Source organism: Leuresthes tenuis, unplaced genomic scaffold (assembly GCF_036924035.1).
Source record: "Leuresthes tenuis unplaced genomic scaffold, fLeuTen1.0.hap1 SCAF_18, whole genome shotgun sequence".
NCBI lineage: Eukaryota > Metazoa > Chordata > Actinopteri > Atheriniformes > Atherinopsidae > Leuresthes > Leuresthes tenuis.
In genome coordinates this window covers 16,786,448-16,894,548 of record NW_027325372.1, presented here as the reverse complement: position 1 = coordinate 16,894,548, position 108,101 = coordinate 16,786,448, and the positions used below count along the sequence as shown (strand labels likewise).

General features: G+C 40.9%; 4 protein-coding genes and 3 long non-coding RNA genes across 13 annotated transcripts; 5 read left to right on the top strand and 2 right to left on the bottom strand.

Moving 5' to 3' along the window:
* Positions 1-3,886: 3,886 nt before the first annotated feature.
* Positions 3,887-5,558, top strand: hoxa4a (homeobox A4a). The gene is made up of 2 exons (XM_072370952.1): positions 3,887-4,582; positions 5,133-5,558. The coding sequence occupies exons 1-2, from the start codon at positions 4,165-4,167 to the stop codon at positions 5,462-5,464; spliced, it is 750 nt and encodes a 249-aa protein (XP_072227053.1). The 5' UTR covers positions 3,887-4,164; the 3' UTR covers positions 5,465-5,558.
* Positions 5,559-9,266: 3,708 nt separating this feature from the next.
* Positions 9,267-15,931, bottom strand: LOC140275475 (uncharacterized). 2 transcript variants are annotated; one of them, XR_011908406.1, is made up of 2 exons: positions 15,672-15,931; positions 9,267-9,895 (listed from the first exon to the last, which is right to left on the bottom strand). It is a non-coding gene; the product is annotated as an uncharacterized lncRNA (long non-coding RNA). The 2 variants fall into 2 exon arrangements; XR_011908405.1 differs by lacking the exon at positions 15,672-15,931 and adding an exon at positions 10,001-10,270.
* hoxa3a (homeobox A3a) lies at positions 10,457-21,310 on the top strand. Of its 4 annotated transcripts, none has more exons than XM_072370948.1 (4): positions 10,457-10,607; positions 12,785-12,845; positions 16,564-17,143; positions 19,560-21,310. In XM_072370948.1, exons 3-4 carry the CDS (start codon positions 16,681-16,683, stop codon positions 20,351-20,353), a joined length of 1,257 nt encoding a protein of 418 aa, XP_072227049.1. In that variant the 5' UTR covers positions 10,457-10,607; positions 12,785-12,845; positions 16,564-16,680; the 3' UTR covers positions 20,354-21,310. The 4 variants fall into 4 exon arrangements, with proteins under 4 accessions (XP_072227049.1, XP_072227048.1, XP_072227047.1 ...); XM_072370947.1 differs by lacking the exon at positions 10,457-10,607 and adding an exon at positions 11,151-11,480; XM_072370946.1 differs by lacking the exon at positions 10,457-10,607 and adding an exon at positions 11,151-11,534.
* On the bottom strand, positions 21,040-23,100 carry LOC140275476 (uncharacterized). The gene is made up of 2 exons (XR_011908407.1): positions 22,900-23,100; positions 21,040-21,797 (listed from the first exon to the last, which is right to left on the bottom strand). It is a non-coding gene; the product is annotated as an uncharacterized lncRNA (long non-coding RNA).
* A 567-nt stretch (positions 23,101-23,667) lies between these two features.
* On the top strand, positions 23,668-26,657 carry LOC140275472 (homeobox protein Hox-A2a). Of its 3 annotated transcripts, none has more exons than XM_072370951.1 (3): positions 23,668-24,318; positions 24,812-25,019; positions 25,607-26,657. In XM_072370951.1, exons 2-3 carry the CDS (start codon positions 24,923-24,925, stop codon positions 26,317-26,319), a joined length of 810 nt encoding a protein of 269 aa, XP_072227052.1. In that variant the 5' UTR covers positions 23,668-24,318; positions 24,812-24,922; the 3' UTR covers positions 26,320-26,657. The 3 variants fall into 3 exon arrangements, with proteins under 3 accessions (XP_072227052.1, XP_072227051.1, XP_072227050.1); XM_072370950.1 differs by having other exon boundaries at positions 23,668-24,433; XM_072370949.1 differs by having other exon boundaries at positions 23,668-25,019.
* Positions 26,658-30,616: 3,959 nt separating this feature from the next.
* Positions 30,617-32,006, top strand: hoxa1a (homeobox A1a). Its single transcript, XM_072370383.1, has 2 exons — positions 30,617-31,226; positions 31,612-32,006. The coding sequence occupies exons 1-2, from the start codon at positions 30,623-30,625 to the stop codon at positions 31,989-31,991; spliced, it is 984 nt and encodes a 327-aa protein (XP_072226484.1). The 5' UTR covers positions 30,617-30,622; the 3' UTR covers positions 31,992-32,006.
* Positions 32,007-36,699: 4,693 nt separating this feature from the next.
* LOC140275196 (uncharacterized) lies at positions 36,700-66,969 on the top strand. Its single transcript, XR_011908392.1, has 4 exons — positions 36,700-36,827; positions 51,312-51,425; positions 64,422-64,502; positions 66,738-66,969. It is a non-coding gene; the product is annotated as an uncharacterized lncRNA (long non-coding RNA).
* Positions 66,970-108,101: the final 41,132 nt, after the last annotated feature.

The window sequence follows — 108,101 nt, the reverse complement described above, 5'->3', positions numbered from 1 at the left end:
CAGCCGGGATCACAGCACATAATTACAATAATTTTTTTTCTTCGAAAACGTAGCTGAAACATTCAATTTTCCTGAAAAACTGTAATTACAAATAATGCACGTCAACTAAAAATAACCTTCATATTCAGAACAGATAAACACTTTCGATTTCAGAATGTTTTTATTGTCACATTAACACGGGATGAGTGAATAAAAACAGCAGTTTATTTCACAAATGTACAGAATCGACTTGGACTTGTCTGCGTTTATCAAACATATTTATACTTGAATTCATTTAAACACATCCCACGTGCACAACATCTTTAATGAAAAAAATAATTGGCGCGTTAGAGACAAAAAGATTCACATTTCCAAAAAAATGTTTGAAAACAACAGACTTTGTAGCATCACGCTTTTTCCTTTGCCTGTAGTTGTTCTTTTTCCCCCCGTTTTTTGGAAACAAGGCCTCACTTTCAAATCAAGAAGAAGTGCAGAGATGGAGTCCAATTCGTTCAAACTTTCACCTCAGTGCGACGAGCTGTTGCTGCACATGTTTGAAGCTTATTGTTTCTTAAACATCAAGCAATGTTTCATTTCCTGTAATGCACATTTTTCACAAGGGTTTGTTTGCTTTATTTTGCCATGAAGTGCACACTCAGTCAAACTAATTTTGCTCCAAAAACTGTCTTAGTCTTTAAACAGCTACATTCGGCAGTTAAGCGTATGTTCTCCTCTTCTTCTTCTTTTTTTGCTTTGGTGGTAATTGCAGAGTGTCCCATGAAATGGCAATATCCTGACTCCAGTTGCATCTGCGCCTCCACATAGCCCAATACAGTTTATCCAGCCATTTTCTAAAGGACGTGCACTTGCTTCTATGCAACCTTCCTTCCACGCGGCTTCGGGGTGTCTAATCAAAGTTAACAGCTGCAGAGAAAAGTTAATGATCATTATTGGTAATTCTGAAAACCAATCTAGCTTTTCTCAGTGTTATTCCTCCCCCAATAACCAAGTGGTGAAAAGCTAATCCCACATGGCACAGCGTGTATGAAAAAAAAAAGTTGCTTTGTTTCATCACCAGTGTTAAGCTGAATTACAGTGTTTCCATAACGCCATGAAAGCTTTTTTGTTGGCTCGGGTTCTTGGCACATCTTGAGCGCAGGAAGACGCTTTTCTTTTTTTTTTTTTTACATGGTCATTCATAGCTCCATATAGACAGGAGACCTTGTGGGAGCGATCTGCAATCTGTCACCATCGTCACAGCACTTCTCTGATAATCTAAATTTACAGTAAACTGTCAGCATGATGTATGTTGGCTAACAAGACCTTCACTTCACAGTATATGCGCACAAAAGCGAGCGCGCTCCTCTGGCTGGTGGAAATTTCAGCACAAGCCTGAAGCGCTTTTTTTGTTCCCAACCAGAGCAAATTGGGTTTTAAATTTTCTGGAAAATTGCCGAGATAGTGTGAGCAGGTTTTACACTCTCACTACATGCAAACATTCACTCCACTGTGAAATTAGTTAAGTATTGCTTTGCCATGTTTTCGCGTGGCCTGCACTGATATTTCAAGACGCTGTTGCATTCAAACAAACAGCAGCAGTTTGTAGGCCTGCAGATAAGCAAGCTATTACCAAGTATCCTATCTAAAAGGGTTCTTCTGCAGCACCGAATTATTTACCCTTCGTGATAATACCTTTTAATAAAGTTATTCCCAGCTCAATATCAAAACATATCAGCAACAAGTCGAATGACCCGTAAAGCAAGAATAACTCACAGTAAGTGGATAATAGCCATGCTGACCCAGCCCATATTTATACAGGCCCTATATGAAATAGAATAGTAGCAGAATGTGAATTTAGATATCATGTAAAGTCGTCTTACCCGCTGACATTATGTTGACGAATTGCCTCTCAGGTGGTCTCCCGGCCGCAGGGATACAGTGAATCTGTGGCGGAAAGTACATCAGCTGCCATTTCCAATGAGTTAGGTGCAGGAAAGCCAGTTAGATACACAACAGCTATACCTTACAGCAACAGTGCACTAACATGAAAGGAATCAAGAGCGAAAAACAGAGGCCTGGGTGTTCTCAGTCGCCCTCATCCAAAATCAACAAATTCAGAGTTGAAGATAGGCCTGTGAAAAATAAAATAAAATATGACTCATTAATAAATCTTCCATTTTCCACAGATAAGTATTTCATATGTTACCAGTGGTTCAACATCTGAGCTTCTTGGATAGCTGGAGATCTTTTACACTTTTTATAAAATCTTTTGAGGACCCTCCTGGGGTGCTGACCCGCGCTAAGTGACTCCCTCCCCCTCCATCCACCCATCTCCCCAGAGTTGAACAGACCCTGCAAAACTGAAGTCCAAGTCCGGGGTGAGCCCCAGGTCACCACGTCTAACAGATATCAAAATGTCGCCTCTTTGGAGAAAAAAAAAAGGGCACGCCTTGTTGTTTAACAAAGAGTGTCAATGGGCAAGATTAATCAGAAACAAAATGGAAACGGTGTCACTTCGGGGTCAGGCAGAAGTTATCTCTGTGTAGGGGTGCAAAAAGAATAGGGAGGGTGACCAGGAAAAAAAAGAGAGGAGAGAAAAGAAAGCTTTCAATATTTCCGTAAGTTTGGCCCCTTGTTTCTCTTTGCAGAGGCCTTGTTGAAGTGGACAGTGTGGATAAGCTTTAAGAGGAGCTGCTGCATTCCCAAGGAACACGGATACAGTGCGTCAGCTCGGAAATGGAAAGGAAACTGGACCTGTACGTGATGCCTGATGGCGAGGAGCACGGTGAGAGACTTTTCAATGATCTACTCATAAACAGGCACTTTCACAAAATCTGTTGGGTTTTTTTTGTTCTTGTTGTGGTCCATAGAACTACACGAAAGAGTAAGACATAATAATCCTTTATTTGTCTTATTTAGATCAGTGTATATAACAATAATAATAATAATTATTATTATTGTTGTTATCCATTTCGTCTCTCTCTCAAGATTTTTATTATTGCAGCACATGAGAATGTCTTCGTCTGATTCTGTCATCAAAGTATTAAGCGCAGGAGAATATGTCCAGTGCACTGAAATAGTCCAAAACTGTTTTGAAATGAAGTTAGTAGTTTTGTCCTATTATTTTCGTGAATTTCCACATTTATGCAGAGTCCCAAACATCGTTTGTGTGTCACATATGAAGTCATCCCTGCTGCACAGACCTGTTCAGGCCAACGTGCAGCTCCTTACTGTAAATCCTTTGTGCTAGTGGAAAATGTTTGCTTTGAGATCTTCTTTAACGTGAGTCAGACGTTCTTAAGTGTTTGCATGATGTTTGTGTGAGCTTTTTAGTAACAGACACCACACGGTAATGCACAGAGTATATGTTGTGAGAGCTATTTAAGATTAATGTTGCACTAAAAGGACAAACAGAGTCTTAAAAAAAGCTTCAGATCGCTGCCTTATTCTGGCAAACAATAGAAAATATGTGTTTTTATGTCTATGACAATGTGCTCAGATAAAATATCGTGTGCAATTGCACAATTGTTCATCTTAAAGAGTGCGCGCTGTTTATTTGTGTGTGTTAAGCGGGGAATCAGTCAGGTTTTATAGATGCCAGATCTTCGCAGGCTATGGAGGCTTATATTTTATCCGCAGAGAAGCGGCTCGTCAGTGCTGCCCAGGCAGCTTGCGCTCTGAGGTTGTTTTCTTTTTCAATGATTTGAATAGTTTAATAATCAACATTGCAATTTGCATTATTGTTTTTGTTGCCTTGTCCAACTCTTGACCAGAATGCAACAGATTTCCAAAATCCAGTATTTACGTTTGTCATAGTCCTTTGTTACTGAACAAGCTCTCATCTTCTCATGGCTCAGATTTCATGCTGTTTCACATGAAGATGAAAGCCTCACCCACATAAGTTCGGTCCATGCAGTATGCAACTTAGTTGATTAGTTTTTCTTTATATATTGTGATTTAATAAGGAAAACACCAACGCAAGCCAGTCCGAGCGGTGCTGGTGGTACCAGTGCCATGCTTTCCATTGGTTCCTGTTTACATGATGCCCACAGGACAGGCGGTGATTGGTGGCTCCTCACACGTGACCAGGCAACTTTGTACATTTGACAGGGAGTAGGAGGGTTTTGTGGAGATCAGAAAAACGACAGCGCGATAAAAATTAGTATTGTTGCACTTCACAAATTAATGACCATGAGTTCCTACTTGATAAACTCCAACTATATCGAGCCTTCCTTTCCTCCATGCGACGAATATCAGCAGAGCGGATACATCCCGAACCCTGGAGATTACTACGAACGGCCAAAAGATACGGGCTTCCCCCATCACGACGAACCATCCTATCCGAGGTCCAACTACACAGAAACGGGCTACGATTATGGTAACGTACCCGCCACGGGACTCGACGATTTCGGCGATGGACATCACGCACAACCGCAACCGGTTCCACAGACCCACGGTCCTCGCCTCACCGCGGCGCCAGATGGTGGCGCAGGGGCAAATGCCAGCAAAGACTGCAGCCTCGCCAGTGAGGTGTATCCCGGCGTAGCGAAGGGCAAGGAGCCGGTAGTCTATCCCTGGATGAAAAAGGTCCACGTTAGCACCGGTGAGTTATCGTTACGGTTAAATAGCAGAACCACTGAGAAACAACCACTGGAACACACACAAGCCTATTGAGGCAGCACTAGTAGCAGCCCTTATAACAGCAATTTACGACTATTGAGCAGCAGGGTCGGTAATTAAGGACCCTCGTAAATTTTATTGCCTGTGTTTGTCTGTCGGGGCCATGTGCCTTTGTTGCTTTTTAACCCAAACTACCTCCACTACTGGAGTCAAGCCAAACTGTAATATTCCGCCCTGCTGTTTTGTTAATCATTCCTAAGCTTGATCTATCCCTGGATGCGAGTGTTTGTATATTCGGCATCTCCATATAAATGCTATGCCCCTAAACTTAAACAGGACAAAGAGAAAAGCAGACAAAAAAGTCGGAATTTCTCTCCAAACCCAGATTTGTGTTATTTTCATTTCTTATTCTTTTGTAATTTTACACCATGTAGTGTGTCCAGTTGTGCCAGTAAAGGAAGGGAATAAACGCTATCAACCTGCATGTAACACCTGCTTGCCTGCCTATGTATGGCTTCTTCTTTCCCTCCCAGTCAATGCCAGTTACAATGGAGGAGTGCCCAAGAGGTCTCGCACTGCCTACACCCGCCAACAGGCTCTAGAGCTGGAGAAGGAGTTCCATTTCAACCGCTACCTGACCCGGCGCAGGCGGGTGGAGATCGCGCACACAATGTGCCTATCCGAGCGCCAGGTCAAGATCTGGTTTCAGAACCGGAGGATGAAGTGGAAAAAGGAGCACAAGCTTCCCAACACCAAGATCCGCTCCTCCAGCTCGGCCTCGTCTTCAGCCTCCGGGGCCCAACAGCAGCAGCAGATCAAAACAGGCCAGCAGCTTGTCCCCACGCCGTGCACCGTGGGTCTATAGTGCACGAACGAACCCCAATCCCCGAAAAAAAAAACCCAATCCAGACTGAGATGGCAAACAACACAAGTGGAATTGGATGGACTGATTTTCAGTATTTTACACACGTGGTGTTATCTCTGTCACCTTGCCTCTGCCATTGGGCCCCTGTCACGTCCTTTGTACCCTTTCCCCTCTGCGGCCATCCTCTTCATATAAGCTTGAAATTCACCTTTAATTGCCACGGTGGCAACTGAAGTGTTTATATATTTGTTTATCATGAAAGAATCCAACGCACATTCAAACGTAGGACTGGGAGCAAAGTGTACCTATCATTGCAGTTAAAATTGAGTGAGATGGAAGTAAGTTTGAGCTAATTTTTTTCTGTTTTTTTTTCCGTTTTAAATTTTTTTTATTACTATTGCTCATGGAAAGTTCTAATATACTTGAAAGATATTTAGCGAGACTCTGTAGATGCCTGTTAGGAAACCGGACGGGCTGATTTAGAGGAGTGGCATCAAGTCAGGGCAACAGTGTAGTTTGTGTGTTTGGGTTGGTTTACTGTTGAATGTAGTCCAGGTGACTTTCACATCTAATGTAAATAGACAAATCCTACCTAATGAAGGCACAAAAAGGAAAACCTTTCGTCAAATTGTTGGTGTTGTAAGGTCTAGTTTAATTTGTGCTATGTTGTGCTGTGTTCTAAACTGTGAATATTTGTATGTGTTGTCTCAGTAATGACCGTTGTAATGTATAGGCTAGTGTAGGTTAAACATGTCCTTGTGAAATAAATATGTACTTCACTTACAAGGCTGAGGTTTCGAAGATTTTGTCCGCGTGAATTTCTGGCTTCACTTGATCGCAATCGTGCGTTTTGGTTTTTTTTTTGTAGTCGTTTCCATTTCCATTTAAGTCCATTTGTGTGTCTCCCAATTTAAATATTTATTATTCATTTTACAGATTGCAGTTTCGAGCTAAAACCAGCGCAGTGTCACACTAGAATGTGTAACATCTAAACTCGTCAACGGTACAAACGTAGCATTTACTATACAATATACTATACAATATAGGTTAAAAAAACTATCTATCTATCTATCTATATCTATATATATATAGATATAGATATATATATATATGTGTGTGTGTGTGTGTGTGCATGTATATATGTATATATGAGAAAACAACAACTCTTTCTGGGTTATAAATCGTTATAGGTCTGCGCATGTCTTTCAAAATTGGTTTGCAAACTGTCACGCATCCACAAAAACTGTAAGAATGGTACATTTTCAAAGATCCAAAAAGTTTGTCTTTGTAATTTTCATATGTTTACGTTTTGCATTACATGAAACTATCACAGAGCCTTTACCCGGATTTTGTAGACCTGCATTTAAAATTGTGATGGCCTGTTCGAGTATTTGATAATTCCCTGTGTCACGCCCTAAAACATCAGTGCAGATGTCTATTTCAATACTTAAAAAAAAAAACACTTCAGTGAAGTGGAATAAAGTGAGTTGGCTACATTTCAGGGCATTTGCAGTGACATATAACTTGGTATTACGCATTTCCATATAGAAGAAGATCAATTTGCTAGCAAACATGTGAATCTGTAAATCTGTGCAGAATTGCCTGTGCAGTGTAGGTATGTGTCATCGAGTTGAGATTTTCATTGCTCACCTGTCTTAAACCCTAATCCGTAAAATGTGCATGAATGTCATGCGCATTTTATGCGGATTAAGATGAGATACGGGAGAAATGTGTGCTTCGCTAACAAGAAATTTTCGACCAAATCTGAATTGTTAGACGTGTCTGTCCACAGATATTGTTTTGACTTTGCCATCAGAAAGAGATCTCAACTATCCTTAGAGCACCAGAGTGTGAGTGTTGGTCACTACCTGCTACATCCAAACAATAGAGAGTTCAGCTCGGGGACACGGCCAGCACTGGCCAATCACCAGCGCGGAGCACTTCTTCTGACCCCTGACCTTTCGACACACACAATGTTCAGACCATACATCAGCGCAGAGGTCTCCGTCAGCTTTTTCTTCTTGTTCGAGATTTACCCAGAGACGGCGTGGAAACAATAACGATGTTTAAGTGTGAAACTGAGCCATGAATTTTCCCAAAATGATTCTCAGAGACAGCTCTTGTGCAGATCACCACAGAGACACCGCTGGCAGGACTTTAAGGGAGGGCAGACATGAGCAGAAACATGCTGAGAGCGCTCATCTTGTGCCGAACAATCGTATGCACGTGTTGACACAGAAGATTTAGCTCAGCGATTATGTCAGTAGGTTTATAATGGATGGGATAACAACACACATGATTGTAAATTATTTAGAAAATAATCCAAATAATCCTTAGGGTGACAGATGCATAGAGTTAAGATATATTTTAGAGGGCTGTTCGGTATGGCTTTTGTTGCATCTTGCATGTCGCCAAAATATCTATGCCCACAAAAGCAATATAATTTTAAAAAATGACCATATTTGCTCCAGAAATCATCTGTGGCTATTGCGCAGCAGGAAGATGTGCAGAAGACAACTCTGAGGCTGACTGGCACCGATTTTGCGCAGACTCCAACAAGTCCAACTATAGTTCAATTACAGATTGCAAGTCATTTGATTTGCGAATAGAGGTCACTTTCAGAGTACTGAAATTTTAATTCGCCCGTTCACGTGACTCGTTGAATAATGAATGCCCCGGGGGATCAGAAATAGATCTGAAAATCTGACTTATTTTCAGTTGAAGTGATGCTCTGCAGGGTGCGGGTCAGATCTCCTTTCTTCTGACAGAACTCTGGACTCAGATCGTCATGAGCTGTGAGTAGATTTGTCTGATTTTTATTTTTGGCTTTGGCGATATTTGCGTAAGATATTCCGGAAGTGAAGTCTGTTTCACATTTAGACGCAGAATAACAAATATTGTTAAGAATAGTTTTTTCCCCCTCAAAATGTAGCTTTTTATTGACAGAAAAAATTGTATCTAATTGAAATTCAGAACATCTAAATTGATTGAGAGAGCACTCAACAGATGTATTAAATCTGTTAACAAACGTTAAAAGTTTTAAATGAAACATACTTTATTAAATCTCTCAGCAAATATGGTTCAAAACAGCAGCTCTGCAAGTCTTTGATGTTGGATCATTGATTTAGAAACTAAATTGAGATGCAGACTGCACTTTAAGAGGTTCATGATACTAAACATTTTCATCTTATCTTATTTCATTTGATTTGATTTAGTCTTATTTCGTTATCTTGTTTCTTTTATTCTTTTCTATTTTCTTTGGTTTACTTTTTGTTCTACTTCATTTCATTTGGATTTATTTAAAGAGAATGTAGCTACAACACAGCCAAGTATGATCAACTGAAGCTGTCACGAATGGTGACAAAATAAACAAACTGCCTGCTTTTATGCTGGGAGTTTGACCTCAAAGTATGCATCAAAAATTGTGTTAGCTGCTTCCATGAATGCTGCAAGTGAAAAACTGATCGTGACATTAACTTAATATTTGAATATGAAAGTGTCAGAAACAGCTATCAAACAGGCGTATGTGGGCTTAGCTGTTGCTGTAGCTCAAAATAGAAGAACTATTTAAAGAAAGTGAAGCACATCCATTTTGACAATTTAACGTGAACAAATTCCCAAAATGTGCCTGGTAGATTTTTTTTCCTTTTTTTTCCAATATAAATATCAACATGTTATCAGTGTTATTCTCATTAGTGGAATCTGTGCATCATTTTACTTACCTCTAAAAATATGTCTGACAGCTAATGCACAATAGCCTACAATGAAACAGTGACAGCCACAATAAAGAGCCAGTAAAACATGAAAATAAAATGTGCTTTATTACAACCACCTTCAAGCAAACAGTTCCTCTGTCCTCGTCCGTCACAGTGTTGGGCTGAGGTTAATTAGAGATGGCTCCACTCAGCTTAAGGCGTTGAATTTCGCATTAGCCTTGATGTTGGCCGGTGTAAACCTCGCAGAGGCAGTTATCTTCGGCTGAGAGAATGGGTAATTCTAGCCTTGCTGTTAAAAGCTCCGAGTGTCAACATTGTGGGAAGATATGGACCACCGTCTGGCCAACATCCAGAGGTCTGCGCCTCTAACTTCTTTTTGTAGACAGTGATAAGGAGCCCTGATTTGTGTAAATACACCCGAAACATTTGTGTTATTGATATGTGACGCATCATCAGTCAATGTATTACTTTAGTTCAGATGGAAAATTTGAAAGTTATTGCATAAAAATGTTGGGAGGGGGGGTGTCTGCTACCAGCTGGGGGCCTTGGATTTCTATCTTCCTCACATTTTGAACCACAAACAACGTCCCACTCAAAGTCTTTACGCCTTTGCGCGGGTCAGGGAAAAGTTCAGGTGCAGTGGCGAAAGGCACCGTGGGATGATCTCCCAAATCACGGACACATAGAGCCACACATCCTGCTGACGGCTTCACATCTGTAAAAGGGGGAAAAAATAACACATTAAAGACGCAAACCGTTGGTCTAACGAAGGAGAAATAGCTTTCTTTCCAGAATTATTCCTTCAAAATGACCCAGACACGTTCTTCCTCACGACTCTTCCTCTAATCTCCCGTTTTAGATTAAGTTTAAGGTAAATTAATGGAGTTTGCCTCTGCTCTTGACTCTTAAAGTTTGCCACTCAAGTTGTAGTACGAGAGGACAAAGGCTCATGTGGGAGTGCGATGCTGTCTCTGTCCGCCCCAAATGATTAATAGAGGTGGTAGGATTTTCCACGCCCGCTGCTCGATGTTGACGGAAAACAAGCGCCAAACGGTGCCGAGAAGAGAGAAGCTCTTCCGGGCTAAGACTTTTGGCAGTATCTTGAGTGCCAGAAGCCAAATATTTTCCGTGGAGCACGTGGTAGACCTTTTAGAAATAGCTTTTTTTTTCTCTTCTTCTTATAATCGCGGATTTGGCAGCCAATAAACTCCAAAAATTATTCATTTTGGTCAAGCTTGCAAATTCTACCATCACTCAGCCGGTCATAGGAAATGCATAAGAGCATGTAGTTCTAATGAGGGTCCATGTACTGATCAGCGGGGTCGAGCAGCCAGTCTTTGGTTACCTCACCTCCACTTTCCGCCCACTGCTGACTGACAAGCACCCCTCAAGAGCACCAGGACGCACAGCCTCCTTGTGTATGACAGGTAAATGTGCAACGTTTGGTTTTTATTTACACCGCAGCATGCATCCTTTACTGATGGAAGACCAGAGAGAGACTAAGTGGTACTAATGCAAAAGTGCTACAACGAGGACGGGGGGGGCGATATTGAGTTGAGTTTTGTCCAACACACCCCACATGCAATGAAAGGAAAATCAGTTGAGGTTTTCGGGGGTAATGAATATGCCATCCTTAAATTGTGCTTTGTAAAGACAGCTTTTCCCATCTCACATGGTGCGAATTGTTACGCTTGTTGTGCTAACATTTTAGTTTCTGCCTCGCTGTGGGCTGCACTTGAAACTCTTTAAGGATTAGCCCTTTCAGCTGCTAACTGGCACCAAATATATGGCACTTTAAAACTGTCAGAACAGCCTTTCCCTGTGAATGGGCGACACGTGGAAAAGCTGCTTCTCAGTAAGAGGCTTGCTCCTCTGCCAGATACATTGCAGTGTCACATACCCCTCTTTTTTCTCCCTCCAAACTGATCCGTTTCTCCTCAGGGGCAATGACTGCCTCCATTAATGATTCACGGGCTCAAATAAAAGGGATTTAAGTTGACGTTGCGTCACGTGAGCAGGGCGCATAATACTGCGCGATGTTATGGCACTGGGAAGAAAAACCGGAGCCCCGGTCTGGCCATATGATGCAGATTATATGCTGGTTACCCCCACTTTCCGTGAGGGGGGTCCTGGCTTTGTAGTTTGTTTATCGAGAGGAGAAAAAGAAAGTAGAGGCGAGGCGGACAGAAAGAGAGAAGAGCCCGGGTTTGTGGATGTAATTTTGCTGTCACGGACGGATATGTTTTTCCACGCGGACAGAGCCTGAGCCTGGGCTTTGGGAGGATGGATTTTATTTTGAGGTATTTCCGCCGATTGTTCATTACTGTCGTGAGTTATTGCTGCGCGAGGCAAAGGTCAGTATAAAAAAGGGGGGTACATGGTTTTAACAAGGCGAGAAATATCAAGAAGCGATTGATATGACTGTGAATATCTAAGAATCAACAAGACAAGCATAACCTAAACGATTGACGCTTATTTTATATTGGTAGCTATATGAGCTCTTGCCCCGGTCCGTTAAGACTGAAGCGATGCCTTATTCCATGCTTTCAACACTGATATTTTACTAAATACATCATTGACTTCAGTGCTAGAATAAGATGGGAAAATGTAAAAGATTTCTGCATAAACTACGCCTTTAAATACACAAGTAGTCATTTGGTAATATGGGCCTGTGGAAGCCTTATGTTTGTAAATAAACTGGCCATCTATCGGTTTCCAAGAAACACCCAAACAGAGTGCACGGAGCTCAAAGGTTCAACCTGTCCTATAAAACAAAACACCTCGTGTCTTTACATGGGTTTATGTGTGTGCCTGCGCGTAAATGATACATCAAGACGAGCTCCATAAAAAGTAGGGGGAAAGCGGTGGTGCTGTGTCGCTCCGCCGGGGAAACGAGGATATAATGGAAGACGGAGTGCCATCCAGGACCGCGCGACCGCGCTGAGGTCACGGCGCTCCTGGTTGATTTATGGGCGCGGGGACTTGGGGAAGATGGTGAGCGAGAGCTAATGACTATTCGATCCGTTTGTGGAAAAGATGCACAGAGCAGCAGGGAAAAAAACAAACGCGTTATTTGCATAGGCCCAATTTGAACATTTTTAATGTTAAACTGGTAATAAGGAGTAATATTTACATGAGATGCTGCTTTAAAGGAGAATCTCTTTGTTGTTGCCTTTATTTGCGCATTTTGTTTATTTGATTCTTGCAGCCTTTTGCTTTTTTCCCTCCTTCGATTTGAAAATAATCACATTTTCTGTTTCATTGAATATGTAAAGATATTCACTCTATAAGAGATTCACTCTAAACGGCGATTTGGACCCTGCAACTGAAATTGAACAATTTTACCTGAAAATAATATTCAAATTTTCCTCTTAGTAAATTTACAAAATTTACTTGTGGAGCTAAGAAGTCTTTGTGAGCCATTAAAACGCGGGCCTAAACAATCGCGCCTAACGACCCAATAGTTATGATTAAATTAGATCCTAACCACATTATAGATTTTTAAAATGAAATAACATCAACGTTAATTCAATATAAAACACACGTGAAAATGTTGCACAATCCTCCAAAAGATTGAAAACATTTATTCCACTCCTCGTTGCAGAAATCCACTCCAGTAAATTCAGGCCATCCCACGGTCTCGGAAACACCCTGAGCTTCCTTCGGTAAGTCCATATATCTTTATTGATTTGTGTTATGAATGCTTGATGGTGATATCCTTATTCAATTTCTAATAAGTACCACACACGCCCACCAAAGCGCTCGCACGGCTACAGAAGCAGCCTATGGCTTGTACATTTCCGTGTAGCAGCAATTTGACCAGCCCGAGAGCAATAATTCCTTCTCTTCCACTTGTCTTTGTGGTGTAATTTGTCACCATAAAAGTGACGAGGAGAATCGCAGCTCTTGGAGCGGTGCCTTACTCATTTCAAAAACTACTTTCTCTGAAAGCCTTCTGCCTGTAGTTGCAACAGCCTGCTGCAGTGAAGTTTTTAAAAGTGCTTTTTCTTTTTATTAGCATTTCAGTTTTCTTTTTTGTTTCTTTTTCCTCCCACGTTATTTGGCGTCTTCTTAGGCGCGGCTGTGAACGAGCACAACCTCGCTGACTTTTAACCCTCTCCTCAGGGCCAAATTAAAGAGAACGACGAATCAGCATTTTAGCAAAGGACAAAGGAGTAAATAATTATACAAAGTGACAACATTGCTTTGTAAAAGAAAAAAGCAAAGTTAGCTGAAATAAATAATCCTCACGCGTAAATTTTTCTCCCACTCAGCTTCCCACGCCGTCCGTGTGTTGTACATTTCTAATTGTGTCATTGAATTTTGTCCCAGAGCCTGAAACCAGCAGAGAAGCTCTTGCCTCTGGCCGTGTTTACAGCTGAGGGGACCATAAATCTATTTCTCACAGTCTTTCTTTCTGGCTGCAAAAGATAGCATTACCACGCAGAGGGATTCCCCCCATGATGCCGGCTCTCTTCTCAACAGTTCCACGCTGCGTGTCCCCCGCTTTGCCTTTTGGTGATGAAACTTCTGCTCATTTTTCACACCATCCTCCAAGAGGGGTTTTCCTTTAATATATACGGAAAACAGCTTTGATGTGGAGTTGTGCTTTCTGATCAAAACCCACACCGTGTGTTCTTCGCAGCCAAGAAGGGAATATCAGGCTCAGAGATGCAAAACGAACTGTGCGCCCTTGTGCAAAAACGCTGAATCTTTTGCTAAAATACGGGTTAATGATTAAGCCACGAATAGAAGCCCTTTATGTCCCATGGAAATGGAAATGCAGCATGCTCAGCCTCTGATTATTCCTTTGTATTCGCCTTCTCTATCCAACATCCCAACAACAAGGTTCATAATTCCCCACCAGGACTCGGAGCAAATATTAAGAAAACGTTTTAAAACACTTTTGAGATGGATTATTTGGAACGATGTATTATTATTTTTGTTTTTGTTGTAGATGCACTACCTCATTTGGTTGGGGGAGGAGGAGAGGCAACCACTTGATTTGTACTGGCTTTCCAAGGCGCTACTTCATTTGCATAATTTTTCTTGTCTATGGTGACGCTCTGGTTCGGGGCAGTTCACTGGTGTCTGCATGGTACTGGTGAAGGATCTCATAGTCAAGCATTGCCTTGGCTGACGTTAATATTGCTATGAAGACCTGTCCATTGCTCTAGCATGACGATAAATTCAGTCCTGAGGCCAGATAACTCTTATCTCGCTGACCCGACTGCTCACGCCTGCTTTCGTAATCTCGGTTTACCCATCCACGTCGAGTAGGAGAAAAAGGAAAAGGAAAAAAGGAAAAGGGGGCTTCTCTCGGCTCTTCCCTTTTTGTTGTGGCTGCTAATGCTTGGTGTATGGCAGGGCGCAGTCTACTACTGCTCCTTCACCCAGTCAGCCCTGCTTGCCTGCCTGCCTTTAAACTTTTCTCTGGATTACTGCTTTGATCGATTTCGTCGCTGAATGAGAAAATATTGCTCGGTGCTCTGCATTCATCGTGAGAGGATAAGGTAAGCAGGCCAGAAATAGGCTCCCTCGGTTGTAAATGGTGGAGTTTGTGTGTCGCGCGGTGATTTATCACCGTTTGACTTAGATCTCGGTTCAGGAAGAGTTCACACACACACAGTAAGGCAGCCAGATTTCTCTTGCGAGGAGCAGAGGGTTGCGCACACAGCTCAAGTCTGTCTTTTGTCTTTCTTTCTCTGCCATTTATGAATGTCGCAATGGTTCGCCAAGAGATACACACTACAAAGCTTTCTGATATCTCTACCCGGCCATCATGAGTGCAGACACAGTGAAGACACCTTCTTTCAGCCTGCGGTTGAGTTGCGTTGAGGGCAAGCCGGGGGCTCATTTTAGACTGATTTGTCTCTTGGTATGCACGGATTCAAGAGAGCAGAATTAAACCATTTTCTTTTTTTTCTTTTCTTTTTTCAAAATAATTCAAAATTCTGGACTTCTGGACCACTTCTGGGCCACAGTTTAGGCCAAATTACGAAAGAAATAGCCTATTTCTTTTTTTATTTGCGACCTACAGAAGTCCTGTATATCTTAATTGTTGGGGTCAGATTTACATAAACTAATACATAAACTCTAGGCCTTTTAGTCAAAACTGTTTAAAGTAGGATTCCATGCAGTATTTGTATTTTGTTTAATTTTATACACTGTTTTTATCAAGTTCTGAAATGATCTTCTAACTTCATTTGGGCGGCGGGCAGTGCTTAATTGTATGGTAGCGACACACAAAAGAAATGCATGAATTCAAATCTATACAGCGAAATAGAAGATAAACGTAAGTAATAATAATAATGTAATAATAATACATTTATTAATAATTGTAAAAAAAAGTATTATTATTGTTATGATTACTATTATTATGGGTACCCATCACTACATTGTATAATTGTATAAAGATTCCCCCAGAGGACCTGTGGATGTGTGTATATCATGGTTTATAGTTTCCTACTCTAAATAATCCATGCTGTTACCTGCATGAATTGCGGGTCTGTAGCAGCAGGCTCTGCGTCCTCCCCGGGTTTCTGTCCGCTTTTGCACCGGACTTGGCTGTTTACCGGGCCGCTCATTCCAAGCAGGCAATCCCAGTCCTCTGACCCCCATATATCACCGCGACGGGCAGCTCGCGCCGACAGCACCCCCGACAGCAGCCATTATTATGGGCCTGCGAGGAAAAGTTCACGCCATGGTCACGATGCACGTATGCCTGCCCGGTTTTTCAGGTTTCCTCGGGCCCTTTCATTTATCTTGCGACATGCAAAGGAAGAAGAAAGAAGGGAGAGAATGTGTGTTTTCTTCTTTGCTCTAGGTGGACATGGTTTCCCAGTTTATTCTGTTACAAGGAGCGCGTTTTCCGATGGTAAAAAAACAACAAAGAAAATCAACAAAATGGGTTAAAAGTGTGTCGACCACACGGAATATTTTCACCTGCTACAGAGGAAATCAGATATACTGTTGACAGCCCTGTTGGTAGAATAATATTGTAACAGAAATATTATTTTCCTGTGTGGTAACCCGCTAACAAGCCATTTCCACAGCAGACTTTTTACCCTCTGCATTCCCACCATGATGTGTACTGTAACTATATTAATTTTTTAGCTCAGGTTTAAAATGTCACCCAGTTTCTTGTTAGGTTTCTAAACTATTTGACTCGAAAGCGTTTCTTTTTTTATGTTATTTGGCACAGATGGTAATACAAGGTTAGAGAGTGCCTTTGTGCCCCGTGTAAGCCATAAGGTAAACGGTAATAGTCTACAGAATTGTTGGCCCTATCTTGCCTCCATAGTCTCCAGTGTCAGGTCTGTATTGAAAAGTAAGATGGATCGCCACCATTTCTCCTCCTCACAGTGCTTCTTGTAACCCTAGGTTCACCCAAGGAGGCCATTGGCGGAGAGGCGTCACGTGACCACGGGGTGCCAATGTTATTCTACAAGGGTGTCAAGACCCTGTCAGTTTCTGAAATAAATATTGGGAAACGGCGAGATGCAAAAGGCAACCTACTACGACAGCTCCGCAATTTACAGTGGCTACCCATATCAAAGCGCAAATGGCTTCAGTTATGATGCCAATCAGATCCAATATCCCCGGGCCTCTCATGTGGAAAGTGAGTACCATCGACCTGCCTGCTCCCTGCAGTCTCCTGGTGGCTCCGTGGCTCTACAGAAGCCGGGGGAGATGGCGGAGAGCTGCGACAGGACCACAGCCATTCAGGCGGCGCAGTCCAAGGTTCTTCCCGAAAGCAATCAACCGCAGGTGCCGGTGTCAGGCCCACCCCCTCCCTCACAGTCCCCCGGTGCTATCAGCCAAAACGCAAGCAACGGGTCCAACCAGCCCGGTGCCAAGAATGGCTCCCCAACATCTACCGCTCGAAGCAAACAGATCTTCCCCTGGATGAAGGAATCCCGTCAGAACACCAAGCAGAAAACAACCAGTAGCTCCAGTTCAGGTACTCGCTGCTGCTGACACTCACACAACTTGATAGTTACATTCATGCTGAGGGAGGATACAATGTACAGGGGGTGAGGGTGGGTGGGCAGGTAAGGGGTTAGGAGGAAGGGGGGAGAAACCACAACAGAACAATACTTAATGACTGGGAAGGTCATAATGTTCAGTTTTGTGTGCTGGTGGCAGAGAGGGGTTCATTTCACCACATCATTTTTAACTTAGTGGTATCAGATTGCTCTAGACAGAATGTACCATACGCCATATATTTGGTTCCCTAAAGTTATTCAGCAACTGCAGCCAAGAATACAGCCAGATCAACTATCCAGTCAACAAAATTGGCCTATATCTACAGGTGCTGCTTTCACTGAGTCCACGTCTGCAAAGGTTTAGTTACACTGCGTTGAAGACTCGTAAAAAATAACTTTATGCATCTAATATAAGGCAGTAGACTGTAAAGGAATTCTGTGGCATATGATCTCGCCTTGTTGTCCCCATGCCCTGCAGCTGACCTGTCCCTACTGTAAACATGCATCTCCACTGATCACATAATGTTCCCTGAGAGACAGCAAACAAACACACACAACAGTTGTCTCAGTTTGTCCTGCTGTTTTGATTAGAGGAAAACTTGGTGGGTCAGTGTTTGGGAGGGGGAGGCCATTATTAGAGTCAACCTAAAACTTTAGAAATCCTCATCTTCCCATGACCCTTTGTAATTTTGGTGGGTAGTGTTTCAATTAAGGTAGGGGTTATACACAACGGTGAGAAATGAAAATGCAAAGTTGAGAGGCTTCATTTCAATTAGCTGTATTCTGGATTTTCTTTTTTTTCTTTTTTTAATGGTATGCATGAGATGGATCTTGCTGTCTTGATGAGAAGGGGACTTGGTCAGGGTCGTGAGTTTAGTTACTGAAACAAAGAGTTGTAAATTTATTTTTAAATAACCCGAATAACTCATTTGAGTTCCCTTGCATACGACTTTTAAGGGTGGTTTAAACTAGCTTTTTTAACATCACAACAAAAGTCCATATCAGACAACCCTTAACACTCAATTTATTCATATATATAAGCCAGATGCTGCTGTTAAATGAAGGACACAGAGGTTGGTTTGGCAGATTTGGGTTGGGGATGCGAGTATCTTTTCTATGACTTCATGATATTATAAACCAACTGGCTATTTAGTTACATAGTCATCATTACTACAAACTATGCCGTTTTTATAAGTAGGAATTCTTGAGTAACAACTTATATACTTGCTAACATCATTGGAGGGACATTTACATTTACATTTTAAGCAAGAACTATATGCAGAACCCACTTAGATTAGTGGATTTTTTTGGGTCAGGATTGAATTTAAATATGTTTATTCATTTCAGAAATTCAAATTTGTACAGTCTATGATAACACTTTAAAAGGCAAATTAGTGTGGTTTAAATATGGCTTTTACGTGGGAAGATGGTTCGATTTGTCTGTACATGACACACTGAAGTCTGTTCCGCACGTTTTACGCACAGCTTGTATGCAAGCCACGCCATGCCTAACGCATGCAAGGCACGTTTTTGAATCCCCATCTTATATAAATCACGCCATCAAGTCTTTAAAAAAAAAAAAAAAAAATAATCCAAAAAAATCCCCTTGTTCGTGCGTGATCAGCCAACACTGCCCTACCTACATGGACATGCAATAATCCACGTGGCAACTTCTCTTTCATCTCTACAATATCATTATGGGTCAGGTTATGTCATGTTGCATTCCATTTACACCAGGTTTAGGAGGCAGGTAGTGAAATGTATTAAATGTTGGCCATCTGCCATAATAGTAAGTAGACCGACCTTGCTATTCTGCAGCCAAGCTTCAGTCTTTTAGGCTTATCAGCAGGGCAAGTCGAGCTGTTTCATATGCGCTGAGGAATAGACTACAAGGCATGCGCCTACATTATGCGCGTGCTACTGGGCAAGTGTGGGGCAGCAAAAGGGTTAAAATGCTTCAGTAGAAAACTTAAGGTCGATTGGTTCCATATCAAATACCGAATCTAGTACTCTTCAGTTACCTTTCTTGTCTTGCAGTTAGTGCGTGCACGGGCACATTGATTGTTAATTGTATGGAGCCCTGATGATAACCCCTGTGTCTGGCGCAGATTTGTCAAATTGTTGAGATATTTGCATTACATACTCTTGTTAAGAAGAAGGAGGAGCGAGAGTTGACGATTTAAAAAATGTACTTTAGTCGTCAAAGGTCTATTTATCTAGTAAACACCGCCACGGCCCCCTTCTGATAGAGTTTCGCTATCAGTGTATGTGTTGTCACACGATTCTGCTCTCACTCTCACTCCTCTGTCTCTGCCTCTGTCTCTGTACCTCTCTGCATGTGTGTCTGTAATGGATTACTGACTGACATCCTCCTCTCTTTTTCCCTGACAGTGGAGAGTTGTCCCGGAGACAAGAGTCCTCCGGGGTCAGCAGCTTCAAAGAGGGCCCGGACAGCTTACACTAGCGCCCAACTTGTGGAGCTCGAAAAGGAGTTCCACTTTAACCGGTACCTCTGCAGACCCCGGAGGGTGGAGATGGCCAACCTGCTCAACCTCACAGAGAGACAGATCAAAATCTGGTTCCAGAACCGCAGGATGAAGTATAAAAAGGATCAGAAGGGCGTCGGGATGATGCCTTCTCCTGGTGGACAGTCCCCGCGGAGTCCCGTGGGCCCTTCTTCCGGTGGTGGCGGTGGGGGAGGCGGATACCTCAACTCTATGCATTCTCTTGTAAACAGTGTACCATATGAATCCCAGTCGCCGACGTCTTACAGTAAACCTCATCACAATGCATACGGTATGGCTACGTCATATCCACCTCCATTAAACAACTCCCTCAACAACTGCCCGCCCTCCCAGAAGAGATACCCCGGGACAGACTCGGCCACGCCCGAGTATGACGCGCATCCCCTCCAAGGCAATGGCAACTACGGGACACACTTGCAAGGAAGCCCCGTTTATGTCGGCGGAGGTTACATCGACTCAATGCCCAATTCTGGGGCCTCTGTTTTCGGTCTGACCCACCTCCCGCACCCAACGTCCACAAACATGGAGTACAATGGAGCAATCACAATGGGCAACAGTCAGCATCATGGAGTGTGTGATCCGACACCGACATACACAGACCTAACGCCGCACTACTCTCAGGGAAGAATCCAGGAAGCGCCCAAACTAACGCATCTGTAGCAGTGGCGCTGTCTGGATCACTCCGCCCATTGTCTCGTCCACCTTCAGACATATTACTGCTTTGTTTCTGCGCCTCCTCGCGGCTTTCACATTCTCTTCTGCTTTTGTTTATGTTCTCTATAGTTTGATGTGTGAAGTAGGGTAGGATAAATAATCACGACTTGCTTGAATTTTCCTCTATTTGCTTGTGTCATTGTCTCACAAAGACCTTTATCTAGACTGTTTAGAGCGGGTGGGAGGGGAGCGCAGCATAGCCTATGCATAGGCCTATTTAATCTTTTCTTTTAAAAATCTTCTTTTAATATTGAAACTCAAACAGGGTATTATGATCACATGTTATTCATTTTCAATGTGAAGTTGTCTGTGTTTTATTTATCCGCAGTTGAAGTATTGTGTTTTTTTCTTTCTTTTCCTTTTTCTTTTGCATTTTGTTGCACTTGTGTAAGAAACCTTAAGAGCCACGAGTTGGGGTTCTGAAGGAAATATACGTTTTCAAAAACAAGGGTCACGAGCTTACACGCAACCTCCCTTGCATATGTTTTGTTCTATTGGACTTTCTAATGTTATTTATTTTTGTTCTCTGCAAAATATAAAAGACTCCATTAGTATTATTTGACACCCCTCCATCTTTTTGTGGGGAGAAGGTTGTTGGAAAATTAGCGTCTCGGCCCTGTTCAGCCCGTACATGTCTGAGGCTCCTCGACAGGAGCAGCAGCAAACCATGTCGCCATTATAGGCTCTGTTTTCATTTTTTTTTTTCTTCTTCGAGGAGGTGTTGTATTTTCTCAGCGAATGTAAAATCAACCAGTCATGCAATAAGGGTGGAAAGAAGTAAACACGTTAGCAGTTTCTTTATTGAAGAAAAGAGAAACACACACATCATTTTTTTTTCGATGTCAAACATTCCATGCTGCTCCAGTTCGAAGAAATGAATAAAAGAACTGAAATAAAATGAAAGCATTTCCTTCAGTTTTAATTAAGACTTCTCAGCAGCATTTCTCATGGTTACAAAATCAAATCCAAGCCAATTTCCCTTTCAAACAGATCATTTCTAGATTTAGTATTATTTGATATAGGCCAATATAGCTTATAATCATGAATAACAAAGACTGGAGGAAAACAAAAACACACAAATGTACACAACAAACAATTGGTAGTAAAAGTGAAATGTAAAGAAATAAATCTAAAAACTAATTTCAAAAAGAGAAAGTGACTGAGATTACTCAGATTTATAGTAAACAAAATAACGTGGTCACCTTACTCACCGATTACATAAAGAGAACTAGATAAATACCCAACACTGAATAACGACTGGATCTCTTTTTGTTTCTCGCCTCTGCTCGATTCGATGTAAAGAAAACTCAAGGGTGGCCCTCTCCCCTCCTCTCATCTGCGTGGGAACATCCATAATAATAAAAATGTCACCCGGGTCCTCGTGGAGGTTCTGCAAGGAGACAACAAGCTAAATGAGAAATCGTTTAAAAAATAATTCGCTGATATGTTCAGTCAGTCAAATGCGGTCAAAGAGGATACAGTCTGAACTAGAATCATAAAGCAGATTATTTGTGTCATTATTGTGTAGATTTGCAGATGGCAGCGCAAAGCCACTTCAGCACAAAGAACCTCGGTTAAGACGATGGTTACAGCAAAAAGAAATGATCGATGGAAAGCTGACAGTGTGATGCTTTAAAATTTTCTTTCTGCCTTTTCTTTTTAATGAAAGGGTTGTATAAAAGCAACCTTTTTCAAATGTATTTTTGTTTTTATTTTTTTATTGCTTAATCAAATATTTCATCGTATTCAAATTTTCAGAACGCAACACAGGCAGAGCTGGAGGTACAATGTTCAACTCTGGAAAAAAAAAAGAAGCAAATATTATTATCCTTATTCTAACAAAAAAGATTCTGTCCAAACTTTGGCTTACTGGTTCATTTATAATCTGTGTTTTTGGATTTTTTTTGTTTTGCTAAACTCGTTTTTTCACCAAAGTGATTGATATCAGTGGGCATGAATATTAGTAGCCCTGACATATGGTTAGCAGGGAAAGCTAGAACAATTGAAGCATGGTGTGTCACAGGAAAAAAAAAAGATGCATTGAGTATTTCTCATCCAACAGACACACACACTGAGCGATACATGCACACTCATGCACATGCATACCCAGCAGGACGACGGTTTGACCTATATGCGTCTCGTACAGGTAGCGCACAAATAGTGTTTTAACTGAAAGAGAACGCTCGCGTTCCCCTTGTTTAATTTCATCCGTGGGAAAGTGGTCCTAAATCAAACCTGCTATAAAGATAAGTGTGCAGGACAGGCTGGGGTCCAGGCTGAATGCCGCCACCCACTCCTTTCCTTGCACACAAAGCCCGTGCGTAATTCCAAAAAACCCATCCGTCTCTTCCCCTAGCAACTCTGTTCTTCACACAGTCTGGTCCGCTGACAAACCTATGCTCACACTAAAACGAAAAATATACGCCCTCTTGTATATTCACAAGTATAGGACAAAAGCCAGGTGAAGAAGCCTGCTTCCCCCTCATACTCACCGTTGGCGCATTACCGCCTTCACAGAAAGGAAATGGTCGCATCTTGTGTGGCTGGCTTCTTATTTGTCTTCTAAAATATCCCTCCAGCGACAACCAGACTATAACTGCGAGCAGAAACTGGTTCTAATCTGAGTGGCCAGTGTTTCTCAGGGCTTCCTGGCTGCATTTGATCTGGGGGAGAGTTAGAAGCCTTAAATGTGTTGTGAGGGCACCGAGCTGTCAGACCTTTTGGCGAGTAAGATTGATCGCGCGCAGGCTTCCAGGACTCTTTGTTTGGTATATAAGCAACAAACTGAGAGAGGCCTTCTACTTCTCTTCTTCCCTCTGTTACTCACTAAGTCATTTTTTTAAATCAAATACAGCCTGTACTGCCTGACTTGAAACATTCTGAATGTGGCTTTTACAGATTATTCTGGAAGGGCAATGAAACCAAACATGGCGGGGAGTCGAGCGATTCAATAACATTCACCTCTGCATAATAACGCTGCAAATGGATTCGTTGTAAAAGGTCGATTGTAACCAAGTTGATATTTGCTTCGGTGTAATTTCAGGTGGGAATGATAATGAAAATACAGTGAGGAGGCTTTTCCCGACATTGCAGCCAGTGTCCTTCCTGTCTAGTCTTGTGGCGTCTAAGTCTTAAGAGAAGATTTTTCTTAAGACTGGGATGGCATTTGAAGGAATTAACCATGCTGCTTTTAGTTATCGAAAAATCCCAGAAGAAAAAGAAGAAAAAGCTGCTGCTGTTTTTGTTTAGGATTTGGTGCACGCACATGGGCGCCCCTGACCTCGTTCTAAAATCGACCTTTTGTTGAATAAATGAAAATATGCCTTAATATACTTTCTACAGTCCGCATAGTTGGACAATGTTAGTGAGTGCTCGTAACGCACAATGGCTGTAAATGTTTTTGCTGCTTTTATGGGGTGACGTGGTCTGAATGTGTCATATCTGTCAGTATTAACTTAATATGTAGGGCTTTTTATTGCAACACATGCCAGTGGATGCTCTGCATATGTCATTATAATGGATATTCAAAGACTCACGTGTATTTTAGTGTCCACACTCAGTGAATAGACCGGATTGCTTGTTTTGTTCTCACCGAGAAGTCTCAATATCAGATTTTAGGGTTTGTTTTTCCACCTCTGACGGCTGCCTAAATATGAAGAGCTATACTGGCGTGAAATGTATGTGTGTGTTTCTGTGTATGTGTCTGAGTGTGTGAATGTGGTGGTGGTGGGGGCGTTCTCGACCGACATCCTCAAACAATACGAGAAAGAGGAGTGCACGAATCCGCGCACCCTAGGCTGGGCTCCTTCCTTGTAATAGTGAGCGTCAGCCATTCTTAAAAAAAACACATTTTGTAGCTTAGTGGAGTGGACTGGAGGGGCGACAGGAGGATAAACTGAGCGGACAAAGATGTAAATAAAAACAGTCGTGCCCCAGCTGAGCGAGGCGATCTTCACCAGAGTTTTTGGATCAATCAGGCAGACAGGGGCTTCTTTTGATTAAACCCCAAATTGTCATTGGGCAGAGGTAATCATGTGACATGCAATTCGGTCCAATTTCAACCTTGTCTCCATGAATTCAATAGTTTAATAGTAGCTCGGTCCCCATACGGCCGTAATCAGTGAAATAGAAAAAACAAAACCAGGAGATTTTTTTAAATGATTTTTTCTTCCTCGTCCTCACTGAGCCGCAACATTTATAAAAATACGCGTGCAAACTTTCCTCGGCTCTCAGGGAGCGGAGATGAATTACGAATTCGAGCGAGAGAGCGGTTTTATCAATAGTCAGCCGTCGCTTGCTGAGTGCCTGACATCTTTCCCCCCTGTCGCTGATTCATTTCAAAGTTCATCAATCAAGAGCTCGACGCTTTCACGCCCGACACTGATTCCTCCTCCCTTTGAGCAGACCATTCCCAGCCTGAATCCGGGCAGCCATCCGCGCCACGGCCGACCCAGACACAGCCCCGATGGATGCAGCCCGCTACCCACCGCCTCCTTACCCCCGGAGTACCCGTGGATGCGGGAGAAGAAAGCCTCCAAGAGGAACCACCTGCCGACCTCCACCGCTACTACCAACACCATATCCAGTGGACCTGTGTGCTTCTCTCCAAAAGGTGGGTGACTCGAAGCTTGGGATAAATGCTGCACATTTATTATCTGTTGCTGTAACGAAGCCCTGCGAGGGCCTTCAAAAGAAATAGAAAAAAAACGAGAAAGTGCTTAGTAGTTTTGTTCTGGTAGATTTATGGTTATTATGTCGCTGTGTGTGTTAAGCAAGACAAAAAGTTTGGGTAAAGTTTGGTGATGTAAGATGATTTATTCCCCTGGACGAAGCGGAGTTTTGATGTGTGACAGTAATGAAGAGTGATGGAGTGCCTTTGCAGTGGAGGGCAGCTGGAGCATTCATTAGAATCCCACACCAGTATGGACCTCACTGTTTTATGTGTTTGGTCCATGCTCATGCAGTCTGCTGTTTTATGTATAAAAAACCCCAAAGAGTATCTTTGTACAGACATGACTTTTGGATAAAGGTTGCATGAGCTAAGGTTAGTTGCTCCAGCGGCCATTTTACTGCAGCGTGTTGTGAGCCTCTCTCTTGTGGATTGTGATAGACATAGCGTTAGATTTACGGGCAGTCGGGGTTATGTAATTGTTATGTCCTGCGTTTTAATCCCAAACTACCGTGGTGCTTGTTTTCCAGGCTCGCCTGAGATTGTGGAGAGCGGTGGGGGAGGAGGGGGCTCCCGTCGGCTGAGAACTGCATACACCAATACACAGCTGCTGGAGCTCGAGAAGGAGTTCCACTTCAACAAGTATCTGTGCCGGCCGAGGAGGGTGGAAATAGCGGCCCTGCTGGACCTGACCGAGAGGCAGGTCAAAGTATGGTTCCAAAACCGGCGCATGAAGCACAAGCGGCAGACCCAGAGCAAGGAGAACCACAACGTGGACGGGAAAGGGCAAGGTGCCGAGGACGGCATCCACAGTGACGAGGAGGACGAGGGGGCCTTGTACGAGCAGAGCGGGGCCCTGCTGGAGAGAGATACCTGCTCCTTTCAGAACAACACACAGCAGCTCCACAATGGAGAGTCCGCGAGCTTTGCTGCTGCGCCGCTGAGCAGCAATGACAAAAATCTGAAACATTTCCCCAACCCGTCACCCACTGTTCCGGGCTGCATGTCAACAATGGGCCCCGGCTCGGCATCTGGCCCGGACAATGGCGACAGTCCCTCGGCCCTGGATGTTTCTTTACACGATTTTCAACCTTTCTCTTCGGATTCCTGCCTACAGCTCTCAGATGCAGCTTCGCCGAGCTTGTCAGAGTCTCTGGACAGTCCCGTGGACATTACTGCAGACAGTTTCTATTTTTTCTCGGAGTCCCTAACCACAATCGACCTGCAGCATCTGAACTACTAACTAAAATGACACACATTTTTCCCCCTGCTTTTTTTTGTGATATCAGACTACAGCGGTATTAACCCTGATGTTATTTGTATATTCGGCACATTAATTCTGTTGATATTTGACTTGACGGTTAATACAAGGTAAGGATGAAATTAAATCACTGAAATAGCTCTACTTTAAGTGGCTTGTAATTACCATAACAACTTGATCTCTTGGAATGGAAATTATGAGTGTGTGTGAATAATTCTTCACTATTAGGCCTATGGAACCTGCTCATTTTTTTTATTTTTGTATAGCTTCCAATGTCTTGGATATTTTTGTTAGAATACAATTAACTTGCTATAATCTTTCTTCTGGTGTTTGAGTCGTTTCTTTTGAAATTTCGAGCGTATAAGATTTTGCTTGAATAATTTATGTCGGAGACACGTAAGAAGCAGGACCAGAGAGAGACAGAGGCAAAGCAAATTAACAACAGGTTGGCTATGAATATAAATAGTCTAGTTATCATTAAGTTGTTGAGAGGACACACGTGTTAGAATATTACTCTTAATATAAACTTACTTCTAAGATAATCTGAAAAATATCAATAATTTATTGTTTTGAAAAGTTTGCCGCAATCAAAAAAACACAAATGCATAAATAGTTGAATTCCCTAAACATTGGTGATTTTTTAAATTCTATTTTCATTTAACCTGATTCAAAATATGTCCAAATTAGTCCCATATTGTTCTAATTTAGTACCATTTGTATATGTATACAAAAATAGTAGCATCTGTTTTATTGAACCTTCTCTCTAATCATGAACACATGCAATGAAATATGAAGACTTTTGTATGCTGCGCATACAAACACGGTAACATAGATTATTTCTGTTTTCACCATCAAACTTAAATTTCTGTTGAGAATGGGGGGGGAAAAGGCAAACACGCCAGCACGGATCGGAGCATGACAAGGCTCTTAACATTGTGTGCAAGTTGCAGGCAAATACCCGAGCCATGTTTGCCTTCAGGAGCTCATAAATCACTCCGTGGCATGAATGAGACGGACATTAAGGAGACCAATTGTGGCGTAATGTGCACAAATAAAACCCCACTTACGTTTTCATACGGGACTCCCCAATTCCTAAGCTAAAAGGAGCTGAGTCTCTGCATGCGTTTTGCAATAACTCATTTTTATGGCTTGTTTAAACACGGCTCTGGCTCGGCAGCAGCAGCAGCAGCCTGCTCAGGTTATGGGTCTGCACTGTTTCTCATAGTGAAAAGTGTAGACCGAACTCCACACACGCTGCTTGTGTTACATGTAATTTGTCAAATTACTAAAAAGATGTTTTTTTTTCTACATTAAACGGAGATTACAATCATGCTTTACTTTATCAAGAAAGTGAGTTTAAAGGATTTTGCAGCGTTACTAAAGGAGGGGGAGGGGGGGGGGGCAGCTTTTGCTACTCGTAACAGTCCATAGCTCAATACAGGGATTATGAATAGTCATGCACTATTGCATTTCTCTTGATAAGACTTATGGGAATCAGATATTAGCACGTCCATAGATTAATCAATGGGGTGGTCCACCTCAACAGACCTGAGTGTGAAAATAACAAAAAAAAAAAACTACCAGTTGCGACGCAAGCCGGCGTGGATCGATTCAGAAACTCATCTACACAAGTGAAAATCAGCTCGAAACTTTATCGAATAATCTGGAAGCCATAAGCCACTTACTGACTGGCTGAACACAAGTAGGAAAGTTGTGTAGTGTGTGTGTGTGTGTGTGTGTCGGGGAGGGGGGGGGGGGGTGTCAAAGGAGGTGGGGTGGGTGAAAGCGGGGGCAGATCTTGCACTCCTGCACTCTGACTAACCACGGGGCCTGTATAACCAAATCATTCCAAGACAGCGCGCCTTTTCTGCGCACATGTGCTCACACAAAGAGCCAAGAAAGCTGCGAGGCCTACATGGAGAAGTTTCTTTCCACGAGCAAGCGAGGCAGGATCCACTGCGCCCACTCACTCTCTGCGGAGGCAGCTGGGAAAGACTAAGAGAAGGGAGGAGGGTGATGTGGGTGGGAGTATTGACCCTAATGCGCTCCCCTCCTTTTTCTTTCTTCACTACTGGGAAGTTTGCAACACCCTTTCGATTTTTTTCTATTTCTTGAACTTGTGAAAATAACAAGTGCCTCTTGACAAAGCTGTTTTCAGCAAACTATTTTATCTTCCCATCATATCACAATATACATTTACCTCAAACAAGTAGAAGTACACTGAATCACAATTTGGAGAAACTCCTTTGCATAAAAGAAATGGACAAGAAGTTATTAAGTTTTACTTTCAAAAATTGTCCTGAACAAACGAGTGGAGTTTGCATCAGAAGGTGCCACATTTAAGTTCTGTTTTATCTTACAGTAAGCAATCATAAAGTTATTTTCGACAGTAATATTTAGGACATTTTTAATGATGCTAGCAGAAGTGGGGGAAATTCCCCGGTCTGTGCACTCGTGGATTATCTGATTAGCGCGAGACTTAAACAAAACACGAATCCCCCATGAAATGTGGCGTGGAACACTTATACATCAGCAAGTGGAACGGGGCTCCAGCACAACGTTCCTAAAGCACCGACATTTTTAAGTCGAACTACCGTGGTTAAACTGTATTCAATTGGAACTTTTAACTTTTTCACTACAAGCAGCATTCACCCCTTCACACACACTCATATAGCACAGGATAGCGCTTTCACTCTCACATTCATCAATTATTATAGTACTTCATTTATGTTCACATAGCAGTATAATATATATTCTCTATCTTTATCGTCGGTGTTCATATGTACATACCAATGAGCATTCAAGGTGCTTGACCTCCTTCAGCCTTTAGGGGCGCTCACCCCTCCATATGACCCTTTCCACCCTCCCCTTTCTTCTTCTTCCTCAGTGAGAGGTTGGGCATCTGCTCTCCGTTTTTTTTCTCGCTGCTGCTTTCTGTGGTCATTAATTTCTCCAACAGCTTTATTTGATGAACTTAACAGGATAATCAGCCCACACTCGCACCTCGGGCTACGAACGTGCATTAGCTCCACTTCGGGCCTCGCATTATTATATCATTTGATCACTATACATGCATAATGAATACATGTTGGAGTGAAACCAGAGTACATGGCAGACCCTATGACCTGAGAGTAAAAAAAATAATATCTCATTGCCTTAATGTTATATGCGTTGCCTTGTCATTTTGTCTCCTGTGGCAACCCAGCTTAATGTGGCATCCTAAAAACCGCGCAACACTTCAGGCAACTTTTCTTAACGCATTTTTGCGCGTGAAGTTAAATGAAACGCAAACAGGTTTGCACAAAAGTTCAGCCCAGGATGCAATTTCTTCGCACAACAGGACGTGAAAGGACACGCACAAAACAGGATGTGTTGGGATTTATTACCATATGACTAGGTGTGCCGGTTGCCCAAGAAGCCAGGCAGTGCTACGGCGACTTTATTTGGGAAACAAAGTTGCTAAAAAAGAGATCTGTTTCGCTGAATTAACGTATTCTCAGTCTGAATCCGGAGTGAAATCTTGCCTCTCCCTCACTGTCACACTGTGACAATATTTGCTGAGAAAATCCCTTAATGTTCAAGCGTGAAACATTTCGCATTCGAATGAGACATTAATAGCTCTCAGATAGCCTGTGGCAGTGGCACACACACACTCTTAGTCATCCATCCATCTAGGGGAGAATGACACGGTTATACATATGACACCGCGGCTTTTATGCGCAAAGGGCACATGCACGAACGTGAACGCGCGCGCACACACACACACAGAGACTCACACAGCTTCACTATTCCAAAAATACCGTACCTGAGGTCAGAGTGCGGGGCCATCCTCGTGGCGAGGTTGTGGAGAGTGAGCCGTTAATTTCTCCCCGGTGGGAGAGTGCGCAGCGGGGGGTTATATAAGATGTATGTAGTACCCCGCTCCTCATGCGACCCCGGAGCTGTCCACTGCAGTCTGCCTCTCAGCTCATTGTTTGCTCGGCCAATACATTAGCGGCGACTCGCGTCACCTTGATCGACGAGCGCTTGGAATTTAAATAGCCCCTCAAACACCAATCTGTCACCGGCTGAGGGGATAAGGACAAGTACCTCACTGGCTGACCCGGGCCCACGTGACAGCACCCGTTCATTGAAATCGGCCCGAGCTCCCCCCTCCCTCCACTGATAAGGACCGAGTATAGGTAAAGGTTGGCACGGTCACTTGGGGTAAGAGTGAGAAAAGGAAGAGATCAGAGGGTGTCTCGGCAGAAGACGGTCCCCTCGGCCCCCGTACAACAATGCTACAATGAGCACCTTCTTAGAATACTCCGTGATGAGTGGTGAAGGTGGCTCGTGTTCGGTCAGGGCTTTTCAGTCAGACCACGGGATTACAACTTTCCAATCCTGCGGGGCAAGTGTCAATAACTGCGGGACGGATGACCATTTCATGGCAAGCAGGACCTCTCCTGACAGCATCCCTCACCAGCCGGGATCATACCAGTCTGCAAGCTCTCTGGGTCTCTCCTACGGAGCCCATCCGGCCTGTACTTCCAGCTATGGACCCCAAAGTTTCTGCGCCACCTATAACCATTACACGCTCAACCAGGAAGTAGATTCTACAACTGCATTCCCCCAGTGCGGCCCACTGATGTATTCTGGTAACATATCCTCTTCTATGGTCTCTCAACATCGCCATGGTTACAATGCCGCCCCCCTGGGTCAGATGCAGTATACCCACGCTGCCTATGGCGGCGGGCACGAGCAAGCAGCCCCTTATCCTGGGGCCTCAAACCCGCTATCACCTCTGCATGCAGCTCACCTGGAGGCTTGCTGTTCACCTCTGTCTGAGGGCACATCTTCTGCGCAGACTTTCGACTGGATGAAAGTTAAGAGGAATCCACCAAAAACAGGTGGGTGCAGAGGACATGTTAGGCTCAGTCTGTATGGTTTAAATGATCTCAACTCTTTAAAACAGGATGTAAGACAATGTACTGGACACTGGATAAACGGAATTTAATGTCGGATTGTTATTTTCGAATCTGTCACTTTAGCATACTTTGTACGACAATGCATGTTCTTTAGCTATAATTTAGGAAAAAAATCTAACACTTGTTCAGTTCCTTTTTAGATAAATGCTTATAATGATTGGTTGTTGCGTAAAAGTTGCTTAATCTGCGTAAAAGTTGATTCTTCTTGCTTAGGGATAGGAATTGATCTCACAGTGTTTATATGTAATGTAATAAGAACACAAACATGATTAGCCCTGTTAACAGCGATTTGTTTCCCCATTTTCAGGAAGGTCTGGTGAGTACGGTTATGCTGGTCAGCCGAACACTGTCCGGACCAACTTCACCACCAAGCAACTGACAGAACTGGAAAAGGAATTCCACTTCAACAAGTACCTGACCCGGGCGCGTCGCGTGGAGATTGCAGCTGCCCTGCAGCTGAATGAGACTCAGGTGAAAATTTGGTTCCAGAACAGAAGGATGAAGCAAAAAAAGCGAGAGAAAGAGGGTCTTCTCCCAGCTAAAGTTCCAGCCTCAGAGACAGGAGAGAGCATTCAAGAGAAAATGGACGATGCAGCATCTGAGAGGTCAATCTCAGCCCCATCCACGCCCTCTCCTACATCCTCCACGGTGTCTTCCACAGGGGCTGATCCTTACACCTCAAACTGAGGACCAACTGCCTCTTTACTTCTTTGGCCATGGGGGCCCGTATACAAAAGTGAAAGTGTAACAAAACCAAAGTTCTTGTTGGCGGATGACTTTTTAAGTGGACATTTATGAAAGATAATGCACTATTTGGGAACTTTGACAAATAACATGGACCAGTTCCTGGCTTCAGATTTGTTTTATATTGTGTCGTGTGTCTACGAGAGCGATAGCACTGCTGTCTAGAGAGGTGTCGGTCATGGTTTGAAATGTGTTCATTTGCTTTTGAAAGTTGACGTAACGTGTGCAAACTGTTGGGATTATATTGAGACAGTGCAACACTTATACCCTTCCTGACAAGCGCTGCTAAATGTCAAGTCACAAATCTGCACACACAAACAAATACCTCAAATGTGCCAAAGGTGTGCATCTTGGCCACATGCGGTCTGGAGGCACTGGATGCTGACAATTAGGCATCACGATCAACGGGATAACCTCGTTTGTTAATAATTTGTCAGTGAATTGTTACAGTGGTTCCGTAAAAACTATCAATTATGTGTTTTAGGTCTCTGTCCATCGACTGTTTGAATGTAATGTGTGAGATCTGCATGATGCGTAATGCCTTCATGTATAATTAGTGGGGCGCTGAGTTTTATCAGTTACAGAACCGGTCATTCAAGGCTTTGTATGTCCCAGGCTTTTACGTGCTAGCTATTTAATCAAGTGGAGCACAAACTGTTTTGTTCAGAGAGACGTTTACGGGTCAACAATGTGTATTAAAGTGCGTTTGCCACTAAGTATTTTCCTCTGCGTCTTGTTTGTGGGGAGAAACAGAGCCAAGAGAAACTTCAAGGTTCATTCATGTTGGATATAATACCATCAATCGGACCTATATATCCAAGCTCCACAGACAAAAGAGCAAACATCTATCTAGTTTGAGAAACTACATAAACTCCACGTGCCTGTTTTACTCATTTAAGTCATTCAATGTATGCTGCCGTGCACGCTCCCGTCCCTGGGGTGAGGAGTTATTGGCATAATAAAGGCATGTTTATCCAGGGGAAAGATGAGAGCGCGGGAGTCAGCGTCATTTGTGATGACAACCTTATCGAGCTCTCGGCTTATTGAGGGAACAAAAAAGAAACTATTGATTGAAGCATCGAGGTTAGGCCATTGACAAGCATTGGAGCCCCACCGCTCCTGTCAGCGTCAACTTCTCAGTTCCCCAAGATACATAGAGGTGTCATCACCCCCACCTGATGACAAGATGAACTGTGAAAACTTCCAGCACAGCATTGTAATACAACCAGCAAATAGTGCGCCCATAGATTTACGTAAATAAACCGTTTCAAATGCTCTTTTGAGCCTGATAAACATGATGATTTCGAAACAAACTTTAGCAAAATGGCTGCATTTGGCACCCTGGGACAGAGAACTGGTCGGCGTTTCCTGGTTCATGTGTTGTTTTAATTCCTGGTGTGCAGGATGCGAGTCCATCCTACCATAAAAGGGCAAAGAAACTCCGAAATTGTCATGATTAATGAGCGACATTCACCTTTTCCTTGGATCCACCTGCAGGAGCTGCTGTATTCGAGCTGCAGAGTCGTTGAGGCTACAGCGCATTCCAATTCAACAACAACACACATGGAACAGGAGAGTAAGTTTTGCCGAGGATCACTTTTGTCTTCTTATTAATCTCTCTTCTTTAACAAAATATTTGATCTATTCTCTATTTTTGGTACGTGTTTGTGTTGATTTTTTTTTTACGCAGAGGACAAAGAGTGTTTTGTAAGGCTGTAACTTTAGTTTGGTAACTACAGACGCCCTCATTTTTTAACTGTTTCGGTGTAAATAGTAAAGCATGTACACACACTTCTTGCTCGGGGGCATGTTTGTGAGGCCAGTTGGATTTAAAAACTTATATCAGAACCGATCGGCTTCGCCTGTGGCAAAGAGGAAATAAAATAAAATGAGACAAAACACAAAATTGTTGCATACTGAATAAATTTCTCCTGACATAGAAAGTAATTCGAAATTCCCCACCGGAATAAATGAATAAAGTCATAATACAAAACGAAAAAGAACTTAGGTGTTTATGCTTGAAAATTAAATTATACAGATATACATATTTTTAATCTATAAATATGTAGGTTTTTGGAAAGCCATTGACTAAGTCTCAACGAATGCAATTATATCTATTTCCATCAAGAATAATATATTTGGATTTGATTAGAGTATATGAAAACTGCAATAAGTCACCCTACCTTTGTGATATATTTTCACGGCGATTCTTCAGATTACACTGTATTTACCTGCTATTATAATCACCAGGGATAGCCACACGTTTGATTTTTTCAGGGTCTCACATTGTTTCTTATTTTTGCCTGAACATAATTGAGACTCTTAGCGTAAATTTGAAATTCTAATAAAATCCCTCATTTCAAATTAGAGAATAAAATTGAAGACATTTTTATTCTTGATGATATTTTCACTTTTGCCATTCAAGGTGATTTTGGATACGGCAGTAATGGACAAAACTACCTGGGTTTCTGGAAAGCTTTAAGGGAACCTTTGGCATTCCTGGACCCTACTTTGTAAGTTTTGGGCCCCCTGAACACCCCAACCCCCACCACAACCACACTCACACACACACGGACACATACACACACTCACACACTGCTGTGCGCTACAGGAGCCTCCCAGAGTGAAACGCAGGTGATCCTCAAATGAAACCCCAGGGTCAATCCCGGGTCATGGTTTGAGTTTGTTGTCACAGCACCACCCCAATCTAAACTACAGTTTACAGACCACATTGGGCAAACATCAATGCAGTCAGTCACACTCCGGCTGTGACCGCCTGTTTGAGCGAAATACTGTCCGAGGAGGTAAAAAAAGAAAAAAAAAAAGAAAAAGAAAGATTCGTTAGAATCTGGTCGGTCCTGATGGTTCCCATTAAGGGCCTGAGATAAACACATGGATGATGACAGATGTTGAAGTCAAACCACTGGACCACAGAGGCGATGGGAAGGAGGAATAAATGTTTAAGGCTCGAAGAGGTAATGCAAAAAATATGTGGAGAATTCATTTGCGCAGGCTTGATGTGCGCCGCATAACAACCAGATATTTGAGCGCGTAATAAGAATCACTAGTGGAATGCTGTTTCTTCCATGGATTGTCTGAGATCGAAGCTCTGGAGGCAACAGCAGTGGTTTAGGTCATTCCTTTGTTTTCGTTATCTGTCGTTCCCTGTACTTGAAATCAACGCTTAGAGATACAACCTAAACTCTGATTTTAAATGGTCACACTAAATCTATATATTGTGTAGTAATTTACTGCAAATAACTAGCTTTAAAAAAAGTTGCTCTCAATGTTACTCGCAATTTTAACGCAAAATAATTTCGTACAGCAAGAATAATTCTGACTTATTCTGACTGTTCAAATTACAATATTTTAATGATCAGGTTCTTCATAGTAAAATATCAAACGTGTATGTTTCTACTTTTTATTTTATTTCACATTTTTTTTGTAGAAATTAAATACATTCTGAAATTTACAACATTTTGAAACAACAATAAACTGAATGGTGCTCTACACCAGCATTATAATAATGAAGTCTCAGTTAAAACTTCTGTTGTATTAACAGGAACTTTTTCTCAAAAACTGCACAAAATCTGTCGAATAGAGCGCCTCAATTCAGTGAAAGCTACAGTATATTGTCTGACAAAGACTGAAAAAAGTATATAATTTATTGATGATGTAGCCAAGCATGCATTCCTTAAAACAAAATTTACAATGACAATGAAAAAAATAATCCCACTGGGAAAGTGAGATTCTTTTTCTCCAGCAGCATCAGACACAGTAAAATGGTTTTGTGAGGCCCAAGAAGGAAGCCGAGTTAAGAAAAACACTCAAAGGCCACCATCTAACAGTGTACAGGTGTTTAACTTGCAGCCCACACACACTTTCACTCCGACTATGAGATGTAGTAATTTTCAAAAGGTATGTGCCACGAGGCTGCTTTTAAACGGATCCAAGAACAAGCACGACAGGACAATTAGATACGTGGCAAAACATTTCAAAACATTTCTTCCTCTGAGTTATACTGATGACACAGTCTTTGTTGATTTTATGTTCTAATGTTTCTCATAATTGCGTGTCTGTGTGTGTCTGCTTATGCATACAAAAGACTGACAAGAAAAGAGAGACCATGGAGATCTGAGACATTTACTGTACCTGAAATCGGAAGATTCCAACAGAAAGAGTTTTGCATGAAAAGGTTATTTCATTAACCATAAATGTCGAGAAGTTTTACCATCAAAACGTATTGATTTGTTAAGGTAGAGTCCAATTTCTCTATTGTTAAAGAGAAATCCCATGTGTTTTAGAAGATGTCCAAATAGAAACTGCAGGGACAGTCACTTTTAGTGAACAACATATCTAGTAGATGCCTTCTTGATCAGAACTGTCTGTTGCAAATGACAGTTGTAGTTTGTTTATCCATGGTGATCCATGCTTGTGTTACTGTGCACTACATACACAGCTCAGAAAAATGACATCAAGACAACGAGGCAGTTTCTTCTCTCAGATACACAGTCTTTGTCTGTTAGTGAAAGCATATGCTCAGACACAAAGTGATGGAAGCCCAGACAGACAGACAGAAGTCACTCATCACGGTAGTCGAGATATTGGCACATCTGCACTCATTGACCACTCCCCTGTTGTGATTGGCAGGTAAAATGAATTCCTCCATCGACAGATGTGCGTCTCCATGTGCCGATAGAGGGAAGGAGCCGATGGAGGGATTGACAGTGTGATGGAAGAAGAGAAGGAGGGCAAGAAGAAGAGAGATGACATCATTTGGTTAGTGGCTGTCTGTCCTGCTATGTGTGTTAGACTGAGACGCCAAAGTGTGAGAAAGTATAGGACAGGGATGAAGGGATGTGCGTGGTTAGAGGAAGGTAAAGCAGAGGTTACATGAGCAACACAGGCTGAAGGGCTGTACCTCCACATCTTGACAGCAGAACTCACCTCAAAGAGTTGTCTGCAGTTTTCTTTGAGCTCCTTTCTGCCTGATGAAGCCCTTCTACTTGGGGGTGCCAAATGGAGTTACACAAAGAGATGTGAAAATAGCAGAGCACAGCCAGGGTACTTCGACGAGTCGGAGGCCCACAGGAGGAGAGAGGACTGTGAGCGGGCTGGGTAGTGGTCTAGAGACAGAGGTCCATCCATCACACATGTCCTGACCTTGGGTTGACCCCAACATAGCAGCCAATGAGGCGCCCTCACCCCCAAATGAAAGCGCCCCATTGCATACGCACACACTTATCTAGCCACACATACACATGTGAATGCAAACACACAAGAGATCGGGTGTCACTGAGAGGAGCCTGGATGCTCTTTGTGTAGGCCATCACAGCTTCCCCGAGTCCTTTGTTTTTTTACATGACTAATGTGAGCACCAGCTCCTGACAGACAGAAACACACACACTCAAGCGTCCACTCACACTCTCCAGTTTACACATAACTTTTCACAATTAAGAATGGCCTGGATCAAGGATGATAAAACTGAGCGAACCTAATGGTACATATTATGATTCTAAGATTGACAAAAAGAGGCACAATGTTCAAACCCGCCACAGGTTCAGTGTAAACAGTGTAATAACATCTACTGAAGAAACTGCAATAGTATCAATACCCCTCACCTCGCCTTCTCCTTCGGAGTTTTTTAAGAATGCTGTGGTGGCCATGAAAAATTCAATGTTTTGTCCCTTGTGAGTTACTGTAGTAACATATGGTGCAACATGGCAGAGGACAAGGTGAAGGATCTGCACCATCAGCACTTATAAACTGGTAGTTTTAGAGGTATGATAACAAGATTATTATTGTCACAAAAACCTACAGTATCTTATATCCTACAGTATCAGAACTACCCCTGATTGCAGTACATTACACATAGATGAGTCAGTGCAACCATAAATGCCAAAGAAAATATTCCGGTTTTGGAGAAACATGCGCTGCTTTTCAGATGAAATCCGGATGCAAAGCCACATTCTGCAGTAGTATCTATAGTATACAAATCTCCATGCTAAACTGACCTTCCTGCAGTCCAGACATTTCACTCATCAAAAACATTTGCCAGATACAAAGGAGCTCAAATCCAGTGTTTCAAAACTACAGCAGTTGGTGCCATCAATCTCCACCTCTGTTAGAAATAGGTTGTAATTAAGTGTCACTTTGCTATTTCATATTCTGCTCGGTCCAATTCTGCCACAACTACCACCCTAATATTTGCCCAATCCTCCATTACAAAGTTATCTTTTAGCAGTTTAAACCTGTAAAAATAGAAACCCAGACATTGTACTTGAAAATGCACCCAGGCAAAATGTAAGTGTACTTTAGCAAACCTTTTAATCTAACTTTAGCTCCACTAAAAAAGAATGATCTCCTCCGGCAATTTGTAATTAATAAATGAACCAAAACCAAATATGCATGCAATTTTAAATGATGCACTGTAGTAATGTGATCTTTTTTTACAAAAACCAAAAGATACAATTTTATCTGTGTGTTAGATTTGTTTTTCCATAAGTGAACCAAAAACTGACTTAACGTTCTACTAACCATAACATTTCGCCAAAGCTTATCATAATCATTGATATGTTTACTGGCTAAAAAAAGAAGAAGAAAAATGAAAGAAAGAAACGGAAAAAAGGATTGCATGTGTAGTTTTGTCCTTATGGTTTGTTTAGAGGCTGGGCATTTCTAACTTTATGATGACGATGATTTCCCCATAATAAGAATAAAGGCATTCTGTCCCGGTGCCCGTGTATCTTACAACACCTTGCCTTCTGAATGCAAAGACACCATTTTTGGTAGCTGTGCGTCTTGCCAGAGCATTAGTTGAGACACATAAATTGGCAGGATGAGAAACACAGACGTTATACAAATACAAGGTTTCCAGAAACATAAAGAGGCAGTCTTTATCTCCAGGGACTGAACTAGAAAACAAATACTGTGATTGAAAATTAATTGTTTCCTTGTCATAGCTGCCCGTTATTTTGCGTATTTTGTGCTTTCTTGTTTTTATAATATAACCTCCATAGGGGTGTCTTTTGTTATGCTATTTAGCCAAAGATGTAAGGTCAGCACACACAGCCAAAACATAATCCCAAACCCTAAACTGCAGAGCCAGCAGTGCTTGTCAATAAGGAAATAGAGCCTGAGCCAAGCCTTTGATATCAAGGACCTGAGCCTTTGGTCTCATGAATAAGTAGACAGGTGAAACAGCACATGCTAAAATGCCCTCAAGCAGATGCTCACTGACATGTCGCAGTGAGAACCGCAAATCTCCTCAGACCACTTTTACACACTAATTTGGACGCACACAGCTTCAGGGAAGTAGGCAGGTTTCAGCACCTCAAGTGAAACGTCTCCATGTCAGGTGGAGTTTTCAGATGATGTGAGCTGTGGATTCTGCTGGGGGGGACGGGAAGCGATTGTCGGGGTGTTTGAGCTCAACTGACACTATTTTACCTGAGAAGCACCTGCTAGTCCTCCTCATAGGAAGAGCAATGGTGCTCACGTGTGCTGTGACAGAAGACCGCGGGAAACACAATCTGGGAGGGATTAGGGAGCAATTTGTGTGTTAACTGATGCAAAATGAAGCGCTCGACCTTTGTGATGCTTTCTGACATGAGAAAGCAGATCAGATCATGTTAAGGATTTAGCCTGTTGTCGGCTTAATGTGATCCATTTGATGCACTTGTCTAGTTATCAGTTCTGATTGAGCTTTAAGTGAAACAAGCACATTTAATGATATATCATATTTTGAGCTGGTGGCTGAGGATCTCCCCCTGACCTATGTTTTTACAAATCCCAAATACCTGACTGTTTCATTGCAGTAGTTGCAGCCTATATGGATATTAAAACAGGCAGTGTTGTTATTGTAAAGAATAAGAGAAATGTTTTAGTGACACATGTTAGGCTTAGTGTAACTCAAAGCCTCTCGTTTGTACACACCCTGAAGCGCATCACACTGTGGGAGTCTGAGAGTTGGAGTGAAACTATGCACTGATAGCCTGATAGCCTGTCCCCTTTAGGCACAGAGCAGTCTAGATTAGAATCTCCGGTACTCATAACAGTAAGCTTAACACAACAAATTGAGTCTGCGTTAAATGTGCAAGAAACTGTATTCTTATGGCTGTTTCTTAACACAGAAAGATGAGAGCTTTTTATCGCACTGTTGGAGCCGAGACTCTAACAGCGAAGCAGTGGGCATGCTATTATTTTATCTATTTTTTTTGTCAGCACTGTGGTTCTCAAAGGTGATCATGACTTTAATTTTTCAGATTTATGATGGTCATAATCATGTCTTAAGTAACTGCTTACATTCATAATTTATTTTCATCAGTTTTGCAATTTCCAGCATGACTGAATTGTTTTTGGCTAAAGTAATCATGCACTATTCTGACCCTCCATTGCCTCTATGTTCCACAGTGTGAGTAATTCCTGTGTAATTCTTCTTCAAGCATTTAGCTTGTGGCATATGGTCCAGACTGCGTCAAACTAGTGAAAGTACCTCTCATTGTGCTTATTGTTAATTTATTCACAGTTTATTTTGTACATGTGACATATTGTAAAAATCTAAAGTGTCTTGGCAAGGTGTTGGGCCGCTATTTGCTGGCAGAACAACTGAACACTGAGTCTATGTAACTCTGTGGATGGAACACCAGTCTTGCAAAATATATTTCTCCATTAAGTGTTTTGATGATTGTGGTGAAAAGTGCTGTCAAACACATCAGCCCCATTCATGAACCCTTTTAATGGGGTAATGGAGGCATTGTCAACCTTCAGATCTCTTCCGTCAGAAAAGACTGCAGAAAAAAGATTATCTCTCAGAAAAATGTTGTGCTGAGTTGCAGTGACCCTTCTCTCTTAGTGAAAAGTGGACAAGCAAACCAACCCAGAAACTGCCAACAGTATAACAGAGCCACTGATTCCCCTCACTTCAGAGTGTTCAGACCTTTGACTTAGCCTGTCACTCCTCTTTATACTTTGTCAAATTGATGCAGAACTTTTCATAATTCAATTTGTTTGTGTGTATTTCCATGTTCTTTTCATTTCAAACCCTAACCCTTTGACCAAAAACTTTATTTTCTCATTGGCAACATTAAATAAGCCAAATCCCACCTTGCTGCATATCTCTAAACCCTTTTTTATCTTGTAGCGTTGCTGTAACTGGATGACTATTTTGTACCCTGAAAAACATGCTGGCCACTATTTATTGATTCATTTGTTTAATTTATTCTGGGTAGTATCATTCCATTCCTTTAATTTGTCCTATTTATCCTTTGTTTGTCAGAGTGCTCTTTTACATTTTTTTGTATTTTTCCTTTGAGGATACTGACATTGTTGTGTCATCTGGCTGAAACATTTAGAATTTCTCCTTGTTAAAAAAACAATTTGTGGAATATTTGTGGATATTTGATTTGTGGAAGTCTTGATTAAACAGACAAACCTGTATGAGATGTTGTATTAAATAATTATACACTAAGAGCAGACACAAGATGAAGATATAGCATGATCTGATTCTGGTTGAGAAAATAAACAGCTACATTTACCATAAATTCAAATATTGTAGTTTCAGCCATTCAATGAGAATTAATAGCAATACAAGTGTGTGCTTTTAGTGTGTACCTTGTGTCATTTGTGTTACTGCTGCATGTTAAAGCAAGCTGACCTCTCCAACGCCACAAGCTCACCTGCAGACAGCTGGACAGTCAACCTCCTCAGCATCTCCCTGCTCTTCCTCCCCCTTTCTCGTTATCATTTAAGCTCCGCAGAGACTCTTCTAATGACAGCACTTGTCTATAGCATCGTCACGGCGCGTGCGTTACCCTGTGTGTGTATTTACATTTGTGCTCTTGAACTAGTGCATGTTTGCCCTGTAATGACAGCGGCTGTCTATAATGCCTCTTCCTAGCAGGCATCATTTGGTCCTCCCTCCCTTTCTCTTGTCTGCTGTCCGGTGTCACCAATGTCCGGATGGACGATGATGTGATCTTTAGTCCCCTCTGCGATCTATAGACTGGCATTTGGCTTGGAGAGCGTCCCCTGGCCCTGACATGCATGCTAAAGTTTGCCACTGTTTTGCCGATATCCTCCCTTGCCTGCCTAATCTCCCCCAAAACCGGACTTAATGCCAGCCAAGGCAATATTCCGACAGGCAGCATTAGGACTGGCATTTAGCCACTGAAGTTTGAGCCCCTGCAGAGAAAAGTATAAAGGGTATGATGTGTGGGTGAACATGAATGTGTGGTACAGTTAGCCTGTGTGCAGAAGCTATCTACTCCCAAGACGACATTGTGCACATAAAATGAAAGAGCCATTTCTTCTGCTTTAGTTGTTAACTATAACTTGTTTTGAAGGGGACCTGTAATTGTTTACAGCTCTTCGTTTTTGTTTAGGAAGTACACTTTAAATGCTTTCAATCATTTTCATTTCACACACAGACACACACAAAAAGAGCAATTAATCCTGAACATGAAGAAAAGCTGTGAAATAGAGTGTTTGACATTTTGGCACCTTCGTCTTTAACTCATCCCACACTTCTTTTGCTGTGTTGTGTGGCCACCACTCTTCTTGTGGGAGTTTTGAAAACAAACAGTAAGGCTACTGAGTAACACAATTCATCGCTCTTGTGTGGTAATGTAAGGAGCCACTTTGAGGCCACATTTGCACATAGGATACAATTTGTTTCCACGATTTAGTCGTTTCCAACCCGCTCTTATGACAGAGCAAGTAATGGCTGCGTTGGTCAACAGCACAAAATGTTACAGAGTCAGGGCTCCAAAATTGTACTATTATTATGTTTTCAATTACTACTCTGCTGTAATGGACTGGCGACCTGTCCAGGGTGTACCCTGCTTCTCGCCCTATGACAGCTGAGATAGGCTCCAGCCCCCCCATAACCCTAAATTGGATTAAATCGGGTATAGAAAATGGATGGATGGATTACCACTCTGCTGTCCATAAAGACCAACTCACATCATATCGACATTCAACATCCCAATGTGTCTTACAATATGCTGGCTTTCACACCTCTCCCTAAATATATATTCATGTCTGCTTTCCTAATTTTGCTTCAGATTTGACAACATTGATTTTGTCACAAACACTTATACGAATGAAGGTGGGGGCGGCAGAAGTAAATAATTCTTGACCTCAAGTCAACACATTGCGAGCTCGTGACCCTCCCTGTACAATCTTTTACACAGTATTTTCACTTGTCAGTCATATATGGTTAGGGTTAGGAGTTAAAAACAAATGTTTTGCGTTATAATCAACATACACCATTGGGTTTACATACTACAAAATACTCAATGCCATTTAGAAATCCTATAAATTGTCAGAGCTTACCCATTTAATTTTTAATGGGATGAGATTCCCATCATGTCACATTGATGCTGCCCGACAGAAGTCAACAGCCTTGGGATACGTTGCCATATTACAACCATTACAATGTACAACCATTATTGTGACACAACTATTTTGGAGATGCAGACAAATGAACCTATTGAAATAATTCTGGTGAGACTGAGCTTTTCTTTCATTTGTGCTTTTTAATTACTTTGTTTTCATATTTTACTCTTATTATTTAATGTGTATCTAAGGTGGTCCTAAAACTCAATGAAGATTCTGTTTCAGTTAGTGAAGGCAGAAAATAAGTCAAGAGTTAGATTTCTATTGGTTGATTTTTAAGTCACATTTTGAACTTGCACATCAGAAAAAGTTGATGTAAGTGGAAAACAAAAAGTTTTGCAATACAAATATTTGTATGCTCCCTTGAGGTGCTTTTATTAATGTTTATTTTTGATTCTGTGTGTAAAAAAAATGAATGATCAAATGAAAGTCTCGAATTTCTGCTTTTAGAGAATAAAAATGGCCAAGTCTCTCTAACATGAAAGAGTAAACACAACATATCAAGTTGAAAAGAATTCCAGAGGACCTCTAATCAATTTTCTTTTATTTGTGGCAGAAGCAGCTCGATTTTTCTTTTTCTTTTCTTGTCTTTTTCCTCAAAGTTTTTGTTTCTAGTTAGCTCTAATGCACTGTTTATAACTGCCATGTGTAATGTAGCTTATACCACAACCTGCTGACAACATCATGCAGCCAGCCTAGTTCATTCGGTCAAAACCAAGTAATGGAAACAGGCCATTTGTGCATTTGAATATGAAGCAACATTTCAAAAGTTTTCTTCATATTCACTTCACAGTTTAATGGAAATACCTATAAAATACACCACAAGATGGCCAGTGCCCAGAGCACAGTGGACAAAGCATAAGTTAAAACTAAACAAGTTTACAAGTTTATTACTTCAAACAGAAATATTGAAGTGCTCTTATACCATAGTATGCTACAAAGATGAATACATTCAGAAAAAATATGTGAATGTTTATGATCTTGTATGATCATGCAGCAGTCTAGCTGAAGCATGAAGGGATGATGGATTGAGAGTGGGGCCTCACACCAGGAATGGCTTGTGTTGGAGTATTAAGCTACTAATCTTCTATGGAAATGAAGACTTAAGTGACATCTACCTCTGGCACTGAACATCATTAATTCAGTCCCATGCCCAAGTGATGAAACTTACCCCAATATGCATCTTGTGCTGGTAATATCTTCAGGATGTATTCGCTTGCACACTGGAAGCAATGCGTTTTTCTATTTCCAGCATAATGAACCGTTTGCGGAGGAGGACAGATTCAGCAGTTAGCTTGAGCACTGGGTCGTCATATAAATATCAACCAACCCCAAACAGAAAACAGCGTCACAAACAGTAAAATCTGACTAAAATAATTCACAGCATTGGATACAGTACTTGATTTAAAGTATGTCTCAACTTCAATCAATTTATCCATTTACTTTATAGCTTAGGGTCATGTGGGTTGGAGTCATTAGTAAAGCACTAAATAAAAAATAATGACTGAATGGCAAAGAAGAGTATTATTTTGTAGACTATTACTTTAAAGATGATTAATTTTACTTAAATGTTCCTGTCAGGTTTGCTTTAGGTCAACACATTATGTAGTAAAGATGAGTACTTTCCTGTGAATTATCAATAAGACATAGTTTTAACCTGAATGTACTCACAAAAATGGTATATTCTTTAACTTGATGTGTATGGTATGTGATCTAAGGCTCTTTCAAAAGTAGTAACAGTTTTCTGTTAGAACTAATTACTTCAACCAGGTTGGAAAGGAAATATGACCGCCGAAGCTGCATCGCTGTAGGAGTGAGTTGTGCTTTAGGAAGGTAAAGAATTGCCTTCAAAAAGGACACAGTGTGGCTCAACTGGTTGGGTGGGTGCCCCGTGTGTGGAAGCTGTTGGTCCTCATCGCAACCGGCCTGTGGGTCATTGTTGCATGTTATCTCCCCTTTCTTTGCTTATCCTGTTCAGCTACTGTCAAATAAAGGCCTCTAGTACTAGATGAGATATTAAAAAACAAAAGAAGAATAGCCTGAAAAATTGTGATATGCTTCTGTTCTTCATTATGGAGAACTGTCATCATTTACAGGTATCAAATGTTCAAAAATACTTGTAAGGAGGAAGTGTGGGTGGTCACTGGCATTACAGAGTGGACTGTTAAGCAGGAGAAGCTGGTTTGAGTCACAGCATTGTCTAACAACTTTTCCATTTTCTATTTTTCCTGACAGCTGTGGCTTGTAAGGGTTCAGCATAAAATATTCATGGTTAGTTTAGGATTTTAATAGATATTTGGTAAGGGTTAAGAAAGTTTAGGCTTTTGCTTTTGAGGTTTATATCATATTGCCTTAATGCTTTTCTATTCAAATTAGCAGGCAATTTATATCTATAAATGTATGAAATAGACAAGATTTTTATGATCTTACCAGAAATGTATTCAGTTTGGTTGCAGACTATCTATTTTACCAAAGGAAGTCTCTATCTCAACCCTTATTAGCTTATTCTATTGATGTGTGTTATGCTTAGGCGTCCGTGTTTTCTATGTCTAATTAAGGCTTATATGCTCTATCGCTGAGCCCATGCATGTGTGCATGTGTTGTGACTGCTGTGCGTGTCTTCCTGAGGGACCGGTTGTGTCCACTCCAGCATTGATGCCATCACGCACTCATCTACATACCTGACAGCACAGACCTTTCTATCATCTCTGTCTGTGTGCTTCCTCCAGTTCAACCTTTTAGTGTCATGTCTTATTTCCACCTTCCTTTCCTCTTTTCTTTGTTCACCTTTCTTTGTTGTCCTCTCTAACACTCTTCTACATTCTTTGCTTTCTCACCCCCTTGCTATTTCTCTCTCCAGGTCAATATTGTGTGTGTTGGGGATTCAACAGTTTCACTTTCTAGATAAACACCCTGTTAGCAGGATTATCCCTGTTGTCCTAACAATGTAAACCCTGGATTAGATGCGACTCTCAAGGGATATGTATGCACGGTGTGGTGTGCGCGTGTGTGTACTTGCGTTGCTTTGTCCATCTCAGGTCACAATTAGAAAAGGGTTATTTTCAGAATATGTAAGATCACAGAAGATGTAATTCTCTACTGATTCTATACTGTCACAGAAGATGTCACTGCATATAGAAACAACTCATTATAAGCAGTATTTTCACTTCAAACACTACAAAGACCTTTATGCATGTCCTGTAGGTGTATTTAAGGGGAATTCATTCAATATTCAAAATGCATTAATTGTAATTTAGTTTAAACCATCAAAATGTTTCTCTATATAACACATTGCAGTTACTTTTACTTTTTAAAATGTAATTTACAACAAGAAGTGCTTAGACTGAAGACACAACAGGGTTGGGGTAGTATTTCTGGTTTGATAAATAGGTCTCTTAGTATGAAATCTTAAGAATATTTCTGTTCTGAGAAGGTTGCAGTGGTGTTGAAATTTTTATGAGATTCATAGAGCCAAGTAGGTCACAGACTACACACCACAGAGTAATCAACAGTGCCAGATATTGTGGTTTTATGACGCGTTATGTGACTATTTCTTAGAATGGTGCAGTAACTTTCTGCGGTATTGGTTCCTGTGAGGTTGCCAGGCAATGAAAATGCAAAGAAGTTACACTCCCAGCCAGGACAAAGGCTTCATATTCGTACATAGTACAGACGAATGCAGTCTGCAATATTTGCCACAAATTGCATATTACTTTTTAAGAGCATTTCTACAAAAGAGCAAACTTCATTCTCATGTGCTTTCTTTAACAAGCAAAGTCCTCATAAGGTGGGAAGAGGGGTGGAAGGTACGACGGTGTGCTTTTAACCATGGCTGCTTTCAAGACTACAAACTAAAACTACTTGGTTATGGTTAAGAAAGATCATGGTTTGGACTAAAATACATAGTGCATTCTACCTCTGTCACCATGATGAAAATAATTTTCATAATTTACATGCAATCGCTCTCAGTACCACCAGAGGCCACCTATTGATGGAACGTTGTCACTGATTGTTTTTGCCTACATGAATAAACATTGTGTGGGGTCATTTTAGAGAGGGGAACAGTCTTGTTATAATGTAACCAACTGAGAAAAGTAGCTTGTAAAAGAATTTAACATAACCGAAAATGACCACCTCTTTGCAATTCCCTGCACTCGGTAATGTTGTTTACGGGGCATGTTGCCATCTGTGCATCTAAGTTTGAATGTAGTGTTTTTCATTGATTTAAAATCAAATGTCATAACAATGGACACATTTGTTTATTTCCCTCAGACTGTCAGCTTCAGCCAAACTAAAAGCCAGTCGTGTTGTTTTCAAGTTGTAGCACCAGCATCTCATCTAAAATGGGCCTCACTATCAGGGATGTGGAGCTGTGTTTCGCTTCTGCGTGCTTCGTCAAAAAAGATCTCTGTCATTAACAGACAAATTTTCTACAGCATTTTGTGCATATTACTTTCATGTTTTTCTTGTGTAATTTAAACTTTAAGGCCATCCTGTCTGTCATCTAACTCGCTGAGCTTTACATGCACTGACTCACTGGTTCGACTGGATACTCCTACTGGCTTGTGTCTTGATATGAAGTCAGTGCTGTTTTATTTCATGTTGAAGGGAGGGCTATGTACCTGTTTGAAAAACTAACTGAATGACAGCTTTTTCAATTGCAAAACTGATGCGTTAAATAATTCCAACAAAAAAGAAATCTAACTACTGTAAACATTTATACAGACATTTAATGTAGTCTACACATTTTTTGGTCCACCACTGGACACAACACAAATTATTGCTGTCTGTCATGATTGACATCAGTGTGCCTTTTGAAGCACTTTGTATTGTTATACAATGAGAGGTCAGATGGGCTGATGCATATTTGAGATTTCTTCCAAATGAGTAGAAGATACATGATGATACATATGTTTTCTGGTATTCCAAATACTACATGTTATATTTAGTTCAAGTTAGTGTACAGCTCATATTGTACTTCATATAGTGCTCATACAGTTTGAGTGAATGCACCATAAGTGTAATAACGATCTTCTCTTAGTGTAATTCCAAAAATGTAAATGGGGAACAAGCAGTTTAAACCCTTGCTCCTATATTCTCTGCTATGCCCTCATTTGCAACCATGATCACCTGATTTATTCATTTTCACGTCCGTAATCATAAATGGCCTAAGGTGATCAAGCTTTCTACACTCAGATAATTAATGCTTATAAAACTAATGAAACCGTATTATAAGATTCTAATTATTTTTTTTATTACAAATTTTTTGGGAGTCTAAAATGTGCAATATTAATTCATTTGAATTAATTTGTGCCATTACTGCAGGTATAACTTCTTTACATTTGGAAACGGTGAATGAATCGGTGCGGTCGAAGTGTTTGGGTAACCAGAATAATGGTGAAGGGGTGGAAGGGGAAGGAGCTGAAAAGAAATGCAGGGAAGCGGGTAAAGGGGTTCTTGAGAAGGCAGGGTGAGTGCTGTGGTGGTGACGGGGAGGTGAAAGGTCAAAGGTCAGTCCCCCCCATCCCAATGATATCTCCTGTGCCAGAGAGGCAGTCACGACCAGGTCAGCGGAGGTTCAGGTGTCAGTGAGAGACGACTGACTGACAAGCTCAAGCGGGACGCCTCCTGTGCTTCATCCCTGTTGGACCTTTCATCCTTCCTTCCCTCCCTCTCCCCGTCACTCCTCCATGACCCATCCTTCCCTTCCTTCAGCCGCTACCTTCTTTACTCTCTTCACTAACTCTACACACAGAGCCCCAGCCCTGTCATCCCCTCATCCTTCCCCCTTGCTTTCTCCCACTCACCTTCTTTTTCACCCCTTAAGCTAAACATTACCACAGGGCTTCACTCAGCAGGCCAGGCTGACTTGGGCAGCTCTCTGTGGGAGTGCATTTGTCTTCACTTCACCATCACACACTCACACAAACACTTGCAAATACTACAAATGGATAACTTGGGTCGTTGATGGACAATCTTACAAAGAAAATTGTTAGTGTAATTATGAGTATAAAATTGCTTTAAATTCGAACATACTGGGTTTTTCACCAAATTGCTGCAATGCCTTTTGGTCAGGAAAACACATAGTTCAAAAGACTTTATTGTACATACTTTGCACATGTGGAAACCACAGGACAAAGATGTCCACTTCAGGCAAAGCCAAGCTTGACTTATTGCACCTCCCTGTGCAAGATCGGAAAAACATTGATGGAGTTAAGCTCAATGTTTATTGTTGTGTACGCAGTGATGTCACTGCCAGTGATTGTATTAACCTTCACAGATTTATATTGGTTATGTTGTCCTATGGGACAATAAAACTGAATTTATTCTTCATTTAACACATACAGGTGCTCATTTCCTTCTTTGGATGCTTCCATTAAATCAATATAATGGCTTTACACTGTAGATTTGATTCCTTCAGAAAGGCTATGCACATTTTATTGTTGGTAGCTGTATCCTAATTAAAGCCATAGTAATATCATGAAATTCCACATAAGAGACACTACATTTACATTTCAACATATATATTCAATATGAAATGTTACAACATCTGATACTAACTGTATTAATTATGACTCCTTCAATGGTTGCCTGCCATTGCTGAGAGATAATTACAGATAACAGTAATACTGCTCTCAGTAATGCTGTCACTTCTTCAACTAGTGGTGATGGATAAACCAAATGTATCCATTGATTACTGCCATAGCCACTATGATGCCTTTTGCTCATTTCACACTAAAAAACAAACTATTATTCAGAGGTTGCTTCTGGAATAACTGTATCATTTCTTTTTTATATGGAACCATCACCAGTGGTAATGAGCCAGGATAAAACCAAAGCTACCACCATGCATTCCTTCAGTTTCATAGGTTTATTTGGGAATGGCAGCTAACGTGCAGTTAAAGTAAATGTTTCTGCAAACAAACAACATGGTTTAGCCATCAAAAAACACTAAATTTCTGGAAACATTGTGAAAAGTTAAAAAGAAAGTAAAAAAATAAAAGAAACATGCTTCAGCGACAGTTCCTATTTACTACTCAGACCCTCACAACATTAAATCCCTTTCATGCTAGTCAAAGAAGCCACAAACACCCTCTAACGCCCTCTTTACTTTGAGATGTGGTTGACTGTGGTCCATGCCTGTTTTGAAAGATATAACAAGCAGTAATGTAATGAAAACAAAGACCAAACCACATCCATCCATCCATTTCTTACACCCACTGAATCCAACCCAGGGTCGCAGGGAGTCTGGAGCCTATCCCAGCAGCTATTGGGCAAGAGGCGAACTGAGGCGACTGTCCACACTCAGGGTCAACTTAAAATCAATCTGCATACATACCTGCAAATTATGGAGTTTAGAAATAACATTTTCCTGATAAGAACATGCAAGTTATCCTGATTCTCTGTACATGTGGAATAATCCAATATCCATCATTCCACATTTTAGCACACATGAAAGGCTTCAAATCTACCTGGGACTTTTAACACTTTTTAAAATTGATCTAAAGTTGTAACACTTGCAATCACACTTAATACGCGTACGACGGTGACATTTTTGAGGCTACATAAGCCTAAATATGCCTTGAGATGCCAAAAACTTTTTTAGGTCTTTTTTACCATGAACTGATCACATTTAATGTATATGCTGCTCTAATAAGAATCTGTGATTATTCAAACTATCTTAATAGACAAAACATGCTGTGTGATGTCAGTCACATAATTCAGCAGAAATTGAACTGATTACAGCTCCTGATACTAGCAATTCAAAAGACAGCCTGGGCTGTATAAGTGTTTTACCTCATATTTTTCTCAGCGTATCTTGTATGTGAATAGGAGTATATATTCATAACTATTTCACATCTGCAGAACGTACCTCACCCTGAGGCCATGGATGAGCTTCTCATCACTCTCTTACCGTCTCATCATCGTGCTGACTGGCATGCCTGAGGACACGAGACAGCTTGACATAGGCACTGGCAGGTATGCACATACAGACATGCACTCTGGCAGGTGCAGACTGCACGGGAGGCTCCCAGTCGCTTCTTCTTTGTTGCTTTTCATTAACTTGTCTCATACAATCAAAGACTGTCAGCAGAAGTGAAAGACGGAGAACGAAAAAAGAAAAAGAGAGAAGGATTGCTTACTTCTTTTATCAGATATGAGTCTGTTCACACAGCCGTCTCTGAAATGAAACTTCCTTTTTCTTTCTGATATCATGTGTCTTTTATTGCTCTGCAGATGCCCTCAGGAATTTTGCGCACACAGATGTACACATAAATATATTGGGGAGAAAATATGGCAATAAAAGTGCGAGTGCTCTGGGCAGCGTGCATTCTATACTGTCAGCTCATCTCTAGACGTGCACACCTGCATGTTCCAAAAAAAAAGGCAAGGGGTATCTTTAAAATGCTATCAGGACTTAAGTGAAATGCCACAGTTTAATGAAATAATACCAGAATACATTTACCTCCCAGCATAAACCCATGGCTTATTTCTTTGGTTTAAGGAGTCGCGTCACTCTGCTAAAGGTTAAAGGGAAGATATTCTAATCAGGGACACTTTACACAACAGCAGCTCAATAAGGTCAACTGGTGTCACAGCATTCAGGTTGGAGGCAGGAATGTGTGTAAATACAAGTGTGTGTATGGCTACTTTGTATTCACTGTCTTTATTTTCTGTTGCTTGTGCAGGCACTCCAAACTTTGTCTTCTTTTTAGTCCTTGATTGCTTCTTTTCTTACCATGTACCATTTCTCTATTAGATATCAAAGGAACACATGCATAAACACATGCATGCACACTTAAGCTGAGTCGCATGTAAACGGCTGGTGTCTGATGGGGTGATCCGCTAGCCGATCAGTTGTATTGATTATTGGGCCAGAGGAGGCTGGTGGAGCAGCAGCAGTAATTAGGGCTTTTTGGTGTGGATTAGCTGAGAGAAAAGGTCACCCACTCAACATCAGTGGCAGGACCACAGGCAGGGATAGGGAGGGGTAGATGGGTGAAGGAGATTGTCCCCAAAAGTGATGACCACAATTGGCAGGGCCATGTGCATATAGATGGATAGGATGGATGGATGGATATACACTCGTAGATAGATATAGGTAAGATTTTTTATTTATTACAGGCCTAAATCTTATTTCTTGAGTTTGAGTTTGGTTGAGTTGCTTGAGTTTTGGTGTTGTGGTGTTTACCTGACAACATCAAGGTAAGACAAGGCAAGACTAAACTTTTTTGTAAAAGAATACCACTGTATTTGGAAGAAAATCCAAATCTGGTAATAAAGTCCCTTTTTACCTCTTGACTTTGTTGTTGTTAGTTACTGACAGATGCTCCCAGATTTGTCATCTCCATTTAAAGGAGTCTTTGTGTTCAGTGACACCTCTTATTCACTATCATCAGATGTTTGCACAAGTTGCTTATTTATACATGGGACTTGACATGGAGCAAACTTTGCATTGGTTGGCTGGCACGGTGAAGTCAGTGCAGTGTCTGGTCCCACTGATTTGCACTTTTGTGTTGTCACATACAGCTCATACAAATTCTATGGTTTTGTGTTAAAATCACTAATGGGAGGAGTTTTACATTGTGCCTAGGGACAGAATCTATATCTTAATTACTTTACAGTAACTGTGAAATTCTACATTTTGTACTACTGCATTTGTACCATTTTAACTACATCATATCTTTTCTTGTTGTACCTTTAGAACTGATTTTTTTTGTCTCAGTGCTATGGCAGGCCTAAGTGTATCTTTAGTAGGTCATGACCCTCCTGCACTGAGAGCTGGACAAACAGGACTGTGGAGCTGCAACAGAATTAGGAATGTTCCTTTTGTTTTTGTTTGGTCAGACATGAATGCAGGAAAATTCCACCATTTGCACTTAGAAATGCAGATATTAAAATTATTAAAAAAAAGCTGATTAAAATTACTAAAATGATCATTATATGACCGTAACAAAACCAAATAAGGTACAGCATAGCTCTGTGTTGTAACTGTGCATTAATTGTTCCTTCTTTACTCTTTGTGATGGCTGCTTAGCAAGTTGCTGTACATGTGATTCATTATTACGGCTGCACTTGAACATATATTTGTGATATCATCCACACCCACTTGTCATGCATATCCCATCAAACATTTGTGAAGTCAAATATTTCTTAAAAAAGGCTGATGTGAAGGATTAAGTGGATGTTTACTTGTCTGCATTTAAAGTGTGTCAGCTCCCCTTATTTTGCTTCTCAGTGGCTCAGAGTAAGACAGCAGCAGCTGTGGGAGAATTAGAAGGACTGTTTTTTTGTGCAAAGCTGCAGCACTCCTAGTGGTAGAAACACAGAAGTTCCTGCAAAACCAACCAGACCAGAGGTGACCACATCTGACTGAACTTCATAAAGATTACGTTGTCTTGTTCTTGTGTGTTGTTCTTTATCCGTAACAGCAATGTGTGTGTTTATTTTATTGTTGGTGGAGGCAGGGATATGGAAGCATGCGTGACTTTTTTTGTCTCTATCTGTCTCATCAAACAACAATACGCGTGTGCCTGTGTGTGTATGTGCGTCACAGGAGAAAACTCACTGTGTGTTCCCTTGCATATCCGGGCTGTGGCTGTGTTCATTTGACCATTTTTTAGTATGAAACAGTGTGTATGATTTGTAAATGTCACTGGAAATGAAATGCCAACAGAGGTTCTGAAGAAGCGTTGTGTTGTGTGACGATAAAGGACATACACAACCAAAAAGGCGAGCCGGAAACAAACACATGAGGGCCAAACAAACTTTAAAACATACCAGATTCTAAAGCAGACTGGCGAGCCTTCCAAGCTCACCTATAACCAGTAGAGGGGATGTATGTCATTTAAAACCTTTATGCTACTGTAGAGTTTTGATTAATATTTGACCGTAAGAAGATATTATTACAAAGTGGCTGGGATAGGATTATCAATATGTTGCATTATAAACAAAAATCTGCCTAATTTATACTCAAGAATGCATGTGATTAATTGCGTAAACCCTGCAGTGTTAGGTACTCCTGTTATGGGAAAGAAATAGTCCATTTTTAGTAGTCTCTATGACACAGTATACAGTATGAATCCTTGTCTGATTGGGTCTGAAAATGGTAGTGGACGGCAACCTGTGCATAAAGAATAAACTGAATCTATATAAGCTACACATTGTGGGGGGATCCTGCAATATAGAGTTCACCAGAGGGTCAAAAGTGTCACCACATACATCACAGCTGTAGCAGAACGGCACACACAGTTGCCATGGAGATCAGCCATTTTTCCCCCCTGCTGCTCTAAGCCAAACAGTGGTGGGTGGGTGCCAAGACACACATGAAAAAAAAGACAAAAAAGGATTGTGAGCCCAGTCTTATGTAAGTGTGTATGTAAGTCAATGTGTTTATTTGTCCAGGCGTATACCACTTAAGAGACACATGTGTGCCTTCCTTGTTTGATCTGACTATCTGTGGTCTCAGCTGTACTCATCAGGAATGCTGCGCAACAATAGCTACGGTACCCGTGGTGGGAGCTGCACAGCGTGATAAAACAGGCAAAATGACGGTGTCAGAAGCTCCATTGAGCATAATCAGGCGGTGGTAGATGGGCTCGGCTGTTGGGTTTGGGACCATAAGTCTGGCGATTAAACATGCATGGGGAGAATCTTTCATCACGGGGCGAAACAAAACCGCCCTGCCCTTCTCACGTGTTCCAACATCGCCATGGAAAGTGCCTGTTTCCTTGGCAACTAAACTGGCTCGCTTTGTCACAGGAATGGTGAAGGAGGAGGTGAGGAGGAGCAAAAGGGGGTTGGAGGGGGAGGATGGAGGGTAGAGCAGAGGCATGACACTCTACACTGACCTCCAGCTAACCTCTAGGTGAATGAACCGTACTGGCATCCTGTAGTGACGCATTGTTTTTGAATCAACAAAGACGTTTTCCATCACCTGTGTTAAAATGGCTCAGGTAAATTGATCTTTTTAGAGTTTGGCCACTGCACAGCCTTAACAGATACCTAATTTGTCTCTGCAAAAAATCCTACAGAGTAAAGAAAACTAAAAAAATGTTCTAGAAATTTGCATGTGCTGCCACTGTGCCATGTTAACAAAATGTGTTGTCCAAATGCTCTCCTAAAAAACAGACTCTTTCTTCTACTGCCCCCAGTGGCAAAATGTAAGGCCTGTGAAGGTGAAAGAGAAAGGCAAGAAAAAGGGCAGAGTGAAAGAGAAATGACTCAAAGCAAGGAAATGGAGGATATAGTCCTGAAAGTGTGGTGGTGAGAAAAAGACAATGGCTTGTTAACACAGGCAGCCAGACAAAGAGAGGAAGGGAGACAAAGTGAGACGCCGCTTTTATGTCAGCCCACAACTGCTCTCATACCAAAAGCTGGTGTGCTAGCTATAATGTTAACCTAGTGTTTCCCTAATGGGCTTAATGACATATGGAGCACAGATTGCAGCAGGAGCTGGTTCACTTTGAAACCACTGTCGCCTCCCTCAGGGCTTCGCAGGCAGAACATCATGAAGAAGTGGCAACTGAGGATGCAGGTCGTGTCAAGTGAACTTTAATGGTTTCCAAATTATATCTGAAATGACGTTTTTCTGACATTAAAGTTCCTATGTGATAGAAAAGGTCTCTCAACAGGTGTATTTGATTTTTCTTCACTGATTCCCAAAACAGCAAAAAGAAAATGCAGAGCAACATTTCCTGAATGATCATTATCTCAAACACCACATGATAATCTTGTGTCTTGTCAATTTTTGTCACCGGCCCATATGACATCTTCCTGAGCATCTCCTTGTGGCACATCGCCCGCCATTTTGTTTCAATTTGTTCCCATCACTGATATCTCCTCATCCTCTCAGCTCCTTTACTTTACCCACATCTCACTTGTCGTCTGGCCGTCATTTTCTCTTGGACTGTTACTGATGATATCAGAGTGTTGTTGGCTTTGCGATGTTGGAACGTGGAGCTAATGGGCTTTCAAATGCTTCGTTGTGAATGCAAGCTGTCAAGACGGGAGAGATAGGATCAGATTTGATTAGGGGGCGACAGCAGCAGCATAAAATCTATTTAAAAAGAGAAGGGAGTTTGTTTCTCTGCATGTCTCTGTGTGAGAGCAAAACAAAAACTACATTAGGTACTTGTATGATCATTTACTGCTTTGCCCAAGCCTTATTAGATGTCACTGGATCATGTTTATTTCTTAGAAGTCTGTATCCCCACTGACATTCTCCTTTTCAGTTTTCTATTTCCTATATGCATCCTTCCCCTGCGGAGCAGAGAGCAACACTGCCTCTTTTGGCAGGACGAGGTAAATGTGTTCATCTCTGGCAGATGAATGATGTCAAAGAGGCATATTTATATTCATTTAGGTCTGAGGAGGAGGAGAACCCATCTGTAACGGATGTGATAGGACCCGCTACATGTGAGTGTGCGTAGCAAGGTGCGTGTCTATGTGGTAGTGTACGCATGTGCGCGTTTGAGCATGTGTTCCAAGGTATCCATCGTTTGTGATAAATGAATCAAGCTTTTGTGTGGGATGATTCCATGTGTGCAAGTCTGTGCGTCTGCGTGCAAGTGAGGTCATTCCCCGGTCACTTGTTCAGGCTGTGTGATGAATGAAGAGGAGAGGTGCCTGCAAAGCCAGAGAGATTTGGGAGAAACATTGTTCCACCGAGTTAAAAATGGTCTTGTGTTGTGCCAGAGGCTGAAGGAACATTACTAAAAAAACAAAAAAAAAAAAAACTGTAAGGCTGCAATTTAAGTGGATGTTCATCATAACCAGGATTTAAAATCAATCTTACCAAAGTAATAAACTTGTAAAATATTAATATTCGCCATGTGATTGTGCAGTGGCTCAATGCGAGGTTTTGCAAATAAATAAGTATTCAAAAATGGGCCCACTCTATGTCTGTCACTTCTTTCCTGCTGGAGAAATTCGGTGGAAGTGGCCATGTTTGGTTTCCCATGGCAGGCCATAAGGGTCAAAGGCATCTGGCTCAACCAGGAAGTATCAGGTTACAGTAGACAGGAAGTTGGTGAGCCAAACAGGAAGGACTTTATACAGAGAAGGCTACTGAAAGTCAGCAGCATTCAAAACCATCAGTGTCTGTCATCACTGGACAATAAATAGATTGTGTATGTGTCATGCACATCCAAGTGGTATTTGTATGTTTCATAGCATGACCATTTACTGATTACTGAATTTAACTGATTTAATTCAGTGTAAAAATTAAAGAGAAAAAAGTTTTCTACACCAAGACAGGGCAAGTCTCTGTCTGTGTGTGCTTTTGGTAAAGGGAAGGAGGGTAGAGGTACAGATACAGGCACAATAACTACACAAGAATACAAGCTTGCAATACAAACAACTGGGTTGTAGACATGATGGCAGGGCCAACAACTAACATATTGCAAAACTGTTTTGAACACATTGTAAGCACGCCAGGAGTTGTAGAGCTGTAGTGAAGCCGTGCAAAGGCATATTAACCATGTTGTTGCCTGTACAGTGGGTGTAAGATAGCAATAATTTGTTAGGATCAAGGCTTGATGGAGGTCAGCTCTTATCAGAGGAGCTGTAGAGAATGATTTCAGTGTGTGTGTTTGTGTGAGATTATGTGCTTTGGACAGTGTGGTCAGGAAGAAGTGCATAGTGGAATCGATGTCCACACACCTCGTCCTAAATTATTCATCCTGTCAGCGGCCCTGTCCACCATCGCTGTGGAAACCGCTGACCAAGAGCTTTAACCCATCCCTACGGATTCACCTCTTCATCCTCTCCTCAACCCTCACTTCCTTCTCCAGTTCTCACTGGCTCATTATCTCCTCTCTGATTCGTTCATTTACGCCTCTCCTCCTACTTTCCACTCTTTCTTAGTTCTCAAATCTTTCCATCTGTCTTTCTTCTACTCCCATTATTCAGTATATCTGTCTTCCTCATTATACCTGAACTCCTACTGACTCGCCCACTGCCTTTTCCCCCTTTCCTCTTTCTCTCCCAGTCTTTCAGCTTGCTGACATTCTCTCTTCTGTTTCCTCCGTGTTGCTGACCAAGATTATAATGTGTTGGCTTTGTACGAAGTTTATGTTTGTGTCTTTGAAGTCTGCCCCAGAGGCCTTTTGGAAAACAGCCATAATCCTTGTGAGCTGCTGGAGGTTGCTCTGGGTGCCGTGTGCGTCTGTTCATCCTCATGCATGTGTGAATATGTGTGTGCATACATTCAACTCTGAGGGCAGTGTGTGCGCACAAGCATGTGAGTGTGAGTCAGTAATTGTGACATGGCTCATACATCATGACCAGAGCCCGTTTGATTACAAGCGGAGGGGCCCGGTGATTAATCGTTGGATTCAGCTCCCTGGCCCTAGTTGTGACACCCGGTCACAGAGCATCTGTACCGACACACCCCCCTAGCCCCACTGCCAAGCACCAGTGTACCCCTTTGCCACCTACACGTCTTTACTCTCACACCCACACATTCACATAAATATCCCCTGCCTTCATCTTACTTCCAACCCAGCACTAAGTTTCTTTCTGCCCTTCTCGCTCATACAGTGCACACATTGCCATTATTTCTCTTTTTTCTCCACTGCCTCCTGTTTTGCCTTAACCTTACCATACCATTTTATACAACTTCTCCTCCATACATCTTTACCATTATGCAATTTCCACCTTTACACTCTCCCCAGGCTCCCTTCCATTAATTTCTCCTTTCAAACCACTTTAACCACAGCTACACTTACTTTTTCAGCTAATATGATTCTGATTTGATTCCCCCAAACTGTATCCTAACAAGTTAAAAAAAAAGTATGCACCCTTAAATGAACCAAATGTCTCCTCTGTATGCAGTTCCAGCACCTCAGGCTCTCTCCACATATCACAGAGGTCACCAAGGCAAAAAGTGACCCTTTAACCTGAAAACAAGCAAATTGAGGCCACCCTACCCTAAATATATGAACTAAGTCTAAATCTAAAGTCTAAAAGGTTTGTGCTCACAGTTTGAGCTAATTCTTGTATTTATTTTTCTAAATGAATTCACTGTTCATCATTAAACATGATTAAACATTGTTTGCAATTCATGCAAACATATTTTCAGAATTATTTTACTATTAATTCTTACAGTTCTCATTACCAGAAAAATATGACTGTAAAAAGTGAGTAATATGATACTTAATAAGTAGAAAAATGCTAACGAAAAAGAAACGAGCAACTGAAGGACTAGCCTGGAATAATTTAATCTTCTTTAATTTTTTTTGGTCATCAAAAGCCATAAAACAACAAAAGCTAACCATGTGCTAGTCCACCTTTATTTCCTATTCTGCCATTTTTCCTAAATCAATACAGTAAATCTGTAAAATGGGTTTATTACCTAAAAAAAGCAAGCGCTCTTGGTGTAACTAAACTTTATTAGAGCAGAAATAAAGAAGGAATTTGTTTTTATTTCCAGGCATACATTAGACATGATTTAGAGACATAGTAGATCAATTCTTAATAAACTACACAGTTCATGTTCTGAATAAAAGATTTCACACAGAGCAACTCTATAGCTTTTTAATGTTTTTTTATCCAAAGGCTATATGCAAAAGATGGACATAGCCACTATGACACCATCCATTGTATGCTGTCATTCTGAAGCCTCAAGTTTAGCATTCAGCTGTCACCATCCTGGGCTTGTAACAGCCAGAAGTAATGTGCGTAGGATAGATTTGTGCAAGAACGCAAGAACTTGATGTATAGCCATTAGATCAGACCACACCTGTCACAAAAACAGCAGCGCTGCACATAATAAAGAAAAATTTCAACTTAACAAAAAGGTTAAACACCTGTATCGGAAATCAGCTATTGGGACAAAAGAAAACCAAAACACGATATGTACAAGTATTTATTTCTACGGTAAAGCTGAAAATTCTAGAATGGTGGTGTGAAAGGACTCTCTTGTGGGAGGTTACTGCCAGTAACTGAGTGCTGTGGCACTGCAAAATAAGATGTTTTATCCATTAGGCAGATTGGCAGTACTTGTTTGAGTGACAAATTTATTGGGTTTTTTTTTTCATTTTCAGTGGGAAATCTGAAGAAAAAAAAATAACATCCATTTTAAAACGCAGGAACATCTTTGATAATTTGAAGTAGATGAGGGTGAAGAGACAGAATGAGAGGGAACAAGAGATGCAGGATAAAAGTCTGTAGGAAACAAAGGATGAGAAACTGTGAGAGTGATCAAGGAGGCAATGTGTGTGTTTGTGTATGTGTGTGTGCGGGTGTGTATGTGTGTGTGAGGGTTCCCCTGGCTCTCACCTCCATACGGTATCAAGATGAAGAATGGTGCTGCCAGCGATCAGCCCAGGCCTGGACTAAAGCTCCACACAAGGATTCCCTGCTGAAACCATTAGTCTGGGCATTAAACACCATTAGAACACACATACACACACACTCAGTTGTGTTTCTATATGTCTCTATTCATTTCATATCAACTACTTTCCTTATATTAACATTAAAATGTGTCTTAGCTTAAAATCTATTGACCTATCTATGAGTATCTAAATCTATTTATGAGAGTACTTTCTTTTTGCCACATGTCCCTGAGTGAAACTGTATAAACACATTTAGGTGTCAATAACACGAGTAATACTAGAACTATACAGGACCACTTATATATACACTAATTCTTTTTTTTTTTACTGCACAATATAAAAAATACATTGAACATCAAGGATGTGAATGTGGGTTAATGCTCATACACACAGGTTTAAAAACACATATACCTTCAGAACAAAGAGTGGAGAAGAGTGACAAAAAGAGAGGATGGAAGACAGAGTGTGAAGGGTAGAAGGGCACTGAAAATTCACTTTTACTTTAAAGTCTCATTTCTCTTGCCATCAACTACTCTATTTGTCATTTCTAATGCATGATTAATTAAAGACAAGTAAGAAATTAATTTCCTGGATGTCTTTGTCCTTTTTTTATTACAAGGGCTTACCTCATATTTCCTTATATTTATCAGGGTCTTTCATATCTGCATATATGATCTGTCTCTGCGTGTTGCTATGTGTGTCTGTGCTCCCATGTTGCACACAGGAGCGTGTATGTCCCCAGTGATCCAGGTGTAATTGGGTTAGTGACAACCAGGACAATGTGACACCTGCAGGTCTCAGCTGTGCCTATCCCCACTGAACTGGCCTGGAGTCAGCTGGAGCTCTGTCATCTGGACCGGACTCAGCTGAAACAGCAATGCCGGACTGCTCTAGGGTTAGAAGCTTGGCTGGGTACGAACAAATATCAGTCAGAGTCCTAACCTTTTGTATTTTAGCCTGATAAGAGGCAATAGCAAAGTAAAATTTGTGTGACTTTCATCTCAGGGTATTCAAAGCAGTGGCAGAACATGCAAGACTGTTCTTAACATAAAAAGAATAAAAAAATTTAAAGTAGGTTGTTTAAATAAGTTTTAAAGATAATGAGGCTTTGAAATATCTGTTTGTATAAAATGTGGTTGAGTGTACTACATCAATTACCGTTCCAAATTCAGTGTGTAGTGATTTGTTCAAACTCACCACACTATGGCTGTTTTGTTGTGCATTTCTAAAGTGCATTTTCAACGTATCACTTTGAATTTCTTCTCACCATTGGTAGCCTAACCTATGACTGGTGAGGGACTATTTTGAGGTTGACCCAGCTAATACCACTAGCTATAGAGAAGATCTGTGGGAAGCAAAAGTCATGTGAACAAGTGATAACCTCCTGTAAATTCTGAGGTTTTGTTATTATAAAAAAATCTACTGGTCCCTAACAGACCTCAGACTTAGATAAAACAACCACACGTGATGTATTAAATAGTGTCATTATGTATCGTACAAAAAAAGGCAAAGTGCTAAAACAGTGTGTGAAAAAAATATATACACACTTACTGTTTCCTGAGGACTTAAGAGGATAAGTAGCAGCCAGGTGCTGCCAGTCAACTGCATGTCACTAACTATAGTATAACCAACCCTATGAAAGCAGAGGTTTTGGCAGTGTGTTGCTCAAGAGAATTCAGGTACGTGTTAACAGTGCCAACTAAGAAAGACATCAGCAGTGACCATAGAGAAACAACTATTGCTGCCCATCAGTCTTGAAAGGGTTATAAGGTCCAAACAATTTGGACTCCACCATTCAAAAGTGAAAAAGATTATTCACAAAAACAAACAATCAAACAAAATCTCACATTCTCCAGCATCGATTAGCATGTTAAATGTGAAAGTTAATTTCAGTATAATTAGAAAAAGACTGAACACGTATGGCTTGTTAGGAACAGTTGCCATTAGAAAGCCTCTTCTCTCTAAAAAGAACATGAAAGCACAGCTTGGCTTTATAAAGTTGCATCTGAACAAACTGCAAGACTTCTCGAACAATGTCTTTTGTACAAACATACCAAATTGGAGATGTTTCGCCAAAGATGGTGGCCAAAGAATAAACTGACATCAACTGTCAAGCACAGTGAGTGGTGGAAGGAGGGTGATTTGAGGTTGTTCTGACACCTTGCAGTTATCGAGTCAACCATGATTAAGTATTCTAGAGTCTAACATGAGGCCATCTGTCTGACAGCTAAAGCTTGGCTGACACTGGGTCATGCAACAGGACAAGCTAATCTACAGCAGAATGGCTGATAAAGAATCAAGGTGTTACATTTGCCCAAAGTCCAGCCTTCAACCTGAATGAAATGCTGTGAAAGGCAGGAGTTGCCCTCACCTGTGAATTCACAGACATGACACCGTTTTCACCAAGCTCACAGTATGTAAAATGTCTGGCTGCCAATTAAGTTATTAGAAATTATGTGTTCCTTATCAGCAGGTTGCCACAGATAGTTGGTACTGAACCCTCTTTTGTTTACCCTTTCTTAAGTTCAGTGAATTATCAAACGATTAGAATTTGCTGTTACCAGAAAGGCAAAAAGCCAAGAGCAAACAAATTTCATCTTCCCATAATTGTGGCACAGCGAAAGAAGCATGATTTGAAGTTTCAGTTAGAAATAGAGATTGAGAGGCTGGATAATTCAAACCGGTGCAATACCATGCAAATATGATCAGGCCACCGAATGACATTTTAAAAACTATGCAGCATCAAACTAATTGCCAGGGTGGTGTTATGTTGGTGTTTTTCAGTTGATCGTCACTTCAGACAACCAAATACATGCTCTCAAGCAAAGGCTACCTAGTACCAGCATCAGCTGATTACTGGAGCCCCTCCATCTCGTTTTTTGAGTGAGGTAACGTCAGATAAAGGATGCAAAATACAACCCTAATGAGCAGCCTCCTTTTACATTTTCATTAATTATGCACAGACTGATACAGAAATGCAAAATGTATTTGTTTCTGTGCAAAACCTGGAAAGAACAACTCAAAACATATCCCTAGCTTTCCTTGTCCAATCTATTTTAGCAATACTTGTGAAAATCATTGAACCAACAGATCTTTCTCTGACTTAAACCGTTGAAAATGTCAAAGCTAAGGGGGAGGAAAGTGATAATAGAAGTGTTCCCAACGAGTACCCCAACAACGTGTTGAGTACCCCCCATTTGTTGCATCTCTGCCACCCCCATCCTCACCAACAAACTTTATCTTGAATTCAACGTTATCTTAAGTATGTCTTTCTAAGCATTTATTAAGATAATGTCAGTAAATAAGTCATCAGTCTCAAACATATTTTTTTTAAATAGATGAGAAGAGGAAGCCTGCTGTGCTGAAAGGCACCTTGCAGCCTCTGTATTACTGTCCAATGTCACAAAGAGATACTTCACAAACCCTACCGGTCTATGACAGTTTTCCAGATGCCCCCTTTCTCTCATCAGGCAGGAATTTGTGATCACAGACTGATATCATACCAACGTCTCCCTGTCATGTTAGATTTCTACCTCTCATGTCTGAGAACTGTCTCTCTAGGCCAGAGTGGCGACAGACCATGCTAACCAGCACGACGCCATCGGAAGCTAATAAATCATCTGTGGTTTTATTTCAGATTTATTTGGACCGTAATGAAGACGCGACGGGCCCAGGCTGTAACCGACAGCGACAGGGTGACACTGATGAATGGCTGAAGGTGCGTTCTCTGCAGTTGGAAAGAGAGGAAGCACTGTCAGACTGCAACTCTGCACTGTGTGTGTGAGAGAAGAGTCTAACAGTCCTGTTAGATCAGACAGTTTGAGTATAAATAGCATATTTACATCATATGTATAATTATCACTCTTCGCAAAGTGATAATTATCCAGATCCAGCTTTTGATATCAGCTTTGTTATCATCATCATAACCAGTAACAATTTTCAACGTAAAAATCATGTGTGAATGTTAATATCAAATTATCTTCATCACACACACTCACTATCTATAAAGCAATTATTAAAACTAATCTTCTGATATCACCTACTGTAAACAACAAAATTACCAATATTACACAAATCAACATTAAAATCCCTAACATCTCAATGACTTGAGTCAAAACATTATCAATTATCACCATCATCAATTTGAGCATCAATAATTTGGTCAACATGACTATGCCCTCTTGCTGCAATCAGACCCAGCAGTTTTCAAAGTAGTGTCCTAAATCATCAGAATTGAATAAAAAGATTAGCTGATACGATTAATTCACTGAATTAATTTAGAGCCTGACCGGACTTTGGCTGGAGTAGCTAGTGTTCCACTAGATTCTGTAACCCATTGCAGCCTCTCAATCCCATCCACATTTGTAAGAGTAAAGTATGTTTGTAATTTAGTTACCAAATTCACAGACAAGTCTGCATTTCCACAACTGCTGATTGTGGAAATTTGTAACCATGTGGTTACAGAACAAACTACAGCTCCCATGAAAGTGGATTACAAAGTAGTAGAGCAGATTATTGCATTTTTTCAGAAAAATCTGTCACAAGTGGAAAGAAGCCCCAAAAGGGAGGAACAAGCACTAAAATCATGACTTCAGCATGAAGAAGTTTAATCTATCTACGAAACCTAACAACCCTTTTGATCATTTCTTTAATCTATTTTGTGACCTCTGTTTCCTAAAAACATAAAGCTTTCAGTTCTAGCTGCCCTGCCAATACTCTTCCACCATACTAACTCCCGAAAAATTACAGGGTCATATGACTGGTGGGGAAAGGTTCTGGATTTTTGATGACAGTGAAAAATATCAATTGGATTCAGAATGGATCCCAGGAGACCCAGCGCAGAATTTCCCGATTACCTTTTTTCCTCTTTCAGTCACTGTCAAGTTGCAAAACAGGAAGAGCTAAATTTAGATTGTTGAAAGGGACTTTTGAACTCATATGAATAATCAAATAATAAATGATCCTAATGTTACAGTGTGTAACATGTAAAAGGATCTAATGGCTGAACTGTGATGAAAATGTTCATATCTGTGTTTTCATTCGTGTAGAATTTCGAGGAAATAAGAATTATGTTTATATCACCCAGGAAAAAGCATTTTTTTCATTTACACATTGTTCTCTTCCATGTGGTCCACTATGTTGAACAATAGTGTTACAACAGTGGCTCAAAATGGAAAAACCAAAAGCTGTTAATGAGAGCTTTAGATTAGCTGTAGTCGCTTGGAGGCGCAGGATGAGGCTGGTAGCATTTAGTTGCTCGCAATCCATATTGTCACCACTAGAATAGTTATTCTAAATTCTTATTATCGTTATTCAAACTATATTAATTAAGAACATGCATATTAGTGACTCTAAATTGTCCCTTTGTCTCTGTGTGGTCTTGTGATGGACTGATGACTTGTCCAGGGTGTACCCTGCCTCTTGCCCAACAACAGCTGGGATAGGCTCTAACTACCCAACCAAGCAGCTGTGGAATCATGTTTTGTCAACAAGTGCATTGATTAAACATTTTGGATTTCATGTGGTTCCCTTTTCTTAGCAAATGCAAACAGTGTCTTGATTCTAGATACCAAATATGATTACTCAACAACAAATAAGTAGCCTGTAAAAGCACTGTGTTATCTGCATCTCTCCATGTGCAACTCATAGGTCTGCCAATGACAAATTAATTTGAAAATAATTACATTGCTGAAGTCATCAAACAATGCCATAAACATTTAATCAACATTATCATTATCTCAATATCTCAATATCATCATAATAATCTTTATAGCAAAATTAAGATCATATCAACCTTTATCACCGCCATCGCCATCATCAAATCTCTGACCTCTTCTCAACCCCAGCCTTCCTTCTCAACATGAATGCATTTTTCATCACTCTCTCTGCATTGCTTTTCTTGTTCCACTGACTTTGTGAATTAATAGTTTGCTCTTTCTGTGTGTCATCACAGTTCTCTCTCTGTCAGCCAAGGACAAATCGACTGAGCCGACTCAATGCTTCAAGCCTGGCAGCTTCCAGTCATCCTGTCAATCAATGAATCCATACGAAGCATGTCTCACGCGGGCCTGACAGAATGTGGCACAGCACTTTGTGAAGAGCATAGAAAGACATGTGTACATCATGCACTGTAGTGGAAATTTGACAACGTGTTTGACTAACTTCTCACTGAACACCAATGCCTGAAAAGCTACTCTAAAAACATATGAAGCTGCCTAAGATTCACTGTGGAAATATTTAGTAAAAAATAGCATTTACCCATATGATCCTGAAACTTGGAGGAAAACAAATAAATGATCAGGTGATAGTGTTACACTGAAATAATGCCTGTACCTATTCTCAGGTTTCAATGAACATTTTTATCAAGTATCACATCAAAAAGGTTAATGTAAACAGAAAAATTAATAAGGAAAATACTCACTCATACTTCAAAAAATAGGCTTTGCCTTTTTGTGAAAGAACAAACACTTGTGAGGCAGATGGAAACTCCCTTTGCAAATACATTCAGACATGTTACAGGACTGATTACGTGAGAAATCAGCCAGTTCTGTTTCTAGAGAATAATAGTTGGTGATACTCACTGAAATGAAAGAATAAGCTGAGCAGAATTCCTAAAGATCCCATAATTTTTCTCTCATATGTGGTCAATGCTGTAGTTTTGTTTGTGTTCTTTTTATTTCCAGGAAGATTTGAAAACAAATCTTGTTCTGTAAAATTGTCGTCACCATTTTTAGTTCTGTTTTAAAGAACAAAACAACATCAAAGCAAAAAATAGATGAAATTGAGTTTGGGGGGATAAAATCAGAAATTATAAATTTTAGGCCATATCACCCAGCTCTACTTTGTTTATTTTTTTATATGTATGTGTTACAGAGGGTTTGCAGCATTGCTCTTTATGTTTAGCAGCTTTACCAACATTCTACTTTGCATAAGCAGCTCCAGAGCGGTCCCTTGCACAGAGCCAACCCTCTCTATCGGTTTGTTCTGTTTCTTTAAATCACTGCCCCTAATGTTGCTGTCCGAAAAGATGACTCCAAAGCAGATTGCACTCTCGACAGACTTATGCAACATCTTGCTGCAAACATTGAAGGACCTCAGCTTCCCCAAGAAGTAGAGTCGGCTCTGCCTTCCTTTTATCTAAACAGCCTCTGTGACACATTTTTCCAAGCAAGTCTGTCTTCCAGGTGAACACCCAGGTACATCTATCACAGCCCAGTTTCAGTGTAGAAATGGTTGTTCACATTTCCACAGCGTAGAAGTGTCACAGTCCATGTAAAATGGTCCATGTTGTAAATTGTAAGATAAGAATGTATTCCTAATGTGAAGTTTCCTGTCTGACAGTGTTTCCCTGACATGACAGGGATTGCAATACATGAACAGTAAGCTGTAGAAATGTAGAAATGTAACTACCTCGTATTTTGTATCAAGTAGTAATTTACATTAATTGTAACTCTGACTATTTAGTTTTAACTCCAAAGTTTTACATTTCGCAGGTGAGAGTGACATAGAAAAGTAAGAAATAGCTAGTTGAATGAAATCAGTTAAATGACTGTTGAAAATCTGGAGGGCAAGACTCACACTAGAGATCTTTTGCACAAAGAGCCATGGATTAGCATCTATTGTGATCCTCCTACTCTTTATAAGTGTTCGTGGTTAAATAAACACTCACGAGCTGTAGAAAATGGACATAATCACTTGGGAACACATATGGAGAAGTGTTATTTTGACAGGCTTTCAAATTGAAACTTAACTGCATCCGTGTAAGAAACAGAGAGAAGGAAATGTAGAAATTGTAAAAAAAAACTTTAGCCGATCCTTCATATTCCACCATGAACCATTGTAGCTATTTCTTGTAGGTATTTCATCATTTCTGTCACATCAAAGTTAAATAATTTTGAGGCAAAGCACATATTCACAGTGATTAAATTAAAAGGGTGGGATATTTTGTCAAACTACCTTTACATCATGGATGCCAAAAAAAATTCAGCAAAGGATTGGTCACATCAGAGAACAGAGGAGATGATGAGGTACAAATGAAAGAAATGAGAAAAGCTTAATAAAACATTTGTTACAGCCTAAAATAAAAAATGCTTTACATCACATATAAGATATTCATGCAAATGTTTGTAATCATTATCCAGCAACAACCACAGCAGGCTATAACAGTAGAGTTAATAGGTTTGGCAGCAATGTTACTTTACCTTTCCAGTGGGAAGAAAGCAAGCAGAGTCAGTTTTAATACCAAAGTGAATTAAACTCCCTCATTACTTTGGATGTCCTGCTGATGTTGGCCCTTCCCTTCTCCCAACAATTACTCATCACTTTCATGAAGTAGTTTTAGCATTTTGAGGTTGAGAGGAGACTTGGTAGGAGTGGGTTTAGTAATGGGAGCTGGTCGTTTGTTGATTTTGGCAGAATCCACATATAAGCGATTGAAGCAATCATTAGTTACTGTTGTTATTGCTAATTGGAGCAGAGAGGAGCAAGCACAAACCTATCTTTGTTTGGATATAAGAGGAATATTCTGCCACTTCGAAATCAGTTGATGTGCTGTAACACATAACTCAGAAACTGAATTGTGGTTCTCAGTTTTTTCAGCTGCATTACAGTCCATGCACACATCGTCAATAAAAAAGGGGTCACTGATCCTGATTGTAACTTTTATGGACAGGATCTCAGGGGCATAGTTGGGGAGATGAAGATATCTGGTTTGGGAACCTCAGTGTCACGTGTCTGCCTTTTGTAGGTTCTAGTTGAGGAGTTTAAGATATCTCGAGATCTTGTTCATGAGTGATGGTAAGTTGGAGCAAGATATAGACAGATGGATTGGGACTTCATCAGCAGTAATGAGGGTGCTGCTCTAATCCATTGTGTTAAGAGGGAGCTAAACCTGGAGGTGAAGCTTTCAATTCACTGGTCCATCATTGTGCCAACCCTCACCTATGGTCACAAGATCTGCGTAGTGACCGAAAAAATTAGGTTACGGATACATGAGGCTGAAATGGGTTTCCTTCGGGGGGTGGCTGAGCTCAGCCTTCGAGATGAGGAGGTGAGGTGAGGAGCTCGGCCAGTTGGAAGAAACTTGAATTCGAGCCGCTGATTTTCCACAGCAAAAGGAGTCAGTTGAGGTGCTTCTAGCGTCTGGCTAGAATGCCTCCTGGTCACTTCTGTTTAGAGGTTTTTCGGGCTTGTCAAACTGGGAGGAGGCTCCGGAGCAGACCCAGAACTCACTGGAGGGATTAAATATCCCTTCTGGCCTGAGAATGCCTTGGGATGCCACAGGAGGAGCTAGAGAATGTCCCTGGTGAGATGGATGTTTGGGTTTCCCTCCTCTGCGCCCCAACCTCGGATAAGACAATGGATTTTCCATCAACTTTGTTCATGAATTTAAAGTTATATTATGACACCCATTAATTTCTCACCTCTAAAACAAGAGCGAAGCAGATTCATAATGTTTGGCTCTTTTTGTTACAGCTATGTGCACATACAAAGTATTAACATCTGATTTCTAAAATTTGTTTTGTTTGGTGAACTCCAACCAAAAAAGAATATGTCCACATTAGCAATTCCATTTCTCTCACTGGTTCTCCATACATGTATTGGATTTGTTTGCATTTTGTTTGCCCAAACAGTTGGCATTTTGACATGAGAACAAAGACCTTAGGAAACAGATCTGTGCACATGGGTCCACAAACTGTGTCTGAGCATGATAATATATTTACATATGGTTACACTTTTTATGTTTTTTGTTTTTTATTTGTTTTAGAATATGAATGGATCTCTTCTTTTGCCCACATTTCACCTTTCCACTTCCTTTTTATAAAGTTCATCTTAGCATCATTTTTGAGGACAGAGAAACAAACACTGAAAACATACCTTAACTTCAGCTCCACCTTTGCAGATTATCAGATTCTGAAACTATAACTATTTGATAACCCTTTGTATAAATTGTATTGTATAGTAGCCCTTTGACCAAGTTGTCTTGGTCCAGCTATTTACATGGTTTTGGCAGTGTTAAGCAGTGGTTCATGGAGTGGTTTCTGGGCTGTGAGAGGATAAGAAAAGAAGAAAAGTGGACAGATAAGCTGCAAAGAAATAATATGCATGGTTCACAAAGTATGTTATTGCAGCTGAGTCTACTGTAGCTCTCCCTATCATTCTGACTCTCCAATTACTGCCTTGTATCCATCGTGAAACAATGGGAAGACATTCTGCATCTCTTGCCGACAACCACCATGAAAGGACAGATAACTCATTCTAGCTTTAAACAAAGCTGGCACTATCTCTGTCCTTCCATCTTCATCCCGCCCCCTCACATAGTCTGTTACACTCCTTCACTCTGCCTCTCAGTCTTCTTTCTACTCCTCTAAAAACCTGTCACTCAAATCTCTATTACAATTTCTCAGTTATCTAGCCTGTTGTTTGCTTTTCACTTTTTGGTCTCCTTCTGATTGTACATGGAAAGTTCAGTTGTGTATAGCTTATTTGCAATAGAGTTGAGAAAGTTATTAGCATATTTTTTTGGTGTCTGAATCCCAGCTTTCTTATAAGTGAAAAAGACGCTTTAACACACACACACACACACACAACAAGGGCACACACGTGTGCATGCACGCACATACAGACACACACACACCTACAAGTGCTCAGAGCCAGTTAATTAGAGCTTGAAGCTCTTCTCTCCTAATGAACCTGAGGGTAATTAAAGAGCCTCGGGACACAGTTGTGTCTGTGTGCTGGTTCTAATTAAGCCCCAGCGAGCTGATTTAGCTAATTAACTAAAGGCACGATGTCCGACACCAAAGCATTCCAGCCCCAGCAGAACACAGGAAGTTACGATGTTCCCACATCGTTCCTGGCAACATTTTCATTTCCTGGGGCATTAATCACCAGAGTTACAATTGTCTCCGAGGTGACTGCCATGTGGGGATGGGGAAGGAAGCAGGCTGCAGCCACGAGGGTGTGAGGTGTGGACCATTCATGTTCTAGATCTGGGATGATGTGACAAATCACAGAAAGCAGGTAGAAAGGGGAGGGGCTAGTAAACATGAGACAATGGGGAAGAATGAAGAGAGTATGCAACATAAACATGTTTGTCATCAGAAAGCTTGTGATAAAACGAAGGAAACCAATGGATCACAATGACAGAGATTTACTCCCCAAAATAAGTTGCTCAGAGAAAAAAACAGGTCTATCTGAAATGTTGCTGAACTTCTTCCCCACTTGTCATAGCAGTGTAATGTACCATCTGCACTGTTGGACCCAGTTGACATTTCTTGCAGTCAATTCAGAGAGTTGGATCGATGTTGGGTCTGTCAGTGAGTAAGGTCATTCTGACTTGCTGTTAATAGCTGACGAATCTATTATTTTACCCGGTTAGTGCGATTTCCCCTTGTTTTTCTTCTCTGCCTATTTCAATCTTATGTCAACACCAACAGACCAAGCCTATTGCACTCCTGAAAAAAAAGTCCCCACCAGTCATATTGTCAAACTGCACACTCTATGGTGAGTGAAAAACAGTGGTTTGAAAATAAGCAAACACTGCTGTGTTTAGATTTTATATCAACATAGTCTTCCAGTTTCCCTTGTTTAATACCCTAAATACATAGAGTTATGTCCTTTTGTGCAGATGATAGCTTTTAGCTGGCAGTTGGATGTGGTCTTTGCGGCGTGTTCGAGTGGAATTTGTTTGCTCAAGTACCCGTAATGTGGGGAGACCTGGGAGGGGACCTTTCATCACCACCAGTTCTTGACATTGGCTTGGTTTAAAAGCACCAAGTACTGGAAGGTTGGAGCTTTCTTCCCCTCACATTAAGAATTTCTGGTTACTACCGCTGATTTATGAGAAAATTCTTTGTAGAGCTACTAAGGTTGCCATTCAGGTGCAGTTCTTGTATGTTATGGGATCAAGACTTGAAATTAGAAACTGTAAGACTGAGTAAAAGTCATCAGTGTCCTGCTCATTTTCATCTCTCTACAATCTCTCTCCAGCTTGTGTCACCATTAACTCAGCTTCCAACTTCTTAGGCAGAGCGCATCTGATCCCCATTCATTTCCGCAGTGGTAGAGGGAGAGCTGGCCTCGGCCACTACGTCCCTGATCAATCATGATCTAGCATGACAGCTTGTATTAGCGATGGAAAGATGGAAGAATGGAGAGACAGAGAGAAAGACAGGAGGGAATATAAGATATTAAGACATGGATATTCCACTTTTGGAAATGCATGTGATTTGTCGACATGACCAGATATGATCAGAGGACGGTCAGAGGAAGAAGAGTTAAAAGAAGGGGGGCGACGGTGAAAAGAAAAACATCTCTGGCCCTGTGCGTTATTAAGAGATTAAATCCCATTTCTGACAGTCTTGTCAGAACAGGAGACAGAATTGAGCATGGCCGGTAATTTGACTAGTTCACTATCTCCTTAAAGCTCAGTTGGCTGATGACAGCCAGGCGACAGAGCGGTGAAATTGCAATATATTTCTACCTCCATCCCTCTTAACTCTGCTTGTGAGCCCTGCTATGGCTACCTAAAGTGTGCATGCTTTCACACACACAACCATTTGCATTCTCACAAAGAGGTTTTGACTTCCCAAGATATGGACGGATGAAGGTTTGGAAGTTCAGGTGCCACAAATGGATAATAGAAATACGAATTCTCAACTTTTATCTAGCAGAAGCTTTAGCTTCCCTGTGTTCAAACTCAGTGACTGTGTATGACCATCTCAGCTGACAGTTCCTGTTAGCCTGATGGGCCGATCCTTCCAGCACACCCACAGTGAATCCAGTCAGGCCAGGTGTTATTTTAACGCTCTCTTTCAGAAGATGAACGAGGGACGTTTTCCTCCTCCTCCCATCTCACATTTTTGCCGCTCTGTCTTTTCCCCCTCAGTCTCATCCCTCCATGCGAAAAAGCCTGACCCAGTATTAAGTTGACATTATGGGGCCACTTACCGCCCTGCTAAAATAAACCCTTGTGAAGGAAGCTTGTGACAGAACGGGGTTACAGCGTGCCATTGTGCAAATTAATCAAACAAATAAACGAGGAATTTAGACTTAAGCAGGGAAGATCTCTCCTTCCCTTGTCTCCTTCCTTGTTTCCGAGCTTGAGTGTTTGTGCTCCTCATCTGCTCTCTTAGACACACAAAAAAACACAATAAAGCATGGATGCACATAGTCATGCAGAGACAGTCACAACCTGCAAAGTCATGTGTACAGAAGCAGAAAACCTCTGAAGCTTCAGTGAAACCTGTTACAAAGCTTAAACTTTGTCACCCTCAGGTTGCCTTTTTCTCTGGACCAGATGTCTCCTGGCAGTCATACTAAAAGGCGATGCTTGAAAATGCACTTCATCATTTGAATATTTATACCAAAACATAAGTCAAGCAAATCATTTCTCATGGGTCCTGTCAAATGTAACACACTTACAAGCCTACTCTCTCAACAGATTGTTTAATGGTAAGATTTGGGTCTCTGAAATATTAAACATAGCATGACTGATGAGCTTTCATTTCATTTTGCATTCTGGTCATTGCCACAAAGATCATTACTTCATACATTGCATCAACGAGCCAGTACGTTCAGTAAGACCCATATCCAAACCAAGGAAAGAAGTGAAAATGACACATCACATCAAAGGAATCTACATGGCATTGTCATGTCTATGTAGTTTCAGGTGATTCCAGGTTCCAGGCAAAATAATTTTTGTTTAGCAAAATCAAATAGCCTAAATATAAAACAACTACATGGCATAACACTATATGATAACACTTGCTGTGTTATTCATATATTTCATGTTATCTGACGATGCACTTCAAACCAAGTTGTAGCTGTTCCTTTCTTATACCTGTAATTTTCTATTATTCTACTGTTTGCTTTTGATAGTTGCTGACAAGTATTTGGGTGTACATTATAAGCATCGTTTATTCACCACGGTCATCTGAAACAAGAGGGACTTTTTTAATGTTTCTGTTTTGTATTGTTACCAAACTAGTTCCATTTGAAGCCTCACAGACACACGCTCAAAGAGCAAGTCAGAAGCAATATGTATTTGCTCCATCTAAACACAATCTCTGTCACTTTCTGATTGCAACTAGCGTTATATGCTTGTAAGCGCAGAGAAGACTTGGAGCTCCATTCTGCATGCAGGCAGCATCTTATTTTAATCTCAGCGGTGACAGTGTGACTCTTGATGGGGACAGCTTCACACTGATCTGTAATGAAGACATTTGAGCTGCGTGACGAATGGAAGCGCAAGAAATTTGTGAGCCTGTGATTAATGAAATAATTAATTAAGTAATTGGATTGACTTAATTATTTATTTTCCAATCCTTAAAGTATAAAAAGAAGTGAGATTGCATATTCAAATCGGCCGTAATGAGGTGGGCTGTGTTTTAATGCTTGGTCGCCAGAAGGAAATGTATGTAAACAGATCATACTGGAGTTGTGCAGAAGTTATGAATAAGAAAGTATTACCCATATAGACCTTGGCCAGATAAACAAAGACTGTGCTTCTTTTTTGCACATTTCTTCGATTTTTTTTCCACTTAAAGTGAAACAGCTTCTGTTATATGACAAAGTATGCGGCTTCCAAAGTTGCGGGGTGATTTTTTTCCAGATAAGATTAATGTTCAAGCTTAATGTTCTCCAGTTTGAAGCAAACACAACTGTTTCTGGTTTTCTTTTATTTTTAAATAAGTTCAAAGAGAGTTAAGAGATAAGTTTGTGATCCCGTTCTCATATGTGACTGCCAACATGTCTGGAAATAGATTTTTGTGAATCCACTTTGTCTTTTCCATCTGCTGTCTAGTATAAAGGGTGTGTGTGGGGGATGTTTCCTGGACCTGCTGTGAGGACTGTGAGCTTTTCCAAGGAAAATATGCAGTAATTTTGGATCTCCCTTTAAAAAGCTGGCACAGTCTGACTGCATGAGTTTCTGCATATGTCATGCCTGGCATTAGAGCTTTAACTTCACTCAAACTCAAATGGAAAAACCTATTCAGGTTACATCACAAAAATAATGATATGCCAGTTATTTTTTGGCCAGCATGGTAGCAAACCTTATATTTACGGCTATTGGATATGACACTGCAGCACACTCTACTAATGATATAAAACACCAACGACTACATGTCTGCAAACCTCAAGCCATGCTCATCTGCTACACATCTATTAGCACTTTCCCCACCTCTGCCTTAACATTCAAGTCTAGAAAAACATTTTCAACATCCTGTTACTTTTCATTTTGGAAAGTACTTTGCTGAGTTTGCATGCTGTTTCAGCAGCTATGACCCACTTCACTGGCATGTCTGCAACTGGGAGTCACCAACAGATGTGACAGTATTCCACCACAGGTTATTATCAAAAGCAGAAAAAAAGAGTGTTTAATTCACCTTTTTTTTCATACATTTTGATACAGCTAATATTATTCTTGTGATAACTCGAGAAACCTGTTTTTGTAAAAGCTTTAACCTGTTCAATTTAGAAATCTTCAAAATGTAGGCTGACGCAAATAATAACTCAAATGACATCATTGCTGTTAGTGCGGTTATTAAAAAGCCTTTACTGCTCCAACAGCCCACCCACAGGCATTATACTGTTTGCTTGCTATGTAGGCAACTGCTGTTAGTGGGCACACATGTAAAAAAAATGCTGGAATGTCCAGATTTTTGTGATGTGATTGATGCAGTTTAAGATCACAGTGGGTACAGTCAACATGAACAACAATGACAACTCCCCAGAAAAGCTACTTAAACTGTCTGATAGGAAATATCCTGACAAAAACTGTCAAGTCCCAGTGACACAAATCCAGATGTTCCAGTCAGGTAAATTTTAGTCAACAAAAACATCATTACATCGATGAGAACTGATGGATCACTGTTGTATTTTTTAAATTCGCTGGCACCTTTGCCAGTTATTCTCTTTTATCATACTTGTTTGAAGTAAACTCCTCTGCTACGTTTTAAGAGGAAGCTCCTTAGCTTTTGATTGGCACCTGACTTGAGCCAATAAGTGCTACCATAGCCTGTCTGCAGGGTATAAGAGGTGACGAGAGTCCCCTTTGAAAGGAGGTGCATGTGCCCCTTCTTCAACGTTTTTGCCTGAATGACACATCAAGCAGCCAATTAAATGTTTAAATGCTTAAAGCTGAGGTCTGCTGTTTGCGCATTATGGTTCAAATCATATCTTTGATAAAAGGAGAAGAAATGTCTAATAAATTAATAGAAAAAGTGTATTGATATAAAGTAAATGCTGCCAGTTGTTTGAGCATCACCGCAACATAGATTTGAATCATATGTTGAATGTTTTTGGAGAGTTTCCGATTTCTGCTCAGTGAAGTGAGTAATAATAATAATAATAATCATGAGGCCATTGTCTGCTTATGTTTTCCAGCCAATAGGTGACAACTATAGCCTTCTGCAAGTATTTGCTTGCAAATGAATGAACTGATTAATCAACTGAATGGATTAAATAGAATAACCAAAAAGGAAAAGAAAAAAAATCAAGCCGAAATATATATCGACTATCTTCTTTTGTGGAACATATTTTTCTCAGTACCAGCTACACCTTCAGTAACCCCTTTCAAAAAAGGATCAAGAACAGTCAAATTTCAGTAAAAATGACTGGAGTGATGTCATGTTAGTGTTTTTGCTTTGTACAAAATTTAGTTGATTTTAGGGACACAATGGTCATAAGGGATATAAAGTTATGTTTGATTTGATTTACCGTAATTCAATCTCAATCTCAAGAATTCCCTTAGAGTAAGCACTGGGTGAAAGGAAGGAAGGAAGAAGAAACTCCTTGTTAATGAGAAAAAACGACTTTTGCAGAGCCAGGCTTAGAGGGGGTGACCATCTGCTTCAGCTGGTTGGAATCCTGGGACAAAAGGAGCAATGGACAATCAAATCCCAAACAGCATCTTTAAGCATCCTAAGAATCTGTTTAAGGTCAGGGAGAGCCTTACTATGTTTGACAAAGAGGTCAAGGTTAATAGGACACTTACTCCTGAAGGAAAGGTGGGCCAACACATTGATTTCCCCAGGTACCACATCTTTACTTTACACCCTCACGACAAAACAGACACTTCTAATACTAAATGGATTTAATTTGTCATGCTTTTTATTTTTTGTTGACCTCTCAACGCACTTGACATTGTCAGATATATTCACATTCTCCTTTTCATTCTGTACACTGAGTGCATCTCTTTGTCATACATCCTGTCACAGTTTGCATGTTCTCCCCTTGCATGTATGGGTTCTCTTTGGCTTCCTCTCACCAGCAAAAAGCATACATGTCAGAGTGATTCTTAAATTGACCATGAGTGTGAGTTTGAACAGTTCTTTGTCTCGTTTGTCTCTGTGTTGTGTCTCTGTGCAGCCTTGTGATGGACTGACGACCTGTCCAGTGTGTACCCTGCCTCTCGCCCAGTGGCAGCTGGGATAGGCTCCAGTGCTCCCACAACCCTCGATAAGATACTGCGTATGGAAAATATAGAATTGAAAATTGCTTAGTTTTAGATCAATTCTACAACAAGTCAAATTTTCAACTTGTGCTATCTCCATGAAAATTTCGAATGAATGTTTTTAATGTATGGAAACTGAGGTCATATCTAATATTCTGATTTGCACGAATTTCTAATAGTCAGAATGTTGTAAAGTGTACACCTAAATGTGTATTGTGAAAGTTTCCTTTCCACTTGTTAGAAAGAGGACGGATACAGCAGCACACTAGCCCAGATCTCAGAATTGAAAAACGTGGTTATGCTTGAGGGGATTTTCACAGAACATCGTGGAATGTTTTAAATCAGCTCTGCTTCCATGTCCACTGCTTTTTAACAGAACCAGTTCAGTGATTCATCAAGGGTCATCTAAAGTTTGCTTTCTTAGATTTTTTTTCCCCAGCTCTCAACACTTACACATAAAAGAATAATAAATGTTAAAAATGAACATGGATTCTCTGTGTATGTCAGCAGGAGCCTATATGCATCCTGTGTGTGAATCCTTCATGAGTGTTTAACTCAGTACTTCTGTGTTTGTATGCAAAGTGTGCAGGTTTAGCTGGAGCGTCGTATTGGAGATCATTGTGCATCCATCAGTATGCCGTTAAGCAGTGGCCAGTGAGGATATGAAATGGCTCACACTTTGGGGCTATTGCTGATCAATGCTCATAAACATTTAATGTCATAATCAGCCATCGGGCAGCACAATAACACATCAGCACTAACAGCTTTGGTCACTGAGAGGAGGATGCCAACACACACGTTCAAACACAAATGCATGCGGGTCTCACAGCTGTAGAGTGACATCTCTGCTACTAGTATGTATATTTCATGTAACACAGCCAAATATGTAGAGAGAACCTCTGCCCTGCACACTCATTAAATGCATTGCCTCACACACCATTAAACAAACACACACCATCAACCATTTAGGCACTAAAATAATGTTCGTGAACTCAGCGTGTGTACGATGTTGTGCTATGGTCCAAGTGAGAAATGAAGGACCGAGGGAGACAGAGGGAGGGTGGTGGGTTTAGGAGGGGGTGGGGGGTGGAGTATCAGGGGAGGGCTTTACAAAGTAAGCCAATTTATACAAGGTATCCCGGCACGAATTAGCGGCTAATGACTCTATTAGCTTTCATTTTTGCACCGAGGAGATTTGCCTGCATAAATTAGGACCCGATCATTGGCAAAGTGTCACGGCCAAAGGACAGTTTATAAATACAACAGCCAGGCCCTGTCAGCCGAACCAAGCGCTGATATAGACGTCTCTGCAGACTTTGTCGTTGAGCGCAACAGACTTGTGCCAGTCAGGCGGTGACAGGGGACCATGGGTCTCGGGGGGAGCTCTCTCACCGTCGTCCCTGAAAAGGTCAACTTGACGTGGGCACAGCCCATTGACCTACCTCCCTGTCGACTCCGCTGATAAAAATCAGATAAACTTAAGACCACTTATTGATCCGGGTTGCAGAGCCTTAGGCAAATGTTGGCAGAGCACTCCTCATCCTCTTCCTCCTTCTTGTCCTCCTCCCCTGCGCATATGATTAAACGCAAGCAAATTGAAATATGGGACTGAAACAGAGTGAGGAGGAAGAGGTGGTAGTGGATGAGGGGAAGAACAGCATAGCCAGGAATCCTTGTTTCTCTGGAGATGAGGGGAGGGGGTGTTATTAAGAGGTGAGAGGATGAAAAGTAGGAGAAAGGACAGTAAGATTAATCGCAGAAATTTGAGCAGAGACAGGGAAATTTCATTAACTATGAGAGCACTTGTTAGAGCTAAATGGTCAGAGAGAAGAGGGAGGTGGAGGGGGTGAGCCAAGCTTACTCTAAGAGGTGAAAGAAGTAATGAAAAGGGAGAAAAAAGATGCACAGCACATGCTCAAGCAACTTATAACACCCCCGAAACCTGGAAGCCTGGAATAGTTGCTGAAAAAAGCACGAGGACACAGAACATGCATGAAGTACAAAACATCTGCAGTTGTTCAAACTGAAAAATGTCCGTTAAAGGGTGTACTAATTACTAAGTACTAAGTACTTACTGTACTAAGCCTAATTTCATTGTCCGACTTGTGGTGATGCAGATGTATGGTGACAAGTGCGAGCTTGTTCTTCAATAGCCTATGTTGTCCTAACATTACTAACATTATTACACTATGTTATTGTCACATGCAATGAAGACGCATGTTCCTCCAAAACAATTGTACAATGAACACTGAGCAAGAAAATCAAGTGATGGCGAGTTTACCTTTAAGATAGAACAGCTTTGCAGTCACATTTTTCTTACTTACCCACATTCTGATAAATTGCCAAATGTAATAAACTATAATGTAATGAACTATGAACTCCGTACTGTGTATGCCTATTCTGAATTTATATGTTAACTAACTTAAATAGGTGAGTGTTGATGCCTGAATTTAGAGATGCGATGTGATGGGTCTGAGTGGTTAAAGGAATAATCTACCTTGAAGGATATAGAATTTGTGCTAAGCAGAAGCAGCTGATCATGCTGATCCACTCTTTATTTACCGCTGTTTATGTTTTTGCTTTACTGGGACAAAGAATAATTAACCACAACTATTTGTTATTTTTTGCTATGTGGTGTAGTTTAGTGAAAGAAGAAAAAATCACAGCATTAAAATGTGTCTGTTGATTTTCAGTTATCCATGTTCTTATGACCACCGAATGGAATATTACAGTTTATTTAAAGTGGGCTTGTGTGAAGTTCTTAAGAGCAGTCAGTGTCTTACTGGCTGTAAAGAGCAGTCAGAACTCTTCAACTTCAGGGAATCAAAGGGGAATTCTGAGAGGGGACTTTAGCAAAGAAGAACATCCGTGGAGCTAAGCTTTGTGGCATGCATGGTGGCTGCCCAACGTATCCTGCCACAGCTGAGCTTAGTCTATATGGAGTTGCAGCAGACTTATTGGGTAACTTACTGTTGGGCATTACTTTTGCTAAGCTTAAGCATTCAAGCTTTTCCAGGCTTTATATTCATTTTTTACCATCCTGCAATTGTTGTTTTGATATTAGAAAAATAGAACTATCAGTATCAACTGATCAGCAGCAGGACACGTTGGGGAGTCACCATGCATGGTGACAAACTAGAGGTACAGTTAGTAACTGTGTAATGTGAAAGTTATATAAAAATTATACAAAGCATTTACTCAAACTCTTAAGATGATTTTGAGGTTTGACTTGTTTGAGATGGACAAATTTTTGCCCTCTTGTGACCCTGTTTGAGTAGCTGTTAGCTTTACTCCTCTGTCAGAATTCCTCCATTATTCCATTATTACGCATTACTGAGAGCATGCTGACACCTTTCTAATGCAAGTACTTCACACAACCCCAACTGCAAAAAAAAAAACATTGTAACACTTTAAGATCATTTATTGACATTTGAAGGCTAGCACTCTGGCTCTCAATTTTCTCGTTCAATCCTCACTGATCCAGTTGGACAATGGAACAAAGTGACATTTTGGTGCACTGAACTGAATGACATGTCATCATTCAGTAAACCAAGACCCCAAACAGACACATCTACTATTGAAGAAGAGGTTCACAAGAGTCAGTTTGCATTAAAACAAGCGGGACAATGAAATTATGCAGTATCCCCCAAAACAGGCATTTTTCAGCATCCAGGGTGAACAACTGCAGATGAATAATACTTCATGCATGGACCAGACTCACAGATGAGTGAAAGCGGCCTGTCTGGAAATATGAAGAAATGAGGGGGCCCGCCGCAGGAAGGACACAGAGCTGAGCAAAAGGCCAGTGAGAAAAGACCGAGTGCAGACTGCTGCAGCGAGACAGAATTAGAACAAAACTACAGGAGAAGTGAGGGGAGAGGTAGAGGTAGAGGTAGCACATCTGGTTGGCAACACTTTCACCACAGTGATCAAACCACACATCCTCTGTAGTTCCACTCACTGTCCTCACTCTCTTACTCTCCAGGCCATGTGTCTGTCTGCTGCCCTCTGCACCCACACTATCTCTCCACACTTCCCTCCTCCATCCTTTCGCCCTGCTTTCTCTACACACACATGCTGTGTGCACATACACACTTAAGCTGTCTCACATAGTCTCTGCCTTCCTCTCAGGAGGATGAGCATTACAGCTCAGGGCAAAGAGGTGCAGATAAGGCGACAGGACTGTGACGTGAGCAGGGGCCGATGACCAGAGATAACACACTTACTTCAGAGTGTGTCCACGTGTGTATGTGAGGCCCACAGTCATCAGGGTGTAAGTGGGAATGATGAGGGTAACCCCGTTATCAGCTCTGTCTGTGTCAGCACCTCCATCTGGTGTCGGCTCCCTTACCAGTATGCCTGTGTGTGTGTGTGTGTGTGTGTGTGTGTGTCACTATTGGACGCTAGATGTCTGGTGAGCAGGAAGTGCAGTCTAGGTCAGATTGATGACACATGCAGCACAACCTTTAGTGTTTGCCTTACTCTCTGCTGCTCTTGCTTTGGTTTATCTGTGAAACAAAGAGCTTCAGCACGCAACACGTGAAATGGAGCTGCTATTTAAACTATTCAAGCTTATTTAAGCTGCTACCTACTGCATGGTGGTCAGCTGGCCACAAAATTTTTTCAGCTTCTGACAATAGTTTACTTTTCAGTTTGTACTGTTGCTACAGAGTCGACACATTTACAAGACAAGCAGGTGTCAGAGCAGTGTGAAACTTTCTCTTAAGTAAATTAGATACAGAACATATATATGCAACCTGGTGGCAAATGAAATGTGCAAAAACAATGCAAAGATGCAGGTGAGTATGTCAGCAGAGGAGTTATGAGTGAGCATTGGAAAAGAGTCTGATCCACAGCTTTAGTCCTCTGCTGCCAACTACTGGAGAAAAAATGAAACAGCAGAGACTCACATAAACATCTCCTTATCATGCTCTGCTCTCTTCCCAGCCACTGTGCATAAAAAAGATGCTGTTGTTGAAGCATTTTGTGGCAATTTTAAGTTTGATTCTGATTTGATTCATGACAACAACAAAACAGCTTTTAATCTAATAAGTGATTTATCCAAATGCAAAGCATCACATTTATTAACAGAAGGATTCATTTGACAAGGACTGTCAAGGAGAGAAAGGAGCAATATTATCTCAGAATTCAAAAACAGCTCTTGATGTTATGATGTTATCTTTTTCTTTTAATTCCAAACTAGATGAATATTGAGAAAACTAAAGTGAAGGATGTATTCAGTGTTTATATCCTACCCTATAATACCTTTATCTTTTGAATTTTACCCCTTTTTTAATGCAAATATTTTCTTTTGACAATAGCAAAGCTGAATAAGAGCTTATGGTGCTCATTTTTAGAATGTTGCGTAGTTCTCCCTTGAGAGTAGTCCCTCTGTTTTTTGTACGTCTGTTGAATTTTACATTGAAGAAGAATAAAAAAAACATGTACATCCATCTGACTCCATGGGCAAAGGACAAAATATAGCTTGTTTATCTGAATAAAGGAAAAAAAGACTAAAAGATTAACCCAAACACCTCTGATGCAGCATGAGGAGTAGACTTAATCTTTTAAAATATATGTATATGATGCAGCAACATGATTCATATGGACAAATCTTGATATAACTCATTGGAGAGATGCCCTTATGATTACACTGAGTGCTCTCTGCTGGCCATTATCATTCAAGTGCATCTTTACACTGAAGGACACAGCAAAGCCTGTTCAAACACTGTGGAACAATTTGTGTCTCAGTGTGCGTGTGTGCGTCTGTGTGTGTGTGTGTGTACATATTAGTTAAATGAAAACATAATCCAGATTTTTGTTGGGAAGACACAGGGAACAGGTGCACTGAATATTGCAGGGTGAGTTTTTTCCGTCACTGTGTCATGGAGATACTTCAGTGTGTATGTGTGTGTATGTGTGTTGTGTGCACCCACGAGAGCAGAGTATAGGCCTATTTCATCATAAGTTTCAGTGGACGGTAAAGAATGCAAATAGGCTCAATAAAATATCTGTTATTTTCAAAATCTAATATTGATGATTCAGTATCTAGCCTCTCAATAAAACTTTGCCGTAAATGGCTGGGGGATTTATATATAGCCATATTCTGACCATGAGGTTAAGTGTTCCTAATAGTTATAAATGGGAGGCTGGTCGTTACTTTTGTTTATTGGCATGCTTTCTTTGGGTCCTCTCGCTGATTCCAGTAATATAACATGTCGCTCTCACCGCGCTGCAAAATGAGATTAGACTGTGACATGGGCCCCGCATCATCTCACCGACAAGTCCGCACCATGAACTCTTCACCCGGGCGCGACACGGCTGGGAGAAGACGCACGGAGGCAGGATATAACCAAGCAGGAAGGGGAGGAGGGCGAGCAGGCGGCCGCGCGCTTTAGGGGCGCGCCTCCGCGGCTGAAAGAATTACACATTCAAGCCTGCCATCTACTGACGGAAAAACGCAACGACGCCACCAAAAAGTTAGGGCTGACTGTATGGTTAGTATTAGCACCTACGATAACCTGAGTAGGTGATAACATCCTTATAGGACATTTAAAAAAAAATCTGTTCTGGCCATGTTGATATAATTTCGTCACAAACAAGCCACCCCCCTCGACCTTTCATGTGTTATCTCCAATGGATGCATTAATTGGACTTTTTCATAGGTTGGCGTTCAGATTTAGACTGTCATCTTTAAGTGTGAGGTTGGTTCTATTGTAAAAACGTCAGTCAGTTTCTCCGCGTGAGTCAGTCCACAGAATATAAACAAACAAAAAAAAACGCTGAACAAGACAACTGTGTAGCTAGTTGTAGCTAGTCTATTTGCTAGCAAGATAGATAGATAGATAGATAGATAGATAGATAGATAGATAGATAGATAGATAGATAGATAGATAGATAGATAGATAGATAGATAGATAGATAGATAGATAGATAGATAGATAGATAGATAGATAGATAGATAGATAGATAGATAGATAGATAGATAGATAGATAGATAGATAGATAGATAGATAGATACTGCATAAAAGGCATCATTAATAAAAGGCATCATTACAGATGGCAAGAGGAGACAGACAGACAGACAGACAGACAGACAGTTTTACTGCTCTCTCACACATCTCTTGTCCTGGGTTTAACTGGGTGAAAAGCAATAGCTTTTAAATGGATGCCTGCGTGTGTCTTTGTGTATGTCTGTTTGTAATAAGATAGTTAGGGAGAATGAGGCAGAGGTGATGGAGATAACTGCCCATTAGTGCTGGTTACGTATAGATCTAAGCCACATTGTACTGAACTAGGCTGAGTACTCCAACTATTGCCAAATATTTTTACTGATACTTCCTAAGACTCCAGTTTGGTTCAATGTAGTGTTTAATTTCCTCATAATGATACACAGAAAATTAAAAGATTAAACTTTTAAAGAGAGGTCAAAGACCTTGGGAGCAAGCAACAAGCAGTTCAATAAGCTGCCATTCCCATCCGATTCACTTCAAAACATGTTTCACATGAGCCTTTCGACCAGCTCCAACATCACAATATTTACACATATTGTTAATAGTACGAGGGGTAGAGTTTCCCTGGTGGCCTAAGATGCATCTTGTGCCGGATCATTTTCCAATTTGTTTAGATTGCAAGTAAACAAGCATTTCCTGCCAGTTATTTAATCCATCTGACACTATCACTTTGAAGATAGAGTAACATAATCATTGAGTTGCTCCATCTTGATATCTGCGTGCAGTAAAGCTGGTTGTGTAAGCATGAAGTGTTGTTGTGTTTGTGCTCTGTGTGGCCATTGGGGGAGTCTCAGAATGAAAATGAGCTATGGTTTGAATGCTCTTTGAAGCTCATGTGTTGTGTTTTACCGTGTATTTAAGGATTTCTTACTCTTCATGGTTTTCAAAATTTACATTTGAGTTGGAGCAGGTCAATCCTTTGCCATATATTCTTTAAATATTGCTGCCTCGACAAGGTCAAAGTGCACACACAAAATACCTTTGCCCAGAGTCTGGTGGTGAAGGAGGTTTGTAAATCATTACAGAACATAAAGGTTTTATTTTCGGTCCTTCATCATGTTCATGCCCATCTGATTAATCAAGCAACAGAAATTCTTTCGAATAATGCATTTGATTTAACGTGATGTCTGCATGTGGATCCCTGTGGGCAGATGCCTTTTACTCTTGCGGAAGGAATTGTGATTCTGTCTGAAAGCAATTCAAATCAATAAAAAATCCTGACTGTGTCAAAACCATTATAACTGAAGTGGGATCGATATCTAAAGAAATTTTTCATGAATAGGGATCTGAGATTTCTGTTGCAGTCTTTTGTTAACCTCCTCAAAAGCTTTTTTTCATAGGTTTTTTTTTTCTTACAGTTTTTTCTTTATCAGTCTCATTCCATTTCCCTCTTTTCTATAGTCTGTCTATGACATCATTTCTAATAGTAATAACTGTTGCATCAAAGTTAATTGAATAATACTGCATATAGGAGGCAAACGTTGACATAAAATCGGCAAAAATAGATGTAAAACAGGAATAAGTAGATTTCTGATTTATAATACAGACAATCTTCAACAGTAATAGGAATAGAATGGTTAAAAAAATGCTTTTAAAATATATGGTTAGAAAATAATGGGACGATGGGGTGCAGAAACATCAAACATGGTGGTCAGGTAATGGACCAAAACTTCAAAATTGCAAAGTCTAAAACAAATGCAAAGCTGCAAAGTAGTACAGTGGCAAAACCAAGAGATGGAGAACTGATTACTCTGCGCTCATACTGTGGGGAACAAACTCCAGTTTAGCCTGTAGATGGCAGTAGAAGACTGACAGTAGCTGCTTCATTCGCTCGCCTGTAAGGCTGATGCATGTTTCAAGCCTGCCTTCACATCACATTTAGGTACCTTAGACTTTAAGAGGGAGATCACATTTAGAAAGGTTCCACTCTAAATAAATATTTGTTACATTATGATTTACTAGCCAAGATGATACCTCGATTAGATCTGTTTTAATAGGTATGCATCAGTGATATAAATTGCTTTATCACCGACACACACTTAACAGCACAGGACCTGAATAAAAGACACCCAAAAATGCTCTTCTTGAGAATCGCACATTTCTGTAGATTGTGCAAAGCTTGAACTCAAATTGCTTGGGGTGCCTGTACACCACTTCATATCTGTCTCGCTTTGTGTTTCAAATTGATTCCATCTAATTCTATTACAAGCTGTTAAACCTGCATCCGTGATCATCTGCACATAAAACTATAATTGACAATCTTCTTGGCTGTCGTCATATTAAGGCGGATTAAATGCCACGTGGAGGCGCGTATCGGGCAGCCTATAATTAATATGAACTGTTTACGGCGTCGAGAGGGCCACATTGGTTAATGGTGTTGTTTATTGTGTTGCAGGAGCCCCGCGTTTCCGGTGCATCAATCCTCGTGTCAGTGCCTGGGCCCCGGTGTCGCCCAGGAGTGATGGTCGCGCGGTGATTATAACGGAATAAAGGGACGTAATGAAGTGCTTTCCGCCCCGTTATTCTCGCGTGCCCGACTGCTGTCAGCCACCTCCACACTACCATGATGCTTCACACCTCCCCCTCTTCATTCTCTCCTTACTATCACTGTTTTCTCCTTTATAATACCTCTATCTTCTTCATAAGGTTCATATAAAGTCGAGTCGCTCAAATATTGACTGAGTCACTGCTGTTTCAGCTGTGTCTGGGGTGTTCACATTAATGCCCTCCCTTTGGTTTCTGTTAATATTGAGATCTCTCTTATGTCTTTTTTTTTTAGTATTTGATTTGTGCACATGGTGGTACAGCCTTTTTGATATGTGTACACAAGAGAGAAAGAAACAGACTAATGGAACAGGCTGGTGGTGATTAATTGTAGAAATAGAGAGTTGATTGTAGTAATTAAACAAAACAAGGTAAAGCAAACGACTGGGCCGCCATCTGGGCCCGCAGGCTGAGAGCACACGCATTTACCCACTGCCAAGCACACCATTTATTTACCCTTATAAAGATGCTAGGGGACCAACTGAGGCTTGCAGGCTTGTCTGTGTATGGATATGTGTGTCTGGAAATGAGTATTTATGCCATCATGTGTCAATGTATACGTATATATGCTGTGTTTATTTTTCAAAGATTTTTGGTCTTTCTAATGGCAAAACTGACTGTGGCCGTAAGGGTAGAAATGTGTGTTGCATGATTCTACATGTTTGCATTTGTGATGCTGGAAACTATCTATCCTGTTTCACACTGCTAATCATCTTTTCTGCTTTGGTGGATTAACAGCACATTCAAGGGATGCAGCAATGTGCAGAGGTGCATAACAGAGAAGCTGATGAAGCTATAGATTCATTAACATGCACACATCTAAATTCAAATATAGATGTACGCATATATGTACATAGCTATACATTTTCAAACGATTTCATGCAGCCACACAAGTGGACATCTGCCCATACACACTCACACTCTCTGTGTTATTTTTGAAGTCAGCCAACCATCAGCTAAATCTGGCCTCTTCATTTCAGAGAAAGCGGTGAGGACTGGTGTGCGCATATGAAATTGCTTACATTATATGCTGCAATGTTTTTCCAATGGGCTGGAACATATTAAGCTGAAAATGAATAGCAGGTCTTCTTGACACCATGTTGCGCGGTGGCTAAGCCTTCACTTCCCCTTCTCAGAGTGCTCCATCATGACGACAGCTGTCACTTTTATAGCCTGTGTACGTCTCTGCCTGTGTGCATATACTGCATTTGTACCATATGTTTGAATCTCGCTGTATTTATGTGAGTGTGCATGCCTGCTATCGTACAACCGTGTGCAATGGCCCTCCCTAACAGGTCATGTGTTGAGACAAAGGATCACATCTGCCTGATTCCTGCTGGAAAGAAGTCGTGCATATCTATTTGTTCTAGCAGGCGGTCATACAAATTAGGAAGATGTTCAAATGATGGCCAAACAGCTGATAATCATAAATATGACATCTTTTATACACCCCAGAAGGTATGTTGTGTATGCAAGTGAGCATGTGTATGTGTTGGAGTAGGTGTGTGTGTGTGTTAGTACGTCTGTGAGGTGTTTGTGTGCACATGTGCATATTTACGCCAGAGTGTGCATGTTTGCATATATATATGTGTGTGTGTGTGTATCAGACGGTGGCTCATTGGTATGCTGAGTGTCTCCGGTTCCCCTGTGGTGCTGGGTGGGATAGGAAGCATCTGTCACCTCTGCAGAGATCCAGCATGTTGCCGACTTAACCCTTGAAGTGCTGCATCACCTGAGGGCTCCTATTAGAGAGACAGAGTGAGAGGGAGACAGAGAGAGAAAGCAATGGAGAGAGGGACAGATTTTTATTGGCAGAGCCACCCAAGTGGGCAGGTCTCCTGTCAGGATTTTGCCTTGATTGATACATTCAAGGGAGGAGCTAATGCAGACAGGCAGGCCTATCCTGACAGGAGGTGGAGCGCCACTGCTGCAGCAACCGAACACCTTGACAAGCTACTGAACAACCATGAAAATTGCTGACATATTGCTCTCCTCCACTCTTTCTTTTACTTCTCACAGTCTCTTTTTTTTTGTGCATTTGTGCAGCTGTGTATAATGTTAAGAGGCCCCAAAAATAACAGGTGGCTTTAAAAAAAACTGCCCTCCAGCTCCTGAAAAAATGAGCTCACATAGCATAAATTTGTACAGCATGCATATTTATAAAGACCCTTCATAATGAAAACATTTTAAATGTTACATCTGCAAAAGAATGAAATGACATGATATGAGCATCCATCGAGCATCCATCGAGTTGAACCTACTGCAGAATCTTGTTATTTTGCATGCTGTTATCTATGACATAATAATCATGTCCTTGGTTCACACCATTTGGTTTTACAAATCTTGTGAACACTCATAGTACAAGGTGGTAATTTGTGATTTGGCTAGCTAACTACCAAGATGCAAGATAGATAAACCACGTTTGCACTCAAAGTACCCAGATCTTCTACTTGATGAACTGTTTCGTGGAATTAATCATTCTGTAAACTATTGTTCGTTTTTGCACAGAATTATACAACAAGCCCCTTATTTCCAGATAAGGGGCTGATGATCATGATATTAGATGATCAATGCCAGCAGGCTGTCAGTATCTCAACAAATTACCTATATTCACCGAACTCCAAACTTTTAGGATGTAATTCCACCATACCAGGGACTTTTGTGGGGTAAAGCAATTTCCCAGAATCTTAATTGAGACACTTGTCCAGGAGGAAAGAACTCCAAAAGTTCCTTATCCTATAGGAGAGTTCCTGAGCTACTAACAACGATGTACTTTGCCCCTACCTTTTTTTTTATGGGAAAGTAGATATTCTAATTCAGCCGCAGATTGATTATAATTCTGTATTCTGTGCCAATTTATTATGATAAATTAATCCTAACTCTACACTGATAAAGTATTTGATATTTTTTTTGTTGATATGAGTTTAAATGCAGTGGCTGCAAGCATCACTTACAAAACAATTGAAAAAGAAATATTAACACATAGGCCTGATGTTTGGACCATGACCTCAATGCTTCACACTGTAATTACTAGTTCAAATTCTGGTTTTGACAAACAATCATATTTTACAAATGAATAATAGGTGTTTCTGCATTAGCTTCGACAGAGCGATTAAATTCATATTTAAATTTACATCTTAAATTGTCATTCCCGATGGCTCTGTTATCATGGCATTAGTCTAGCATCTGGACACACTTTGAATTTCGACTATTATGATTATAGTCATGTGAACTCACTTCAGAGTTCAAACAGGTGTGGAAATGTTACATTTAATCTATATTGCTAAGTTCACTCTTATATTAAGAATGGAAACATCCCTAGCTTTTAGGGATGTACAGCCCTCTGAATGTGGAATCAAAATTCACATTCATTCTTTTTCTTTCTTCTTCTTCTTCTCCTTTTTTTCTTATCAGTTTAGCACATAAACTTGTTTTAACTCAGAATGGGGTGAGTTTGTTCCAGGGAAACATGGAAGTGACTTATGTCAGTTCTCATTTGGTCACAATATAGGTCACACAATCGGATTTCTCCATACTGTGCAGTTTATGTCCCACTCGCCTTTAGTCATAAGAACTATGTCATTTTGATCATTTTCTTTCACAAATTGTTTCACTGAAAAGAAAGAAGCTCTAGGGGCTACCAAGATAGCTTACTGTTAGTCGATTAATATTTCATTGCACATTTGTTTGTATCAGTTACTACACCCCACTATCAATTGTTTAGAAGAGTTTATTCAAAAGTGTTTATATAAAACTGAATGAAACAACGTAAGAGGTAAATGGCACCAGTTAATGTTCACTCAAAGGATAGTGCTGGTCAGTGGCACAAATTTGAGTCAGCAAGTTTTTCTGACTTTGTTTGCAACTGCACAGTTTTTATGTCAGTTACCAAAAAACTGTGCAATCTCACACAAACTGATTACTGACTCCTTAATGTTTTTTAAAAAAAGATTTTGTGCATTTGTGTGTGTGTGTCTGTCCTCTGGGTGTCATTGAACGCTAGTATAAATCAGCTGGGTGTGCGAGTGTCGAGCTGCAGTAAATTAGCCAGGTTTTAATTGTGTCTATAATAGATGACTATAATTAGTCAAGGCTTTTCCTCAGCTTCTACTGCCCGACATAATCATCTTCCAGCCAAACTACAAATCCCTTTGTATCTCCAATTCCCCATTCTTCATTCCCCTGTTGCCTGGAGGGACAGGAGGGATCTTCTACTCCTTCAAGGATCTCCCTCTGACAACTTTGCTGCAGAACCTACCAGAAAACGCTACCTTCTGATTTAGCTCAAGAGAACCTAAAACTTTAAACAAGAGGGGAAAAAGAGAGTTGACTCAATTTCAAGTCAGCAGGGTCTCCTTAGCTTGAAAGTTTGAAGATAAGTGAAAACTAATAACAATCATTTTCTAAGGGCTAATGCAGAAACTGGTGATATATATTTAAGTGTGTGCGTGTGTGTGTGTGTGTGTTGGAAAGTGCATATGGTGTCTAGTGCTACTTTTTTAAATACTTGTATCCACTTTGCAGATAATGCAGATTGCTCGGTATGTTGCATCTAATTTCTTGGGGTATGCATTGTTCCAAAGTTAGTAACATTACATGTATTAGTCAACTGTAGTTTGTTTTTTAGTTTGTTTTTCATTAATATTGAATTTCTGATGTTCTCAGTTACCTCCCATGTTAAAAAAAAAAACAAAACAGCGCCTGTTATATGCAGTTAAACCATTAACCATAAACTGGTTAATTGAGGTCATTTGGACACTGAAAATGAAGCACAGGTCAGTCTTTAATTCTAAATCATTGTTTATTTAGATCCATCAAAAGTGCACCAGTCATTTAGTCTCATAGCACATTTTGCATTAGAATTTTTCCAGTTGTTCTTGTCATTCGATAATTCTGTGAAAGAGGAGTTTGATAAACACATTGAAGATAAAGAGGTTCCTCTGGAATTGATTGCCAGTTGACTTGCATTCATTTAGAGAACCAATGTGGAAGGAAGACATAGCAACACTGACTCTCTGCTCTTGATAAATGGACATATTGTAAGAAAGACTAAGTGGATGAGGGGGTCATTAAAGTTTGTGCAGAGCAGAAATAAATTTCTCCCGAGTTTGTCACACCACAGAAAATGTGTTATAAAACACACAGTCATACATGAATGATTGAAAAATTTTAAGTCAAGTTTATAAAATCAGGTTTCAACATCGTGAAAGAATGAGAAGCTTTTTCTTCTTTCAGATGCTGGAAGCATGTTTGCTGTGGCCACCGATTAACTGCTCTTCCACCTGGTCAAATGATCCATACTAACCAGGAAAACGAAACAAAATGTGTTTTAACCAAATCAGAAACAAACATTGCTGATTTGAAATATTGCACTTCCCTGCTGTGAACTAAGTTACTCACAATATCAAACTAAGCACAAAAGGCAGTTAATTGGCAAGCCTGCATATTGCTGATGACTCTATATCAGATGTCCGTGTGACTGGAAGGCAGAGAGCTGGATCTGCAGAAAGTCAATTAGGCATAGTTAGTTGTTAACAGCGGTTTAGCCATTAGCAGTGTCACCATTATAAGATTCTCTTACTACCAGATGTAAAGTAGTCATTAAAGAGGTTGCCTTTGATGGAAATCCCTGACTCAAAGTAAATCCACTGAGTGGAATCTCAGGTCTATGAGTGTGTGCATAGTCTCCTCATAACTGTACAAATACAACTTGACACTGCTAATCATCTAGTATACAATCAGTTCTATACAGGCCCTCTAACATCATAACTTTGGCTCTTTACTAAAGTCATCCACTACTCTTCATCTCTTCATTCCCAGGCAATTTTATAAAAGCGGCATGAGCTTTTCATCACATTCTGGCATCCAGACACATTTACCTGCTGACAGCAACATTAGCTAGCCAAATGTCAGCTGTTTAGCTGGACTCCCTTATGGGACTCTAATATTTATAACTTTATCATATTGGAGGCATGATAACCCAGAATAAATACTTCACTACATGAACTTTTCAGGATTTTTAATCCACCCAAATGCTCCTGAAAGCAAAAATCAAATCACAAACTATTTAACTGTTTAACTCCACTGTTCAGTTCAACTCAGTTCACAATATTTTCATGCTTTTTCAGCAAATATCTTATGACGCATATAATGTGCCATGACGCAAACCATTACATTTGCTTACATAGACTTTAAGCTTACATTGTTTAAAACCATGTAGAGGGTACATGGGATTTAAGATAACAGTTTTTTAACCTTTCCTAAAATTAGGCAATTCAAGCATTCAAACTTCAGCAAAGCGGTTGAGCACGACAGCACTCTGAATCATCCTATCCCAATTTGAACAGGTATTACATCTGACTTTTCTTTAAGACTGAAGGCTTTTTGTGTTGTGTTCGAGTTTTGCCATTTGGAACATCTATACCTTTTCCACTTAATATGGACAAAATTATTTAAACTAAATACAAGCCTTTAGTAGAACAGCATTAGTGCATAGCTGTGCAGGTTCCGCAAATCTCTGGACTTCTGCTGCAGATATGAATGCTGTTCCTTTATGTTTTGTAATTGTGGTCGACAGCACTATCAAACTCTCATGTCTGTTTGCTTGTGTTTGCATCAAATGCCCATGATGACCTTTGTGGCAAATCCAATAACCCTGATGATGGAAAAGTTGATATAAAAGAGCTTAATTTAAAATGTGTATGACAATGACCTAAACCTAGATGTCAAAAGTGATTCATCTAATCATCATCATAAATGGCAGTTGTGTAGTCAAACTAGTTCAAGTGGAAGTGCAAACAGGGATAATCCAGAAATCACAGCCTCAGTTTGATCATTTGTAATGCACATAATCACCAATGGGTGTGAGTGACAGAGGGGCTGGACCAATGGGATCTGACACAGCTGACAGCCGTCACCTGATAAGGCAGGACAAAACTGAAAAATGTTGCTGCAAGGGGATCCATGCACTGATTAGGCTTGTGTTCGATTCCTCCAAGTGACGATTCATCAGTGTCCACAAGCACCCGTTTACCGGGTTCTCGGGTGTCACTGTGGTCACATTGGTGCTGGGACCTCGCCAATCTCTGTCACACAGTATCAGCATCTGAGAGTGCAAGAGTTCACCCCGGCCCCATTTAAAATACAAACACACACACACGCATACACGTACACAAGAGGCCTGCCCCTAATCACAGCAACATACATGATAAACTGTGTACACTCACCCTGCTTGTATACATACTGACCAAACATAAGTTTAGCTGAAAATGACCACACACACAAACACACACACACAAGCACACTCAAGTCCATTCTGAGATATGACCCCCCCATGGAGTGCCTTGGTCACCAATCAGGACCACTTTGTCAAGGCACAGGTAACCGTGACGAGTCTAATCCCTCGGCAATCGGCCGGTCATTCATCACAGCGGAGGGAAGGAGAACAAGGTGAGAAATAGAGAGAGAGGAGGAAGAAAGGGAGGGAAATAAGGGGTGGGGGTGGTGTCACAGACAGGAGCAGTGGTGCAGACAAATGGCCCCAAAAATTTGGTATTAATCAGTAACTGATTTGCTGCCCCTTTAAAGCCAATACCACTTAAAGACTGGGGAGATGGAGGAAGGGGGGTATAGGATGGAGAGATCTTGGAAAGATGAGTGTGAACCAGAAAACAAAGACAAAACAAGAAAAGAAAAGAAAAATGAGGAAAACAAATGAAGGAGTGAAGGGAAGATTGAAAGAGAGAACAAAGAAACAGGAAAGCACCTTATTGGAGTCTACTGTTGCATTAGGTGTTTGGTTTGTGACATAGTAGCCTAAACTGCTGCGTAAGGAGCTCTCTACACACACACACACACACACACACACACGCATGCACAAACGCAAGTAAACCCCCTGTTGATTTGTCACTGGAGTTGATCAATAGCTGTGATGGAAACAGAATCAGCTCAGATGGATTAAACGTCCCAGTGGCTCTGACGTTATTTTCCCATTAAGAGAAAGCCAATCATTACACACACGCTCACACATGCACACACAAAAACAAACATACACTCGTACACATGTTTGCACACTACATATGCATACATCCCAAGTAGACTGTGTGGTTTCATATCAGTGTAAGCACACTTAGCAACATAAACATGACTTTTCAAGCATAATGACATGTCGGACAGCACACGAACACATCATCACAGCTGCAACTAAAGTGCTAACAGTGTGAGTGTATTGATCTAAGCTTGCTTAGCTCACCAACACACCGTTTGGTCTTAAAGGAAATACCCCACTTATCACTTTGATCGACAAGAAAGTTACATTTGAAATGTTTCTCACTTTTCATCACCCTGCTTTAAAAGTCCTGTAGTAAATCCATCTGGACGGTTGCCCATGCTGTCCTATAATTTATGTAATAATCATGCTGATGAGTAAATGGAAAGTGAGAAAATCTACTTTGTTATTGATTATCTCATGCAATACAAATTTTATTTATAACAAAGACAGACCTAAATGATATATTTCTCCTCCAGGAATCAGGTAACGTATACTGAAAAACATTCAATTGTATGAGAATGAGGCAAAAATCTTACACGACAATATTTGTCACAGAAATTGAGAAAACAACAAATGTGTTTCTGTGTCTTTATGAGGTCAATGGCAACTTTTTCCCATTATCTATATAAGTTTGTGATGCTTTTTTGGAAAGATGAATAACATTCTTACAAAAGATATTCTTCATGCAATATAGATTAAAAAAATTCCATATTTTTTATGGAACAACACTGTAAAAGCATCTCAGGTGCCACATGAAAATGGTCTAAATGTTTCCTGAGAAAAAAAAGTTGGCTTTCCTGGGTGTAAGCTGGTCCTACCTACCTAACCTATGTAGTTAAAAATAAATGGGAAAAAAAGGTTTATTAGTTCCAAAGAGAAACTACAATACTGCAGTTCTTAAATATATATTTTACCCAACTCAAAATAAAGTAAATACAAAAAAGAGAAAGAAAATAAGTTCAATAAATACCTGATGATCTAAGGGAATTGAATTTCAAGCAAATATCAGAACAAACTAGAAAATAGCCCCCGTAAGTGCCTAAACCAATGTACATTGTTACCAATAAAACATATCAAATATGTTTTAATATCAAATGTATCTATGTATTTCCAAAGTCCAGTTTTGGTCAGGTAAACACAGTAATGTAAAAGTGCTAAAATGGTATGAGTAACGTAAGCATGACACCGGAGCTACATGCTGTAGTCATTTAATACAGCCAACTCATTGACACAGTGATGGTAACATTATATTGAGTAGAGTTAAGTGATTTGACTGAATACTCAACACCCATTAGAGTCATGGTAACTAACTGAAGAGACACAAATACGTGACTGAAAGCATAAAAGATCATATCTCTATCACACTGTTAGACAGGGTGCTACATCACCAACAGTATACATGCAATATTGACATTACATAATCATTACACAAGACAAGAGCAAATTCCCAACCATCAAGCGCTGAAAACTTAGTAAATACAAACAACAAGCTTCAGTTAACATTCTGGTCAACTTGTTGATCTTAAATGCATTCACACTGAAGATAACTGCCAATTAACTGAATCTCAACACCACTTAATCTCTAGCTATGATCCAAACTCAGTAATAGTGATAATACAAATCCATTAACATGCCCACCACCAGGATGAAATCTGTTTATTTTTCTCTTCCAGAGTGTTATAGTTCATTAGCCTGACAGTCACATACAATAAACAAATAATATGCTTTCAGATAAATGGCTGCAGGCATCCTGCAAAATTTATTTTTTGGTCTTTGCCATTTTCAATGATGCATGATGCTCAAAACAGGCTGGTCAGAAGCTAGTTATGGAAATGTGAAGCACATTCAAGACTTCTCATTCTGCTGGGCATGGTTTGTAAAGACCCATGAAAATCTATTGAACTTCAAAGATACTCTCCGCTTGAACTCAAAGTACCACACAATTCCTCTCCTCATCTGAGACAGGGCTGCTAGCTTTAGATGGACCAAACTTTCCCCAAAATGTCTAGATTTTCTTGCAGTCCTTCTGCAAGAGGCCTCTCATTTATTTTTGAAACTGTGGAACTTCCCAGAGAACAGTAATGAAATACCATCAACCATAAACAGAGGCAAATGTTCAAATGAAAATATATGTGCATTGTATCATTTTAATTTTCTCATTTCAATCATCTCTAGGTCAGCAGAGGAGGAAATGCTGGCTCTGAAAGCCCACCTCTGCTTTCACATTAAAAGAGCATTTGCTAAGGAACGGCTTCAAGAGGAGAAAATTTGCATTAGTTCAGACAGGCACTTTGTCTGTCCTGAAAACAAATGCTTTTCTGCTCTTTCGTGCTTAATTTTATCCAATTAATAGCTTTAATAATCAAGACAGTGAGCAAACTTCCTGCCTGCTCTGTGCTCACCACCTCACTCCTTCATTTAACTGTCTCACGCCCAACTCAAGAGTCTCCTCCTGTATTGGCCGATTATGTTCGTTCAAACAGTGATTTTGAGATCTATCATGTCAGACACTCTGTGACATGTTTGATTAGATTCTTTCAGAGCATTACTGAAGCAGAATCATCACCTAACAGTGCGAGGACAGACTCTACTTCTTGAGGAAGCTTCGGTCAGTCATTGTTTGCAGCAAGATGTTGCATTTCATCTATGGTGGAGAACACAATCTGCTTTGCAGCCATCTGTTGGGACAGCAGCATCATAAATAGGGACACACCGAAACTGAACAAAATGATAAAGAGAGCTGGCTCTGTGCTGGGGGCTGCTCTGGAGCTGACTGTGCAAAGAATGCTGCACATGTTACTAAACATGAAGGACAACACTGCCCAGCCTCTAACATAGTGATGAAAAAATGAAGTGCGTTTAGTCAGAGGTTTCGTCAGCTTGCTTTAACAAAGAACAGGAGACTATTACTGCCCACAGTGGACTCTTCATACTTACTTTTTTTTACAATGAATACACGAATAATTTCAAATTATTTCCACGCATCACTTATTATTTACAGGACTAGGATGGTGAATGTGAGATTTCATCATCTAACTACTTTGACCCGATAACCTTTATTATACTGGTCATGGTAATAAACACCAAAGCGCCACTGTTCCAAAATGAACTTTCTCAGAAAAGCACTTTAATCAGCAGCAACGTAAACCAAAACAAGCACAGCTAAAGGCAGAAGTGAAACTTAGGATGCAACCTTTCAACAACTCACATATCACTAACTTGCATAAAACTGGCTAATGAGATAAAAAGGTAGTATCCTTCTCCACGTGGGAGTCTAATGTACCAAATTATTAACTAAATTAAACTCATTAATCAGTAGAAGAGAAGCTAGAACTCTGATTACTTTGTAAGAGACACACGTGCATGTTCCCACACACTTGTGTTTGTGCACACGTAGCTTGCCTGAAATGTGTGAATAAGGACAAGAATATGAGCGCCACAGGGGGGAGAGGCTGTGCTATCCGGTAAGAACGTTGTTACATGTCTATGTCTTGACTAGCAAACAGTTGTTTCCTGCTGTATTAAGATTTAGAGTATGATATTTGAACTTTTCAAGTGTAGTGTTCCGGATGCAATTACATCTAGCAGCATATATTGTAGATGATAATAAATGGAATACCCACCAACTTCTCTTCCCCTCTCCAAGTGTGTAAGAAAGACCACAATAGCCAAGAAAGATAAGAAAAACACTAAAACGAAAGAGCCTATCTATAGAGCCTGCATTTGTTTGATCTGTCTGGGCTACTGTAGTAACATGACTTTGCAACTTGGTGGAGAACATGAAGAATTTCCAAATATAAATGGCTGGCTCTTAGATAATAAAAGCAGCTGTTTTTATTCTAATGTGATTCAGCTCTATTAAAATATAGTTATGAATTCTTTATTGCATTTTTGCTACAAGAGCGCCCCAAAATCCATACAGTACACTGAACTTTGAATGGTTTTTGACAACAAAAAAACAAGTAGGCCTAAATCAAATTAACATTCAAATTCTCGTAAACATTTCCTAAAAAGGATATCACATTGAAGAAAAACCCAGAATTCTATCCTTGAGCTCATTCCAGCAACAATTATCCGTAAACTCTGCCAACAGAAGGTTGTTGAGCAGTGAGTAAAGCACAAGACAGTAAATATTGCACGTGACCAAGGACGCTGAGGTGAGATGATACATTATACGACGTGTGATGCACAAAACAACATGAGGCAGGAGTGCAGAGAGAAAGAGAAGGAGAGTGATAGCTCTGCAGGGAGGAAGCGTGAGACCATCTGCTGCTGGCTACCTGCTGTTCCCTCTTTCTCTGCACTCACCTTCCTCCTCTTCTTTCTCCCCATTTCCCCTGCAGTCTATAAAGGTACTCAGTCAGTTAGTGTCAGAAAACTGGTGTCTAGTCACTGGGGACTTCACACACACACACACACACACATGCTACAGAAAAAGGCAAGCAAGAAGATTTCAGTTTCAATGAATTTGTGACTTTACATTTCATATTTAATACTTTCCATCATTGGCTTTGTTACATTTACGTTATTACCCTAAACACACTGGCCTCTTTTCTTCTACGTCTCTTTCTCTCTAAACATGCAGACGTGGCACGCACACAGAAGAAACAGACACACAAAACATATACACACCCACTGTGAGAGGGCCTCTCTAATGGATTCTGAAGATTCCAATTTCCCCTCTGCCACCAAAGACAGAAAACCCTCTGAGCTCAATTACCCCTGTCTCACACACACCAGACGGAACCACAAGCACACACACATGTGAACACACAATTGGATGCATCTTTGGTTGTAATCACGGACACACACACAAATCCTTGCACACCTTAAACCACTGTGACATGTTGAGAATCACACAATCATCGTCACGCAGTCAGACTGAGAGGAGTATTAGTCTAAGGTAGATTTTATGTGATAGGAGATAACGGAGGGGGGGGAGTGGTCAGGATAGAAAGAAAGATGGAATGATAAAGGAAGGCAAGATGGGAGGATATATCAGGATAAAGATGCAGAGAGAAATATGAGAGTAAACAAGGCTGAAACGAAAGATCTGAAAGAAGATGTAAGGGTAGAGTGGAGAGGAGGTGCAGGTTTGTGGCTTTTACGGAATCCACTCTTCCAGAAACCTTATTAAATTCTACAATTAGCTGGACGTCTCAGGCTATAAATAGGCTCACTTTTCCCATTTCGTAATGTCAGTCAGTGAGCCAGGCTTCGACTGTGGGGGAAACAAAACAATTGAAATTATAGTGAGGCTCTCTCTTTTGTCTGGCCACCCTTTTAACGGGATAATTACTAGTCTATTCATTCGCGCTCGGCCAGGGCGATATATCACCTCACTGCGCAGCGGCCCCGCTTTCTGTGATAAACGTTCCTTACAGAGGAGGGGGGAGGTAGGGGGGAGGCCGAGGGTTAACGTGTGCCCGTTGATATCAGTTTACTGACTGCTGCTAGCTTTCACCAAAAGCTATGTCCGCTGTATTGAATAGCCTCCTGCCAGAATCTGGAGAGCAAAAGAGACACTGCACCTTGGTTTCCAAAGTGAAGCCGACACCTTCCCGTGGGCCCTTTCATTCTCCGAGTGGAAGAATGAAAGGGAAAGAGAGGGAGTGAAAGGCATCTATTATTCAGCACGGCCCCGACCCCTGCATACGCGCGCCATTAAAAATAGGAAATCCATAGCGGAGACAAATGGCTTCTAAATGAAGCACTACAGGAGGAGAGCGGAGATAGGGACCCCTGTCACATGCGCTTTAATTGTCTCCCGGGGCGATAAGGGGATTTATCAAATTCATCGTGCCAGTAAGGGCTGTTACACCGACGACCATGAGCGGTTGAAGAAACAACACAGCACGTGTTTGTTCGTTCAAAGATGCGCACCATGAGATGGGAGCAGTGAGCAACCAGAGTGATCATAAATTGTGCAAAATAAACCTCTGTGGTGCCCATTGACTGTTATGGTTAAATTAAACCCAACGCATGGGCTGGTTTGTAAATAAAAGGGTTATAAAGATATTCAAATAAGTTTCTGTTGTGTGAACAATAAGCAATGGTCAAAGTAGTTATGGGCATGTAACTGCTTGGTTAAACATTACAGATCAGCTGTTGGTGATGTCATGGAAAATAGAAGTATATTAGTCTCTATAAACCCTGCTCTCCATTTCAACAGAAGCAAACATCAGCCAAGCAGTACAAACGGTTGTACCTTACTGTTCATCACCACTCACAGAGAGTTTTCAAGGAATGTATCTAAATGATGACCTGGTGCTTCGGAGCCATGGAAGTATAGTACAAATGCTAGTGATGCACAGAGTAGCAAAAGCAATATCCAAACAAGACATTTAGTTAGTTTCTAATCTGAGATATATTGTGATTTACACCAATCAGCTACAGCATTAAAACCACTGACAGGTAAATTGAGTGAAATTGTTTATCTTAAAATAATGCAGTGTTTTCAAGTGTCATAAGACACGAGATCTAGCCTTACATGGTTGAGCCAGCATTGGTTGCCGAACTTCAAAGTTAGCAGCATCATGAACCGTCACAACACAGATGCAGAATGTCTCTGTTTGTTAAATATGCTCAGTACCAGCAATTGTGCAGTTGCTTGTGTGAGAAACTCCATGTTTCAGAGCACTCACGATTTCCACTAAGATGCGCTCATAAGCCTAATGCCAACACAACACAGATGTTTGAGACAATTTCAGTCACTGCATGCTTTTCAAACATTTGTCTTTTTGATGTCATAATAACCTTTTTTTCACTTTGTAGGATGTTTAAGATGATAAAACATCATTTTAACACTGCAGATGAGTCAGACAACATGGGAAATCATGCCATTAAGACCTTTAACCAATGCTACCAAGAAAATCATTAAAACCAGGTTTTCCTCTGTGTCACAAACCCACTAAAAATACAATGTCATGATCCTTTAATGTTTGGCCAGGGAAGTGTACAAAGATGCAAGAAACCAAGGCCTAAAATCTAAAGTTTTATTAACAAGCAGAGGCAGTTAGCAACAAAGACACGGCCATAAACAAGTCCAAACACTCCAGAAACCTCATAAGGATTATCAGGATATATGAAGCGCAAATTATTCTAAAGTAATGGGAAACAAGTTTAAAAAAAATCCCAGGCACCAAACAAACACAAAAAACAGGCAGCAAAAAGAGGCCCCAGCTGGGTCTCCTCTCGTTGTCACTGTTTGGGAAAACACTGCAAAGACGACTTCCAGCTGCTGACCTAGACATACGATCTATGCCTCCACAAGAAGACTCAGGTTGCCAGTAGAGAAAGTAGCCACGGAACAGGGAAAAATTAGGGGAAAAAAGAGAGACATAAACAAATCGGTGTGTGATTTTTAATGTAAAAAAGAATTGGTCTCTCTTGAGTCAAGATTATCGGTTGGTTCACAACTACCTCATTCCAGATGACCCTTGCTGTGAAAGTGTTGCTTGATAAGGAAAACTGAAGATAAAAAATGAGAAAAGTGTGTGTAACATGTTACATTGGCCATATAGTCATCGCTTTCCCTCCCCTTCTCATGCAGACGTTTGCTACACTGTACAGTCAAACAAACTTAGCTCTCTCAACCGACAGTTACCACGACGATTCAATATGTCGAAACAGGGTTGAGATAGTTGCAAAACAAAAAAAATACATCAACACAGTAATGCTGATGGTGATCACACACGGAAAATACAGCAGAGAGACGACAAACGTTGATCAGTGCTACACACATGCCTGTCAGTTTACTCCAGACTTTTTTTACTTTCTTGACTAAACAGAGCATGAATAGTGCATAGTCCAAGGACAATCGAGCAGAACCAGGAATTCTGATCAACTGAAAACAGGTATGGAGGAAAACAGGGCAAAAAACAAAAGTACACGAACATCAAAAAGTCCTTTAAATGAAATTGTCATGTAAATTCATCCATGTTGTCAGTCAGTACATACATGTCATCTATTTCTGTCCCACTGTCATGAAGGTGCTGTCCTTTGATAGCCTTCATAGAAGTTCTTCAGATTTGTCAAATATGCTTTTTCATTCCAAAGCTTTATTCTCAGAGAGCGAAAGAGAGAGAGAGAGAGGGAGAGCCATGAAATGTATCAAATAACAATATGCTGAGCAACAGAAGTATTTCTAAGCCAAGTTATTATAGATTTTTTAAAAGCAAGACACAGATATATCTACAAATGCAACATTTCTGCTACTTTGCCCTTCTAGACTTTTTATGTGGAAAAATAGGGGAGAGTGGCATGTGTCTAGCTGCTGCATTGCAGAAGAAACCCCAGCTACCCAAGATTCTTCATTGTGTCAGACTGTTTTCACTTCAGAAAAATGCACTCATAAACATTCATATTTGCTTTCCAGAGAAATTACAAAAGCATGAGTCATAAATGATCTTGTTGTTAAGACATTATAAATGACCCCATTAAAACTGATGACAAAAGTAATTAGGATTTAATTAGAAAATGAGCACTTTTTATTGTTATAATAATTAACCTCTACTGATGTTACAACTGACCCTTGTTGTGAGTAGATCATACCAAAGTGCAATTCTGCTTCAGATAACAGTACGTTTCTCTTGTGAGATCATAGAGAGCTTCTATATTCAGTGTCAATTTTGAGGTAATAAACCAAAAGCTATTCAGCAGCCAGTGCTTTCAATTCAGTTTGAATTATGAAGGTACTTGCTTTCCTAAAAGGCTTTGATATAGGCTAAGAAAGACATGAAATGAGCGTAGCAGAAAAATGTATCTATGCAGACCAAAAGAATGTTTTGCCTAAGTGGAAATGTAGATGAAGACAAAAAAAAAAATTCCTGGAGAGAATGTGTATGTGTCTGTGTGTGAGTGTGTGATCTGTCTTTTGTGATGGATGAACGACAGTCGGCATGGCAGCTCATCTCCTCTCAGGCGGCTGGGTGACAGAGAGAGATGTTACAGCACAGAGACAGTACAACTGCCACACTGGCAGGCAGGTGTCTCACTCACACGTGCACACACATGCGTGCACACATCTAAAGCATACACTTGCATGCAACATCAAGATCCCCTTCCTCTCGTTCTGGCTTTTCACCTGCCCCTCATTTCACAACCCTGCCACCTCTGCCCACCACCTCCGTCTACCAATCTCTTGCCTCCCCCCCTCCACTCAGCCCATGTTCCCTGTAAGTGAGCTGTCTCTTTGTGGGCGGCGACCTCTTCGTCTGCTGCGATGCCTCAGACCTGAGCCTGTCAAACGCTCACCCCCTCCTCCTGATACTTCCCATCCCAATCAATGGGAGAGCCATGAATATTTCACACACCTCAGGCGGGCATGAGGCAAACAGGAGGAGGAGGTGTGTCCTGGTCGCCTTGAGGAGTGGGGTATATGGCAATGGATGTAGGGGGTGGGGGGGGGGATTTAGGCTGTCAGGGCGCCAGTGTGGTGGAGAGATGGGGCTTCTCTTCCTGAGTCAGACAGGGCCAATAACTCATTAAAGGGAGAGAGATGTAGAGGTGAGGATGTGACAGGAGGAGAGGGAGACAAGAGCAGAGCTCCCCTCCTCTTTTCTCTGTCTCTACTTTTTGCCTTCTTCTCCCTTCTCTCTCTACTTTTCTTCTGCCTCCATCTTCCCCATCTCTCTTTTTTAAAAACAGCCATCCCACATGCACACATACACACTCCTATCCCCCCTTTCCCACTGCAACTCCCACTACCCCTCTCTCCCCCACTCACCCCCTCCTGCTCTCCTCCCTCCTTCCATCTGTCTTTCTTGCTGCAGTGCCCATGCTGCCAGGCAGTATAAATCACATCTCTGGGCTTGGCTGCAATGGGCCTGAAAATAAAAAGGCATAAAAGTGTCGGGATGAGCTACGGGCTGGGGGGGAGAATTCCTTTATGATGGGTCTAAATCCTCCTCCCACCCCGCTTCCTCCCTAGTGTACCCACACAAACACACACATACTGCTTGTAGACACATAGACAACACAGAGTTTTACTCTGAAATTATTCCCCCAAACAGTAGCAGTTTGGGTCTCCCTCTCTCTCTCAGAAACAACTGTACAACCATCCAAACACATATACGCTGTGCCACATATCATATTAAGCTTTTTGTTGGCTGTGATCAGAATTGAGATGTCTCGTCACCATCTTTTGGTCCTTAAAGGGGCAGTCTAGCTAAACCCCGTCTCTGTCATCTGGCCCTGCTCTCGTTTTTCTACAAGTGATTGCATTAATCCTGGAGACAATCTGCCTTTTTTTGTACTCAAATGGAGCAGGAAAAGCTAAAGGACAGTAGGAAAGTCACGTACAACCTTGTACTGCTTCATTACATTTGAATCCAAGCAGGATAAAAGAGGAACTTTTATACATTTAACCCTTGAAGTTGTTTATTTCTGGTTAGCACTGATGTATTTGATGCCCCAGGGATGAAGATGAAAAAGGCATCATCAGTCAAGAGCAAATGTGCTCCAAGTACCTAAAAGCATTCTTTACCATCTGAGATGGATTTTACAAAGGTTTTTCACCCTGGATTGTGGCACAAAGGAGAGTCACTTCTCTGTGCATAATGGTAATTGTGGACAATTTATGATCACTCTAGCCTCCATCTATGTATCGTTCTGAGTAAATAAACCAATAAAATATGATTAAGGTGGCCTACAACATATTGAAATGAACCATACTGGCAGAGATGCATTGTTAAGGTTGTCTAAATGATTATAGGAAGATGGAGGTGAGTGAAAGCGCCGTGAATGGGGAAACTCCATCACCTGCTAAAATTAACCTATAGCTCTGAGTTCCCCTTTAATCTACGTCCTGATGTGCACTTTGTCAATTCTATTAGATCACGCTGTGTGTGGAATGAACACACAGAGCATACACATACACAGAGTGATGATGATAATGGTGAGCACCTCCCCAGGTTAAACCTATTCAGTCACAGTGGGAGCCATCTCAGACCTAATTATGCTTGCTTTGGCGTTTTAACTGTATTGATCAAAAGACTGAAACAAACGAGAAATGCTTATCAAGCTGGAAAAGAAGAGCCCTCAGGAGTTGGAGTGTGTGTGTGCATCTTTGTGCTTCTGTGTGTGTGTGCTCCACAGGGGTGAGTGAGAGTGATGGTATAGGTCTGAAAGGTGGTGAGATATTGGTGGTTGTAAAAAAAAAAAATGCAATTCTGAGCTTTTGAGTTATTAATTACAGCCTCCCCTCCTTCATCCATTCTTTTAGCAGCCATTAGAAATACTACCACACAAATTATTACACATATATGCTTTTATGCACGGGCCTCGGGAGATACACAAACACACACACACACACATGCAGGATCATACACATACTCCCTCACACAAATTAGCTCATCCATACCAACACTAAGCCTACAATATCCTGCACTGATGAGCAAGCTCCCGTCGACCTTGGAACTCTCTGGAAAGACAATGCAAGGGGAGCCATGCTGCGAGAGAGAGGAGGTGGGGGTGGTTGAAGTAGATAAGATGGAGGGAGAGAGACAATAGATGAGAGGAGGGAGGGATGGTGAAAAAAGGAGAATGGGGGACGGCAAGTGGAACTGTTCAGTTCAGGGCAGGAGGGCAGTGCTCCCTCCCTCCTTTCCATCTCAGCTCATCTCGCATGCAAATGTGGTTTCTATACGGTTCCTTTGTGCCACTTCTAACTGCTCCAGAGAGAAGCAATTACAACTGCTCCATTCACTCAGAGAGAGAAAGACACGCATGGATGGAGAGGGGTAATTAATAAAGTGATAGGAGGGGGGAGTTAAGGAGGAGTCGCAGAGGCAATCACGTACCTGTGGAGGTTCTTCAAGTAGGACCGGAGAGGGGTATTGATTTTAAAGGCAGTTCTCTTATTGACACAAATAGTAACGATAAAGTTGACCTGAATCAAGATTACTTCTTGAATGGTCAAAGGTGAGAGGTCACGAGCATTAGATGAGTTTCACAGTATGTGTAATATAACAGAAGACAGGAGGCTTGGTAAATATGCCACATCTGTCTTAGAGTCTTTACTCTCCCAATCACAGCATCACAGACCTGAACCTACAGAATTTATTGAATCAAAAGACCTCCATCCAAATATGACATCACCCTCTTTTTTCTCCCTGTTTCTGTGAGCAGACACTTGCAGTGCCAGTGCCATGTCCTATTGCAGTCACAGTGGCCAGGCAGCGCCGCAAGGTATGGCGAGAGCTTTTATGGCAGTCATTTGGGCTGCTAATATGTCATCTCCATTAGCCGACT

Coding starts and splice junctions, on each gene's coding strand:
- hoxa4a (XM_072370952.1), top strand. CDS start 4,165: ATGACCATGAGTTCCTACTTGATAAACTCCAACTATATCGAGCCTTCC. Junction 4,583..5,132: donor AAAGGTCCACGTTAGCACCG/GTGAGTTATCGT, acceptor TTTCCCTCCCAG/TCAATGCCAGTTACAATGGA.
- hoxa3a (XM_072370948.1), top strand. CDS start 16,681: ATGCAAAAGGCAACCTACTACGACAGCTCCGCAATTTACAGTGGCTAC. Junction 17,144..19,559: donor AACCAGTAGCTCCAGTTCAG/GTACTCGCTGCT, acceptor TTTCCCTGACAG/TGGAGAGTTGTCCCGGAGAC.
- LOC140275472 (XM_072370949.1), top strand. CDS start 24,650: ATGAATTACGAATTCGAGCGAGAGAGCGGTTTTATCAATAGTCAGCCG. Junction 25,020..25,606: donor TGTGTGCTTCTCTCCAAAAG/GTGGGTGACTCG, acceptor CTTGTTTTCCAG/GCTCGCCTGAGATTGTGGAG.
- hoxa1a (XM_072370383.1), top strand. CDS start 30,623: ATGAGCACCTTCTTAGAATACTCCGTGATGAGTGGTGAAGGTGGCTCG. Junction 31,227..31,611: donor GAGGAATCCACCAAAAACAG/GTGGGTGCAGAG, acceptor CCCCATTTTCAG/GAAGGTCTGGTGAGTACGGT.